Raw genomic sequence first — 144,179 nt, forward strand, 5'->3', positions numbered from 1 at the left:
TTTTGGTGGGCTGAATAGCTTGGGTTGAGTGTAGTCACTCATTGCACACACATTTCTGAACATCTACCATGTATTTGTTAAGCTTCTCCAGGACCAGGACATTGTCTCATTTAGCTTGGACTTTTTAAGAAGGAACAATTCAATGCCTTCATACAGGCAGTGCTCATCAAAGAGCTTCTTAATAAATGAATGACAAGGGGCAATATGGGGATGTGGTTAAGAATGTAGATTCTAGAGTCCAACTCTCTGAGTGGATCTTGATTCTGCCACTTACCAGCTGGATGGCCTTGGGCAAGTTAGTACCTACTGTGCCACAGTTTCCTCATCTGAATGGGGATGATTAATTACGTGAGTATGTGTCAAGGCTTGGCAGAGTGCCTGGCATGTAGAAAGCACTCCATCAATATTAGCCAACACTGCCTTTAGGGAAAAGGGGCAACAATGGCATCTGTCTCCCTTAAGAGAAAATCTCTGAAATGATGGGTTTTCAGGAGAGAGAATGCCTGTGAATTTTGCTTAGCACATAACAGAAATCTGGTAAATGGTAGTCTGTTTTCTTTTCCTTTATGATGTGACTACTATCAACCTTCTTGCAAATAAAACTTACATCATCCCTACATATCATTATTGACAGAGCAGCTAATCTATTTTTTATGGACTCTTTCTGGCTATTACATAGTACCATAAATTCAGAGAAATTTTGAACCCAGAAAAACTCAGAGATCAGCTGATCCAGTACTTCGATTTTACCAACCAGGAAATCATATCTCAGAGAGGTTTGTGGAATCACCCAAAGTCACAGAAGAAGGTGCTATCTCTGGCAGAGCTGAAGTTTCAACGTGAGCTCGGAGCCTCTACTGGCTCTGTGCTCTTTTAATTACACTTTTCTAGTTAGTACTCAATTTTCTCCCAAAACTTTAAGAATAAGTGTAACAAATTAAATGTAAATATTTACGTATTACAACTGTAATAAATTATGGTAAACCATCTGCTCAGAATCTATAACTCAACTGGCATGAATTGGTCATTTTTTTCCATCAAGTTTAAAAGCAACAACAACAAAAAAGTGAATTATTTTAAAGAGGGGGTAGGGTTGCAGTAGAAAATTGGAAAGCCTTAGCCAAAGCTATCCAAAGCAATAAAGTCGATTATGCCTTTAAAAACTACTGCTGAGTGGTATTTGTTACATGGTGGGATTCTTAAAGTATCTGTGGCTTTAAGACCCCTTGTAGTGGGTACCACCCCCGGCTCATTTCTATGGAAACTAGAGCAGTGCTTGAACCCAAAGCCATTCCACCTCCAGGTCTTATTATCAGCATAGCAGGGGTTCTGCCCAGCTATGGTGAGCTGGGGAAAGGAGACCTTCAGTGAGGCAGTCAGTGTCCAGGACAGAATAGAAGCACAGGGCCCCAAACCTACCACTAGGATCAGTCATCTGAAAATGAGTAAAGATAGATTCACTAAGTTATAAGTTCCAATTTTCCAAGTGAAAAAGTAATACCAATGAAGAGCAATAGCAGCAATTATTTCTGGCCAACAGGGTGCAGACCCCAGGTAAATCTCTTTTGTCCTGAATGCCAACCCTCTGCAACTACCCCACTGCTCTGGATTCAGTGGAGCAAACCAGAACTGTAGCCTCATGCTCTCCCTCGGGAGGATTTTAAGGCAGTTTCCACTGAGCACCCCCTCCCAGTCCCCAGTCTTGGCTAGTTGACACGTCCTTATTATTCTACAAATTGTAATTTTTGTCATAAAGGAAGAGAGCTCAAGGTTAGCAACCCCAAGCACAAAATCTGATTCCATTCCCGGCATCTGGGTAAAAAAGTCAGCAAGTGTCCTTTGACACGGGCGCATTTGTGCATCTCTTGCCTTTGAAGAATGACTCCATGCCCAGGAGAAATGTACGATGCCCTTGGCATTCAGGTGATGCATACAGATGGGGTAAGCATGACAACCAGAGTGGAAGCAAGAAAGGGAAACTGAAATATTAAAATGGCGAAAGGAGAAATGAGTTTTTGACTTGGTTGAAGAGGTTAGAAAAAAAAAAAGTGAGAGAAAATTTTGAAAAAAAAAAAGAAAGAAAAGAAAGTAAATGAATATGCTACCACAAAACATTTATATAGGAAATGAAATTTAAATCCAAATGAAACACTATAAATTCTCCCTCCAATAATCTTTAAATCAAACAATTCTCATGAGAAGAGAGGTCTGCTCCTTTGGGTTAATTCTAAAGAAATTCAGCAAGTTCTTTCAGGGTCTTCAGAATCTATCTCAGTGCATGGATTAATGTCCTATGGCATGTTATCTTTGTCTTCAAGCCTTGTACGGGGTGAGTTAGCAATACGGTCCTCCGCACTTCCTCTTCTCCTAGACTGCGGAAAGGTTGAGTAATCTGCAAAGGTTACTCTAAATGTCAGGAAGAGAAAAATTAGAGCCTGGATCATTCCATCCATACACATGGAGTCTTACTTCTCTTTAGAACAAAGGAAGGACAGACTGTAACTTCTTCCTGTGTTTGGAGAAAGAGCGATTTTCTATGGGTTTGGATAGTGCCTTCCATTGTGTTATTAAGGCCAGTGGTCCCATTCCCGGGCATCAGTTCTGATTGTGCCTTCACCTTGAACCCATGAGGATTTTGACAGTAGGTGAATCTGAAGTGGTTTGAGATGCGGCAGGCACTGTAAGAATATAATCTGATGAAAAGAGAAGAACTGAAATAGAGGGAATAAATTTTGGCTGATGCTTCTGGCCAAAGGTTGCTAGTGCCCGATGCCAGGAGCCCAGAGTACGGGGCTTGGGTTTCTAAGGAAAAGCTCAAGATGTAGAGCAGAATGTTCTCATCTCTGACCACGGCCTGGAGCATTGGAGGCAACTTGTTTCTTGGGGCTCTTGAAGGTACTCAGAAATGTTCACATAGCACAAAGTAGGCCAGATAATTGAGATTCTTTCTCTGAGAGAAGAGAGCACTCTCAGACAATTTTCGTTTGCTGTTTGCTTAATTATAGGACAGTTAACCTGGATTTCCAATGATTAAAGAGATGTGGTATAGCTTACTCATTTCCCTTTGCGAAGAGATTCTTGCCTATTCAGTCAAAGCAAATAAACATGACTCCCAGGCATCTATAAAAATACAAATTGATTTTCGTATCTGTTATACTGCTCCTTAGGTTGGGGCAGGCTGTTAACTAGGCTTATGTATAAAGTTAGATCACAGCACAGCAAGCCCAGGGCAACAGATGGCGGCATTTTTTTATTGAAATATAGTCGATTTACAATGTTGTGTTAATTTCTGGTGTGCAGTGTAGTGATTCAGATATATATATATATATTCCTTTTTATATTCTTTTTCATTATAGCCCATTACAAGGTATTGAATATAATTCCCTGTGCTAAACAGTAGGACCTTGTTGTTTATCTATTTTATATACAGTAGTTTGTATCTGCAAATCTCGAACTCCCAATTAATCCCTCCACTCCCATTCTCCCCCAGTAACCATAAGTTTGTTTTCTGTCTGTGAGTCTGTTTCTGTTTTGTAAATAAGTTCATTTGTATCATTTTTTAGATTCCACATAAGTGGTATCATATGGTATTTTTCTTTCAACATTTATTGAACATCCATTGAATACTAGTTTCTTTTCTAGTTGCTCAAAGTATAGCTGTAAATACGGGTTTATATATCTTTCTGGCTTACTTCACTCAGTATGACGATCTCCAGGTCTACCCATGCGGCTGCAAATGACATTATTTTATTATTTTTTATGGCTGAGTAGAAGATGGTGACTTTCTCTCATCATTTCCCAGGTGAGGGGAAAGGACCACAGTCACTTACACTGTCAATGCCATTTTGGTGGCTGCTGTTGTGACTGATGCCTTCGTCAGATTAAGTATGGATAGAGAAGGGAGGGGTGAGGCCCTGGCAAGCCAGGCCATCTCTCAATCCTGTTCCCTTAACCTTAATGTGGGTCAGTTTGCTTTCCACTAGTCTTTCATCAACAAAAGTGATTGCCTTCTCCTAAATGAAAAACATGACTTCCTGATTAAAGTAAATAGAACAGAGGGAAAAAAAAAAAAAAGAGCAGGGCAGACAATCAGGTCTTTCATTTGTAACAATCTGGTCAAAGTGCTGCTTCCCCAGAGAGCCGGCAGCTCACAAGCTGATGGGAAAGAAGGCGAGGCAGCCCCCATCCCCAAACCGCCACTCCTAGCATTCTGAAGGCAGAAGTTATCCACATGCATGAAGCCCAGGGAACACTGCTGGTAAGGCGGGTTCATCCAACTCTGCCTGTATTTGGGGGTAATTAAACCAAGGATTTAGAAAGTTTTTTGCGTTTTCCCCCTCAAACAAACCTGGCTCTGACACTGACTCTGAGCCATAGGCTCCTTTCTGTGCCTCGGTCTCATCTGTGACATGGAAATAAGCATGGTACCTGCTCACAGTGTTGCTGGGAAGAGGGCATGGTGCGTGGAAAGTTCTGAACACAAGTCCTAGCACATGGCAAGTCAATAGATGCTAGCTATGATTTTAATCTTTAAAAATGTTTTATTGTCATTGTTATTCCTTAACTGATGGGGACAGCTGAGTCTTCTTTGTGTCCTGCTTCTGACGTTGCTGGGCTGCCCGCACCTGCTCTCTCATAATGTCTTTAAAGCCCTGGCATCCTCGGAGCAAGACAAAGAATGGGGACAATCTAAGTTAACCCCCAGTGGAGCTCCAGATGTATAGTGGCCCCTCTCCCTTTGTGTCTCTGCCTCTGGCCAGAGAGGCAGACAGCTCACAGACAGGACCAGGTTTCTGCCCTGATGCAGCTGTGTTTCACACCCAGAGTAGACCATGGAACCAACCAGGCCCGCTGGACCGTGTCCATCCCTGCAAGGACACCTTTCTGGTAGACAGTGGATCAAATGGCCCTTTGGTGCACACAGACGGCTTGCACTGCTGGAGCAGCCACACTCAGGGAGGCAGCAGCCCTCTACCCAGCTCCTGGGACTAATAATAGCCAACACTGACCGAGCACTTACATGTCACAGTCTCTGTATAAACAGCACTTTGAACATGGATTAGCTCATTTACTCCTCGCAGTAACACTAAGAGGTAGGTGCCATTAAAAGCCCCATTGTCATAATGAGAGCACTGAGACCTTGGGAGGGCAGGTGACTTATCCAGTGTCAACCCTAACACCAAAGCCATGATTTAAACCTAGGTCCGTATGACACCAAAGTCCACGCATTGATCGCAATGCTGATCTCCCATTTGACAGCTGTCCCCCTGGGCTGGCTACCTGCAAACGTCTAAGTAGCTGCACCTGTCGTGGCCCTGGGGGGAGAGCCCACGAGGGCTTCTCCAAGGGCAAACCCTCTACGGGAAAGATAAGCGTGCTCTCCTATTGTTCATGGGAGGAAAATGAAGATTAATAAAGGCCTTGAGAGAAGATTTCCAGTTCCAAGCAGCATCTATGCTGTGAGGAATCCTATTTAGAACTGAGAAAAAAAGAACAGTTGCTGGGAAGAGGGTGAAAAATACTCCCTCCCCAGTTTAGAACTCCCTCATAAACAACCATATGACCAAATCCAGGAACAAGCCATGAATACGAGAGCCAGGATTTGATTTTATTATCTATGTTGCAAAGGCAGTGCTGGGGAGAAATAAGCTAGTAAAAATTACGTGTGGGCTGGTAGAACGTTTGAATTATCTGCATTATTGATTTTACCTCCTGATAGATTCTTTCATAAGGTTGAATTAACTGATGTGAATTTCAGGTTCTCGGCTACCAGCAAGCAACTCACTTACGAATCTCAGAGAACTGCTGCTGTCCCACCCGTCAGAGAGCAGGTAGTTTCATTCTTACCAAAGCATCTCAAATAAGAATAGAACTTAAGGATTGTTTTTTTTTTAATGCACCTACTAATAAGCCCCATACAGGAAGAACAATGTATCTCTTTTGGTCCCTGGAAAACGTGTGCAGACAATTTGGGGGAAAACATTGGGGTGGGGGCAGGGTTAATTATAGAATTTTTTTTAAAGTAGGTGACAGTAGCAGGGAACAGGTTAAAACTCAGATTGTTCAAATATATCTAAACCTATCTGGACATAGGATCAGGTTGGCTCTATTTGCTTGAGAGATTGAGAAGCCTCTTGGGAGGAAGATTTGGGGAAAGCAAGCTTGCTTCAAAAGCGAGGTCTCTGCTGTCAGTCAGAAGGATGGTTCTCAGTGCCGCGCAGTGCTATTATTCAGACACACCTCCTTCCCTACTGATACCCCCAGTCTCCCAAAATCCTCTCCTCTGTGAACCTGTGCCCAAATCCCAGAGAAAGGAGACTGAAAAATAGTGACACTCAAAACATTTTGGTGTTAGGGCATAAGTTTCCTCCTAGGCACACACATAAATAGGAGATACATGTGCCTTGGCATCTCTAGGGCTCTACGTCCTGGCGGGATACTTGGTACCCAGAAGAAGTGGTGGCCCCCAAGGGAATAACCAGGGTGCCCAGTAGAAAAGTTGTGGTGTCTGCTGTAGACCATGGTAACAAGTTTAGATTTAATTTTAAGAGCAATGGAAAGTATTTTTATCAGAAGAGAGAATAATCTTTGGTCTTTAAAAGATTACCTGTTTTGGGGACAGATTTTAAAGAGCCAAGGAAAAAGCAGGGAGACCAGTTTGGACACTGCTGCAATAGCCAAGGCAGGAGATGACAGTGGCTTATGCAGAAAGTTGTAAACTATAAACAGAAGTTCAAGCCAAGAGGAACAGAACTGCCTGAGAGCAAATGATGGCAGCAGTGTGGCGATCCAGACACCAACCCTTGGGCCAGCAGCAAGGAGTGGGGAGCCGAAACTTAAACCCTTCCATTAAGCCAGAATCCTGGAAGAGGTCTAGGAAGTTCCAAGTTCCAAGTTCCCGTGGCTCTTGGCAGAAGCAGATGCAAATCTTCCCTGAAGAGTGCACTCCCAGTTTGAGCCTGGAAGATCTCCACAGGTGAAGCTCTAACAAATGTGAGCACCCACTCAGAGATCAGCGGCCCAGGGGAGTAACGCCACCATGAGTGAGCGTCAGCAGACACATCTGAAAGAAAAGATGATTTAAAAATCTATTTGTTGCTTCCCCAAGTCTGGCTTTTGGAACAACTGTACCACTGTCACCTGAGTGCTTACTAAAATGCACGTTCTCGGTTGCCTTCCAGCCTGGGCTCTGGAGGTTGAGCCTGGGAATCGGCACTAACGCTCCCCACGGAGGGAAAACCAGACAGCTGGTCACACAGACCCGGCTTGCCCTTCCACAATCGTATTCATGTCGCTTTTCTTGTCCACTCAAGATGTGAACGCAGCAGGCCCACGCATTCAAAGGCTAAAGCAAAACTGACAAAAGAGCCAAACAAGATAGCACCCCCTAGTGCCAGCAAGACATAGGGACCGACTTGGCTTGGGTGCTGTCGGCCTCCCATCAGAACACAGCACGGCCCTAGTCTGTCCAGCCCCTGAGCCGTGGAAACACTGCTGGGCTGGAATCCTGATCACATTTCAGGGACTACAACGCACAAAATACTGTGATTGAAGAGGATGGGAAGTGGGGGTCATAGTAATTACTAATGTCATCATAGTTTAATGTAGACTGTGTTCACCAGGAACTTAGAAGTGCTTAGGGAACCCATGGGGTGGGCTGTCAGGAGACTCTTTGCAGGGGGAACCAAGGAGGAGCATGAAGAACTCACTTTCAAGGAAGAGTCAGGCATAAGCTGGATCCAAAGACCATGAGCCCATTTCAAATAGAAGAGCTACTTTGGGGGACAGCAGAGACTGATTCTAATTTACCTGGCCCAATTCGCCATGGCCCTTATCCTAGGGAGTATTGGACCAAAAAAAAAAAGAGCAAAAATGCAAACAAAAGTGCTGCTTTGAAGTTGTGTAGCTTAAGGAATATGGGAGAGGCTAACAAGCAAATGGAAAACGCCATGTGGGAAAACTGGCCATGACGACAATAGCCAATCAAAGTTGGGCTGCAATTTCACCAAGCAGGTGAGGCAAGAGTCACAGAGTCCATCTGAGTCTGTCTTGAAGTTACCTTGTTTTTAGGCCCAGGTTCACTCAGACTGCCAGGGGAAAAAATTGTTACCAAATACAAGTTCATGTGCCCAATGCACAGTGAGGCCAAAAACAAAACCAAACAAAACAAAACAAAACAAAACCAAACCCCAAATGTGGGAGTTTGGGGCAGAGAAATGTTTATTGCAGAGCCAAGTAAGGAAAACGTGTGGCTTGTGCCCCCCCCCCCCAAAAAAACCCAAACTCCCTGAGGAATCTCAGCTGAGTATTTTAAAGGCCAGGTGAGGGAGGGGCATCCTAGGGTATGCAATCAGCTGTGCACAATTCTGATTAGTTGATGATGATCAATACTTAGGCGCCAGAAGGTCTGGGGGTTATGTGCTCATGGCCATCAAGTAGTTAATTGCTTCCATTTGGTAGTGGTTTTAGCATCTAAAAACTCAGGAAATATGCATGAGATACTATTATCTGGGCTACTTCAGAGAGGAGCTACAGCAGAGGTATGGGGTAGGGGTCTGTCCCAGGAGGACCCCACAGGGTCCTGCTTGCTTACAAAATGATCACATAGAAAACTTTCAGCTCAAAAAAACAATTTTACAAACCTTAACTCACCAAAGTCTTCTGAAGTAGGCATTATTAATAGCATTCCCATTTTACAGATGAGAAAATTGAGGCTTAGAAAGTTTACATAGATTGCCCAGGATCACACAGCCAGTAAACAATGGAGCTGAGACTCAAACCCAGGTCTTCTGACTCCAGTTTGCCTCCTGGTTTCTCATCACAAGGCTTTTTGCTGGCTCTCCTTCCCTTCACTTCGAGGGTCTCAGGCAATTTCTCCCCCTCCATATGCTCTCTGGTTATTCTCATTTGCTTCCTTCCCTTGGTCTAATTCCATAAGCTCGATGGTCCCCAATTTCTCTCTCCAACCCAGACCTCTCTCTTGAGCTCCATACCTGTGTATCTACCACCTTCTGGATGCTCCCACGTAGCTGCCCACGTCAACTCCAGTGCTACGTTTCTAAAGTGAAACTCACTGTCTTTCTCCTCCAGTGGCTTCTCCACCCATGTTCTCTATCTCAGTAGCAGTCGCTCCCACTTCCTAAGCACCAGTCATGTGCCAGTCACTTTATACTGGCAAGACAGTATCGTTCCATTTCATTGGTGAAGAAACCAAGGCTCAAAGGTGTGACCTTACTTGCACAAGGCCATTGTACTAAGCAGTTGACAGCCAGGATGCAAACTGAGCTCTATTCCTCATGGCTCCCACTGGGCAGCTGTCTGGGAACTGCAGGGCCACAGCTGTTCACTCTGTTGAATAGGCCAGAAGTCATGCGTCATCTTCTCACCCCCCCGCTCCCGCTTCCCACCCCCACAGCTGCTGCAGAGCCAAGTCCATCATCAGTGCTACCTCCTAAATGTTTCTCTCCATACCTTCCTTCCATTCCCACGGCCGCTGCATTCCCAAAGTTCAGACCCTAAATGATTCCTCCCCCCTTACTGAAATAGCTTCCTGACTGGTTTGTCTCCGGTAACAACCCTCACTTCAAATCCTCTCTCCGGAGCATGAGCTTTCTAAAATATACCTGGTTAAAGTCGGCGCCTCCCATCCCACCCCCAGATTAAAAGCCTCCAGAGGCTTCCTATTACCTTGAGGATGAAATCCCAGTTCCCTGTTCCTGCCACTGCCTGTCCATCCAGGTCTTTGCAAATGCCCATGGCATCATTAATAAAAATGGCCTCAGCTCTTGGAGGTTTCCAACATGCATACACCCTCGTCACACATTGCTCCGATCCAGGCCATCTGTACTGTAGTCCAGTGAACTACAGAATATCACTGGGTGAGAGCCAAATGGAGAAGGCTGAAATATGCAGGAACTATTGATAAGTCTGCAGTAATCCATCATGCTATTATTTGCCCAACAGAGTGTGTTTATATTGTCTTTGATACCATACAGTTTGGGTTTTATGACAGTGTAGCCAGTTAGACCCAGGATGGCAGGATGTGAGCGTTGCCGAGTGATTTAGTACCCTCGGGGAGAAGTGCACTTCATAAACTTACAAAGCTTTTCAAGAGAGAGTATAATTTGTGCTCTGCGGAAAAGCATTGTTGTTGGATGCACCATAACATAGTAAAGGCTCAGGGAAAAAAACCAGCAATGCAGAAAGTGGATTGATTTTGTCCTCAGGAATCTTAGTCAGTTTTCTCTCTGCACATCTATGTAGTAGCATCTCCTGGAAGTGTTTTCCCTCAGATGTTTGGGGAAGCAGTGGAAGGGAGTGCAGAGATCCTAAAGGCTTCTGGAATTTCACCTACTTTGATGTCAGGATGCAAGTGCAGACCTGCCACTCTCTGCCTGGAGCAGCTCTGGTTAACTCCTGCTCGTCCTTCAAGATTTGGCTTAGGTGTCCCATCCTCCTAGAAGCCATCAGACACACCACACACCCACACCCACACACACACACACTTGTGACATGTAATTATATGTGATCCCACCATACCCCTCATGAGACCTCTGTATCTTCCATTGGCTGGTAGACAACTCAGCCCAGACTAGCACCTGAGGGGAGTTTACAGACCCGGGCGCTGGAGGCGAGCCGACTGTAGCAGCTCCTGCCGCACCCGCCTCTGCATTCAAGGTCAGCAGGAAAGCAGGCACAAGGCTCCCTCAGCTGGCCATCTCCACGGTCACATGTCCACTCACTGTGAATGAGGAAATGAGTGCAGGATTGCCAATCCCTGAGGCCCAGGCCACAGGTGCCACCTCTGAAGTTGAGAGGAGACAGCCTATCAGGTACGGGAAGGTTTCCAAGAGAAAATGTGGGGGAGGATGGACACGAGACGGCGCCAAACCCTCAGTGCACAGCGCAGAGCAAATGCAGCCAGAATTTCCTGTTGGCTTACCGACCTCTCCTGGCCAACTGTGAACTCCTGGAAGGTGGACCAGGCCTCCTATTCCCATATCCAGCTCCAGCACCTTACCTGGCCCGCCTTATTTGGAGCAATTGATAAAATGGGGACAAAATGTTCAGAGCAAGACTCCTACCTTGAAGGAGTTTATGGTTAGTATTTATACAGTAAAAATCAATGCACCGCATACAGGTGACAGGATATAAGTGCCAAATCAGTGACTGGGGTATTGTCAAAGGAATTCAAAGGAGGGGGACAGTTGAGGAAGGGGGCTGTGGAAACCTGCAGCTGCGACCCTCCCCTCTCTAGCCCCCAGACCCAGGAGGGGCCTCAGGTGCTACCCCCACTGGCTCACCCCTGCAGACCTCCTGGGGACCAGGTTTTCCAGTCTTAGTCCTTGAAATTCATGGCTTTGAAATCTGAGACCCTGGGCTGTTCCTATTCCTAAGTCAGGGTCTAATCTAAATAAAATTAATGAAAAAGAACAATGGTTTCTAGCACCCCATATTTAATAATTGTCTGAAACATGTCCCATATGTGAATGTTTGGCTACAATAAAGAGAATGGGCTCTGTTGATCATTTTATTTTCCGGAAAGGAGGTGCTAAGGTTAACATTCCTCTAAGCTCTTTTTTAGAGTAAGACTCAGCATGGTACAAACAGAAATACATCTTGATTCTTTCTGATCACTGCTTCTCTAAGCAGCTGCTGTCACGTGGTTGTTCCCTGTCCCTGGATGAATTCCAAGAAAAGTCCCATAGCTTTTCCAATCATTCTATTTGTTGATGAATAGTCTCCTTTCTCGGGTATTGGAGAGTCCGGTTCAGTCCACCTCAAAGCTCTAATCCTACATCCAATTTTACAACTCAGGCCTGACTCAGACAAAGAAACACAGTAAGGGAGGAGGAGCATGGTGGACTTCTCCCCAGTTCCTCACCTTGCTCAGAGCCTCTTTGGGCCCCTGCAGACTTGGAGCAGGGAGGGAGCACAGGGAACTCCAGGAGAGTCCCCGATCAGCGCAGGTTTCTGGAAGCAGTGCCTGGGTGTGGCCCGCCCAAAAGCTTACTCTCTCCTCCAGGGAGCTTCTGCAGATCCCTCTGTGGAAATATAAGAGCAGGTGCTACTCAAGCTGCCCACTTATAACGGCTCCCATCCCTGACTTCTGGCGTCCACGCCACCTTGAGCCTGGCGTCTGTTGGGGTCACATTGCCCCTTGCAGGTGGTACTTCGGGACAGAATCCCTTTCGAGATAACTCAGCACCAGCTCTTCTGTGGTCCTCCTGCCTCCATAGGGAGGCCCTCCTGGGCCCTGCGGTCCTGAGGGCGCCTCACTGCCACACACCCCTCTCCTCACCCTGCCACCGTAGGCCACTCCAAGTAGGCTCTGCCTTTATGGCTTGAAATGTGGCTCGAGTATCAGCTCCTTTGTCCCTCCAACTCCAGAGGGCACCTGTCGAGCTCTCTGTGGCTGTCATGAAGACTCAGAGTTTCACTAGGCTCATTGTGGGGACGGGGGTGGGGACCTGTTGGCAGGTGAGTGGAGCAGCAGCTGCCTCATGCCCCCACAGCTCTACATTGCTCCTCTCTGCCTGTCTCTTGCTGGGTCCCCCAGCCTCGTCTTATGTAGCCCCAGGCAGGTGAGGGGCTCACCTCTGCGTCCTCCACACTGATTTCATCATCTCTTGGTGGGGCCTGCATAGCTAAGCAGCGTGCTGTTTTTCTTTCCCTTCAGTGGTGGGGGGTGGGGGGTCTCTGCTGAAACTCTGTTGCATCTAACACCCTGGTACATGGGCCTCATAGCAGGCTTTCAGTTTCCTCTGCTCCTTGCTAGCACCCCCAGAGTTGTTCCCATGAGCATCCTCCTGTGTTACAGACAAGGAAAGTGGAAATGTGAGTTACACAGCCACAAGCAGATGGAGTGAAGGCTGAATCCAGCTCCCGGGACGCAGTGTGAACCCTCCTCCCGTGGCACAGGCCAGCACGGGGCCGGAAGCATCCCCCCACGGCTAGCTGGGGGCATCGCCGGCACGCTGGTCCCTGCAGCCCGCAGCCCAGCCACAGGGCACCGTGGAGGCCCTCTCCCCCTCAGCACCTCCAGCCGCATCGGCCTTCCAGCCTTTCTTCAGACACACCAGGCTCCTGTGTTGGGGAGCTTGCTGCTAGGGCTGCTGTATTGGCTTCCTAGGGCTACCAGAACTGAGGACCACAAACTGATGCTAGAACAGCTGAAATGTACTCTCCCACAGTTCTGGAGGCTAGGAGTCTGCAGTCAGGTGCTGGCAGAGTTGGTTGGTTCTGATGCTCAGAGGTCCTCCCTCCTGGCTCTTGGTGTCAGCCAGAAATCCTTGGTGTTCCTTGGCTTCCAGACGCATCGCTCAAATCTCTGCTCTGTCGCTTTCTCCCACGCCTTCATGAAGCCCACACTAAAGACAGATGGAAATCTGGTGAATGTACAAAGGCCTCTCTAAAAATCTCTCTAGGATCCCATTCAGACCTCTGCTGGCTTAACGATGTCTAGTTTTAAACACTGAGTTACAATTCAGGCCCATCTCTGCCTGCCCCATAACTGGGGGTGGTACCCAGTCAGAGAAGGGCCATGTCCCTGCCCTCACCCAGCAGGAGCCATGGCTCACGTGACAATGGAAAGGGGATTTCCTCTCCACATTAAGTGAACCCTGACAAGAGTTAGGCGATCTTCCTACACCCTACACTGCCTTGTTCTGAGGAAGGATTTGGCTCAACCAAATATAAAACCTGACAGGTATTTCTCCCAAATGAATAATTGGGGAGGAGCTGAAGTGACTTCTTTAATTTAAAGAAGTGTAATGTTTAAAGAGAGAGGTTTCTATTCCCCCTCCTTGGCGAAGGGAGCCTTTAATCTTCGTATCAACTTTGACACGTGTGAATCACAGAGCTTTCGTGCCTATAAAATCATGATTCATCACCAGCCCTGCCAGCTGTGGGCCGCACTTTATTCTTCTGACAGGGCAGGCTTTCCCCAGAGAAAAACGCTGGAACACACCACTCCCAGCTGCGTGTTATTACGAGCCAGGCCCCTGTTTACTTCTTCTCAGAGATGAGGAGGGGACTAGGGTAAATTTAATGCCCTTCTGAGCCTGTGACGTACCCACAGGGCTCTGCGGAAGAGCCACACTCTCATCATCATAGGAACCAGGCCACCTTGGCTGAGAAAGCAAACTGCTTTTTTAGTTTCAAATTTTGTGCATAAAGAAAAAAAGATTTTGTGAATAAACTTTACTGAAGTATAAAATAGATGCAATTAGCTACACCCATTTTATGTATACAGCCTGAGTTTCCATAAATGGATACACCTGTGCAATCTCCATCTTAACCAAGACAGAGAACATTTCCACCCCGGCCCCCAAAGTCCCCTCATGCTTTGCAGTCAACCTCTCCCCCTCCCCCTGTAACCACTCAGCTGCTGTTCATCACTACAGATTAGTTTGGCTTATTATAGAACTTCATCTAAGTGGAATCATGCAGTGCCCACTCTTTTATGTCGGGTTCTGTAGCTCAGTGCAACGTCTTTGAGACTCACTAACGTTATTGCGTTAGTAGTTGATATCATCTAATGGCCGAGAAGCAACCCTCTGTATGGATAGATCACAATTAGTTTATCTGCTCACCTGTTGATAGGTGTTTGAGTTGTCTCCACGTTTTGGCAATTATGAATAAACCTGCTATGAGCATTAATGTACAAGTCATGTCATGGAAATATGCTCATTTCTCTCACACACATACCTAGAAATGGACCAAGCTGCATCTTTAAGAATTCATCACATGTGATAAAGCAGACCACAACCAGGAATTTGGGGGAAATCTGAATATTGCAAGTGATTAGAAAAGAAATTATAATAGTGTAATACAGTGAAAATCCCAGTGATGTGGGTTTGTGTGGGACGGGTGACCTGGCAGCAGGTGCAGGAGCGTCCTGGAGCACAGGGATTTAACAGTCCCTTGCTTTCCTCCAGTCTGCATGCTCTTGGACAAGCCCTGTACCTTCTGGAACCACCACAAAATGAGAGTAGAAATATCTGATCCTTACTTCACTGAACTTTAAGATCACTTATCGGAAAATGTCTGGGTCTTTTGAGAGAAGTTTAGCTATAAAAAGCTAAGGTGGTGAATGCTGTACTTACAAATATGGACTGAGTGCAGGTTGTCGGGCACAGAACAGATATGTGGTGGGTACTGTTGGGGAAATATAACTAAAAACAAAATCTTCTCCCAACCCCAAATTCTCTCCACAAAGGGAGTAGAGAACAAAATCAGTTTTGTTATTGCACAAGCATTAAACCAGAATGTGATGCACAGCACAGGGAATCCGCTAAGAATTACAGAGACAGAAGGACCCCCACCCCCGCCTTTTACTGGAGCCACAGCGACAACCATGACATACATGTTCTCAGGATAAACCTTCACTTGTCCTCAAGTAAGAGGCTTGATGCACCACTGGTCACACACAGTTCATTCTAACTCTACGCGGTAATTGGGGTGGCTGTGTCAGGTAATTGACTTTATCCAGAGGAAAAACTAACTTCTGCTTCTTGACAGATCAGCTCTTAGTCTCCCACCTAAGCTGGTAGACCAGGGCCCATCTCCTGTGTGTTCACATTTCAAAGAGATAGCTCCCAGGTCCCTGAGGAATACATTCCTGGGTCATAAAACAGACAAAAATGCCAAGCTAGTCTTCAAAAGAAGGGAGAAGGTGCCTACAATGACAAGTTTTCTCAAGTCAGCGCTCGAAGGAAAAGGAGGAAAGAGAAAACTTCCTTTATTTTCAACAGGGAGGATTGACCCTCTTGTTTTTAATCTGCATTTGTCCTGATGTTACCGAACGCAAGTTCATGTGCCTGACGCACAGTGAGGCTGAGCAAACCAAAACATGGGAGTTTGGAGCTGAGAAAAATTTATTGCAAGGGGGAAGCAAGGAGAATGCGGTAGCTCGTGCCCTCAAGCCCCTGAACTCCTTGAAGGGTTTCAGCTGAGCCTTTTTAAAGGCCAGGTGAGGGAGGGGCAGCCCAGATAAGTGATCGGCTGTGAACAATTCTAATTGGTTGATGGTGATCAATCCTTAGGCGCCAGAAGGCCTGGGGGCTACGTGCTCATGGTCATCAAGTAGTTAATTGCTTCCATTTGGTGATGCTTTTTAGCCTCTGAAAAACTCAGGAAACATGCATAAGATCCTTATCTGGGTGCTTCAGAGAGGAGCTACAGCAGAGGACGTGGGTTGGGGGGGGTCTCTCCCAGGAAGGCCCCACAGGGTCCTGCTTGCTTACACTGACAGTACACAGCAGATGTTCCTTAAAATCATGCACATAAAATAAATCAATTTTGGTCCCATCTCCCAGTCTGGAGCCTCAGGGTTTGGGATGAGTAAGGCAAGGGATGGAACCCAAGGCTCAGCCATGGCCTCTGTGTTCAGCGTTCAATTCTCTTTCAACACCATCCTTCCCAGCTTCAATTTATTTTTATTCTTGAGGTCACTGCCTCTAAGAAACTACCCTCCTCTGTCCTCCCACCCTACCTCAAGGGTCCCTGCAGTCCTTCAGAAGCCCCAGCAAAGTCCCTGATTGGCCCCTCAGCTCTGGAGGCACCAAGGGCAAAGGAGACACAGGACTCACCTGGCACTGATCCGGTTCCCGTGAGTCAGTCTCCGCGCTGGTCACAGAGAAACTGACTAGCTCCAAACCCAGCCACAGCCTGCACCCTCTTCCTGAGCTGATTCCTTATTGTTCTGTCTGAAAAGAGACACCTGTAAGCTGCCCGATCCAGTCACTGCAGTTTCCTTCTCTCTAAAATGCTACCCATTTCTAAATGTTTTTAACTGAAATTGGGCGGCTTCCCTTTCTAATTAACTCAAGTGTCCTCTTCCCTGATGGTGGCAGTGATAATTACACCTCTCTTCACTCTGAAAGGACTATTTAAAGTTGGGGGATGTACAAGGTGACCTTTTCTCACCCTTGTTTATCCGAGCTTGGTTTCTGGGGAAGAGAAGGAAGGACACTGCTTGGCAGATGTGTGGTTTTACCCCCTTGGCTCAGAGGGCTGCACTGTGACCTCCGTGTGTCATTCGTGCATGTCGGGGCCGACAAGAGTAGGTGACTCAGTGGGTGCAGGGCCAGCGAGTTTGTGGTGCTGCGTGTGACACCGTGGGAGGAGGAAGACGGCTGATACTGTCATTATTTAAAATCACTTCCACCCACTGGGCTGAGTCACCAGAACGTCACTGCCTGGGATTTTGCATCAGTCTCAAAAATAATACCTCTGCAGAGCTTTATACGCTCAGAAGCATGCATGTTCCCTCACTTGGTCCCCCTCAAAAGGAAGCTGCGTGGATCTTGCGCACAACTACTCTCTATCAAGTGCCTAGACTTCCCCTCTGCATCTTCCTGACAACAATGATGCTGCGTGTCTGTGCAGCCCTTGACGTGCCAACCTGAGCTCTGAATGGGGTGATGCTATACCCCGACTTTAACTCACAGGAAAACGAATATTCCAGGAGCCAGAGAGCAGCCTGGGCTGGAATCCAGGTTTCCCACCTCCTGGTCTAATCCTGAATCAACAAGGCAGGAAAAGGGATCTTTGGGTCTGAAAACACGGACACCGCAAAATGCACTTGCAGGGGCCAAATGAACAGAGACAAAAATCCGCTTTGGCTAAAATGATTCGAACACCTGACAGTTTGGTTTTAGATTTCAAAACAAATGAGATCATTCTCTGTTTTTCTTTCTACACCAGACTATGATAAATATTCTCTCCTGGCCCCTCCAAGTCCAAAACAAGAGACTTCCCATAGCAGCCTTGAGTGGTTTCCAGAATACTTGTGACTGACTATTCACAAGGAAAAGGATGATTCTTGATAGTAATTTCTAATGGTTCTAAGAACACAGCTCTGGGGCCAAGGCAGGCTTGGAGAAGAGCCCTGTGTGACTTTGGGCAGGGGACCATGACTCCATCTCTAGTTACTTACGGTTATGATTATCACAGGGTTGTTATGAAGATTGAATGAGATAATGAATGTAAATCACTAGGCACAGACACTTATTAAACCTTCTATAAATATTGATAGTAATGATATTATAAATGTTCAATAATTATCTCATTCTGCATATCTGATAGATACTGGATACTCTAAGTAGGGGTTATTTTTTTCTAAGTAGTGGCTGTTTTTTTCCAAGCACTTTTTATAATGACAATCCTTTAAGATATCCTTTGTAAAAGATACTTAAGCATATATCTTAAACTCTACTTCCAATAATGCTACCAAAACAAATCTCCTATAATGAAACATTTAATTTACACTTATCATATGGGTAACTGGAGCCCCCTACTGTCAGGGAAGCCCTAACTCAGACTCCTAGGAACCTTCTAGGAGGAGTTCTAGGTCCCACACCAGCTGGAACATGAGAAAACCAGCCCTCTTCATAGTGGCAGGTGTGCTCTCCAAAAGTGCAGTAAGCTGGGATTTCTTGAAGCTTCCTCAGTATTCTAGAGCCTCCTCCCCAGATAAGAGCCTCCATCCTCCTCACTTTTTCCCAAAGAGCCGAAACCCTCCTTCTGCACCTCTGTCCAGGAGGGGTCTTGGATGCTCTTTGCTGTGGGGATACCCACGGCAGACACCTCATTGTCCCCACTCTGCCCTACTCTGAGGAAGGGCTGGAGCCTGGGAGCCTCAGCCTCCTACAGTTTAGAAAGTAAGTTCTACAACAGGCAGCGCAGGGATCCAGTCATGTGAGGTTGGCAGCGGCTGGAGTGGAGACGCACCATCTGCACAGAATTCAGACCCGCACTCCCACTGCTGCCGAGCGGCTCCTCAGATGAAAAGCCCAGGTCCATCTGCGTGGTCATCGGGGAACTACGGTAATAGCCTAACAACGGCAGGCAGACAGACACGTATACAGCGCTCACTCCGCACCAGGCACAGTTCCAAGCACATTACCAATGATGACTCTTCAGTTCTGTCTCAGGCCCCAGGATGGACAGAGTCTGAAATCCTTCCAGGTCCTGTAAGGAAGCATGCCAAGTAAGAGGAGGAAGGAAAGGAGAGCTTTCTCTTTTCTGGAACATCTCTGGAATTGAACCCCCCCCCCCCATGTGCTCTGAGATGTTGCTGTTTCACAGCAATTAGGCTGGTCTTCCACTTCAGAACTCCAGCATCCCCCACATTTTTCCCCCTTCAATGCCTAGTGTCCGTCCCCAACAGTGGTCCTGAGGTCCTACTTGCCTTCTCTGAGCCTCAGTTTTCTAGATCATAGTCAGCAGTCCCTCACCTAAGCGGCCGCCTTCCCCCACCCCACCTCTACCCTCCACTGCCACACATATACATCCTCTTGGATTTCTCCCCATTTAAGCATCTAGGCTATTTTGTACATTAAAAAATACATGGCAGAAGGAGATAAAAAGGAGTCTGTTTTTAGTTTTAAAAGCCTAGGCCCTGAGAAAATTCAGAGCACAGAAAAATCATGATGAATATGGATCAGATATTTATACCTTCAGACCAGAAAAAGATTTTTCAGGCTGTTGAGGGCAGAGACTAGGAGGACAGTAGGAATGGGGTGGGGGCAGGGAGAAGTCAGCAGAGCCCAAGATAAGGGGCCTTATACCTGAGAGAGCCTCTGGCTCAGGAGTTAAGTCAGCATCCTCAGCCTCCACCCCAGGGGGCAGCAACCTCCAGCAGGGCCTAAGGGTTCTCCCACTGACTTCTTGTTATAGCACTTTAAGTTGCAAGTAACACATCTGTCTAAAAATAGCTTAAGAACAGAGACACCTAATAGTTTTATATGGCATCTTAATAAAGAAGCCTTAAGGTTCGTTTGGCAGTTTAATGTCATCAAGGACCCAGGTTGTCTCTTCTGCCATCTCAGAGGACTGGGATTGTCGACTCATGGAGGCAGTATGGCTACCACGGCTCCAGACATCACATCCTCACGTAACTGCATCCAAAGAAGAATGAAAGGAGATGGGGAAGAAGAGCTCTTCTTGTGCATATTTCTTTTTAGCAGGGAGGAAACTCTTTCCTAGACACGTTTAAGCAGTCTTCTCTTTACATCTCCTTCCCTCCCCTAGCTGCTGTGGAGGCTGGGGATATCTGGTATATGCAGTCTCTCTTGTTGGAGATGAGTCCTTCCAACAGGGTATGAAGGGAAAAGGAATCTGGACTGCGCTGTGGAGAGACAAACAACAATGTGAGCCACAAACTCTCAATACCAGCTGTCATCCATTAGCCATCCTCTACCCCACCATTAGACAAGCGGCCCCTGTCTGTGCCCAAGACTCGGTCCCTTTCTGATTTACACTTTAATGTCCCAGGACAGGTATAAAGTCTCTTCAAGGAAAGGAGGTCCCTAGACACCTAGAGAAGTGATGGCCTTGGGGGAGGGGAACGTTCCACACTTGTACCTGAGGGCTAAGGGGAGTATTTTCTCAGGATTCAACTCCTTGCTACCCCTTCAAGCCCGGACACAGGGGCTTCCCCAGCCCCAGTCATACCAGCACATCAAAGGCTTTTAGCCACTTCAGGCCCTGCCGTAAGAATGATTACCAGCAAAATACCATGAGAAGTGTGAATCCAAAATTGAGTATTTTTATTTTGCAACTAGAAGTTTGTACCTCTTAGTGTCCCTCATCTATTTCACGCCTCCTCCTCCCCTCTGATAACCACCTGTTTGTTTTCTGTATCTATGACTCTGTTTCTGTTTTGTTATGTTTTTCCATTTGTTTTGTTTTTCAGATTCCATATGTAGGTGAGATCATACACTAATTTGTCTTTCTCTGCCTGACTTATTTCAGTCAGCATAACACTGTCTAGGTCCAGCCCACGTTGTCACAAATGGCAAGATTTCATTCTTTTTATGGCTGGGTACTATCCCATTGTGTGTGTGCATGTGTGTATAAATCATACCTTCTTAATCCATCCATCTATTGATACTGAAGTTGCTTCCATATCTTGGCTATGCTGCAATGAACACAGTGGTGCATATATCTTTTCTAATTAGTGTTTAGTTTTCTTTGGATAAATACCCAGGAGTAGAATTGCTGGATTGCTGAATCATATAGTAGTTATATTTTTAATTTTTTGAGAAATCCCTGTACTGTGTTCCCTGTTGGCTGTACCAGTTTACATTCCCACCAACAGGGCATGAGTTTCCTTTTCTCCACCTTCTCATTAAAACTTACATGTTGTCTTTTTTCATAGTAGCTGTTCTGACAGGTGCGACATGGTATCTCATTGTGCTTTCCATTTGCATTTCCCTGATGATTAGTGATGTTGAGCATCTTTTCAGGTGCCTGTTGGCCATCTGTAAGTCTTCTTTCGAAAAATATCTATTAAGATCTTCTCCCCATTTTTTTTGTAATTTTGTTGTTGTTAGGGGGAGGTAATTAGGTTTATTTCTTTATTTTTAGAGGAGGTACTGGGGATTAAACCCAGGACCCCATGCATGCTAAGCATGTGCTCTACCACTTGAGCTACAACCTCCCCCCTTCCCCATTTTTAATTGGGTTGTTTGTTTTGTTGATATTGAGTCGTATGAGCTCTTTGTGTATTTTGTATATTAACCCCTTATTGCAAATATCTTCTCTCATTCAGTAGGCTGCCTTTTCATTTTGTTGATAGTTTCCTTCTTTGTGCAAAAGCTTGTTAGTTTGATGTAGTCCCATTTGTTTATTTTTGCTTTTGTTGCCTTTGCTTGAGGAGATAGATCTAAAAAAATATTACTAGGACCATTGTCAAAGAGCGTACTGCCTGTGTCTTCTTCTGGAGGTTTTATGGCTTCAGGTCTTAGATTTAAGCCTTTAACCCATTCTGAATTTATTTTTGTGTGTGGTGTGAGAAAATAATCTTGTTTCATTCTATTGACTGTAGCTTGTCCACTTTACCCCAAAATGGAGGTTTTCCCCAAAAGTAGACTACACCAAGGAATGGACGGGAAATAGAACGTGATTCTGAGTACGCTGGTGGGTGGGGTTTACTTCAGTAGTAAATAAGGCAGGACTGGCTGTGGCTTTTCTCGTTAGGACTTACTGTTTCTTAAAGCCAAACACACAAATGACAAATGCTGGAGAGGCTGTGGAGAAAGGGGAACCCTCCTACACTGCTGGTGGGAATGCAGTTTGGTGCAGCCACTATGGAAAACAGTGTGGAGATTCCTCAAAAGACTAGGAATAGACTTACCATATGACCCAGGAATCCCACTCCTGGGCTTGTATCCAGAAGGAAATCTACTTCAGGATGGTACCTGCACCCTAATGTTCATAGCAGCACTATTTACAATAGCCAAAACATGGAAACAGCCTAAATGTCCATCAACGGGTGACTGGATAAAGAAGATGTGGTATATTTATACAATGGAATACTACTCAGCCATAAAAACCGACAACATAACGCCATTTGCAGCAACATGGATGCTCCTGGAGAATGTCATTCTAAGTGAAGTAAGCCAGAAAGAGAAAGAAAAATACCATATGAGATCACTCATATGTGGAATCTAAAAACAAAAACAAACAAACAAACAAAAACAAAGTGTAAATACAGGACAGAAATAGACTCACAGACAGAGAATACAGACTTGTGGTTACCAGGGGGGTGGAGGGTGGGAAGGGATAGACTGGGATTTCAAAATTGTAGAATAGATAAACAAGATTACACTGTATAGCACAGGGAAATATACACAAAATGTTATGATAACTCACAGAGAAAAAAATGTGCCAATGAGTGTGTATATGTCCATGAATGATTGAAAAATTGTGCTGAACACTGGAATTTGACACAACATTGTAAAATGATTATAAATCAATAAAAAATGTTAAAAAAAAAAAAAGCCAAACAACAGGAGCTCCACTTTCATGAGTAAAAATAGGTTTGAATAACATGATCATCTATATTTAGTTCCAGTTCCTTTTCTATCAAAAGGAAATAGCCCAAACACTCGCAGTAAGACAAAGAACAGATAATTAAGCACACTAAATAAGACTGCAGAAAATGAGTGAAAACAGTATCAAACAGGACATTAAAAAATAATCACAAGTACGTACACACACAGTGTCATGTGTTATAAAAATAACACAGTTTCTTAGGATTTTAAATTATTTAAGCTGTTCTCTTTTGTGGAAAACAGAGATGACAGGTAACTAAATCCGGCTTCAGACTTACTGGAACAAGATCTTGTTAGTGCCTCATTCACTCCCTCAAACTGGGGCTCATCCAGGGCCCAGCCACGGGCCCTGCACTGCAGCAGACGCGTCATCCGCTCTCAGCTTCGAGGGAAAATGAGGGATGAGGGCCGGCTGGGAGCAGGAGAAGAGCAAGAGAAGGGACGGCTAAGTCTCTTTGTTTAAATGTGTGTCATGTGTGTTCAGCTCAGAAACTCTCTCGTCAAACACATTCTGCGTGATTAATACAATTTATGAGGTTTACACAGGTAAGTGTAACTACAGTGTTGCACAGCAAATTGTATGCCCATCTGGGGCACACGACTTCAGTAAGTTCACCTGCTGAATTTTCCCATCTCTATGGTATGACTTCTTGATCCCCTATTAACAAATCTAAAATACTCATGATTCTAAGTGTCACTCTCTCTGATATTTTGCAATAGGAAATCCAGGCTAGAAGAAGTTCTTGCCGGGTCATTGAGTTGCTGCTAGTTCCCACATTAAGTTACAAAGGAATGATGCACTTTGGAACCCAGAAGAAACCTCCTGAACCTTCCTTGGAGAGATTCTGTGACTGTGTTAATGAGCGCATACGAGGAGCAGACTAAATTCCTACATCAATACTTACAACCTCTTTTGGTTCTGCTTTTGAAACGTGAACTTGTTAAGAAAATGGCAAGAATAAATTTGCAGTGTTTGGCTTTTTTCCTTCAATGTTTAATTATTGAAGGTAATATATATTGCAAATACACAAAAGAAAAAAAATGTCTTGTTGAGCAGCCTCACAAAGTCAGGAAGAAAATGAGTTAGTGTTGTTTTTTTTCTTCTTTTTTCAAATTTTTTGGGTCATAAGCCACAGCAAGAAATACATTTCACATCACAAAGTTTCACAAAGTAGTGGGTGGAGGGTATAGCTCAGTGGTAGAGTGTGTGCTCAGCATGCATGAGGTCCTGGGTTCAATTCCCAGAACCTCCATTAAATAAATAAATAAGCCTAATTTCTCCCCTCCTCAAGTAAGCCATACAAAGCTTCACAAAGTAACATTTATCCTTACAACTTGTGAAGGACACAGATTTATTTTATTTTATTCTATATATTTTATTTTATTCTGCTCTGCTGTTGTCTCTCCTTCCTTCCCTCCTTCCTTCCCTCCTTTCTTTCCGTCTTTTTTTCTTTTTAACATAGTGCTGATTGAAACCCCCCACACTGGTTTCACAGCCCTCATGGATTTTACCCTGCATCTTAAAAACACTGACTTACATGGTAATTATAAATTAACAAGGATTAACACAAAAGATGTTTCAAAAGCCACTTATACTGGTGCTGAGAGGATAAAACTGAATCCATTACAGACTATCCTGTAATAGTAGGCTTTTGTGGGATTTTATTTACTTAAACAAATTTTAATTAAAAGACTAATACTGCACTTGAATATAGTCAACTGTAAATAATACTGGACTTGAATATGGTCAACTGTAAAAAATCATACATCATACAGCTGAAGTGAAAATCCTTGCAGACCCCTCCTCACTCCCCACCCTGGGCCTCTCTTTCTAGGCCCTTCCTAGGCATTTACCCACACGTAGGTCTATATAGAAAGTTGGAAGAAAGTCAGGTTTCTCTGTTTTAATAATATAGTCACGTGTCATAATATCATTCTTCCACTTGCTTTTTTTTTGTTTGAATAATAGCTTTGAATAACAGCTAACATTTATTGAGAGTGTGCAGACCACCGTGCTTAGCACATTATTTTCGCATGGTTTTGGAGCATTTGTTGAAATGTTAAATTAGACTGGGAGTAAATCATTTCTTAGAAAGCAATCACTTCTTAATGTTCAACAGTCCCCATGGTACCTAGCTTTTGCCTATAAGTATGAGGTGGTGGCCTCTTAGATTTATTAACAAGTCTTGCTCTGTTTATCTATTGGTTCATGTTTTCTCCCACGTCAGTTTTTTTGTTGGTCGAGTTTGGTGCCTCCTGTCCACCCTGCTGGCTTTCCTCGAACGTGGGGGGCTTCCCCGGATGCACACTTCTCTTTGGACCCCGTGTCCTTGCATCTGTTGGCAGACTGCCTCAGGACCAGGCCGAAGGGGGAGTGGGCAGGACTCCTCTCCCTTCTTGCTGGGTGGGGTAGCCCCTCAGAACTCTGCCCTGCTTCATGGGTACCAGCATTCATTGTCTTGCTGAAGCAGACACATCCCCTTACTGCAGCTTGGCAGAGAATTATTAATTAAAAATTTTAAAATGAATGACCTACAACTGAAACCAGATGAAACTAAAGAGAGGTGCTTCCACTAAGTTGTAGGAGCTGTTGATCCTCAGAGAAACTCCAGAGAAATAAGAACAAGCACCACAAATAATATAAGGTCACTCAACAAAATCTCGGCGGACATGGGGAAGATAGAGCCACAACATCTGAACATATAAGTCCTTTAATTCCACCTTCACTCACTGCTTTAGTCAGGATACATGGCCATCACAAACCTGACTTAACCCTGCTAAGGCAAAAAAGGGAATCTGTTGGCTCATAGAACTTAAAACACCCGGTGCACACCAGGCCTCAGGCAGTTCTGAATCCAGAGGCTCAAACTAGGTAAGGAGGAAACTATTAGTTTCCATTTCTGAGGTCTACTTTGATATGAGTTGGCCTCATTCTCTGGCAGGTCCTCTTCCACCTTGGTGATGTCAAGATAACCACCTCCACCTCTGGGCTGACATTTTATCCAGTTATCTGTCCCACTGGAAGGGGAAAGGCCAGCAAAAATCCCAGGACTGTGTCTCATTGGCCTGGCGTGGGTCAGGTCCCCATCCTTGGCCCAATCACTTTTAAGCTGTGCTGTTCAAGGCTGGGTCAGGGCCCACCCCTGAGCTGACCAGCTGGGTCAGCATCGCGTAAACTACACTGAGAATGAGGGCCAGACAGTTCCCCCCAAGGGAAGTCAGGGTGCCATCACCCAAAGAAGGAGGACCAGCCAAAAACAACCGATAACCACCTCACTCACCACACACAAGAGCTGTCTGGTATTACAGAAATAAAGGATTCTTTGGGAGAAAATGACCATGAGTTAGTCAAGGAAGGGAATAAGTGTTCATAGAGATATTTCAGAAAGCTTAGAGAAATGACAGGTGTGGCAGGTAGAATTAAGGGCTCCTCAAAGATACCCACACCATAGTGCCTGGAACCTGAGAATATGTTACTTTACCTAGCAAAAGGGATGTTACAGATGTACTTAAGGTTATGGATCTTGAGGTAGGAAGATTATCCTGGATTCCGATATAATCACAAGGGTCCTTGTAAATGGAAGAGGGAGCAGAGGGTGGATCAGAGCTGCAGGGTGAGAAGGATTTGAGTCCCCGTGGCTGGTTCTGTGCTCTAGGGAGTCACGTGCAAGGACCAGAGAGAGCCTGCAAGTTGCCAAGAATGGCCCCAAGCCAACGGCCAGCAAGGAATTGGGGATCTGAGTCTTACAACCCCACAGAACCAAATTCTGACAACAACCCAATTGAGCAAGGAAACAGATAGTACCCTAGAGCCTCCAGAAAGGAACGCAGCCCTGCTGACACGTTGATTTCACTGGCGCCAGACCCTGACCTACCAAACTGTAAGACGATAAACGAGTTGTCGAAGCCACTGAGTTTGTGGTAATCAGGTTAGGCAGCAACGGAAGACTCATAGGTATGGCCTGGCCAGTGCCTCTCAAAGGGGAAATGTCTGCGGGAGGTGGAGAGCACCCCGTGGCGCTTTGCCAACCTAGTCTCTACCGGGAACTGTTATCAGGTGCTTTAATGATGGAATCTGGCTGGTCAGGGAGGGGAATGGGAGAACCCATGCAGCTAGTGAACAAAGGGGCTGCGTGCCAACACCACATGCCTGGAGTGGCTGAGTCGAGGGATGCAGCCCAGGACGTGTGTCACCCCGGAGCCCGAGGCCTCTCCACCACTTCGCTCGGAGAAGGAAGGAGAAAGCGGAAATCCGCTGAAAACAACACACAAGCCAAAACAGAGGCGCACACATCGCACGGTGGGAGCCCAAGGCGAAGGGAAGCAGATACAGAAAAGACTCCGCAGAGGGAGGGAAAGGGGCAGGAGCGGGCCCAGAAGGACAGGCACTTCCTGGGCAGCGGGGAGCAGGGGAGATGTGAGGCGGGTGGGGACAGTGGATTCACAGAGCGCCGCAGAGCCTGTGTGTTGTGCGCATGCGCTGGCCCCGGCAGGCTGCGGGAGGTGGGTGAGCAGAGCTGGCGGGTTGACAGACAGACACGAGGAGGGCTGGAAAATTAGGTTGGAATCATATTTCCAAAGAGCTTTGGAGTCGAGGTTAACTGTAGGTGCAGAGAGTGACCTCTGCGTTTTAAAACCTTTTAGGAGCTACTTCCACAGCAGTACAAGCAAAGGCTGGGGCACGGAGATCGGAGGCAGGAAGGGAGCAGCTGCAGCGATCTGAGGTAGAAATGATCAGGCCCATTAGAGACAGCTGTTTTTTGCTGAGTGCCCGGTCTCTGTTAGAGAAAAGAACTCAGCATTTCTCACTGCTTATCTTCAGAATAACCCTGTGAAGGAGCGGGTGACCTTTCTACAGATCAGAGAAATGGAGGCTCAGAGAGGTTAGTTAGCTTGCCTAAGGTCACACAGCTACTAAGCGGTCAAAGTGAAATTTTAATTTGAACTCCTGTAGAGGTGCCAGACTTCAAAACCTGTGCTTTTAACTACACTATGTGAAATGCAGAGGATGGAACAGAATTAAGTGCTATTTTGGAAATAAATGGGTGAAATTTGGTGAGCAATGAAAAGTGAGGAGGGTTGAGGTAGAAGGGAGAGGTCTCTGCCTGACTGACTAGGTGGGTGCTAGGATACAGGAGGCGCAGGATGGGGGGTATCTAGTGCTTCTCAACCAGGGACAGCAACACACCCCACGGGCATTTGGAAATAAGGGGGCAGGGGTGTTTGCTTTGGTTATTCTGGTGGCTAGGCAGGACCAAACATCCTTCAAAGCACAGGGCTCAACAGAGAACTGCTACATCCCAAATGCTGAACGTGCCCCTTACAAGAAACACAACCACCTCAAAGCACATCCACCTGACAGAGTGGAGAGGTGTGGAAATGAGAGGCAGAATTTCAGAAAATAGATGATACCAGAATCCATGAGGTAGACAGAATGACACTAAGGAGAGCTCACAAAAAGAGAACATTCTGAAAAGCCAGCAATGTCAGCGTCAAAGTGTGGTGCCTGCAGCAGACCACATGCATCACCTGGAATCCATCACTAAGTGGAACCCATTGGCACCACCTGGATTTCCACCAGATGTGAAACCTTGGGCCCCACCCTAGACCTGCTGAGTCAGAAGCTCTGGGGTGGGGCCAACAACCTGCCATCTAACAAGCCCTCCAAGTGATTCAGATGCACAGCCAAGTATGGGAACCACTGAGGCAAGGGTTGGACAGAAAATGGAGGAAAGCAGTGCAAGAAAAGAAACAAGAGTTCCTGGAGGAAGCAGTGGTCAGTGGTGAGAAATGCTATGGAATCAAGCAGAGCAGCCACTCTGTTTGATGAAACAGGATGCTTTCCATGACTTTGCCAAGAATAATTTTTTCATGGATGAGCAGATCTAGAGTTAAAAAGAAAAAAAAGAAGAAGAGGAGGAAAATGAGGGATCTATAGTAGCTCTATCTGGAGGAACATAGAGTCAAGGGAGCATTTTGAGGATGAAAGAACAGAATTGTGTTTCTATAACACAAATATAAAGGGGAAAAATAAACAAGAAAGAGGAGAAAATAAGTGCCAAAGGCCTGTGACTAGACGGTGAGATGGGAGCCAGCGTTGCGTGGAGAGAGGCACGGAAACACTGGCTGGAACATGACATACCTTTCTAGAAATGGGAAGGACAGAGGCAGAGCGTAGACTGGAGATGCTGGGAAAACAGAGGGTGCCTAGCACCCAGTAAGCTCTCAGGACTAACAAGCCCCATCGCTTCAAATTAAATCCCTGTTTGACCACTCAATGGCTGTGTGGCCTTAGGCAAAATTTACTACACTCTGAGTCTCAGTTTCTCCCACCTGTGGAAGAAGAGGCCAGATGTTCAGCAGAAATCAAAGGGGCAGGAGCTGGGAAGGGACCTTGGAAGATGGAAAGATATGGAACAATTCCTGTGGGGAACGGGAGGCAGATGCCAGTAAAAAGAGCATGAACAAAACATGGGGAAGGTTACACAACCAAGCTGTGAAACCAGGGGTGTAAAACTTACAAATAAGATCCTAGCTCTGAACTGAGATTCCAGTCCTTCTTATTTTGGTTCAACTTCTGTACATATCAAACAACAAATAACCCTGAGCCCAGGACTGTGTGGTTACTGAGAAAGCAAGAGCTGCCTATGATGGGTTAATTTTGTGTGTCATCTTGACTGGACCACCGGGTGCCCAGATAGTTGGTCAAACATTATTCTGAGTGTTTCTGTGAGGGCGTATTTGGATGAGTTTAAATTTAAATAGGTGGACCTGAGTAAAGCAGACTGCCCTCCCAAGTGTGGGTTGGCCTCATCCAATCAGTTGAAGACCTGAAGAAAACGAAAGGCTGATCTCCCACAAGTAAGAGAATTCCCCCGCCTGATGGCATTCCAGCTGGGACATGAGCTCTTCCTCATTCTAAAGCAGCTTCTGGCCTTTGGAATCAAACTAGGACATCAGCTCTGAAGATTTTGGACTTTCCAGCCTCCATAATTGTGTGAGCCAATTCATTATAATAAATCTCCTCATATAGTGTGTGTGTCCTATTAGTTCTGTTTCTCTGAAGAATCCCAATGAATCCACTGTCTAACTGCATGATTTTACCACCCATTCCCCTCAGCTTCAGAGAGGATTTGAAATAACCACGGAGTATCACAAAGTTTCAGGCAAGAAAGCCTTTCAACCTGCAAACTGCAATCCTCACACGAGAAAAAGCAGGTTCATTGGAAAGGAGTTCTGAAATGAAGTGAGAAAAAAAGGAAGAAAGAATAAACAGAAGAATTACCAAGGTGAAACAGCTAAAAGGGAACCAGAATGTTAAAGGATTGTGACCAAACAAAATAAGGCAAGAAAGATAAACAATGGCATTAAAAAAAAAAAAAAAAAAAAAAAAGAGGCATCTAATCAATGTTACTGTGGCCTTACAATCTTAATGAGGGGTTTGATGAGTTTTTGGAGACTGAACTGGAGAGTTAACTTTCCCAGGCAGGAGGAACTGAAGCTGTGTGTCTGACTGTAAAGATAAGAGCCTTCCAAATTATTTATTTTAGAAAAGAAATTCTGATGCAAGGGCTAGCAGCCAATGGAAATCTGTAAAGCTTTGTGGAAAAGTTGACACTTCCTTTTAACTTAAGTACCTAATTAGTCAGGCCGCATTCCAGCACTAACACATGTCAAGCCATCAATTCATAGATTCTGATGGTCACACCTCTCAAAGCTGCAGTATTTCCCCTGAAAGAATGATAGGAACTAATACAGCTGAGCCAAATGACTTAAGCAGAGGCAAGAGGGAGGTTAGAGCATCAATGGTTTATAGGATAGATTTATACTTTTTCTATTAAGTTAATGAGCAGAGATCATAGCCTCTTGTCTCCCAGCAAAAGGCTGTAACAACTAGAAACAAAGACAACTGTCCCCTGTAAGGAAGGTGGAAGAGACAGACACATTGAGAAAATGAGACGGAAACCAGGCCCCAAGCCCCTGTTGTCCAATGTTGGTGTTGTCAAAGGGCTGCAGAGTCAGCTGGTTATGTCTCAAATATGAATTAAAATGCCAACTAATTTTATAAACACGAGATGACTAGAATTTCGAAGAAATCATGGGAGCCACAAGAGAAATTAGTCATGGAGTTTACAAATGACTAAGTTCTGCCTGGATCTTTCCGGGCGTTTGCCAGAGAGCATGAGCATGTTTGCAGAGCCCTCTTAAAGAGGGGCAAGGTAGACAGCTTTCGGGTGCAGGGCCTGGCGCACTTCCTGGCACAGAATGTTCTCAATAAATCCATCCACTGAAGCCAGTGCTGACTATGAATATGCCAAACATGGTGTAAGAAATTAGGTACAAACACATGAGGAAGACCACTGCTGGGAGATTCGTGAAAAATGTGAATTAGCCCTACAGTGGGTTCTGTTTGTTACTAGATCCAAATCTAAGTTCTCCACCATGGTCTGTAAGACCCTGCCTCACGTACAGTTGCTTCATTTTCTACATCCCCTCACCCGCTAAGCTCTTGGCTAGAAGCCACGCTGACCTTCTGCTATTCAAACCCTCTGAGCTCGCTTCCTGTCACGGGGCCTTTGCATCTGCTGTTTCTTCAGCCAGGAATGTTCTTCCTCTGGTCCTTCACATGGCTGGCATCTTCTAGGGCAACTCACCACCCCGTCTCAAGCAGCTCTCCTCACCCCTTGCCAGCCCAGGTCCCTCTGTCACCTCCAGGTCAGAGGTGAAAGGTCTTGTTTTGATGTCTGTTGCCTCTCCACTAGCAGGTCAGCTCCAGGCTGGCAGGTCCTTCTTCTCATTCAACGGCTCTTGCCCCAGCACCCAGGTATTCAGCAACTAATGATACTTGCTCCGGGAACAGGGATTCCCCCCTCAAGGAACTCGTACTGGGCGCCCTCAGTGAATGGCTGTTGAGTGAATGAATGAACTGAGGATTCTCTTACCCGGACGAGCTGTGACACAGACACTAAAGCAACAGAGAGAGATCATCAGACCAGTAAAGCCTCCCACAGTGCATCTTGTCCTGAGAGACCGCTGGGAAGGGGTGCGGCTGCTCACATGATGACCCGTGACATCGGAGTTCCCGGAAACAGACGTGAGGCAGCCCCGGAAGTGGAGGAGGGGTCTGACGCAGCTGCAGTTGAGTCCAACTGGGATGATCAGTGGAAGAAAGGAAAACACAAGAGATAAAAAGAAACTGACAGAAAATGAAGCTATGAAATCTTGGAATAAACCCCAAGAGTACTGAAAGGAGGGAAACCCTAAAGTGCAGAACTCCACATCTTTTATAAAAGGGAATTCAAATTAATTTTTTAAAACTACATTGATATAAACATATGAGCAAAGAACTGAGAGAATTTGTAGAAAATTTGAGATATTCCTGGCAGGTTTTTAAAATTGAGAAATAATACATACATCAAATTCATGGTTTTAAAACATACAATTCAGTAGTTTTTGGTGTATTCACAAAATTGTACATCCATCACCATTATCTAATCTCAGAACATTTCATCACCCAAAAAGTAACTCTACCCATCAGCAGTTACTCCCAAACCCTCCCTCTCCCTAGTCCCTGCCAACCATGAATCTTTCTGTATCTTTGGATTTGCCTAAAACTGACATTTCAAATAATGGAATCAAAGAATATATGACCATTTGTGTCTGGCTTTCACTTAACATGTTTTTAAAGTTCACTCATGTTGTGACATGGATTGGATCTTCATTCCTTTTCATGGCTGAATAATATTCCCCTGGGTGAATAAAAATACACACACACACACAATTTGTTTATCCACTCATCCATCATAAGTTGATGGGTACTTGGGTTGTGACCACTTTTTGGCTATTAGAAATAATGCTGCTATGAACCCACATGTACACATTTCTGTGAGGATGTATGTTTTCAATTCTCTTGGATTTGTATGTTGGAGTGGAATTGCTGGTCATATGATCATGGTGGGCTAAAGAGAAACTGATTTCAATTCACATAAGATATAAAAGGCAAAAAGCAAAAAAAAAAAAAAAAAAAAAAAAAAAAAAAACCACCAAAAACCAAGTAGTATGAAAAAGGATAACACCAACAATAAAAGTAGCAGTTAACACATGGAACCCCTCCTCTGTGTCATGTATCTTGCTAGGACATTGGTACATACTATGAAGTTTAATCCTCACCATAATCCAAAAATGTTATAATAATTATCCCTCTTCCTCAGACCCCAGGACGTCAGGCTGCCCAAGATCAAGCGAGGAGACAGTCAGATCTGAACGTAGCAGACGCGGGCAGCTCTGAGGGGCCAGCAGAGACAGCAGACCCCTGGAACATTCCTCCCAGCACCCACCGTCTAAATTCCCCACCAAAGAGACTCTGGTCCAATTAAGAAACAAACATTAAACAATATTCTGCTTTCCGAAAACACAGAGAAGCTAAATTAAAAAGAAGGGAAAAGTCCCAATTTACACAAAGGGATGTTATTCTGTGGGTAAGCGACCTCTTCTTCAGGGTCTGTGAGCAGTGAGCTGACAGCCCTCTGGCAGCGGTGATTGGGTGAACTGAGGGTGAGCAGGGCTGGGGACAGGGCAGAAGCTCTGGAAAGCTGGGGTGCCTGGATGCACAGGGTTGCTGCGTCCAGCACAGCTCGGGATTGTGTCTGGCGAAGGGCAACGCAAGACTTAATAAACAAAGAGACAAAGTAAAGAGCAAAGATGGGACAGGGGACTCAAGATCTCTTGGATCTAGAGCCCCAAAAGCCTGGTCGACATCATATTTATTAGAAGTATACAGTTCAGAAAAAAATGTGATCAGAGAGGTGGGGCTTTAGATATTCCACGGGATAAAGCACTAAGTTCTGCTTGCGGGTTAACTGATTAATTTCAGGCCCATCCCTTCCAGGAACAATCACCCTCCTGGGGGTATGCAAAATTTCTGAGTCTATCCTGTCCTTGCCTCTGGGACATCTCAAGATAGCAAGTACCTCCCCTGGGTTCAACAGCATGCTTTCATGCCAGAACAAAGTTCTGTTAATGGATGATCTGGCTTTCCACCGTCCATTGTTTCACCCTAAGGAAATATCTGCTCTCCTTCGTGCCCTTATGGTCAATGTCAGGCTGCTCACCACAAATTTTCTTTAGCATAATACGTGCTATAGGTCATTTACTGCGCAAAACGTTAAAACAAATCAAGCATGTGCATTTTAAGCAAGCAAGTGTGAATATAATATTATAAGCTCATGGAAATTTAGGAGTGGCTTATTTTCTAGCTGCTTGTTGTCCAGCAGCTTGTTTCCCAGCACAGGGTAAAAGAGACAAGGAGCAGAGAGCAGAAGTGGGAGCACAAGGCGGGAGAAGAGCTTGGGTTTGGATAGCATTCCTGCCTCCCTTGGCCAGTTGTCCGGCCAAGTGGTGCCCCTGGGCTTAAGAAAGAGGCAAGATCCATACCAACACATCACTGATGAAAACCACCTGAGCATAAGGCGCCAAACCTTTGATCCACAACTTGCCTCTTTCCAAGGCCACCCAGTAAACTGCTAGACTTCTTGCTGGGGACTTGAACTGTTCACTATTTTATGAACCTCTTAAATTCCTAAAAGAGTCAATAGAGACAAATAATGCCATTCAAGAACATGTGCTGAGCGTCTCTTTGATGTCTCCCTACAGAGCCTGGCATGATGACCGTCCTGCACACAATGAACACTGAGTGAGCACTGAGTGACAGAAGAAATTACATTCCCATTAGAACCACACAGCTCTGTTTTCAATTCTGCTGATTCAATATTTCCCAATAGAAACAGCTTTCAGTCTTTCAATATTGCAACCAGTTTACCCTCTTGCACATAAAGGCACAAAGTATACATAGTTGTCTTCTGTGATCAAAGAGAAGGCGGTATGTGTAGCAATGCTTCTGAAGCTCATCAACAATGATTCACAAAGCAATCCTGCCCTCTCCTGGGAAATGAAACCTGGCAAACAATGTGAATAGAAGCTGGGCTGGCTCTTCGAGTTAACAAAAGGGAACCAAAGGGTATGGGGCATATTGGAAACTCAAGGGCAAAACAACTCATTGCTCCAATGTGACCAACCAGATCCACACTGTTCAGTATAGTAGCCACAGGTCACTATCCACATTAATTAAAGTTAAATGAGATTAAAAATGCAGCTCCTCAAGTCACAAGAGCCAAATTTCAAGTGACCTACAGCCACATGTGGCAAGGGCTACCTAACACACTGGGCGGCACAGATACAGAATGCCCATCATCACAGAAAAATCTCTTGGACAGTGCTGAATCAGACCATCTGTGGTCAGATCTGGAAAAATGTGGGTCTATTCTGCACCCATTGACTTAATGGCTTTTTTCTGGACAGATACCCTTAGGTATGTTTTCAGACTTCAGATTTCACAGATCAGTAAAATACTTTTTCTAATCTCGGGATGCCAAGTTTATATTTTGTCAAGTAAGGCTGTCCCAGATTACCAGACTGAAAAGCCCATCACGGCGGGCACTGCGCCTTTTTCCTGCCCAGCATCATATCCCCAGTACCTAGAACAATGCTTGGTTCATAGTATCTGCTCAATAACTACTTGCTGAATAAGTGATTATGCATGCACTGACATATATGCATAGATATACACATATCCTTACTTTTCTCATTTTATTTTTGGTGAAAATTTTTGTCACTGGTTGGTGCCAGTCACCTGAAAGGTGTTTGGATTCTACATACACACACACACACACACACACACACACACACACACGAGCACATGAGACTGGATTAAGTCACAAAAGAGTGTCTAACATTTCTGAGACCTTTACATTAATAAACATTTAAATATTTGTAACAAAATATTACAAATCAGAATGGGCTTCTCTTAAATTGTTTACTTCGTTACCAACCATGAGAGGGCACGAGGGGAAGAAACCGTTTGCTTTTCAATGGCACCAGAGTGCCCTCTTGTGGTAAAATAAAGTAACTGTGTGGTCACAATTTTTATTTTAAAAAACAAGTTACTTTATGCTTCTGTAACACATTAAAACCTGTACTGACCTGTAATTACTCTGAGAATCAGCCTAAGTATGTATCTCTATAGTTAATTATAAAATCTGGCAAGTTGAGTTGGTGAAAAAGATAATTAAGAACGATTTGTCACAGAACCATTCAATGAGGTCATCTACATACCCAGGAAAGAGTGAAATACATGAGAACTGCTCTCTGGAGTTGATATTCTGGAGAGTTTCTGTTCATCCCCTGGTTAAAAACAAAAAAAGAAAACAAACAAAAACCCCCCAAAACCCAAAAACCTACTCTCAAGTTCAAGGTAGTATACATATAGTTTGTTCCCTCTTTGGTCTAATATCAGTAATAATCGTTGCTGCATACAACTTCTTTTTTCACTTTTATCTTAGTATCTTTTTTCCCCCCTCATACAAACCATTCTTTGAAACTCTGCTTTGGTTGTTCTTTCACACTTTCTAAGCAGTGATCAATCATACCCAAAGTGGGTTTCAATTAAAAGAAAAATGTAACCTGGATCATTTTAGGTTTTTATAAATTTCAACTTGATACTCTATGGCCTTGCAAAGGTGAAAAACACCTACATTGTTTATAGCTTCAAACAAGGAAGAACTTTCTGGTCCTCCCGATTAACAGTGCAGAATGCTTCTCTGCGTTAACAGGGTAGGAAAAGCTGATTTATCCATGATGATTCTAGTAAGTGTGGCCAGTGTGAAATGGAAAAGAATCACCATTTGAATGAGACCTTAAAAAGCTTGCAAACTCAAAGTCAACAACCCATATGGGGGTTCAGAAGAAGAGTCTTTAAAAAGGCAGTCTCAGACTGCAGCTGGCTGGCCACCAGCCCCTGAGCCTCTCGGGTGTTTGTTTTTGTACATTATTCATTCCTTGGATCTACTCAAGACTGTAAACCACATCTCTACAGAGTTTAGCAATGAATCTACATTTTAATTAAATTCTGCAAGTAAAGGACCACTGTGGATACAATCAATTTCAATTCAGGAAATGTCCTGTGTTTGCTGACCGCCTTCTGCTTCATTGTAAACGTTTTTCTTTTTGTGTTATTTTGGCCATTCTTCATACGAAGGGTGTTGTCCTATTTCTCCTCAGTTTCATTTTTTTCTCTAGCTAAACAATCCAGGGGGTATTGTCTACTGCTAACACTTTCATGGCTTCATTCTTTTTCCTTTTTCTCTCAGAAGTCACTGGGCTTGGATCTAAGAATATTCTAAGGGTACATGTACCGGTAAATAAAATAATTCTGATATGTCATATTCCTTTTTTTTTTAAAAAAGCCAGAATTACATTCATATATTAATCTAAGGGTATTATGCTAGAAAAAATAAAAACCATAAATAAGTTTACATTACTGAAATGGGTAAACTTTAATTTAGAGACAAGAACTAAATTAGGAAAATTTTCAACATGTTTCCTCTAGAATACAATACTGTTACAGACTTTCCAGGACAAATCATCTTTTACTGATGCTAACAGAAAACAATAACCACATTTTCTCCTAAAGGCCAGTGAAGTGTTCTTTATAAGCTATTCCAGTGTTTGTGTATATGGTTTTTAACCTTGTGCATATGTTACTTTGATTTCATCTTCCTCTTCTTCAAAAAAAGCAGCCAAGAATGAAGAAGAATGACTTCATGTCTAGGTCAGTTTCTTGTATTTTATTTCCAACATTTGGGACTATCTGGTCTTGAAGTGGGAGCAAAAAGAAGTTCACATCTGCTGAGTATTTGCTACATACAAAGTATTACTTTAAAGGTACTACTTGATACGTGCTCATGCAAAAAGCTGTATGGCATGTGCTCCACCTAGAACACAGTGTCTGCTTCAGAGCAATTTCAGCAGGTAGGAAAGCCTTCCATGCTGAGAAAGTTAGGCTATAGAAATTAGCACGTGATAGCTAGACACACAGTCACTCGTCACAATTACAGTTTAACATCAGATGACTGACCCTTCATGCCTTTCCTGTATCACTGTCCATCTTGGACTGAGGTTAAGAAGTGTGTTTGGTTCATCTGTACAATACTCAGAGGCAGGGGGCAGGACAGGAAGGAAAGAGCCCAGCATCTGGAAATCTTAGATTCAAATTCTGACTCTGACTCAGACTTTAAGAATTTTTAGCAAAGAAATCACTTAACTTCTTTGACCCTACGCCTCTACTGCCAGTCCTCCCAGCACCCACAACACGGGGAAGGGAGGACTAAGGGGTGTGAGAGACAGTGGGTAGATGTTTAATGGCCCCCAGTCACCAGAGCGCTGTCCCAGATGAGAGCCAGCAGGCTCCTGAGCAGGCGGGGCGAGGCGGGCAGGCAGGCAGAACAGCCCCTCCCGGGCAGGGCAGCCGCCTGCAACGCGGACGGCAGCTCAGGCGCGCTCAAGCGGCTTCAACATCACGCTGCAGACACAAACTACTCCTCACCCCACCGCTTCTTTCTAACCTTCAGACTCCACAGTGGCTCGTATCTTGAGATTCCCAGGTTGCACACAAGCGGAAGAGGAGCTCCAGACGCTCTTCCAGGGCTGCACATCCGCGAGTCAGGCTCTCAATAACCAGGCACCAGTCTGAGGACTGGATGCACCTGTGGGGTCGCGTTCACTCAGCACAACGGCCCACCAGAGGGGGTCGCTCTACATACGCCCACCCCGCCAAGGAGGGCGCGGGCGCAGAGCTCAGGGCCAGTGGGTAGCAGGGCTGGCGGCTGGCTGCACAGCTAGGCTCTCAGCCACCGCGCAGCCGGGCGAGGAACTACGAAGTCCTGCAGTTTCAAACATACCCCGGGATTTTAAACTTGACACAGTCCCTACCTGCTCGTATCTGAACAAGACTAAAGTCGAAGACAAACTTAAAGTCATCATCTGGGCCTACCAATCGTTTACTTTAATCATCCACACACATCCCCCATGACAGAGCTTATACCCATTTCACAAATACTAAGACTCAAAGAACACTTGAAAAAGGCGGCAGAACCAGAGTTTTCTAACATCGAAACCAAAACTTTTCAGCTTCCTCTTATCCAAAGGGAAACAGAAAATAAAATCTGCATTCCAAACGTGTCTTGAATTTAGAATTACGGCAGGTAACTTGGCAGTTGTGTGTCAAAATTTCAAATATACATACCTGAGGACCTACCACCTACCAACCCTAACTCCAGGAGCTCTCTTACAGAAATCCTACTACAAGTAAACAAAGATATGTGTACCAGGGCTTGTAAGAGCAGGGGGTTAGGGGGAGAGGGGGAACTAAAAAAAGCTGACTATCCATCCAGTCAGCTACACTGCTGGCACAAACACACGATGGAATACCACACAGCTAGTTTAAAGAACGAGGTAGCTCTAGATTCAGTGAAAAGACATCCCGGCTACACTAGTGAGCAGAAAAGCAAGTGACCGATTATGTGTAGTATGGCCCTTCTTTTACTTAAAGGCGAACTGTGTGTATGATGTACACGTTGCAGGGACGTACAGACAGGCCTAAAAGAATACGTAAACGTCCTTGTGAAGAAGAAATTCAGGGGGCAGGAGGGGGAGTCTCCCATGTTTTATGTCATAGAAGTCTGGACTTGTTTGAAGTTAACAATTACTTTTGAAATAACAATATATAATTTTATAATAAAAAGGATTTGGGGAGCTAATTTTCTAGATGGAATAGAACACTTTTTAGAAATGCTCTTAAAATAAAATGTTAAGTTCTTTCTCCCATTTACAAGCCTGTGAGGGCACAGGAAGGGGAGCACTGCCACAAAACCCTCTTTTAAAATAATCTCACTCAGGATGCCACACTAAGTGTCATTTCAGAGATTTTTAAGGCTAGCAATGCCTCTTTTCAAACTATATTGGGAGTAGGGTGTAGCTCATGGTAGTGTGTGTGCTCAGCATGTATGAGGTCCTGGGTTCAATCCCCAGTACCTCCATTAAAAAAAGTAAGTAAACCTAATGTCCTCCCCCCACCCAAAAACAAACAGACTACAATCAAAAATGACATCAATGTCAAGATGAAGGCAAAATCAACAATCTTAAAAAGAAAACATGTAAAATAAAGACTTAGACAAAACAAATGACTAAACTGCAGAGTTCTACTATATTTTATTCAAAACTGGTCCCACTTCCTAATTGAGAGAACTGAAAGTCTAGTGTCCAAATGTAAATACCCATCACATGTTCAAAAATAATCTTCACATTTGTACTCTGACCCAAATCTAGCACACTTAAATTATCACACCAGTCAGACACAGACGGTCACCCCTCGGTATGTAACAACATCCTGAAAGCTGCACAGGGAGGTAGCTACGATCCCATTTATTAAGCTCTTAAACTCAACTGTGATCATCAGAAGTTACACACACCATGATCCACCTTTTGCACAGGTAATTTTATTCTCTCCTGTGGGTGTCAACAGTGCTGACAGATTGTAGTTTGAAACATTCAGAAAGCACATAACCTGAATATTGTCACATTTTTTTTACATCACGATTCAATAACTATTGAACAGTTATGTCTACTAAATACAGTGAACAAAATGGTATAACTGTTTACACCATTCCCTTGTAAACAAGGCTTTTGTCACGATAGTAACAAATGGAATTAATGCATACCACAAGGTCAGTGAGGAAAGAGTTTTTCTTTAAATAAACTATTCTGTTTATAAATAAACTCTGATTTTTTTTTCAGTACACATTTACAGACCTGATCAATAAAAAGAAAACAAGACATATAGTTTCCTTTAAAAAGAAAACGTTGAGAAATGGACCACTATGGGAGAAAGCGCCTGGGAAAGGGGGTGAGAAGCAAGCAAAAGGGAGAGGGTTAAAAGTACAGCCGTACTGCAGCCTACGTCGGGTAGCAAACACGGACACCGACACGCGGGCAGGGCTGTCTGGGGGGCTCATTTTACTTGAATTCCAGCAAGTTGCAATCGATCTTGTAGTACACATAGGGGTAGTATTCCTGCTGACTCAAGTTTAAGCCTGGAATATCCATAGGAGCCTGTAGAAAAATCAGATGATTATTCAACTAAGTATTTAAAGAAATTTTAAAAAAGAAAGAAAGAGAAAAAAAAAAGCATTACCATTTACAGGCAAAGCTTGGAGGTATCGTGGGTTCTGCTCCAGGCCACCGCAATAAAGCACTTGTTGCCATGAGGTGAGTTCCATGAATTTTTTGGTTCCCCAGTGCATGTACAAGTTACGTTTACAAGCATACTGCAGCCTAAGCGTGCAATAGCATTATGTCTTAAAGAACAGTGTACGTCCCTTAATAAAAAAATACTTTATTGCTAAAAAATGCAAACCATCATGTGACAACTCAAGGTTGCCACAAACCTTCAATTTGTAAGAAGTGCAGTATCTGCAAAGCGCAATAAAGCAAAAAGCATGGTAAGACGAGGCACGTCTGCACCTCCCTAACAAACACCTACTCTGGGCTAAGTTTATACAGTTATGCTAACTTAATCTGAGTCTGGCATTGTTATTTCTATTTTGCAAATGAGGAAAAATCTCAGAAAGGCTGACCTGCCCTAGGAAAACATGAGTGAGTGAGCTGTAGAGCCAGATTCAAGTGCTCTCTGACTTCAAAGCCTGTATGTGTTCAACCATGACCCACCACCCTTTCTTATGTATACTGTGTAAAACTGCTTCTTTAATCTCAGACTTGGAGTCTTGAGTTTATGAGACACCTGGCTTATAAAATGTTGGATAAAAATAAACCAAGTGTGATGCTAACTGTATCACTTATTATATATGCGTGTTATAAGAATTTCCTGGTAGGAAATTATGCATCAAATAGTTAAGACTTCATATACTATCAACAATTCCATGAAAATGGAGAGCCATTTCCTGCATTTTCTTCTACCAAAAAAACCTGTTTTCATGGGTTCTAACTAATGCACCTGTGAAATACTGCCAGCCTCAACTAAAGAGGAAAAAAAAATCAGCAAGATATTTGAAATCAAACATATAAAATAAAAGCCTGCTACGATTTAAAACAGCAGCAACAAAACACATAGACACTGTTTATACCTTTCTGTTTAAAAAGAAGATATAAACACATACCATTTAGAGAAATGATAGTTCCCTTTAAAATGCTCATCTAATGACGCCGATACTTCCACCAAATAAAGTTAAAATAACTACTTATTTTCTCTCCCTCTCTGCAATTTATAACTTTTGTAAACCACTAGTATCACTGGTTGTTTCTGTGTTTCTGCAGTTATAAACATCTCATCCACAGCAAGATGATGACTGGCTTTCGGAAACACCAAGAAGCAAAGCACTGTTCTACCCAACAGTACAACGAGGGGTAAGCAAGGTCAATCACTTGCTCTGCTATCAGGAGAGTTAATTACTAACAAATTGAGACTCTCAAAGTAACTTCAAAAAGATAAACAATGTAACATTTACTATCCCTTTTTTATCTATCTTCTTCCAATATTTTTTCTGAAATTCATTCCAGTCCCTAGTCAGCCAGGCCGCCCAGCAAGCACTCACATCAATAATAGCCGCTGCACTGCTGTCCAGATGTTTATACAATTCATATAATACTTCTCGTAGTTTCTTCATTGTTTTCTTATTGGGCTGAAGAAGCATTGCTTGGAAGTTCACTGGCAAGCCATACCTTACAGGGAAGCAGAAATACAGTTTGCAACACAAGCCGTCATATGCAGATCTTCTTTTTAAAGCAAATCTTCTCATATTCTTCTTTAATCATGGTTAATGGGAAGAGGGTACCTCATTTTAACAACCATGTTTACACGTTCAATAGAAACTCAAACCTTCTCTGGTCTTCACTGTCCATTAGAAATTTTTCCTTAAAATGAGAGTCAACTGTTTACTAGGAATTACTTTTAATTACTCTTCAGTATTTAAGGTAATCTATGAATACCCTCAGCAGACGGTGATAATACATAAGCTTAGTACAGTGCCCCTTGGTATCTGCAGGGAGTTGGCTTCCAGGACCTCTGTGGATACCAAAATCCATGGATGCTCAAGTCTCTTATATAAAATGGTGTAGTATTTGCAGATAACTTACACACACACCTTCCTATATGCTTTAAATCACCTCTAGATTACTTATAATACCTAATACAATGTAAACGCCATGTACCCACTTGTAAATAAAATGCAAATACTATGTAAATAGTCGTCAATGCGCAAATTAAATTTTTGCTTTCTTTTTTTTTTTTTAACATTTTTCTGTGTTTGGTTGAATCCACGGATTCATTCGGAACCCGAGAATATGGAGGGCCGACCATGGATGTTTTCATAATAAACAACATGAGATTACCCATACCTACTATGAAAATTCAAAGAAATCTATAAATAGTAAGCATGGCTGCAGATAAGAATTTTGAACTATTTCTAATATGAGCAACATGTACATAGGATCACAAGGTAATTGAGATTTTAAGTATCTCAAAATAATAAAATATTTTAGGTTAATATGAAACAAGGACTTCAAATAAGGCACTGGTATATGATGTATCAAACTACATGTATAATATCTGAAAGATCTTCTTTTAAACAAACACTGGCAATTTTTTAAAATCTACGTGTAACTTAAGTACATAATAGGAAAAGAATCAGGGTACAGCAGCACGATCTCTTTTCCAAACCAGACATTAAGGCCCATGACTAACACACATGTAGTAAGCAGGATGGAGCTGACAATCTCCCTCATGACTGGCCCTTTGGTTTCTCCAAATCAGTTTCCTATTAACTAGACTATGAGTTATAATAAAGACGTCCAACGTAAGGGGATCTAGGAATTCTTCAGTTCCAAGTTTCTCAATTAACTTCTTTTACCTCAAAACAGACTCGACAAAAACCCTCAATGCTTTCACGTGAATCCACGCAATAAACGCCTCACTGAAATTCACTTTCAGCCATCGTACAAGTGGTCCCTACAGAAAGAAAGATCACCACAAATTTGGTCTTGAAAATGGCAGTCAGAAATTAGATAAACCAAGTATTTTTAAGAGTGACTATCCAGTAAGAACCTATAAGGGAATTAAACCATATTATAATTCACTTTAAAAATGTTCCGTTTTTTTCATGATCTTGGATGCTTTACCTTTAATTAGCCACTACTCTGTAACCTTGGTAGACACAAAAATCCATTGAATCTATCCACTACACAGAAAAAGGCATATATTTTAATGAAAGTCATTTAAACCGATATAGAATATGGATGTGTCCTTCCGTAAGTTTGAAAAACCAAAATATAAAAATCTAAATTTACTATCCAATACTGTAAAACGTTTTATACAGTTAAAACAGAATTCAAGTTACAAACAACTTCTCAGGAACAAAGATAAATAACCATGTACTAAGTCACTTAACAACCCAAGGTCTTAGTTTTCTCATCTGTAAAATGAGGGGGTTGATCTAGACCCTTAAAACCTCTTCATCACATTCTATATTTCTAATGAGACTATTACACAGTATGTTTTTGAAATTAAAATATTAAGTATGATTAATATTAGTATGATATTTCAGTATGATTTCCAGCACTAAACAAAAATACTTTAAAGAAACAAACTTCGGGGTAGAGGGTATATAGCTCAGTGGTGGAGTGCATGCATGCACAAGGTCCTGGGTTCAATCCCCAGTTCTTCCATTAAAAAAAAAAAAAAAAAAAAAGAAGTAAAGAAATTTCAAATAGCTTATTACTGTCCTCTCTATACTTAAAAGATATACATGATGAGTTCAGCTAATTTGAAGAACAATACTGGGCTCATTTGGATGTAACAATCAAATTATGCAAAAAGGACAACAAAGTGAAAGTCTTTGGCTATAATATTTGTTCTTGGAAAGAGTTTTTGGACCTTCCCAAAACTCTTTCTGGAAATTACTTGGTTAGGGTTAGTTTCTCCCAACTGAGATGACATGGTTTATAAAATACTTGGAAATAATTTTAAAAGGAACGTGCCTTTAGTTCTTCTCGCATTACAAGAGAAATACATTTTCACTCGTCATGCTTCCCCTTCCACACAGGTTGCTACTCTTCACAATAATCCTGCACTTGAAGGTGGCCACAAAGTCAACACCATCTTTCACTCACAATTCCATCCTTGTTCCCCATTTTGCCTGGAACATTCTGATTCTCCAAAAGTTTAATACAAATTCCTCCAGTAAAAGATTGCAGCATTAAAAAAATCTGCCTCAAGAAAATTTTTAATGAAAAGAGAGAACTACTACTTAACTAAAGTGACCCCTCACTACAGGGGCATTAACCAAAGCACTGCATTTCAAATTAACTTCTGATACGGACTTAGAGGGATTAATTTTACGGCACGTATTTTAAGATAACAATTTTCAGCTTGTTTAGAGAAAATTCATTTTGATTATTTAATAGAAAAAAATAACTAAAATCAAATGTCTTAAAAGTGAAATCATAAAAGTTTTTCTTTTGAATCAAAGAAAAGCAATACCACTTTTTCTTCTGCTTCAAATTGGTAATACTAAATATTAAGAATACATACAAACTGCTTTTTTTTGTCAGTAGAAAGCCTGTTCATTTCTTCTTTATCTGCCTTCATCTCCTCTTCATTATACTGGAAGTCACGGACGATGAATCTAAATTTGAGGGGGAAAAATCAAAATTGTCCATACTGTGTACAGGTGCTCTAATAAATTAAAAAACAAAAAAATAATAATCTTACTTGTTTTCCCTGGCTTTGTGTCTGAAGTCATCAACTGCCTTCCTAAACAAGGTGACATTACATAGGTAACTGTCTTGGTCCTCTGAGAGAACACTACAGAAAAACACACAAAGTCCATTTTAAAGCTTTATATTTACTGCTCTCTTTCATACTGAAGGCAGAAATCTGAAACAAGGGAGGGGGACGGAGAGGAACAGATGGGTAGGACAGCCCTTCCCAAACCACCTCAGTGCTATTTATCGGTACTGCTGCAAACCCCAAAGACACTTGATGTTTTTTATTTACAGTGCCTTAATGGCTCCCTACTGTATTTCTTCCTAACCTACAAAATTAAACATTAATTCAAGTAAAGTATCCAAACTCTAAAAGTCATACTTTTCAATCTGTATCAGCGCGAGGCCAGCAGGAAAAACTGTCCAGTAGCTGGTTGGTTTCCAGAATCTCCTTGTTTCCTCACCACGCGGCCTCTTCTCTTCTGGAAACCCAATTCTCTCTTCCCCTCCCCAGTCCAGCTCTGGGGGTCCTGCCCCCACCTCTGCATTGCCAGGACCTCCCACCTCTAATCTTCCCTTTTCTCCCATCACACCCTAAGTCAAAAAGTGACAAACCAATTGTCTAAACAGCCTCTGACAACACATTTTTGTGCATCTCAGGGCTTCCTTTCAGGCTTTAGAAGATCCCAGTGAGGTCAGAACTTCTGCCCAGTCCCGGCTTTCATGGACGGCACTGGATAGACGTTCCTGACAGCACTGTCAGGAAAGTTTAACCGTCATTATTAACTGGTAAACCCTGGGGGAAAGTCCACTGTTTGGAAAGGCAAATCGTATAGTTTATATATAGTACAATCCTAATTTGGCTACTTATTATGTAGAATCCCACATGCAAGGTCTACGCAGCTACACACTGAGTTGTTCAGTGGTGATGATGCTCTTGGGGTGGGAGGACATCACTCAGAGTGGGGTCTCTTCTTCCTATCTTTCATGTGTTGGATTTACTTTTACTGTTTAGTTTTTATTTACAATGTGGTACTTCTGAAATTAAAAAAAAATAAGTTTAATAAAATTGAGGGAGTGCTTGTGGAATTCAAAGATCCTTTACTAAATACGGAGAAGAAAAAAAAAAAAGCTTAATTTTTCCAGGCAGCCTAAGAAATGCCTAGTTAGTTAAGTAAATTCAGGAGGCAACTACAATGCATAGTGGCAGAATGGCTTTGAGGACTGAAGCCACCTGGCCTTTTTTTTTCTAAACTGAAGTGTAGTCAGTTTGGAGCCACCTGGCTCTTGGCTGGTGACCTCTGCACAGTATGACCAGGATGCCTGTGGGAGCACTGACAACATACTTACTGATACAGAGAGAAAGGCAGCTACTTTGGACTCAGAATGTTTAAAACCTCCTTTCAACTTGTTCCCTCTCAAAACTACTACTCTTAGCTCTTACTCCCAGTGCCTATCAGATCAAGAGCAAGGCAACTACCAAGTGGACAGAACTTAATAAAAAACCTTTAATGATCTTCAGGTTTGCCAGGATTGACTCAGCAGTGTGCAAACTGGGATCAAAACAAAGCCAAGTCCAACTTGAAAGGCTATCTCAGACCCTAACAATACTCCACCACTATCATGTTCATCTTTTAAACTTACACAGTACTTTGCTGTTTTGAAGGCCATTTCAAAAGCATTTGATGCTTGACAGTAAGTATGTAATGCCTACCTAACCTACCCTCCCATCCTATCTGTCATGTAGAGACTTAGGTCCCAGCACAGTGGAACTTTGAAAGACAGGCAAAGTAGAGAAGATTCCAAGCAGAACCCCATAAGCAAATGCACCCAGGTGTGGAACAGCACAGTGCGTCTGGGGAGCTGCCATTAGTAAGTGGAGCTGGAACACAGGGTACAAGGGCTTGGGGGGGGGCAGTAACAAGCTCCGTAGACCACAAAGATGAAAATGGCAGCAATGCAGAGCACTGATGAGAGGAAGAAAATACTGAAGACTAGCTAATGGCAATTACAATGGTCCAGACAACAGACAGGGTTCTAAATTGAAGTAGCAGCAGTAGGCATGTGTGTGGCACGTTTTAAGTAGGTTTGAACCATGTGAAATTGTTACCTGACCATTTTTGACCTACAAAGTAGCAATTTCATATAGTTCAAAAATCCTATGGAAAGTAGAACTGGTACGCCTGATTAGATGGAGGGATGAGGGAGAGGTAAGAGTCCCACGCTTCCGGTCTGCATCCCTGGGCAGATACCGCCGCCATACGCAAGGCGGACGGGCAGTCTGAGGCTGAGACTGGGGCGATCGTGCCATATTGGTAGTCACCTGGGGCACAGACACACGAGTGGTCCAGGAGGAACCCAGGCATGAGGGTCTGAAGCACCGGAGATTAAGGCGTCCCAAAGCTCCAGGCAGAGGTCAGAGCCATGAGTGTGGCTGTAACAGTGATGACAGAAGAAGGGACTGTCCTGCTGAGACAGAAGAGCCTTATCCAGACTGGCCAATATTCAGGGCTACCAGATTCTCTACATCTACTCAAGCAATTCAAGCATGGAAGCCAAGAGACTGCATCAAAGATTAATTCGAGGTGCAGAAGGCCACAGGATCCGGAGACGATGGCACTGGTAAGAGAATGGCTCAAGTGCTGACTAGACCCCTGCTCAGCAGAAGAGGAGGCACCAACAATGTCCATGCAAACAAAGGGGTGGGGACCAGAGATGTGGACAAGGTCAAAGGGCAGGCTCCATGACAGTGAAAAAGATGGAAAGAAGGCTCTGGTTTAAGAGTTGGGTTACAGATTTAAGATTCCAGAAGTAAAGCCTTATCTAGAGGTCGAGGGTGAGGCCAAAGGAACAGCCAGCAGAAATCCAATGGAGGTGATGGTCTCTGAGCTGCAGGTATGGGGGAGATGAGAAGCCAAAGTTGGATGGATTTCAAGCCAAGGCAAAACCAGCGGTGACCTTAAGTGACATATGAGACCAAGGTAAAGAAACAACATGGATTTGAACTCTCCCCAGATATGATGCTGGCTAGGAACTGAGCCTGAAAGCGAACTTAGTTTACTTTAACCTGATGTGCAGAAGATCTACTGGGTTCAAATAAATGGCCCAAACTCACTTTCTTCATTTAGTTCTACTGTTATGCAGAAGCAGTAACACTGTCTTCTCACTGGTGTAACCAGGCTGAGAAAAAACTGAAAGTCCAGGTTTTTCAGATGTCTCCTGGCATTTTCAGTCACCCACGTGAGTGGCAGTGCTTCTGGGGCTTTCCAGTTCTTCCTGCTGCTCTGACTTCTTAGGTCTCTCCTAAGACTCAGACCTGCTGTCTGCTCTGCTCCCCAGTCCACCAACCTGTTTCATTGCCAAGGCATCTTTCCCCGCTTTTCTTCATGAAAGTTATCTTTGCAACCCCTGCTTCAAAACACAAAAGAAACTCTTCTCTGCACAATGCCTAGTGTCTTTTTTCTAGGCCCTCCTCACTAGGATCCTCTGCTGCCTGACAGCACCGGTGAGTGTGGTGCTGTCTCCAACAACAGAGAAGAGGAGGAAGTCAACCAGACTTTTCCAATCTTACCCAATCAGAATATCTCAAACAAAAGCAGACAGACAAAAAGCAAAGTGATATTCTGAAAGTACAAGTGAAAAGTACAAGTTTTTCCAACACGGAAGTGGAGCAGCAGCCCAGCCTCCACTTCCTTGGCCGTTAATTCTGACCTGGTGTTTACACACACCCCTGCGCTTAACCACCCACTGATGGCAGTATTTCACATCGTCCAATCTTCCAAGACTTACGTGGAATACATTGCAAACAGCCAGATTTTGCGTCTTTTTAATGAAATTATTTCCTTCAGTTTTGAAATGACATTTTTCAATCTATTCTTCTACCTCAAAATTCCACATTCATCTTCACTGCTTCCAAGAGTAACCACTCAACATTGTGCCAAAAAGCAACAGGTGACAGTATTACTACTTATAAATGACTTTAAAATAAAGCACTTAGAGTAACGATTAGCACACGGTAATCACTCAAAAATGCCAGTTATTGTGCTAAGTGAAAAATCCAGCAACAAGTCACAGAGATCTTTCCCAAACTGTGTACAAAATTCCAGACTAACCCACAAAAACCTGTCTGCCCCACATGAACGAACCATCCTCTTCAGATGGGCTCCTGCTCTGTTCTCAATGACTATATTTAAACAACTTTTCAGGTCAGTGGTTCCAGGTGTCTTTGGAACTGACAGCTAAGTGAGCAGATGTTTTCCCTGAGTGAGGAGAGACTGGGGGCTCTCAGGTGGTCAGTGAGCACTTAGGAGTCATTCAGAAAACAGGTACTGCCTGTGCTCAACTGTAGGGCCTGACTTTTTTTCCTTTAAACTACTGAAGTGATTTTCAAAAGATGTAAATCTCTGAAGTAACATTTCTAAAGTCCTTCTTCCAGCATCAACATGGGCCTACTTTCTCAGCCTACACACCGCTCCCCGGGACTCAGGCTCGGTGCCCCACAAGCCAAGGACATTCTGTGCACATCGGGGCCTTTCTCTCCTCCTCCCCCTGCCACCAGACAAAGTCAACCTCTGTGGCTCTAACTCCTTCCAGAGCACAAATGTCTAAGAAGGTGCTATCTGTCAAGATAAACAGCTTCGGTGGACAGCCAGTATCAGGACACAACCTCAGTCTTCAGTTTGCCACGTGAAAGGCCGGTGTGGATGGAAGGTACTCCCCACAAATGGGAAAAAAAATCACGACCACAGGTTTGTGGTTTAGTTCTCAAAAATCAACACTGTGAAATGACAATAATCATATTACTTTGTATTTTATGTATCTTATCAAGCCGTAGAAGAACCTCATAATGTGTACAGGGAAGGTGCGATGCTCACTTTACAAAGCAAACGAGGCCCAGAGAAGTTAAAAGACTTACCCCAGGTCACACAGCAAGTTGGTAGCAGAACCAGCAATAGAACTCAGATCCCTGGGTCCAGGACTCTTTCCATTATACTAAGCTACCTCCCATATGACACAATGAAACTGGAAAAGAAAATATTTCATGGGCCTGGCCTTACTAGCACCTCTTCTTTACTACCTCCTGTACCTTTCTGTCACTGCCTCTTGAGGGATATACATACAAAAAACTTCTCTGGGGGTGCAACGACACTGTACTTAATATGTTCCCAATAAACACTTCACATGGAATGGCAGAATACAGGAAAAAGTGACGTGCTATGTAGTGCCAAGAGTGCAGGAGTTAAAAAGACCTGAGTGTTGGTCCCACCTTTGCCACTGGGGACACTCTGCAAGCTGTATGCTTTAGACAATGATTCAACTCTTCGGCATTTTTACTTCTTCATCTACGAGAATAAGTTCAACAACCCAAACTACTTCACAGAACGGTTGTAGATACCAACTTAGACAATCACTATTAATTCCTAAGTTTAAAAATGCTTAATAAAAATATTTTAAAGGCAAGTACAGATGAGGTAGAATCTATGCTCATTGGAAAGGGACAGTAAATATCTGCAGATCAACACAGTACCCTAGCAGCCGTTTTTGGTTTAATTCCTTTGCAAGATAAATGAGGAATTATAGACACACAGTAGGTATACAATAAATACTGAATGAAGAATTTTCAGAAGGTAGGACAGCAGAAAAAGTATCACACCAGAGACCTGGGCTCTAATTCTAGCTCTGCCACTAATGGATGTGTGACTCCGGGCAAACCACTTTACTACCTCTGTGACCTCAAACTTCTACATCTGTAAACATGAGTGGGTCAATCAGACCGTGCAAAGTCCCTTCCAGGTCTAAAATTATAATAACCAGAGTTACTATAACTCACTTACATATAAGGAGAAAAAGATGGTTCTAAAAGTGTAAATTTACCATAATGCAAAGATAAAGATACTTCCTAATCCAACATCCAAACTATCAAAGGAATTCTAGGAAAGAAATGGGCCTTAAAAAGGCTCCTACTTACTTGCTAGACCTTGGAACTACCATTTCAGCTAGTGTTTCATACTGCTTAATCCAGTCGTTGTGGTTCAACCTGCAGAAAAGACACAATTAAGTCCTGGAAAAGAGAAACTAGCCCTACTTCCTGCCAAATTCAGAAAGAGAAAAAAATTATGAGATGAATAGGGAATTCAACTATAGCAAGTATACCTCAAATCTATTTAAACAAAAAAATTCAAGTTTCCTTCTGAGAATGAATTTCAAATACACTGAGTGGTGAAGCAGGAAATACAGTTCACCACCCTCTTACATTCAGTTAACTCTTGCAACAGAGGCGTAGCTTTGAACTTAGTTTTGGAAAGGAAGTAAAACAAAGTGTAGATTCCAAATTACTGTTAAACTTTAGGGTTGATATAGAAGAAAGGAGAAAAGAAAGAGAAGCGGGGAGACAGAGAAAGAGAGAAGGGGGAGAGAGAGAAAGCAGGGGGCAGTGGAGAGAGAAGTGGGGGGAGACGGAGAAGGTGAGACAGGGAGAGAAGGAGAGGGAAGGGGCGAGGGGGAGAGGGAGGGAGGGAGAGGAGCCATGCTGAAATCACTAACATTTCTTCAGCAGCCGTTATGAAAGGCTGGATAAAACCATATTTACCCAAAGCACACAGTACTAGGAAGTATTGCATCACAAAGTGACAGACAGTAAACCATGCTCCCACAGCATGTTGTGCAACAACCTTCTCTAGAGACCACTGGCTTTTGGGGGTGTGGAGAGAGAGAATTATGGCTGCAATGTAAAATAAAGAATTGTGGTATCTGTAGCCAGGATACTGAGTAATTCATTATGCAAGGCATCCTAGGTCTTACGTTTCAATTACAGGGTACAGAAAACTATGAGAACTTCTAGTCTGAAACACAAACTTTAAATAAACGCTGAATGAGACCAATCTTTTATCTGGGCAAAGGTTATTTTCTTGCATAGTATAAGAACACAGATACATAAAAATTTACTAGAAATAATCAGTGTTCTACTACTCTGCAGTGAGGGCGGGGAAGCAGAAGTCAGATAACACTGCAGCCACTGTAAATCCAATGGAAGGGCTTTCCCGCCCCTTTTCAGGAGGCATCATTTTCCAGTTATTTCCAGTTTTCTAACCAGAAAAAAAAAGGAGAGCACAGCAGAGGAAGATTTCATGAAAAAAGCTCTCAAGAGTCCCCAGATCTCCCACCTCTGTTTGGATCTCCCGAAGATTCCCTGACAGTGAGATAGTGACAGTGTTCAGAAGTGAAACCATTAATAGTGTTTCATACACACACACACACACACACACACACACACACACACACACACACACACACACACACAGAGTTCCAATCTTCCAAAAATTTCATTTTACCAAGATTAGCTATGATCAAATGTTAATTAAGGGGGGAGGGTGTAGCTCAGTGGTAGAGTGCATGCCTCACGTGCACAAGGTCCTGGGTTCAATCCCTAGTACCTCCATAAGTAATTAATTAATTAACCTAACTACCCCATTACCACCAAAAATATTAAATATTCTTTTAAAATGTTAATTAAGACAGAAGGCCTAATCTAAAGGAGATTGCAAAGGGTTATCTAATCCAGCAAACTATGCCCACACTTGTTTTTGTAAAGAAAGCTTTGCTGAGACACAGCCACATCCATTCACAGCCACACTATGCATGGCTGCTTTCAGCTACAACCAAAGTGGACGTGGCAGAGCTGAGTAGTTGTAACAGAGACCATGTGGCTTGCAAAGGGTAAAGTTCTTACTACCCATCCCTTAACAGAAAAAATACGCCTGCCTTTGATCTAATCCATTCTTTGCTTCTTAGAGGGCTAAATGCATCCTGACCAATCAGACTTTGTAGAAAAACAAAAACAAAGAATTTCCTATTTTGAAAGATCTAAACATCAGTATTTTAAAAAACTCCAATAATTTAGCATTATTTAATTTTCTAATGGGCCAACTCTACTAAGCTGCTAAATTTGATTTAGAATCTCAGTTTATAATTGATATCTCCATTACCAGGTTATGAGCTAAATTCTACTGTGTGTGCCACATGCTGGTTGACAGAATGAATGTCAAGGTGATATTCCCTTTACACTTGGCTTTTATGGAATACTTCAAGTTATAGTATCACTAACCAACATTTTTTCTTGTATTTTAACAAGTAACCTTTTGCAATAAAAAGACATACTTGGGAACTACGACCAGTAATGTGACGAGATACTCTGAATCAAGAACAAAGTCATCCTTCTTCACGATTTCTGCTAGACTTCTAGTTAGCAAACTTCCTCTGAGGAATTAGAAAAAAATCATTAGGCCAATAATTATGTGCTTCCACAACACAAGAAAAGAAACAGCAGGCTAATTATATTCACATATATTATATATACATCTCAAGAGAAGGGTTAGTCTGAGTTAACATTTTTATAAGAAGTCAAAATTCAGCTGTATATTTCCCACCCCGAAAACCAAAGAAATTTCAACATTTATCAAAATTTGCCTCTAGTGTCTCCCTTTGTGTTTGCTTTAATTATTGTAACTCAGCTCGACTCTTGATTACATGTATAATATCTTGACCGGGAAAGTGTTACCCATTAGATATCAATTAAAGTCTACTTCACCATAATTATGAAATCGTATCATCTAAGCACAACCTTTGATTTTTCCTCCCTCTCCCCCTGGGTAGCAATTTTGGTTAGTTAACCCAATAATCAACTCTTTCAAAGCAGTCTTTATTTGGTCTCCTAGCACATTTCATAACGAAAATGACTCGCCTTGTTTGCACCACTGATGGTACCCAACCAACTTTCCCTCTGGGAAATGAACACATAACTTGAATAGTTAAGCGCTTAAAGCTACACTTGCAGCAGTCGCACTGCAGCGAGATTGACCAAAACAAGAGTGTTCTGCTTTAAGAAAACCCAATATGGAAGAAATCTAAACTTGGAAAACAAACAAATTAAAGAGTGAGTATTATAAAAGGATTCTTCTCTATAGAATTCTTTTAAGCAGCAGATAATTGCTGTGTAACTAAACTATGATTTGATTTAAAACAATTAATTTTAGATAATTTTATCAGTGAAAAATCAGACAAAGGGATAAACCAGAACCGAACTCACAAGTATTACGTATGAAATGAGTATAATAAATCAGCCTACCATTTGTTTTGAATGGCCTGAATTAATGAGCTTTTCTGCATGAAGTGAAAAAAACACCATTTTCATCATAGAAACAGCACAAAACTGGAACTTACTAACCCTCAACAATAGTCTATTCAGTGTATGCTAGAGTGCTTCCCCAATTCTCAATATTTACATGTACTTGACATGCTTACGCATTCTTTCGTTCCAAATTCTGAAGATTCCCTTTCAGGTTGTTATATGCGGATGCTCGAGACTTCAGGTCATTGTCAATCTGAGTCACTCCCTTCAAAGAAAAAGAAGAAAAATATGGAAATTTTTCCCAAACCTGTCTCTACTAATACAATTAAAGTAGCTATACTAAAACATTAAATCAAAAAAAAAAACCACCACTAGTTCCTAATGTAAGAATATTCTATTATTTTAAAAGCACAACCTCATTAAATGTAAAACAACCCACTTCATTTTTAATAACCATGGTAATTTTCATATGAGTCTTTTCTACTAAAGATAATATTTTAGTCAACATGTATCTTAATTACTGTTACTATATTACTTCTTAAACCATGTAAACGGAACCTAGGCCACTGGGTATAAAGATTACTAATTAAAAGGCCTTGATTCACAAATCTGAAGGATTAATTTCCAAAAGGAACTAAATCACATAAAGTTTTGCTATTCACAACACCACTATTCTTACACAAAATATTTTTGCAATGAAATTAAAATTGTATTTGAATTTATTTATAAATGTTACAAAAGCCGATTTTTCAAAAAGATGTTTAAAACTACCAACAACTTAGGGAGAAAACACATAGCAGTAGATTTAATATTTGAAGAAATAATTTCAACTCATCTTTATCATTATTAGCTGTGTGACACTGGGGTAAGTCACTTCACCTCTCTGAGCCTGTTTCCCCTCATATATAAAAGTATCAAGAAGATGACCAAGTCCTTGATAAGGATCAAAAGAAAATAAGGCTCAGTCATAGTAAGAGTACCACTTTATATTATCTAACTACTCATTTTCATTAAATTTTATAATGACTTGAGTTAAAATCCTTGATAGTCTATATTCACTTACATTTAACTACAGAGCACAAAGTACAAATAAAGTCACTGGGAGCCAAGGAAAGTCTGTCCAAATGATTTAAATGATACTTTTGATCCCAGTCAGCTCATAAAAATGTTGGCAAACAATTAATAAGTCCTTGTTTACTTGCCTCATTATACTTTCAGGTCAGACCTTTACATTTTCTCTCAAGCTCAAAGACTTCACAATATAATACAGAAGGAGCTCTTAACTCAGTGAGTTCACGTACAGGTTTTAACACCTGTGGACTCCCTGAAACTGCACATAAAATCAAGTGGTACAAGAATACGGGGATTTTCTCTGGGTAGAGGATCAATACTGAATGTCAAAAGGTGTCAGAGAACCCATAAATTTTAATCTGGATTAATACTGTACATTAAAATCCTTCAGTGGCCATTATCACATATCTGAATGATTCATAAATCTCTAATGGATTCCAATTTTCTACATATTATCTCAGTTACCCTTAAAATTTATATAAATAATTATGGAATTCTAAAGTTACTTTTCTTACGCAAACATTGTTAATGCAACATTTAACATAACCTCCTAAATAAGTAAACTACACAACTTGGATAAGGTACACATAAAAGTGTTATTCTTCTCTGACATCTTTCTTTTTTAGTAAAATTATAGTAAAGGTACCTCCTCCTGTTTTTGTCAGTCATATATAATTAAGTTGCTTTGTCAAAGCCTAAATTAGAGTTTTTCATAGCTAAATACTTCTAAAATAAATAAAGACATTATAAATCAATGAGTCCTACCTGTGTCATTTTTTATCTTACCTTGGCAATTATTTCAGAAATGTTTTTCAGGGACTGCTTGATTGGATATTTAGCCATGTCCCACTGAAACCTTGTTATATAAGTAACCAAGTCGACTGAAATAAGGGAATAAATTAATTACTGAGAAGCAATAGAATTTTTTAGTATGCTACACAGTAATAGATTTTAATCCCGAAATTGGCATTGAGAAAATCAATAAAGATGTCATCCTTTCTGAAGAGTTCTGGTTACCAATACTAAGTAACATGGATTAATCAGAATTTCTACCTTGTACTCTGATTGGATCTCTTCTCCTTACTCAAAATTTAATATACATTAAAATGCTCCTTCTAATTTGATGACTTAATAAATGGAATATGTACATACCCATGGTACCTAATTATGTAGGAGGAAGAGACACAAAGATTAAGAAACTACCTCAAATTGTCTCCTCAAAAAGCAGAATTTGACAAAAATATGTTCTTTCTTTGCCACTTAGCCAAACAAACTGAAAATGAACTTGTCTGCTAAAACCATATGATGATTGTTTCTAGGAGTCTGTATTTCAATAATTTTCAAAACACAGACCTTTTCACTTTCAAATGAAAAAAATTAAAAATGCAGAGCCGAAGAGACACTCAACAACTAATTCCCTGAATGTCTGGTAGCCGAGATCACGCAAGGCTGATGGGATCAAGATCCAGGAAATCACATGTCAGTTATGGCTAACCGGCCAAAGTAATGCACAACAAAGTATCTTCTCTCCTCAGCTTCTCCCTACATAATACCAATGAGTCAACAACATACATAGTATTTCCAAAAGCAGTGTTGGACGCAACATCCCCTAGACTGTCAACCCACATTCCACCTACGAGACTGACTGCCCTAGTTCATCAGGTGCCTAGAGATCAGTAATGGCACCTAAAATGAGCACATCTAACTTCTGTCCTTCTGCCCCAAACACTCATTAACAGAAACAGTAAACAGGTCAGGATCACTATTATAACAAAGAGCAAAAATAAATTATTAAAGTTTTTTTTAATTTTACTGAGCACTTATTTGGCATCTATTATTTGCAAGCAGAAGAAATGAGATTAGAGAAACACTAGATTTAAAATACAGTAACCACCAAGACTTTAGCCAAACTAGCTACTCCATACCGCTGCTTCGGCACCCATTCTGTGTGGTCAAGTAGACCGCAGGGGCCCAGAAATTACTCTAGTAACAGCCGTCAATAACAGCCTGAAGTCACAAGTAAATGTAAATTCCTGACATGACTTCCCTGATACTGACCCTGCGATAAGCACTCTCCCTGCCACCCAGGGCCTCTTTCTAGTGTACCCTTTAGATAAGACCCCCTCGAAGTTTACCAAAACCCTGCTTTTGGGTTCAAATCGACCAATCTGGACTTGGCTTGCGATCCCCAGAGCACCCAACCCATGGACCCCAATAAAGGCACCTGCCCCAGGTCCCGCAGCTCCCTCTGCCTGTTCCCTGCCTTGACCTCCTCGCATGCCCCCCGCCCTTCCTCTAGGACACGTGAGTAATAAACTTCCCTACTTCACTCTCCCTTTTGGTCTTTTGTTGACCCTGGCTCACCATCCCATGACTCCCCAGGGCTCTACTAAACAAATGTTCATTTAACCAAGTCACATCAGTCACCTTTACCAGGACAAAAAAGGAAAGGGTTGTTTCTTATTATAGTGACATATCAATAAAGATCTGCCTAATTTAAAATGAAGCAAATGCTAAAGTGCTATTTCCTAAGAAAACAACAAATCCAAGTACAAATGACAATGAGGTAGCAACCACCTTTATAAAGCCATTATTACACAGAGCAAACTTTACGCAAATACTAGTTTCTAAGACAGTTCAGTAGTAGGCTATTCTATGGATTAAAGTAAAAAAAAAAAAAAGAGCCATATTCAAACTGGAGACAAGGAGGCATTACTCTGCAATAAAACAAATAATTTCTATTCTAAGGCTTTAGCAGTTGGATGCATTAAATACGAAAACCTAGAGAAGACAGCAAGTGTTCAACTGGAACAATGCTGAGACATATAACTTGGAAACATACAAGTAAATCCGAGCTGACAAATACATCTCAGAAAGAACTAAGATAAAGCTTTATAATACTGCTTTTGGAAGGATCCATATCATAAGCTGTATTATATTACGTAGGACTGTCTTATGAGAGGTTGTGTTTCAGGGAACAGGTTGTAACCAGCAGTATCACTAAATTCAGTAATAATTATATTTTAATGGTTTTTTTAAATTGTATTTAATATCCTTATCTACAGATCTTTTTAAAGTCATTTACTTTATAGAAGTCAACATCAAATCATAAAGCATTAGCTTACCTCCATTGGCCAACAGATTCTCCTGAACTTTATCTTTACTGTCCTCCAATACATCAGCCATATACTGAGCCACTTTCTTAACCACCCTTGGAAGAAAAAAAGAAAATCAATCATTTTCAGGAAAACAACCTAAAATCCATGCTATACAATGACTATACTACACAAAGACATGAATTTCACTCTATGTGCCTATTACACTATCTATATAATAAAGAACAAATGGGTCTTAACTTCTAAAATAATATTTTAAGGACAAAATGGACCAAGATTTTGTTACATATAAAACTCAACTGAACAACTGTAGTTTTAAGGAGACTACTACATGCAGTACGTTTATTAAGTTTGGAAAGAAAGTAGTGGAAAGTTGTGACTATTAAAATTTTAGTCAGTATTCCATTGTAGGCTCTATGGTTGAAGAAAAAAAACAAATCTTAGAAATTTTTCACAAAATGTTGTGATCAGAGTTTGAAAAACAGGAGCTTTAAAACTTTTTATCACTATTGTTTCTAATGGCAAAAAAGAAAGTTTAGAACTTTTTAATAGGATTTCCTTACAATAAGACTTTATAAACAAACAAAGAAAAAAAGTAGCGGAAAATTAGTGAGAATAAGCTGAAAAATGGGCAACAGATCTGACTGTGCTGCAAGGGCTGAGAACGAAGGGGGCAGCAGGCGTTAGTTACATGCGTGTCACCAGTCTGCTCAGGACGAAGGGGGGGATCCCAGAGGCAACAGAACACAAGCAACAGAGTGATAAAGAATGTGCTCCTACATTATTTACTCTTTAACAATTTACTGAGCATCTACTATTTGAGAGGAACAATACCAGAGAGGAAGCCACAGCATCAAAACTACTGAGGCACCAGGATATCACCTTGTCAAGCCCTTCACCTTACAAATAAAGACAGCCAGGTATAGAGAGAATAAGTGACTTAGTCACAAAAGTCACAAAACCAGTTCATGGCAGAGCTGTTACTAGAAACATGGTGTCTTGACTTTGGAGTGCGGTGTTCTTTCCCCCATCCCATTTCTGCCTCTAGGCTGTGGGTAGGATACAAAAGCATACACGAGAAAACTCTCTAGATTCACATTGCTTAAAACTGAAATGGAGAGATACCAAAAAATACAGATGACTAAATACAAAGCAATCTGTAGTAAGTGCCAGCTGAGATGACCCGGTTACAGCCAGAGACGCATAAAGGAAAAAGAGATCACTTGCAGCTACTATAATCAAAGAAGTAGAATGGGTCATGAGCAGGGCAATGAAGGATAGGAATGGTTTTAAAAGGCTGATGAGATGGGAAGACAGTATATTCTTGCCAGAGGGCATCATATGAGTCAAGATCTGGAGAGGCAGAAGAGCAAAGAACGATGAGGGGTCCAGACTGCCTGGAGTGTGGTGCTGAGGGAGAAAGGGAGGTTGGGCTGGGAAGGCAGGTGGGGGCCAGACTGTCTCTGATGTCAGCCTTTGGGGAGAGGTGTTATATGGTCAAAACAGGACTTGGGACAATTACTCTGATGACTTTGTACTCAATGGCAGGGAGTGTAAACTGGAAGACAAATTAAGAAACTTCTGCAAGATGAAACAGCAAGGGCCAGAAAGAAGCAACAAAAGGGCAAAATCTGAATGACAATCCTACGCTGAATGACCTCAAACCTACGAAAGTGGAAGAGATTCAGAAAAAATGATGTAAGCCTTATGTCTTCAACATGTTTAACCTGGGCTTTGTACACACACTTGGCTGTGTCTCCAAAATTCACCCATTCCTTCAAATATGACAAACTATAATTCCCATATAACTTGACAAGCATCCTGTAAACAGAACCATTTGCTAGGAACCTTCAAAGATGGGCATGTTTCCACAGAAACAGTTTGGAGTGTAGAATGGCTGTGCCAAATGTATTAACTTAACATCGCATAACTCAGAATTTGACAATCTCCCTACATATCTCTATAAAAGTAGCTATGACACAAAGTCACCTTAAAAAAAAAATCTACTCTTAACGACTAGATTACTGAAAAAGTATAAACTATACTTTATTCCACATACCACAATGTTCAGACTTAAAAACTGAAACATTTAAGTCAGTAAGCTAGCATCTAGCATTACTACCAAGGTCTAACCTTAAAGACCTTAAAACCACTGTGGCTTTTAGATTCCTCATATCTTTCGGGAAGACTGATAAAGACAAGATTGCATAACAGTGCAAAATAGCGGAAAAACTGCATGGTAACTTGCAACTCTTCTGACCAAATGAAGTACATTTGCCCTAAATATTTTTCAGACTACTTCCCTAAAAAAAAATGTGCACAAACTTTAAACTATATTCAGGACATCCCATTGACAATTTAAGGAAAAGACCTAGAAAGCCACTGAGGTGATTAATAAGGATCCAAGTGTTAATAATTATATTTTCAGGAACTTCCCTTCTCAATGTCACTTTCGTTGTCATGACTTAAAACTGTAATGAGGTAGGTGGGACTGCAGGGAAGGCAATCACCTTGGGGATGGCAACTAGGGAAAGTTTCCTCAAATTCTTTTCTTAATTAAAAAGCTATAATCAAGAACTCAAGAGACAATTCTTACCATCAGTTTTTTGAGAGTATCAATAATTGTGTTCATATCTGCTTTATATGAATGCATGGGATGCTTAACCCTAACAGCAATCTGTTACCTCTTCTTTCATCCTCTCTTTTCCATTTTTATTGCCTAGCACCTGGCCTTAGTTGAGATTTTTAATATCTCTTGCCTAATCTACTGTAACACTGGCTCCTAACTGGCCTTTCTGCCTGATAAATACATCTTTAGGTCTATTTATTTATTTACTACATGTCATTACGTTAAAATATCTCTCTGCAACACATCAGCCTCTATTACCAGAGCATCATGGTGGTTCTAATAGTTCAGAAAAGTGTAACAGCATAAACAGGAAAACCTATCTGCACAGATTTCAAGAATAAGTTTCACTCTGTAATAGCCTATAAGGAAACAAATATGAAAAAGAATATATATATGTATAACTGAATCACTATGCTGTGTACCAGAAATTAACACATTATAAACCAACTATACTTCAAAAAAAAAAACTTAAAAAAAAAAAAGAAAGAGTAAGTTCCCCTCTATTCAAGTGTGTTCCCTTAAAGCTTCAATCAAATGTACATTTCTAAGGTTCTCCAAAATTCTGTATTTTACAAATTACACCTATTTATCTAAGCCCTAAGTATTTAAAAAGCTCTGTATTCCAAGACTCAAAGGGATCGTAGACTGATTTTGTCAGTTAATCAAAATGCAGGAAGTTATTAGGAATCCCATATCCATCTTCAGCTAAAACACACAGTAACTGAATTTCAAAAGTGACTAAACCTGTAGTTTAGAAAAACTCTTCTAATATAACTGAATTTTGAAGACAAAAGCATCACCAAATACATCTGCAAATAAATGGTGTAACATCCCATGTTCATGGGATGACTTACTATGCTAAGACTTACTTACTATGCTAAGATGGCAATACTCCCCCAAATTATGTACAGATTCAATACAATCCCTATCAAAATTCCAGCTGACTTTCTGCAGAAATTTGACATGACGTTCCTAAAATTCATATGGAAATAAAAGGAATCAGAACAGCCAAAATAATCTTGAAAAAGAAAAAGTCAGTTGGAGAACTCATACTTCCTGATTCCAAAACTTAATTACAAAACTACAATAAGCAAGGCAATGTGGTACTGGCATAAGGATAGGAATACTGAACACAACTGAGAGTCCAGAAATAAACCCTTACACTTATGTTCAACCAATTTTTGCAAGGGTGTCAGGACAACTCAATGGAGAAAGAATAGTCTTTTCAACAAATGATGTTAGAAAACTAGATATCAACATGCAAAAGAATGAAGATGCACTTCCTACCTCATACCACACACAAAAATTAAGTCAAAATGGATCACAGACCTAAATGTAAAATTATAAAACTCTTTGAATATAGACATAAAACCATGTGACCTTGAATTGGGTGATAGTTTCTTAGATATGATATCAAAAATACAAGCAACAAAAAATAGATAAACTGGATATCAAAATCAAGTATTTTGTGCCTCAAGGACACTATCTAGAAAGTGAAGAAAACCCACAGAATGGAAGAAAATGTTTCCAAGTCATATCTGACAGTGGAGTTTTACCTAGAATATAAAAAGAACTCTTACAAGTCAATACTCAAAAGATAAATAAGGGAATTTAAAAAATGGGCAAAGGATTCAAATATATACTTGTCCCAAGAAACACAAATGGCCAACAAACACATGAAAAGATGCTTAACACATTATCCATCAGGGAAATGCAAATCAAAAACACAATGAAGTACTACTTAACATCCACTAAGATGGCTGTAATCAAAAAGATGGATAGTAATTAAGTGTTGTCAAGAATGTGGAGAAATTAGAACCTTCACACACTGTTGGTGAGACTGTGAAATGATGTAGCCACTTTGGAAAACAGTCTGGCAGTTCCACAAAATGTTAAAAATACAGTTACCATATGACCTAGCAATTCCATGCCTAGGTACATACCCAAGAGAAATGAAAACGTAAGCGTATACAAAAGCCTGTACACAAATACCCACAGCAGCATTACTCAGATTAGCCAGAAAGTAGAAATAACCAAAATGTCTATCAACTGATGAATGAATTAATAAAATGTGGTTTATCTACACAAGGTAGTATTACTCGGTAATAAAAAGAAATTAAATGTTGATATATGCCTTAACACAGATAAACCTCAAAAACAGTAAGCTAAGGAAAAGAAGCCAGTCACGAGAGGCCACATATTGTATGATTCCACTTATATGAAATGTCCAGAATAAGCAAATCTATAGTGTCAGAAAGTAGATTAGTGGGCACTGAGGGGTAGGGAATAACAGCTAATGGAAACAGGGTAGTTATGGGGCAGGGGGTGAAAACGTACTAGAATTTATTGTGGCGATGGCTGCACAACTGTGAATATATGTAAAATCACTGAACTGTACACTTAAAGTAGGTGAATTGCAATGGTATGTAAATTATCTCTCAATAAAAATGATATTAAAAAGAAGTCACCATTTTCACACTTCAAACAGGTGTATGCATGTAAATTGTATCTTCATAAAGTTGATTTACAAAGAAAAAAAGCCACTGTTTTCTAAAACCATGCCAATAAGCAGGGTATTCATGTGATAGTAAACCCAATGTCCAGGTAGCCCGACACTCTCGTTTGCTCTAGTCCATGCATATAAATACATTACCCTTCTACAAATGCATCCAGTTTAGCCAGTTCATCTGACAAGCCAACCAAGACATCTAGCGTGCCAACCTAAAAGGGAAATACAACACTTTATTACCTAAGTTTCATCCTTTAAAAAAAAAATTAAACAAGATACTACAACATCTTGATTTGAAGGGCCCACAGATCTAGAGTTCTCCATATTTTCGTTAATAATATGCATGTGGTTAAAAAATGTCTGCTAGACATTTCAAAGCTATTTATATGTACAAGATAATCCTCTAATTCATGGGCATAACCACCAACTCAGACGTGAAGATTCCACAATGACAAGTCTGTGCCTCTGCTTGCGCTGCCCAGTGATGGTGGACCATGTGAAGTCATGGTTTATGACAGCAGCTCTTAAAGCGGGGGTCCGTGACCGTGCATCAGAGGGTCTGTAATTGAGTCTGCATGCAAAACTATATATGTGTCTAAATGAGCAAGTTCTGGAAGAAGTTCCACAGTCTATATCAGTGTATCAAAGAATTCATAATTCCCCAAATATTAAGAACCAGTAACTAAGTATTTCTTAAATAAGTGCTATGTATAACCAACTCATTTGGTTAACCAGCAGGATATAAACATCATGTTCTTTTCCATTCTTTACAAAAGTTCACTCAACTCATCACCGGCAGTCTGCTTCACTTAGAGGCTGCCAGGTTACTGATGTTTAATAAAAGTTAAATGGATAAACTAGATTAAATAACTAGGTTAGATTTGCCCAGTATAATTAAAGAGGTACAACGGTAAAACATTTACAACATCAGTATTACATAAATTTAATAACAGAAAAATGGATTCACTGTGATATTTAGGAATATATAGCCCTAAGATTTTTTTACTTCTGAAAACCATATTTGTGAAAGTAATATATCAACTATTTTCATAAGATCTCATTAAAATTTAAATCATAATTTACAGAAACACAAAAGTTTAGGAAAAATGTTACTTCACTTCTAAAATCTCTATTTCTTCATTATCTAAAATCTGAATATTAGAAAGAACAAGACAGATTTAAAATTATGCCAATGTCAAGAGATGAGAGTTTTCTTTTGAAGGAACCTGGACATATCATCTCCACCGAAAGTAAGCAGAGACAATCATCCACCCCTTCATGATGAACTATTCTGCACAGTACAGTTTTACCTTTAAGTCAGGAATGTTAAACTTGGAGGTAACAGCAAGATTATTGTTCTTTGTAGTTGCCGCATGCAACTTCTCCCACGTTTGCTGACATGTTTTCTCCCCAGGAGCTGATATAAGCCAGAACTCAGTCATGTTGGTTATCAGATATTTCTTCCAAAATCAAGAAATACTCTGAAAGGTAAAACAAAATGTATTTAATATCATGTTTCTAAATTATTTCAGAGTCACAGGATAAGTGATAAGTATAATCTGTTTCAAAACTGATTCAACACTGACATATGATCCCAAGCAAAGTCGAGTTTACTTACCTGGAAGTAAACCCACATAAATGGCGACTTATTTATGATACTAGTAAAAAGAGATGATAAAGACCTAATACATTCTAAAACAGGAATTATTCAAGAAATGAAACTGTATAGCACAGGGAACTATACTGAATACCTTGTAGTAGCTGATGGTGAAAAATATGAAACTGAATATATGCCATGTTCCTGTATGACTGAAGCAATGTGCTGTACACCAGACATTGACACAACACTGTAAACTGACTACTTCAATTAAAAAAAAAGTGAGACTACCCAAAATACAAGCCACCAATAGTTTCATTCCACAAAGGAAATCACAAATTTATGTTTATCTTAAGTTTGTAAAACATAAAGCCAAAACAGGAAATTAAAAAACACGCATAACTTACTTCTGAGAAAGAATTAATTGAATAGTAGCCACTAAATAAATTTGTCACATCAGGCTTAGCAAATCCTGTAAGGTTAGCCAAATTGGTGGTTAATTTTAATCCATATTCAATCTAAGGGAATCTCCTCAATCCCTAGCATATACTCAGCAGCCATCAAACACATACATTTACCTCTCCCCCCAAAAATCTTGTCAATAAGCTTTGTATTAAAAATGTGACATTTATTTTTGAGGGGAGAGGTGCATAATACAACACTATTAGACCTGAGAGAGAGAGAGGCTGTGCGTGTCCCTTTCCCAAACTCCATCAAGACACAACCAACCCTCTTCTACAATTTTTCTCCTCTCCCCTTTTCCCTCCCTCCCTCTCTGACACACACACCAAAGTGGGGAAAAGAAGTCCTAAGTCAAACCTATTCAGAATCTAAGTAGGTAAAGCACACAAACACAAAGGAATTCATAAAAATGAATATATTACAGCATCATTATTTCCACTCTAATATGTTTTCATTAGAACCACCATAAACTTTCTACTACCATTGCTAATCTAACCCTTCCTTAAACTTGGAGTCTATCTTAGATAGAAGATAACTTATAAATTTGTCTTGATAATAAAATCAAATAATGAATCTGAAAGAACTTTGTAAATTTAAATTTCCTTTGAAATGTGAAGTATTATAGTTAGTCACAGTGGACTTTCATAATTTCAGAAGCCCATTGTAATTAAAGCAATCCTACCCAGTCATTACACAATTGAAGGTAAACTGAACATAGATGTCATTCTATATACTTGTTATTTTTTCCTAACTTCTGTTTCTGTTTCTACCAGATATTAGGTACTGCTCTAAATGTTTTATACATTATCATCTCCATCCATCTTCCCAACACTCCAATGAGATACATATCCTCCTCCCCATTTACAGATAAAAAACAAACTCAGGTTAAACTGGTATAAATATAGATGCTGATACTAAACAAGTATCTCAAGAATTATACTCTAAGATGACTTTTTCGTTATTACTGATAAAGTTGCATTGAGAGCTACTCGCTCTCAAGTGGCCAACAAACTAAACCCAGGCTTGCTAATGATGGTGAGCCCAGACAATAAGACATTCAGAGCATCAAGTTCTAAGGAGGCCATCCAAAGATAATCTTTGATTTGAGAACAAAATCCTCACTAGCCTACTTAAGAAACTGCAAATGTTAAAGTTTTTATGTAAATATCCTTCTACCCATATTCTTTTTCCAACCTGGTTTTTTCACTCAACCTATTCTTAGAATTATTCATGGTGATTTATATAGATGTAGTTCATTCATTTTGTTATACTGGCATTTTATGAATGAACTAAAATTTATTAACCATTTTCCTCTGGAAGGATAGTTACACTTGCTTTACTTTTTTTTTTTTTTTTTCTGTTTTAAACAATTCTGCAGTGAACAACTTTGTACATGTCTGTTTTTGTGAGTCTCTCCAGGACAGTGAGGAATAAGATTGCTGAACTGAAAAGTATGACAATGTGGTAGACTATCTTCGGAGGCAACATGTCTTTCCATGCTCTTGGCAATGTGACTGCCACTCCTCCCATCAAAACATGGAGTCTATTTCCTCTCACTGTGAATCTGGCCTTGTGAGTTGCTTTGACCAACAAAATGTGTGGAAGTCATACTATTCAAGTTCAGGGTCCAGGCCTCAGAAGACCTTGCAACTTTCACTTCTGATTCTTGGATGGCTGCCCGTCAGACCACTACGGAGGGAGGCCAGTCTAACCTAGTGGAAGATAAGAGACGACACGGCAGAGAAACAACAACACTGCAGCTGACCACCAGCATAAACTGCCCAACATGTGAGGCCATCTTAAAACTTCCTGTCCAGCCAACGCCCCAGCTGAATGCTGCCACTCAATAAGCACAGGTGAGACAACCCAGAGAATCAGGAGAAATAAGAACTCACTGTTTTAAGCCTCTAAATTTTGGGATGGTTTGTTATGTGTCATAAGATAAATGACAAAGACCGTTGCTAATGCTACTGAGTACTACCGAACTTTCTCCAAAGCAGTTCTGATTTAAGTTCTCACATCCTGGTAAATACACTGTTCATAAGTACACATACAGTTACAGGGGGGAAAATGTATAGGAGTAGGGCTTTTTGCTGTGATTTTATTTCTTTTCAATTAATTTTATTTCTTTAAAAAGTTATCAGGACAAATATGGCAAAATGTTAATATCTATTAAACCTGAGTAGTGGGTACATGGATATCTGTTAATCTAAAATATCTGAACTTTTTCTGTATACTTAAAATATTTCAAAATTAAATATTTTAAAAACAGTTATAAGAATGTAATTAATTCATGATAAATTAAAGCAGAACGCTCAGTAAATTTGTAAAAAGTATTTTAGTGAACTTTCAAATGGAATATCCAGAGAATTATAGAAGTCTAGCCACCAAATTAATCCTCCAAGCACAACTTTTCTGTGTTAACTTCAGTAGAAATGCTGTCTAATCTGTTTATATCCTCTTATGACCCAGCATAATATATTGAACACAAACCTTTCTGAGGTTTTGGAATTTTTTTTAAAAGAAGTATTTTAGGGTCAACATATTCAACAATTCTAACCATGTAACACTGCAAAGCTAAAAACCTGGGCTACATCTGCACTAGCCCCACAATCTATCTCAGGAACTTGCTTTTTAAGTTAAATTCCTGATGAAATGTTGTGGGTCTGTCTCCTGCTTTCCTGTCATTCCCTGTTCCTGTCACCTGCCTTTGTCCTTTGGCCACTTTGGCCTTGGCTGCCTCCCTATCTCTGGTCTCCTCCATCTAATATTCTTGCACTTATCAAATATAGCTTTTTTAACCCAAACACCAATCACAGGATTACCTTGAACTAAAGTCTCAGTTAAATTGATTAGAGAATCCAGTAACATCTTTGAACCTCTTTTAATAAACTAGATCTTTAGGAGTTTGAGATTTACCAATGTTAGCCACTATATATAAAAACAGATTTAAAAAAGTTTTTTCTATATAGCACAGGGAACTATGTTCAATATCTTGCAATAACCTCTAATGGAAAAAAATATGAAAATGAATACATGCATATGCATGACTGGGACATTGTGCTATACACCAGAGATTGACACACTATAATTGACTGTACTTCAATTGTTTAAAAAAAAAAACCTAGATCTTCTAAGTGATGATAGTTTTTGGATTGAGGTTTATTACAATTATACAAGTGGTTCTATTAAACAAAGCATATTTGATAACAGTTTTACACCTCCTCTCCCCCAAAGTGGCACGTGATGAAATCAATTGTTAAAGTCTTCCTGGCAATATTGTTCAATTATCGAAACTGCAGCTTCTTCAACGACTGTGGTAATATGAGCTATTACAGTAGATGTCACTATCATACCATTCAGAGTTCTAGAAAATCTTTTTCAGCCAACAGGTTTCCAAAGGATTCCAGGAAATAAGAAAGAGGATCCCATTTTCTTATCCGTAAATACCTGCCCTACCCTACTTTAAGGAGGTTTTATTCAGATCAGATGAAAGAATGTCATAATTCTTAATAAAACTGGAGTCCAGAAATGTCTAGGAAAATTATAGAAAATCCTCTAATTTCATCTTTTCCCTAGAGCCCTCTCTAGAGCCTGCTTAGGGATGAGAAGGTAAAGGTGTTTTCCCCTTTTGGTACTGTGCTATACACCCTTACTTAGTTCTCACGGAAGTCCGTGGCTAGGTAGGAATGCTCGGGGAGGTAGTAATGTGGGTACTACACTACCAATGGGCAGATGCTGCTGAAAGCTTGCTACCTGACTGTAAGGCCATGTCCTTTCCATTGTGTCACACTAGGAGAAGAAACCGTTCTATATCTGAGCCCACCTCGGCTTTCCTATTTGGAGGGAGAGCCATGTGGAACCTTAAACCCTTTCACCCTAGGTTTATTCCAGGCTCAGAACACCGTGTAGGCCCAGTGAATTCTGCTAGATTAAGAGATCTAAGCTGCTTTTCCTTTTCTTTTCATCCTGGATCATGACAATTTCTAAGATAGCATTACCCAGCATCCCAAGCTATCATATCTCCTAGAAGGAAAAACGACTCCTCCAAATAGAAAAGCAAAATTTTTTAAAGATTCATTAGAGATCACAGATGGAAGAGTGCAAACTCTGGAGTCTCAAACGAGTTAAAAGCCAGACTCAACCCCCTTACCAGTTTCCTCATCTGTAAAATGGAACACTATACATCTCTCCCAGAGCTGTTGGAAGGAATGAACAAAATGATGTAGCCATATCCTCTCCTCCTTGTTCAGCCTCCCTTCCTGGGGATGACCGTATTAGCTGCTGCCCCAACCCATCCTGCCCGCAAAGGCTGTTCCCAGCATCCTAGATGGGAATTACCATTTACTTAATACCCCGTAAATGTCATTCCTATGTACTATCACACTACTCCCTCCTTTTTTCATAGCATGTTTTCCTCTCCACGTGACTGGGAAATCCTGAAGGGCCAGAATTTTATCTTCTTTTCCCATGCCTGACAAACCAGCACACATAATTCCTGCCAACAGCAGGGACTTAATAAGTGCTTGTTTTATGAATAAATGAAAGATAAATATAACAGTGACTCTGAACCAATCAAAAAGCCTGATAAGAGAAAAAAATAAGGACAAGAAAAATATTTAAATCATGATTTAAAATTTTTTTTTTAATTTAGAGTCTTTCAGAAAACAAATCCTAATTTTAGAGTAGTTTGTAAGTTAAAAATTGGTATAGTTGCAGATTACTAAGCCCTTGTCTTTCGTTATTTTAAGGGTGAATATAATCAAAAATATAAAAGAGAGGGATTGAGGGAGAACACACCCGTACTTCAGGTGATGCCGTGGCCTTTGTTCTTCTACCCTCTGGTCAGAGCAAACCAACCATGCGAGGAGCCTGATGAAGAGACAAGCTCTTTAAGTATCTAAGGATAAATGTGAGAACCGCCCATGAGGAGAACATCAATAAGTTTTTTGCAAAATCCCTGTTTGCTCTGTATTTAAGCAATCTCCATTGTTATCCTGTCACTTATATAACTGACATAAAAAAATTTCTCCTTTAAATTTAAGAACAATTTAAGCTCAGTTCCAAACAAAATTTATCTTTGCAGGTGAATATATATGCTTTTATTGGTCAAAGATGAAATCCATGTTGCTAAACACATTTCCCTTTCTCTATGAGCCGCACAGAAACAGAGTGAAAATTGGTGTCCACTGGTTATCTCACCAAGAGTCTGGACACCACCTCCTCCTCCAACTGCTTCGACTGACTTGTTTTTATTCCTAATTACTTCCCTTTGTTTCATCTTGTATATGGAAGTCAGGCATAAATATAGGCAAATCATGTGTTAAACAAAAGAGAAAATTATTAAAAAGTCATTCCTCAAGACTCAGATCTACGTTTAAGCCCCTCTGTTAGACGCTGTGTATAGTTTCTCTCTTGATGATCTTATTTGCACTCAAGGAGATTCCAGTCTACATGCCAAACCCCCTCTCAAGTTTTATCTCCAGCCCGCGCCCCTCTGCCGCTTCTAGAGCTGTACCCAGCAAGTCTCCACAACTGACTACAAGACATCTCCACCTGGATGTCTCAAAACAAACCCCAACATTTCCAAACTCATAATCCCTCCCCCCATAACTGGTGCTACTCCAGTGCCCCGAGTCAGCACAGTTAGCACCCTGTGCTAATGAGAATTGTCAAATGGCATCAAGACAGCAACCAGTACTTACCGGGCACTTCCTACCTACCAGCACCAGGCAAAACACTTCACGTGTATTAACTCACTTAGTACTTCAAAACAACCCTATCAGATGGGCAGCAGTTACAAACGAAGAGGCCAAGGCACAGAAAATGCTTCACATATTCCATGAGACACATATAATATGTATCATGTCATATATCAAATGAGTACATATATTACATGCTAAGGATGAATGTCTTCTAAGCTCTCATAGCACCTTCTTTTCAGTATTGCCCTGAGGAACGCTTTTCATTTATATCTTTCTACCAAACAAACTGCCCACTAGGGTAAATGGAAACCGTGACAGTTTTTGCTCACAACTGTATCCTCAGTACCTGGCATCTGTAAAACCTCAAAAAATATCTGTCGAATATTCTTGAATGAATAAATGTGAGGATTAATTAACTTAAATAAGACAATAAAGTTCAAGAACCTGGTTTATAATTAGTTAGCTCCCTTCATTTCTGTATTTTTTAAAACATTAATCTATTGATACATAATTTATATACAACAAAATGCACCCATTACAAGAGTAAAGTTTGATGTGTTTCTGACAAACACACACAACACACAAGCCATGTAAATACCACCAAAAGCAAGATTAAGAACATCTCTGTCATCCCAGAGCCTTCCCTCACACCCAGTCCCAGTCCATCCCTACCACTGCCAGCCCTGGACAGAGGCTGCTCTGCTTCCTGTCACACTATGGATTAATTTGGCCTGATCTACAATTTCATGTGGAAGCATACATCGTGCACTGTTTTGTAACTGGCTACTTTTGCCCAGCATGTCTCTGACATCTGTCCCTGTTGTGTGAATCAGTAGCAGTTCATTCTATTTTATTGCTTAGTGTTCCACTACATGAATGCACTATGGTTTGCTTATCCATTCACCTGGTGATGGAAATTTGAATTGTTACTGGTTCGAGGTCATTAACAACAAAGGTGCTACGAACATTCCTCTACAAGGCTTTTGTGAAAATACATGTTCATTTCTTAGATAAACATCTAAAAGTGGACTTTCTGAGTTGAATGATTAGCATATATTTAACTTTATAAGAAGCTGCCAAAAAAAGAAGAAAAAAAGAAAAAAAAAAAAAAAGAAGCTGCCGAACTGTTTTCCAAAGTAAGTATATTTTATATTCTCATTAGCAAGATACTTGAGTTCCAGCTGTCTCCACCAACACTTAATGCTGACAACCTTTTTATTTTTGCCATTCCAGTGGATTGCAGAGGTCTCTCACTTTCCATGACTAACATAGTTCAGGATCTTTTCACGTTCTTATCAGCCATTTGTATATCTTCTTTTGTGAAGTTTCTATGCAAATCTTTTGTACAATTTTTATTCAGATCTTGTGCCCTTTTAAAAACTGAGCTGACCTTACGGAGTTGTAGGAATTTTTTGTATGATCTTAATGCAATTTGAGGTGTGTGTGTGTGTATATATATATTTTTTTAACATATCTTCTGTGTCTTGACTTTTTTTTAATGGTGCTTTTGAATAGATGTTTTCAATTCTGATGTCCAACTTATCTATTTCTTTTATGTGATTTGTCGGCAACATAAGAAAAGTGTGCCTAACCCCAGGGTCACAAGGATTTATCTGGCTTGGAGTTCAGAGCTTCTTGAATTTGCGTTTATAGTATTCAACAAATTTGGAAAAAATTCATCATTTTCTTCAAAAATTTTCCTGCGTCTATCTCCATTTTTCTGAGATAAAAATGGCATGTGTGTTAAACCATCTGATACTGTCCCTCAGGTCACTGGGCTTCCATTCATTTGTTTTTTTTTCAATTGTTTTTTCCTCTGTGCTTCAGTTTGGATACTTTCTTGCTACAGCTTCTGACTGACCTTTTCTGTAAGGTAATCTGCTATCCACTTCATGAAGTGAATCTGTCACTTTAAATGTATTTTTCAGCTTTATAAGTTCCATCTTTGAAAAATTCTCTTTCCTCATTATGTTCATGTTTTCTGCTAAATCACTGAGCATACTTATGATTCACAATGTTCAACTGTTGATCACTGGATTTTGTTGGCTTGCTTTTAAGAATGTTGTGTTCTGTTCTGACAGTCAGTTAAGTTACCTGAGGTTCTGCATGTTTCATTCAGGGCTTGTTTTTATACTTTGTCAGGCTAGGTACAAAGCTTTACTCTGGGGCTAATTTAGCTCTACTGCTAAGATCTGGCCTTCTGGGGAGTCTACAGAATGGCCCGGGGACTCAGTAAGGTATTCATATGCCTTCCAGCCCCATGAGCTTTGGCAACTGTTCAGATTACAGCTCTCTAGTCATTCTTTACTGACCTTCCTACACAGATGTGGGTCTTCTGTCTAGCTCCATTCTCTCTGCCAATCTGACCTGCAAATCTAGCCAGATAAGCCTTCCCCAACTCCAGTCTCCTCAACTTAGCAAGACCAACCCGCTCTGCTTGGTTTCCTCTTCCTAAACCAGAAACCCAGAGGGACTGGAGAGCTCACTTCATTTGTGAACTGTCTCTCAGTTCTTGTGCTACCTCTGTTGTCCCATAACTGGAAGCAGTTTTTTCATACATTTCATCCAGTTTTCTAGCTGCTTTATGGTGGGAAAGCAAGTATGGTACCAGTTATTCCACAGGGGCCAGAAACTGAAGTCTCCTCTAGTTTTGTTGTATGTCTTGTTTCTGGGTTTTTGCTTTTGCTATCTAATTGCTCTATTTGTTTCTATGTAGAGAGATTCCGCCACAACCTCCCAGCTTTGCTCAGCCCCATGTTTTAACATTTAATAGGAAACAGGACTAACAACAATGAACATGAGAAATGTAACAAGTCAGGCTGAAAAACGGTAGTAACACTATGTGTGTAAAGAATGGAGCACACTTGCTTTGGTAATAAGGGGGTAAATGCTCATTTTTGTTTAAAAAAAAAAAAGAGGGATGTAGCTTGAATAAATGTCCCACACATTCATATATGTGTCATTAATTTGAAAATGTATAGCATGCTATCATAATTGATAAAATACAAATTCATTTAAGTGCATTAATAAAGATATAACAACTTGCCATCATTAATATTTCCTCAATCTAAAATAATTATATATCACACAGAACCCAAAAGAGTTTCGTAACTTTTTAAAAAAGGGACAATTTCTAGAAAGCAGTTTGTCAATATTTATCAAAAGTCATGAAAATGGACACACCCTTTGACACAGCTATTCCAACTCAGAGAAGATACAGGCATAAACATTAAATTATTTTAGAGAACTATCATCTCTTGGGAGTGGCTTATAGATGTTTTCATTCTTTCTACATATTCCTGTTTCCTGAATTTTTAATGATGAATTACTACATGTAAATGCCCCCAAAACCCACACATACTGAAAAAATAAAAAAGTAGGGCAGTATCCTCACACTTTAAAACATTGAGAAGTTTAGAGACAGTTAAATGGCATGGTAACAAAGAACCTTGGATATAAATACAAAAGAGAAAGGCAAAGCTGGTAAGTCGTAGCTGTGTCTGCAGCATGAGATCGAGGTTAGTAAACAGCCTTTTCCTCTCACTGGGAGCTACAGCCAGAGAAAACCCCAACGCCAGCCTCAGGGAGCACAGTGCAGTGAGTGGCCAGACGCTGCGCTGAGAACGCGAGGACCTGGAACCCAATCCCAGTTCCGCACACCACTGTCTGCGTAAGTTTCTTCATTTGTAAAAAAAAAGAGGATTTGATTATCATATCCAGAATCCTTTTTAGCTCTTATATTCCATAAATCTATATTAGGTAAGGCCCAGGACTTTTGTTTTTTCTTCTTTCTTCTTAAGTCCCTCAAGTAAGTCAGGTTTCAGAATCACTGCAGTAAAGCAGGCATTTCCATGATTATACAGTGAGTTACACAGTGACTATACAGTGAGTTATATGGTAAATGTTACAAGAAATGGCAGATATTCTTTAATAAGATGGCCAGATGTCATATCATCATTATCAAGAATCACACTTGTTGGTTCTATAATGCAGGAATGATTTCTGCAAGTTTTTGCATCCTTTCTATGGCAGTTTACAAACTTAAAAAGTAAAAAGCAATATAATATATGAAATCAAGTACGGAACAAAACAAAATCTGGGTAAACTATTGCTTTGCTCAAGAAACGAATAATTTTATTTCATTTATGAAGGACAGAATATAGAGAATTTTAAATGCCCTACATACAAATAGTAGGTGGTTTTGTGACCACAGTGTAGAGTCCTGATTCATTCCCAAAACTTGAAAAATTTTTCCAGCTCTCAAAAAACTGCTCTAGGTGATAGAAGGCTGAGTAACTCACAAAAACATGCCCCTAGTCCTGGTTCTTTCTTGGAAATAAAACTCAAATCTCCCTTTCTACACTGTCATCACTACCACTGTCCTTTGTCTGAGTTTTTCTGCCTTATCCTCACAATCTCTCGGACCTCTTTATCCATCTTTACCTCAGGCCTGCCTTCACCTCTCTTTCCTACTTGCCTCTGCTCCAACAAGCCATTTTGCACAAATCAACTTCTCTTCCTATTTAAACCAACTCAAACCTCCCATAACAAAAAGATTTTCCCAACTAAGTCCAACCATGCACCAAATCCATCAATATAATCCCAGACTACTTCTCCCTCAAACTGTATGTCCATTTAAACCCATGTAATTGACTGCATTCATGCAGACATCTATTTTATGAGCCTCCCCCCTATATAGCTCTGGTTTGACTGTAATTGCTTTCAATTTAGGGTCATCTCATTCATCTCACCAAATGTTTTTGGTGCTTAAATTCCCAGAACTGTGGTAGAGAAGAAAAACAAATAAAATGTACTCCCTGTCTTGAAGGAGCTTACAACTGTGTGTGTGTGTGCAGGTCTCTGTAAGCAGATAGGTCTGTAAGTGCAGGAAGAGGTGGGGGAGAAACAATGCACATGACAAGATTCAAAAAAGTCAAGTCAGAACTTGACTGGAGGCGTAAGAGAAAAACTTATTCAAAATTTTAAACACTTCTATCTCATCTGACTGCAGTAAGTTTTTTTTTTTTTTTTTTTTTTTTAAGCAGTAACAACTCTTGGTCAAAATGGAAGGAAGGAAAGGAGAGAAGGAAATCCTGGATCCAAAGCTCTGAGGCTGTTTGTTTCATTTACTGTATCACCCACTCCTGCGAATTTGAAGACTATGAATTATCTTCCCACTACAAGTGATATGAATGTAAAATAGAAACAGTAAAGCAAAAATTACCACAAAAACACAAGAGGTGGGGATAATGAATCCAAACAGACAGCTACTAGCATTTCTTTTGCGAATAGAGGTATGAGCCTAACCCAAGAGGGGGGTAACCACACAAGAGCACAGCACCCCAGGAAGTTCCAGCACTGATCGGCTTTTAATGCTTTCAAGAAACCAATACTTTGACCTCTGAAATGCAACCACCTTTCACAGTAAATTAAATTTCACAATGAAAACTGAAAGTAGTCTACATGCAAAACAACCTCCCTTTGAGTCCCTGAGAATACCAAGCTGTTTACTATAGTGGCTCATTTCAACAAGTGCAAGAAGCCACACCTCAGAGATCCGTGAACCACCACACAACCTTCCAGTTGTGGCGCACCAACTTTTAACACAACTGATCAGTACTGTTAAAAAAAAATTTGCCACAATCCATTCATCTTAAAAAGCTGCCACATCCTTCCCCCTAGAAATGTTTAACACCCCACAAAATAAAAAGTAAATTTCCTCTCTGTTAAAATTCCAGCCTTCAAAACACCAGCCTCTTAATTAAGGGGATTGTAAGAGGCGCTTGCTCACAATGAAACTTGTTTAAAGGTTTCCAATAACAATGGGGGATTTTACCTTTCAATGAAGACTTTCGTGATTCACACGGAATGAAATTTTACAATGATCAGGACCTATAACTTATTTAAATAAACCTTAACTTTTGTGTTGTTTTGTTTTTAACTGAAACAGTATGTATAAGTGCTCAACAACCCTACTAAGGATTACTTGAATTTCAAGCCATAAACATAATTAAATATGAGACAACTTAACCTTTAAAAGGATGCATTTTATAAACAACTGCCTTGTTTTTACTTTCCAGTTGGCTAGAAATAAATTTGTAAAAGCCAAGCCTTACTTTTGCACAGATGCCTATCATAAAAACAGAAACATGTTAGGGAGGTTAACAACACATAATAATATGTTTTTTTTTTCTTAATCTCTTGCAATTTCTGGTAAACTAGCTGAACTGGCAGACACAGCCAGGAGGGCACTGTACACCTATTACTGAGGAATCATCAGAACTTTCTGAGCTCCCAGGCCCTTCCTCTCTGCCACAGGCAACCCAACACGGACCCAAGGAGCAAACAATTCATCCCATGTCAGGGAACCCCCTGAATCTACACTCATGGCTCCTGAAAGGTTACTTCCCTTTTCCTCTGGTATTTTATGTGTCTGGACCACAACACCACGGTCCAGTAGAAGGTGCTGATCTCTCTAACACAGCGTATTCTAGCCTGAAATTCAACAAGCCAAAGACTTTAAAACAAGTTCGTTTTCCCCAATTCGTCACTCAAGTAAGCATGAGATCCTGTTTCCTGGTAATGACAACCATTTACTGAACATGCTATGTGATAAGCACTTCAATGTGCTAGTAATTTGGTACTTGATTCCTTCAAAGATGTTACTGCCACCCACACTTGCAGATAAGAGACGAGGTAATGAAATTACTTCCCCAAGGTCATAGAACTAGGGACTATCTACATTTTACATGCTAGTTTATTAAAATACTACTCTTAACCTCTATATCCCCAACATCCAGGAGTGGGCCTGCCGCTAACAAGCCCTTAGGTATGTGTACAATAAATAAAGGATGGGCACCACATGGGGTGTTTTACAACCAAATGGTACCTCTTCTCTCCTCCAGGAGGAGTTTGGAAATGTCTGGGAGCTTTACAGCATTTCCAGTGTGGAGGCCACTACCAGCACTCAACAAATGGGAGCCAAACAAGGGACAGTCCTGTCCAAAATGCCAACAGCACCCAGAGAGAAACACTGAACTACAGGTTGGTTCATAAAGAAAATCTTTCACGGTAAAGTCAATCCACCTGTTAACTAGCTTAACTTATGAATAACTTCCTATTCATTGATAGCTTGCTTAAAACATCTCAAGACATATCAATCTCTTTCTATAAAAAAACATTTCTGCATTTACCTAGAATTCTATTTTCAAATAAACACACACCTCATTTTAGATACAGAGCTAATGCTCCATTTTCTATTCTATATAACCAAAGCACCTCTCCTTCACTGCCTGCCTGGCAGTGAACTCAGTAAATGTACAGCAGATTTACTACACATGTGAAACAGAATTCTCCTTTGTTATCAAGAATATAGTTTGCAATTTCTACTTCCAAGGATCACTAACGTTAACAGGAAATTTTAGACTGCCCTGGTTCATTGCCTGAGCTATCTTTCCAAGGGCATGAAGCTAGTGGTTTTCTACTATGTCTTAAAAACACTGATGACATGAGAACCAATCATGAATTAATTTGTAATTAAAATGGTATAAAATTTCACATCTAAAAAGGTTTACTTGGTCAGATAGACCAGAGTATGTACAAGCACAAAATTTAACTAGGAAGTACTTGGTCAGAACCATAGCTAGCCCCAAGCAGACTCAAGTTTAAAAAAGGAAGACTGTCCACTTGCGGACTGGTGGACCCCAAGGAGACCCTTCGGCAAAGGCTTGTGTTGGCATTCCAGTTTTGCTCTTTGGTGGATGCAGTTATTTCACAAGTTGTGGAAATAATTACAGAATCAGATTTTTGAAACCCAAAGGTTTCTTTTTAGATTATAAAAACAAATGTAAGTGTGGCTCCTAAGACTAATATGCCAAAAAATGAAAACGAGGACTTCCTGCCCAGTTTTAGAAGCAGAATTACACTAACCACCTAGCTCTCAGCATTTACTTTTGTCAGATCCCGAGTACTGTTTCCTTAGATTTTATCTAGTTTCTGCAAGATACACCAAAAGAGAAAAAGATTCGGGAGTTCTGAGACACAAACCTGAGGCTTGTCTTAGGCACAGTTTGAGATGTACTTGTTGCCAAAGAACCGTGATTGACACCCTCAGCGCTTTATGCCCACCTTGTAGCTCATTATCTCCTCCAGCTGAACTGTAAATGGAACAGCTTCACTCAGACTAACAGAAAAGCAGTTTTTAAAGCACTGACCACCACTGCCAAATCCCTTTGGAGCTGTCCTACTCAAAAAAGTTCACCAGAAGTGCTGAATCCAAGATTACAGTGCGCTAGGAGAAACTCACACTTCTCTCTAGCTGGGACTGTGCTACGCATTGGGCAGGTAATCAGCAGTCAGAAGATGGTGGAAGTTACGCCAGACTTGGACAAATCACTTTGTCTCTAGGTCCAAGGGTCTAGACAGGTCCCTACTGATACAACGAATGGCATTTTATCTACTTTCTCTCAAAGACCTGGGAGAACAAAATAAACACGAAAGGTAGCCCCTATGTCTATTGTTCAATAAAAATTATTCTGGAGTAGATGACATTACCAAAGGGTGAGTCTGGAAGGCCAAAACAGGTTTTTGTAAAGGAGTCTCCCATCAACCCCCAAATGCTCCAGCCTCCCCTCAAATTTCAGGACTGCACAGGAGATAGTTAAAACCACCCTCAGTGAATGGTGCAAGCAGAATCTAATCAATCTTTCCTGCCCCAACTCCTTAGCCCCTCTAAAGGTGAGTACAGTTCAACATTCTCCTTAATTCCACAGCGGAGAGATAAGGCACCCTGCCTTCAAATCCTTCAGTGGCTCCCCACTTTTTACAGGGAAGTTTACATTGCTTTGACAGATCTTGGCGGGATTACAACAATGTCCTCCTGAGGTGGTCTTCCCCTCATTCACTTTTGCACCCTCTACATTCTCAGCAAAAATTTCTTTTCAAAACCCGCATCTGACTCCCTTTGCTGCCTATCATTTTCACTGGCTTCCCTCTGCTTTCAGGATCAAAGCTCGGCTGGCCCTGACCCCAGCCTTCCCCCACCTGCCTCTCTCCCTCACTCCCTTCCGACTCAGCCATGCTATCCTCCCACAACTTCTCAAAAGCTTTAGTCCTCTTCACATCCCAGGACATGGATATATGTTGTTCCCTCAGCCTGGAATGTTTTCATTTACACCTTCACATCTTTTTCAGCCTCTTTTCAGATGTCAGCTGGAAAGTCATATTTTCCAAAAAGCCACCTTTGAACCTTCTATAAGGACCATATATCCTTTATCAACTCTTTCACACCACTATCATTCTTTCAAAGTACATTTCACACTTGCATGATTATTAACATCCATCTCCTCTGCTTGACTGTAAACTCTATGAGGACAAAGACCCTAGCACCTTGTACCTGGTGTATAACTCAACATATATTAGTTGAATGAATAAGTACATGAATAGCATTCAAAACTCTTTATTACATGACCCCAACTTTATTTCCCACTTCTCTGCAATTAAAAACCACCGCAAACCTGGACTTTTGGCTCCACTAGACACATTCTTTTCCCTCATCTTCAGGCCTTCCAATCCTGTGGCCTTCCCTGCCTAGAAAGTTCTCCCTCACTTTTCCCCACCTGTTCAAATCCCAGCGGCTTGCCAAGACCCAGCTCCAGTTATGTTTCCCAGGGTATTTCTTTATAATGCCAGTTCATACATCTGTCCCTGCTCCACAGTTCTGAAGCCCTTAGTATTCTTTTTGACAATCACACACAAACTTAGTGCTGCAATGTGTCGCGTGTGTGTGGCTTATCTCCCCAACATTTGTCCGAACTCCTAAGGCTCAACTCTTTACATCTGACTCTTCCACTCCCAGAGCAGTCCTTGGTACTGAGCTCTCACTGAAATACTTGATTTTTTCTTAACATACCAGATTTTTCCTCTGAAAAGAATATAGGCTTCTTACTTCTGTTTCTCAGGTGATTCAATTTGTCCGTGTGACTCTCCCCTCAAGTTCCTTTTCAGAGATTTCTTGCCTACACTCCCCCATCGTAATAAAAAATGGTTTGAGCTCTCTGGATTCTTGTTTTTTTCCCCTGCCCACAAGGACCCTGCGTCCTCTGTGAGGGGCTCCTCGACCCATTAAACTGTCATCCTCCACTCGCAAGTGCGTACACCCAGCAGAGGCCCTCGCGCTCGCTGTGACCTCACACACACACACCCCACCACCACCCCAGATCCTCATCTGGGCCACTTTGTCACCGTTCATCCCCCTCAATCAAGGGAGCGGGGATTTGCTGTGACCCCCTACCCCAACCCAAGGAGAAATGTCCTAGACCCGCAGTGTTTTTTCTGCCTCTGCCAGAGTTCCCTTAGGACCCTTTCTTTTCCCTCCTCCCAAGACAGAACCTAGGCCTAAGGTAGCGACGAACGGGCGCGGAGAAACCAGACATAGCCACCCACTCGGCTCCAACGCCACAGCCTCGGCCCCCTCGCCCGCCCCCATCCCTCCCAGGCGGCGACCACAGCGCAAGCTTCGGCCTGGCCGGGACTCCCTATGGGGGTAGCCATCGCTCACTGACCCAGGGAAATGTCAAACGAGGAAGTGGCAGAAGTAACAGGTACGGAAGCGGACAGCTTGGCAGACGTTAACGGCTCAGCGCTCCATCTTTCCCCGACCTAAGCTCCGGCCTCACGGCTTCCTCGACCCCAGCGCCCACGGAGCGAGTCACGTGCCCACCGGAGCAGTCAGCTGACCGCGGCCCGCGCCGCTCCGCCTCCGCGCGCGCCACTGCGCAGCCGCCGCGGCAAGCTCGCCGAGGAGGGGCGGGGCTGGGAGGCTCCGGAGGAGCCAAGGAGACCCGGGAGACGGGGCAGGCGGCCGCTGTTCCGGGGTGGGTGGGGCTTCCGCTGCTCCCGGCGTCCTGGCGGAGTCTTGTCCGCCGCCTGTGAATTTCACTGCCACAGTCCCTAAGGTTACCCCATTTCAGGTTTCTGCGGGTCCGAATCTTTGTCTCTAGCCCCTAAACAGGTTTCTTCACTCCGGGCTTTCTTCGGAAAGCCCCGTTTTCTGAGTAATATTACTTAAGAGTTGGCTTCAGCCGCTGATACACATTTTCCTTCCTGTCCATTTCAAGTTAATTCCATACGTGTTCATGGAGCATTTACTGTGCGCTCGTCATTGTGCTAATAATGTTTTTAGGATCGTCTACCGGAGTGAATCACTCCTTGCCACGAGAGAGCTTATCTAGTTCAGGGGTATGTGGGGCGTGTGGTAAACATCACATATAGTTGAAATCACAGTAGATAATGGGACCACGGACGGTTTTACGGCAAAGACATGGACAGGAGACAGCAAATACTTTCGGGGAGAGGGGAAGGTAGCAAGCCGTTCTTGTGAGCCCTGCATAATTCATTGGCTTGGAAGGGTAGATGGTTTTATTCTAGAGGTAGTATAGTTTTAGAAGCGGTAGAGAACTTTGTGAGTTTCTAATTCAGTCCTTTTAGATTTACACTTGAGGAAGGTGAAGAGCCATAAGTCACAGAACTGCTTAGCACAAGGGAAAGTATATACCTGGTTTTAAATCTTGGCTCCACTGCTGACTAGCTGGGTAACCTCCCGGCTCAGTAGTTCAGCTTCTTCACCTGTAAAAGCATGGTAAGAATACATACCTCATAGGGGTATTGTGAGGATTAATGAAATGTACATTTGGCACAGTGCCTGGCCTGGCAGACAGGAAACAGCCAGTAAATGGCTGCCATTATTACTATATATTATAGGATTCAGGTTTTCAGACCTCTGTTATACCTTTTCTGCTGTTGTGTCTCTGCAGAAATTCACCACAGAATTTCTTAGAGCCTTAGTAATACATTAGACAGAAAGTAACAACCAACCAAACTATCCCCAACCTGCTGCTTTTCACCGATTTTGGATGAAGCTCAGGCAATTCCAGCAACCAATTCCATAACACAGTTTTGGAAACCTGTCAGGAATTCCAAAGGCTTTATCTGGCATCAGAAGTTGGCCCAGAGGCAATATTTTGTTAGACCTGTACCGTCCAATAAAACTTTCTTCAGTGGCGGAAATGTTATTCTGTGTTGTGCATATGGTATCCACTAGAGTTATGTGGCTACTGAGAACTCGAAATATGGCTAGTGTGACTGAAGAACTGAATTTTAAAATTTATTTCACTTTAATTAATTAAAATGTAAATACAGAAGGCTAGGGACAACTGCTTTGGCCAGTGCAATATTAGGGTCTACATTTGAAACCTTTGGGTTTCTTTATGCTTGTGTGTGGCCCTGTAGCTGAATTCTCATCCGGTTTTAATTTTTAAACCAATAGCACAATAGGAATCAAAGTCATGTTTCACCCCCTCAATATTAAAAATATTGGTACTTTAGAAAGTTGGTACTTTAGAAAAAGAAATGTCCTTGTTTATGAAAATATTTTGATAAGCTAGTGGAGTGGAAGATAAACTGAGAGCTTGGGTAAATGGAGACAAAGAAACCAAAGACATAACTAAACTAGCTTCCAATAGAGATTGGAAAGGAACAAAAAAATGGAGGGGTGTAGGGGATGAAGGCATTTGAGGAAGCATCAGGCATAGAGAGTAAGGAAAGAAAGCAATATGATAAAGAGTGTTTATAACGCTGTTTGAAATCGCCTCAATTGCTATGATGTAAATCTTTTGCTGTCTGTCCAAACCTTTAATGAACTCAAATGCTTTATATGAGCTATCTTTTTGGTAGAAATATGCTCTCCAGTTTACATTATATGAAGAGCACAGACAATAAGAACAATACTAAGACCACAACACACAAATAAGCCAAAAGGACAAACAACAGAAAAAAAAGACATACCACTGGCCAAAACATATGGGGAAATGTTGACTCTTACTAATGTTCAAAAATATAAAAAAGATAACATAAATGTACATATTTATTAAAATATGTAAATAATATACAAAATAAAACCCATATTAGCAAGGATAGAAATACATCATAGCTAATGCTGGTAAAGGTGTGATAAGATAGTTTCTCACATCGCTATTGGAAATGTCAATTGGTACAACTTTTATGGTCAGTAATTTGACAGTATGGATGAGAAGCCTTAAAATTCTCTTCCATTCTGATCCATTCCACATTAGGGTAGAAATAATGGAAAAGGCAGGAAAATATTTATGCAAAATATGTTCATTACATCATAATGTCTGTTTTCATTCATCAACAATATTAAATGTTTAGTTGAAGAACTAAGCACCCTGTGATGGTGAAGTGTTGAAAGTGATTTGAGGTTTCTATCTGGAATTTTTAGAGTTTAATGTTCAGGGTTAATGAATAGAATACACTAGACCAGTGGTTCTCAACCAGAGGATATTTGGCAATGTCTGGAGACATTTCTGCTTGTCACAACCTGCGGGGAGAGAGATGCTACTGGCCTCTAGTGAATTCAGAGTAGAAATCAGGAATGCTGCTAAACATCCTGTAATGCACAGGACAGCCCCACAACGAAGAATTATCTGATCCAAAATATCAATAGGGCTGAGGCTGAGAAACCTACTACTGGACTCGTGATGTTCTGAGTCCCAGTCCTTGATTAACAACATAGCATACTGTCAGTTTTTTAATCTGTGAAATTGAGACATTATCTACCTCTATTGTTGTAAGAATTATATGGAATTATGTAATAAATTATGGTCACACTGCTACTTTAAGATGTCAGCTAGGCTCACTCACTAGCTAAGAGATTGGCTCCTGTATGCCAGCCTCATAGTGAATTCCTGACTTGTCACCATCACATATTTCTACGTATCATGCTCCTTGCCTGGGAAGAATAGAAGTGGAAAAATATTTTATCAAGAAATGCCAAGTATTGAATGAATCACAGCTTTTTAAAACATGTTTTCATTTATTCCTGTTATAACAATTAATACATATTAATTATTTATAATTAATAAGTAGAAAGCATGGATAAGCAGAAAGAAGAAAATAAACATCATCCACTATTTCATGACTCAGGGAAAATCACCTGGATATGTCCTTCAAGAATATTCTATTCAGGAGGAATGGGAAAATAAAAAATAAAATATGCAATGAAATACTATTCCTGTCTTGAATATGTGACACAAAAACACTTGTAGGTAAAGGAATATGTTAAAGCTATAGGAGAATTAAAGAAGGTCATAAAACCCTAGATACAATGTAATTCTTTTTAAAATATATGCTTGTGCCTGCATGTCTATATGTACCTATAAAAAAACTGAAATAACACAGTATTTTTTGATTATAGATGGTTTTTGCTCCTGTCTTTTTTTTTTGTATTACACCATGCAAGTGTCATTCAATTAGCTTATATGACTTAGGTTACTAATAAGGAAATAATGGCTTTCAAAGCGTACTGTACAAAGAAAATAATATTTCCTTGAAAAATTTAAATTTAACAAGAATAAAGTTTGGTGCCTTTGGTTGGCATTCAATCACCATAAAACAAAAACAAACAAACAAATAAACAACCAAAAATAGTATTTCTATTCAAATTTTTAAATTTTTTTGTGGGGGAGGTAATTAGGTTTTACTTATTTGTTTATGTTTTTTTGGAGAAGGTACTGGGGATTGAAAGGACTTTGTGCACACTAAGCATGCGCTCTACCACTTGAGCTATACCCTACCCCCGCCCCAACTATTTCTATTCAAATGCATGCGTGTATACAACTTCTGTGACAGGCTCAGGGCAGCAGGTTGAGAGGATCTGTGTCTAACTTCCCCAGAGCAGGAGTCGAGAACATCCGTCCTCCTGGACCCCCAGTTGGGCTGTCAGCTATGAGGTGTCTCCACTGTCTCCATGCCATCCCCTGCTGTTGAGCAGGGCCACCACTAATGCCTCCCCATCTCCGAAGCCTTTCTGACCCCCAGAATCATATATAACAACAACAGCAGCTGGACTTCAACAGCACGTAGCTTTGAGTCCAGCCCTGTTCTGTGTGAGTGCGTGTGCTTTACATTTAATCCTCACAACAGCCATCTCTGAAATGTGTATTATATTATCCCCATTTGACATATGAGGGAACTGAGGCACAGGGTGATTCTTGACCAGTTAGTAAGCGGCAGATCTGAGTTCTGAACTCAGGCTGTGTGGCTCCTGGGTCCATGCTCTGAACCTCTGCCGCATAAAGCCTCCCTTTGCACTGTCTCCTCCCCACACTCCTTTTGCGCTCTGAATTTCCATGGCACCCTTACAGCATTTAGCTAATTTCATTTACCTTTTATCAACTTTACCAAGACCACATTTTACTGAAGAGTCTTAAATGTGCCTTGTGCAGATTAAGCATGCAATAGGTGATAACTAAATAGATTTAACAACTAAAGGGAAGGCCAGATTTTTAAACATTATGTGACAGAGAGAAAGGGAAGAGGTTATCTGAGTAATTAAGCCTGTTGGTTCTTTTTGTCTGTTTCCTGTAATCTTGATCCCTGAATTAATAAAATTATCATCTTTGTCATTATCTCTTTGGAAATGTTATGAAACGTTCTTGGGAGTGGGAAATGGTTAGGGGAGGAAGAAAATAAATTATTTTTTAAAGTAGTTCTGCCCTCTCATCTTCATTTCAAGATTTTGCTCCTTTTTTGTTTTGGGTTTTTTTTTTTTTTTTTTTTTTACTATTTTCTAATTTTCACAATCCAGCTTTAAATAACAAAATGGGAAAGATTTTGAACAACTACTGTTCTATACTAAGTAGTTGCCTATGGACTAAATCTATTTAAGTTTCATTTAATTTATACTATCAGCCTAAAAGTAACAGCACAGGAAGTTAGTATTCAGTAGTTATAATCAAGCAATTAAGGAGGGAGAATCAAAAAACATGCCCCCTAAACTGATGTATTTAATAATTTATAAACATCTTCTCATTAGTCTATTTTTACACCTAATTCCTCAATCTACAAGCATATATCTTTCAAAATAGTTAATAATACATAGGGCGACTGATTTACTGAGGAGAGACTATGTTTAAAAAATTATCAATGGAAATAATGAACACGTTAAGTGCCCTTTGAACCTTTCTATCTCAGCCTTTATAATTTTATTGAATGTATTTATTTATGTGACTCCTGTAGGGAAACAATTCTTCATGGATTGCTCTCACATTTCTGCATGTCTTATGAGTAAAGGCACTGATTGCCTTTTTCCCAGACCCAGAAACTACATTTTCAAAGATGTTTGTATAGCAAACTTCATTGAAAGATAGAAATGTCTCCTTCTGTAGCACTAGGCAGCCACATTTACTGTGCAGTATGAAAGACGTGGGTTCCCTGAACTCAAGGTAATTCTCCAGTAATGAAATAGACTGTGTCCCTGCCTCCATCTGGGCCCATCCAGGTCCTGCTGCGGGAATAGGGCAAAGGGGAATTGACTCAGAGATGCTGCTGCTCAGGCTGCTTGCTGTGCTGTGAGTAAAAGTCTTCTGCCTCTGACCCAGAGGTCTTGTGTCTGCTACCAGAATCTATGAAACTGTGATGGACCAGGCTAACTTGATGGGTAAAATCTAAACCCTTTCCAGTCCCTGATAGTGTTGATGACAAGGATAGGATACGTCAGAGAGTTTTCTGGAAGAGAAAGGATGAGCATCTCATAGATCATTTAATGGAATTTGCAAGAAGTCCGAAATTGATCGTAAGCTAAATTGTATGATCCCTGGGAGTCAGCTGTGGACTAGATTGTGAACGGTCAGCTGAGCAACAGTTGTTCCTCCGCTTTACTGCCTGTTCATGAAGAAAACTGGAGAGACGGTTGCAGGCTATGCAGTCTTAAAAACTCCAAATGAGGCTGTAGTTGCTACGCTACTAACTCTCTCCTTTCTGGCAATCAGCCTCAAGCCTGCCCCTTATAATGACCGGCACTCATATTTGTCCTGGGCAGGCAGAAGGTCCTGCCGCCTGGTAAAGAACAGGTATGGAGATCACAAGGATAATAACCACTTGGTTGAGTACTCGACTCACCAAGACTCCCTACAGTGGCCTGTGTGGGCCAAAGTGGGGACATGATGAGTCACTGTAAGTTTATAAAATGCCTTGTCTCTCGTGCATGACTCTTCCAGAGGAAAGGTCTGGGTGAGAGTAGGGAATGGTTGGGAAAAGGTGAAGGTATAGCTACTGGAATGGGAAACACTGAATTCATGATGATAGAGGGAGAACAACCCACCACCTGAGCAGGTAATGCCTTAGACCTCAGCAGGGGTCGGGAAGGAAGGACCTTAAGGACCTTTGTCCTTCGGAATTACCCCTGGAGCCTTCCTCAGGAAGGAAAGCATCTTAGCGTGATTCTCCTATACTGTGGCATGTATCTTGTTTTAACTCATCTCTGGGTCTGCCATCCCCTGCCAGATGGCTCTGAGCACGGTTTGAGGTTTGATCCCCATTCCCCTTAACCTAAACAAGACGTCACTCTTAAATAGCAAGGGACGTCCCCACCTCCTGCACCTCTGACACAGAAGCCCTGTCTACACCTCTGGATGTCTTCCCACCCCCATTCCTACAGCCTTTGCTCAGTCATTCCTTGGGATAGATAAATGCCACCTGCCTCGTTACATGGACAAACAGGAGAGTTTAGTCTGACTGCCCTCAGGCAGCTTCTCCATTAACAAGGACTAGACTTGCTCATTCAAAGCAACCTGAGACCCCTGAGATTTAATGTCTGCTGGAGAGGCCGTGTTGTGGATACTGCCCACGTGTGCCTCTTGAACAGCACAGGTCTCACTTGAGAGGCGCCAGCAGTTGTAACTCTTTCTTTCCGGGGCTACCACATGCGCTCCCAGGACTGTACTGCTTACATGGTAGCCAAGCATTGTCTCAACTTACTCCCTAAAACATGGTGACCTGCACCTTACAGGTGATTGTAAGAGACCTTCAAGTGTTTAATGAAATGCCACTAGTAGATCACATAGCTCTCAAATATGGGCCTGAAATAAAGCTTCCTTTGATTACCTGGAAGAGCTTCCCAAGGGATAACTGACTCATTATTTATGCATAATCTGCGGCCAGTTATTGCTCCAATGGAAGCCGTCCAATCAAAAAGAAAGAACAAACAAAACAGTACAAAATTTGTCCCTGACCTTAGCTAAAGTGATCAAGGACACCACCTTGGCTCTGGAAAGCATTCAGGTCAGCCTCAAATGACTGGCCAGGGATATCATAGATGGTAGAATTGGTTTAAACTTCTTCCTTGTGGGTCAAAGCAGAGTCTGTAGGATTGCTAATAAATCATGCTGGGCCTCCATTAATGCCTCAGGCTAAGGGGAAAGATCAATAGAGAAGCTTAAAGAGAGAGCCCCAGGACTCTTCTTACGTTGGACCCTGGATTTGCTCAGTGGGTTGATTCTGAGACCCTGGGGGGCATAGCTGAGGTCCTTGCTGCAGGCTGGCCTCCTCCTGCTGCTAGAGTCCTGTTCAGAATAGCCTTCGTAAGTTACTGTATGAAACAAATTGAACAGATTTGGCCCCAGTCTCTGTCAGTTAGATTAATCAGAGTAGCCCCTGGAGTGGCACATTTACAGGGAAATTCACCAGAAGGTGAGAGAGTGTAGAAACCAGGGGTGGCTATTGCTGGGAGACAAGGCTTCATGGGTTTCTTGCATTTCTGCTGTTGTTCTGGATTCTCTTTTCAAGGATGTTTACATGACAAACAATGTTGAAAGGTAAGGATAGTATCTCCCTCCAGAGCAAAAGTCAAGTAAGCACTTTTTTAAAACCAAATATTCATTTTGGAATAGTTTTAGTTTTACAGAAAGGTTGTGAAGATAGCAGGGAATTCCCAGGATCCCTCCACTGAGTTTCCACGAGTGTCATCATCTTGTATTAGTACTGTGCATTTGTCTAGGTGAGCTTCTGTGTGGTCTAGTCTGAAAGACGTGGGTTCCCTAAGTTCAGGATCCTCTCCTGTGATGCCACTGTGTCCAGGCATCCAGCTGGGTCTGTCCACATCAACCCTGTGGGGCTCAGAGGCAAGGAGACCTGATGTAAATATGGTTATGCTCATGTTGCTTACCATGTGAGGAATCATAAAGTCCTTTTTCACTGACCCATGAGATTTGTGTCTTATATGAGCATCCATTAAAATATGGCAGACTAACTTGTTAGCTTGCAAATGGGTAAAATGCCAAACCCCTCACATTTTTGACAAAATCCCTCTCCCTCCACCAATTCAACACCTTGAAGACATGGGACAAGTTCCCGTTTGATAAATATATATTGAACTGAACTGAAATGGGCTAATAATTTATTTTAATGATTGTGGAGGATAAATTTGACGTAAGAGGTCAGGCTGGTATCTGCAGAGAACTTGGTCATATCAGTCAGTCTTTGCCTATTAATTGAAGGGGGAGGGAACACGCTCTACAGGCCCATGGGGGTAAAGCAATCCTTGGGGTGAAGGGGAGAGAAAGGGGAGTGTGGGGAGAGTTGGACAGGTAAGAGCCACCTGCAAGGTGTGAGAGAATTCTAGGCCCATTGATGAAACCTGGTGTCTGGAGGAGGCAGGTATCACTGCCATGTGGTCACCAGGGTGCACAAGGAGGACTGGAACGTGCAATAAGCCACCTCAGTAGAGCAATGACAGGCAGTCCCGGCAGACATCCCATGAGGCCCATGAGCCTTTGGAAGGACCCTTGCTTTGGCCTGGAGTTCTGCAGTGGAGTTTTAGTCCTGAAAATACAGTCCCCAAAGGAATGCATGATATGGGACCTGGTTTCCAAAGTAGGAATCCTCCAACAGCATGGGGATGAACTTTGGAAAGTATAATTAATATCATAATATCATTTTATTGGGGGTGGGGAGACATAATGCATTTAATATAAATTAATATCTGATGGAATATCCTTGGCATAACTGATTCCCTGGGGCCATGAAAGTTTTGTGATATGAGGGGTGAGCATGGGCTGGAGGAAGGGAAGGCTGTAAATCATGTTCTTAGAGGGACAGGATATTAGACAGGGACTTGAAGCAACGAGTAAATTGAATCTGGCTCTGCCACTTGCAACTGTGTTTGATTCTCAGTTTTCTCATCCATAAACCCCACAATGGGCTTATTAGGAGAATGAAATGAGATAATGCATTTAAGCAAGCATCTGGCTCCCAGTGACTCCCCACAAAATGCTAGCTACAATGATCATGCTCTTTTATGAATAGAATTGAAATACAAGGAAGGGGATTGATCTCAAAAAGGCTATAGCCGAATTACTAGAATGGTAACCGGTTAGTGGTCATGAATCTCAGCGTGGTGAGCTGGAGGGCCTCGCATCTCTGCTCCCTATGGGTTGGTCTCATAGACAGAAACAGAGCCCTGAGACTCCAGGAAAAAACTGTCACAGAAGCTGAACAGAAGCAGTGCCTAAAGAACCAAGTGAATGATCATAACCTATTTTGTACTGACACAAATACACACACACACTTAAAAAATTTTAAACTTTCACGTTTAAAAGTTAAAGTATTGCCAAAGATTGCACCAAAACAGTCCCTGATGTTAATAATTCCCCCACGGTATCGATTCACTTTCAGAGCACCTAGATATAGCTAATATTGCATAAGGGCATATGAGGTGATCTTTCAGGTTTAAAAAACCCTATAAAATTAAATCCAGTTTCTATGATACTATCAAATCCACCACGGGATACCAAAGGAAAAAAAAATCCCCCCAACTCCATCAGCTGTACGATCCAGGGAAGATACCAAGTTCCTAACTTGCTGAGTGATATTCATTGTGGCATCTCATAAGTTTTGAGGTTTGAGATAATGAGAGTGAGAGTGTTTTGAAGTCAGACTTGCTATATAATTTTTATTATCATTATGATTGTTATATAAGCTCTCCAAGTAGGCTTTACATGTATCCAGTCTAAAGTGGTGTATCAGTACTAGTGCATTCATTGAGAAAATGAAATACATACACACACACATACATACCCCAAGCAATGGGAGCGACTGCAACCCAGAAGTAAAAGGAAGAATTAAGAAAGGGAGATAAACACTAATGTGATATAAATGAGAATGACATTGGCAACATGAAAGCAACTGTGAGTGAACTTGCTGGTTGGAATTTCTTTAGACAGTTAAATAAGAGCTGTAGAAAACTAAGGCTTTTTTTCAATAAACATAAATTTTACGATCAAGGAGGATATAATAGTCTCCCTACACCTATACGTTTGCTGGGGACAATAAGTCGTAAAGAAATCCAGGGTGGAAAAATTGGTGTTGTGGAAGGATAAATATGGGCAGAGGTTTTCCATTCATTATTAGAAAGCAACCCGATAATTTTACATGATCGTATTCTGAAATAAATAAATAAATTCAAACTTGGAAACACTGTTTAATTAAGACATAATTCACCTCTCCTTCATCAGTCAACAAAGGGAAATTGTGCGCAATGAGTTTCTTTTTCTTACATGTGGTTCTCTGATAAGGACTACAGATCCTAGCAACCAGAAGTATCAGAAGGTAAATTGCCAGTTCTTTTGGTGGGGGGGCAGGGGGAGAATTAGGTTTATTTATTTATTTTAATGAAAGTGCTGGGGATTGAACCCAGGACCTCATGCATGCTAGGCATGTGCTCTACCTCTGAGCTATACTCTCCACACCTAGTTCTTTAATTTGATGATTCATTAAATGACTTAAAAAAAAATTTATCTACCTTCCTCAACCAGTTACACTCCCTAAACCCAGTGGAGCTTGTGCTGGAAACCCTTAGGATTCTTGTTAAAAATGCAGGTAACTGGAGCCCATGAAAAACATTGAATCTGAGTTCCAGAGTTGTGGGCTTGGTATCTGCATTTTAGTAGAACCACCTGAAATTTGATAAATCATTGATCTAGAACTTGTTAGCAGTCCTTCTTCTGAATCTCCAAGGCATGGCTATATTATTCATTGAGCATTTAAGGTGTGCCAGTACCTATTCATTTATCCAAAAAATATTTTTTAGGTGCCTATTGTATGTCCAACACTGTACTAAAAACTCTGTAGTCATTTTTTTGGTGTGTCTACCATCAACTGGATTAAAAGGCCCATTCAGATAGGGACCCCAAGTAAACATTTCTTATAACCCTCCATTGGAGGGCTGATAATGTACCCTCCATTTAAGAGTGGCCACCCAGGTCCATTTCCTCCTTCTTCCTTTCAAACAGAGTCATTTTGTTTAGGGACCCATCCGTATAGCCAAATATTTCAAAGGATATTGTGAGAAATGGGTCTGATTCTTCTGAAGGCAATGCCATTTCCCTCCCCAGGGATTGCATCACGTATCTGCAGGTGACCTAATTCTGGCCAGCGAGGCATGAGGGTAAGTCTGCTGCAAGGCCTCTCTTCCTCACTCTTGGGAGAAAGCAACAGGAAAAGGTAGTCTCTCTTTTTCTCCAAATAGTTCTATGTACTTCTGTTGTGACCTCTGGAACTGCTGCAGCCCTCTTGTTACTTCCCTGAGGAAGAAGCTCCCATTGGGGACAGCCAGGAAAAGAAAAAAAAAAAACAAACAAAAACAAACCTAGGTCCTTAATTACTTTGTTGAGCTGCTAATCAACCAACTGCAATGTTCACTCTGTCTCAGGACTTCTAATTTATTGTTAATACCGGTTTGAATCTGTGTTTCCTTTGCTGCCAAAGCATCCTCCCTGATACTCAGTAAGTGTCAGTTCACGATGATGTTGACAATGACATGAAAAAGCAAAATGATAGACTTGCTGCATTCCAAGATGGTGCTACTGGCCATGATTGAGATTTATGTGTTGGGATGTGAATAAAAATATAAATGCAAGACCCACCATCTCTACTACATGGATCTACCCTCTTTTCCCTAGGCCCCAATAACCTTCTTATGTGCCATCCAGAAGCAAGAAGGTCAGGAGAAGGTGACTGGCCCCCACAAATGTCTGGTGGTCACCACTGTCCTCTCCCTTTTTGACCACCTCCCACCCCCTTGCTTCAACCTGTCTCCTCTCTTGGTTTACCAGACACTTGCTTTTTATGTCACTTTTCTTCCTGCATTTCCAACCTGCCCTCCCTCTCCATCTTCCTCTACCCACAAAGGGTGGGTTTTCCAAAGAATGAACTCTCCATTCTCTGTTTCTTCCATTCAACTAGAGTTGAAGCTATTTACTCATCCCGCACTTGCAACTGCTTAGTGGACGGTTTCACCTAGATGTTTCACTCCAATCAAAAGCAATGTGTTCAAAGTCAGACCCACCAATTTACATCTGAAAACCATCTTCTTTTTCTGAAAATGAAACTATTATTCTATCAAGATGAATACCTTGAGTTCCTCTTGGATTTTCTCCATTTTCCTCATAATTTTCACCTGGCTCCCAGTCCTAACAAATCCTCTTGCATAACTTGTCTCACATATACCCCTTCCTTTCTGTTCTTACAGCCTCCACCCTGGTTCAGGCTCTGACTTTATCACTTTAAACCGGGAATGCTGCAATATCACTAAAACACACTCCCTTCCATGCTCCCAGCTGCCCTGTCCCCAAGCCTTCCTACATACCCCAGACCACCTCTCTGGTCAGAAACCTTCAGTGAGTTCCCACTGCCTTTATATTTGTGTCCAAACTCCCTGGTCTAGCAAGGCTCCAAAATTAGACCCAAAGTTGCCCTTTCAGGCATGGCTTCAAATATGCCTCTTACAAACTCTTCAATTCAGACAAGCTAGTTTACTCCTCATTACCCACATACCCCTTATAGTTTCCTTCCCTGAGCCTTGGGTTCATGTAGGACGGCTCTTTGCCTCCTCACTGTCTCTGTCTGCCACAACTGAATCTGTTTTCCAAGGCCCAAGTAACAGTCTGAAAGTGTCCAGACCATCTCCTATGGAAGTTTTTCATAAAAGTAACAGCGATGATTTAAAACAGTAGCTACATACAATGAGGGTTTACTCTGTGCCAGCCACAGTAATGTCCCCTTCTTGTAAAAGGTGGGTGATACAACCTACGTAATGGAGTTGCTGAAAGGAGTCAATGAACCAATGGACGTACGAGGCTGAGCCCAGACCCTGGACATGTGGAAGATGCCCAGTAAAGAACTGGCTGAATTGCCACTAATTATGCTGTTGAAATGTCACAGTGGGGTTTTGCTCCCAGTCAAAAATGCCATGTCTTGATCACTCAAAAGAGAATGAGGCGGGTGGGTATAGCTCAGTGGTAGGGTGCATGCCTAGCATGTCCTCAGTTCAATCCCCAGTGTCTCCACTAAAAATAAACAAACAAACAAACAAACATATATATATATATATATATATATATATATATATATATATATATTTTTTTTTTTTTTTTTAAGTGTATGAGCCCAGAGGAAGTGGCTAAGATGTAATTTTGGGTTTGGGAAAAGAGAGACGCAATTCTGGTTCCTCGCAGCATCCCCGGACGCGTTTTTGAGCATTAGGCAAAATGCTTTTGTTCCAGCCAGTTGCACATATTGGCTGGGACATGCTTGATCTTTACATTTGTTATGTATGTGTCCTATGTATCCCTTTACTTCCTTGTTCTGGGCACCAAAATGCGGAACACAGACAGCATTAGGAAAAAAAGAGCTTCTTTCCGAGGTGACCAGAGGTACAAAATCATGTGGGAGACTGCAGGCAGAAAGCTCTTTTCTGGTGGGCAGAAGCTCTTGGTTTTCATCCCCTTTAAAATAAACAACAAAATTTCCCCATCGTGCTGAATTTGTGCTTGCTGCTTCTCAAACCAAAATGTGATTTATGAGCTGGTTACTACAGAGGAATGTTAAATACAAGCCTTTCATGCTAAATCTGTGACAATCCTTACATGCCCATGCTGGGAAATTAGCAATTTAAATCTCTCTTTGAAACACACTGTGGATTTACTCCTCAGAACTTCCCCCAAAACCCAAGGCTGCATTCAGTTACACTGAGGTTAGGATATAAGTGTGATTTACATAAGCAGCTGTCATGATTTACATAACTATCTGTAAGTATTTCACTCTTTATGAAACTGAGGTGGGAAGAGTAGTTAGAAATCGGACGATTCATCTAGTCCAAGAAAAGCTTGACCTGGTGCTTTGAAATAGTGGCATCATACATTTATAAATGACACAGGACCTAAAGTTCCTAGAGATAGAGCGCCCCCCCACCCGTCGACAACCCCCCTACACCCTCCCCCCCTCCCCCCCGCCCCTCACCTGGAGGTGGATTATAACCCACAGGAATTGCAATCTCCATTTCTCAGGGAATTCCGGTACAAATTAGCATGGCAAGGACAGCCAAGTTGTTCCCAGAGAGATACTGTATTTTCCTCCATCCCAACATTTTTATGTGGGCAAGATCCCCTACTTATGTTTTATCCCCAAATCATCTGGAGTGCTTGTTAAAAATGCAGATTTCCATGCTCAACCCAAGGCAATGCTTAACCCAAGGCCTGGGGATCTGTATTCTTAACAAACACACACGTTTTGGCTGACTCATCCCTCAATCCAAAATCCCTTTGTGAAAAGAAGGCTATTTGTCTGTTTGTTTCTTTGTTTATTGTGGTAACAGATCCGCTGGCTTTCTCTTTTGGAAGCTTGTCCTTCTGGGGTGCTGAAGACTCCCCTGCTATGGGGCCAACACCTAGTTCTGTCCTCTGATATAGATCTCTCTCCTCTCTTCCCCTCATCAATATTCACCTTTTCTGTGGTACCCTTTCTTCACTGGGGGATGAAGCTCATCTGATGAGAGTTAAAGGTAAACTGGTAACCATCACTCACTCATATGAGCTTTTATCTGTGATTTTCAATGCCTTGTTCTTTTTTCTTCTTCTTCCATGGACCCTTCTTCAGAATAATGCTTTTTTTCTTTTTTCTTTCTTTCTTTTTTTACTTTTTCGTAATGAAGGTACTGGGAATTGAACCCAAGACTTCTTGCATGCTAAGCACACACTCTACCACTGAGCTATACCCTCCCCCCATCCCCAGAATAATGGTTTTAAAACGAACAAAAAAAGGAAACCAATTATATTGTAATACTGTTCTCAAAATATGGTTTAAAATGAGAAATAGTAAAACATACATATTCTTTATTAATCCATTAGAAAACAAGTTTGAGAGGCAGGTCTAGTTTTCTTAATTTCAAACTATTATGAGTAGAAATGATATTTTGAAATGTTTACAGCAACTGTAATGTTATATGAAAACATCTATGATTTTTATTGGTGATAAATTCTTAGGGCCAAGGTTTGTCAACTTCATACGTAATTAAAATTTCAGAGGAAAGTTTTTCTTCATTCAAGTTCATGGACTTCCTGAATTCAAGGTCCTTGGGCCATGGGTCCAGGTTAGGACATCTTGCCTTAATCAAATAGCCTAATTCATCACAGGAATTCCAGCCATCACAGCTGGCCAGTGCAGCCTCTTCCTACACAAACAGGATGCGTTGTAGGTTTTTTAGCCATAAGTCTTGGACCATAAGCCTGGCAGTTAGTAACGGATTACACATTTTTGGAAGCTTCTCCACCTTGGGTGTTCATCTGTGCTGTGACCCATCCAGTTTCATCTATGCCAATTACGTCCCCAGGCCCTCCTACTCCCATCCCATCCTCCTCAGGAATCTTCAGCTGCTCCCCAGGACCTCGCTGAACCAGCACCCCCATCCCTATCAGGCCTGATGCTCCAGCTTGTGGCTATCCCACTCCCTCCCCTGAGCCTCTACGTTCCACTGTGTCCCCTACAAAGCTCCCATGCTCTCTGGGAACTCACCTGGCTGTATTCCCCAGTCTGTCCACAAGTGCTTACAAAACCCCTCAAGGCCTTAGTCCCATGAGAGATACAGAAAAATACCATTTCTCTTGCCCCACTCATCAGCCAGGTTTGGAAATCAGTCCTTTCACTCTGTGGTTCCAGGCATCAGTGATAGACAATTCAGCAAGTTATTTGATCACAGCTTCGCTGGATTCCAAAGCACTGACCTCACCTGCTTCTCTGAGTGTCAAACCCCCAACCCATACCTGCATAAAAAATAATAATAAAAAAAGGCACTTCATATCTTTGAGAGAGAAAGGTTATTTTCCATGTTTTATGCAGGAGGAAGCTGAGATTCGAGAGGCTCAGTAACATGTCTGAAATCAAACGAGTCAGCAGTGTTTTCAGGATTTTAACTGAGGTTCTCTGATGCCTGTCTCCATACAGCTGGTGCTCAAAAGAAGGGTTGCTGTAATCATCATCATCATCATCATTATTACTATTACAGAGCTGGTGGTTTTCCGTTGGTATTCACTGGAAGCAGATTCTGAGATAAGGACAATTCATAGGAAAATGATGCATTAGGGAGTGTAACCAGGAACAATCACTTAAGAACTAGAAAGTGGGGCAAAGAAAACAGGACCAAGAAAGGGAGCGACATGAAGCAGAGGTGATTTTGGGGAGAGGGTAGGTCACATCTCGGAGTTGTCCCATCGGAGGAAAGGGAGGGGAACATTTAAATCCCGGTGTCTGCCCTCCGTTGATTAAGGGCTGCCCTTAGGGGTCATGGAGGCGGGATAAGCACCAGGGAAACCTGGCTCTCTCAGGAACACGGATCAGTGGGCTATGGCAGTGGAAAGCTCCCTGAGAGCCACACTGAGTGCATCTGCTCGGGTGATCTCGAAAATGGCGCGATGTCGTTAAAGAAAGCATCATATAGCTCTGCTCTTGCTGTCTTATATCCATGTGGATACCCAGCATATCACTCAGTGCTGAAGAGAAAGCAACCTGAGGAGAGGGACAAGCACCTTCGTTGAGTCAGGAGGCCGGGGCTTTAGCCCCAGTCTTGTCAGCAACATGACCTTGGGAGAGTCACGCAGTGCATGTGGTCCTCAGCTTCCCCTCGGGACCATGGGCAACCTTAGAGGCAACACTGAAAATGCTAAGTAAACACCTGTTGGTTGACTAAAAGCACTTCACTATTTCAACACTGTAGGAATTTAGGTCGTGGCCAGCCTCCAAGCTCCCTTCCTGCTGGGTCTCTAACAGCAAGACTTCCTATCATTTTCCATGTTTCTGTTATTCCTCCCAGGTGGGGGTTGCTTTTGTATATATGATTCAGCTCTTTGGAGGGAACCCATGACAGTCATGTGAGATGTGTTTAATTCTGTACAGCTTAATTTCATATTAGTAACAGGGTTTACTAGATGACTTTGCTTTTCCAGTGAAACTGGATGGCAGAAATCAGTCATGATTTTTTTAAGGAGATTTTAAAAGACGGAAACATAAATGACTTTTCTTGTTTGCACATATCCATGTTGTAGTAATGGTAGTAATAGAAGAGTGGCTTTTTTCCAAAAAATGTATGAATAAATGACTTTTTTTTCAGCATCAGGATGAGATTTTTGCTGTTAGACTTGTTCCCTAGTTTTATGGTATTCTCCAGTTGGTTTGCAACTGAAATGAACTTTTGTCAATGCTGTTATCTGAGGCAGAGTTGGGTGTGAGGAATGTGACCCTGATGACGTGGTAGACAGATGTGCTGCCCAGCTGTGGGGAGGGTAGCCAAGCAAACAGCTGTCAGCTCCTTCAAGGTGGGCTCAGCTGCTTCACCCGAGTACATGCCCTTCCTAGGACAGCCTGAATCCAGTGACCAAGGAAAGTGGGGATAGAAAGGTGTAACTATTTTGGTATAACTAGGGAAAACCTGACAAGCAGTACTTGCTCCAGATTTTCTTGTTGGGTTACCAAAGGCTTGGCTGTGCTGATGTAATAGTTAATTCCTTCCTCAAGGCAACCCTGCTTCCTCTCACATCCTTTTACAGGTGTGGATCTCTAAGAAACATTTTGCACCCCAAATTCCCAGAGACTCTAACTTGCAACAGTGGTTGCAGAATTGATCCCAGAAAGCAGGCAATAAAGTGAGGGTTTGGAAGTTGGTCACACACCACTGGGCTGGCCAGAGGACCCCATCACTGGTGGCAATTAGAATCAAGATGCCAGGGCAAGTGGCAATAGCTCAGTGGTAGGGTGCGTGCTTAGCATGCACGAAGTCCTGTGTTCTGTTCCCAGTACCTCCATTTAAAAAAATAAATAAAATAAAAAATAAAATGTTATATTAAAAAAGAATCCAGATGCCTCTAACACAATGGCCATTGAACTGTTAAATCTCCCACAGCAGGTGTGTGTGTGTGATTTTGGGCATGTGTACCAACTGGAGTAAATGCACTAGCCCGTGCAATGTATCAGGTATCTGTGACTGAAAAAAGAGGTAGATGTAAGGATAATGGGATAGAGTGGCTATTGCTAAATGCCACTGATGCACTACAGAGATAAGAAATAGCTGGCGGGAGTGGTGGTGATGGCCCAGTATGAAATCCATGTGTGAAAGCCAGGAGGTGCATAAAATATACAAAGATGCTCCTTTGGCCCTGCAATGGCAGAACAGAAAAAGTTTTGCACTTGTTCAGCCAAAAGACTTAACTTCATTAAAAAATTAAGGCAGGTCTGTGTCAAAGTCAAGACCTTGGTTAGAAAAAACCTTTAATACTAACAAATGGAATGAAGACAGTTTGGTAGATGTCCCCAGAAATATTCACATCTCAGACTCTGAACTTCCTAAGCCATTGGTTGTCCTCAGACTGGCACAATGCACACATGAATGGAGTGACCATGGTGACAGTCATGGAGGCTGCGGATACAGCCAATGGCACACAAAGGCAGTTCTCAACTTGTGCAGTAGTGCAGGATGGAAAGGATGACATACAGAGGGGAGAGTAATAGCTCAGTGGTAGCACACACGAGATCCTGGATTCAGTACCTGGTATCTCCATTAAAAAAAAAAAATGACCACGCAACCTGGGACTAGGTAAAGTAATCTTAATAATCAGTGGGAAAAATTACAACTGGTCTGTGACTTTGAAAAAGTTATGTCAAAACATTAAAAATGGTTTTACTGTCCATTATAAACGTTTGGGGAGATGAAAAACAATGGTGCAACTAACGTGAGTTTAGTACACTAACTTAAAACATTAGAAACACTGAAAATTAAAGTGGTTCATTTCTATGTAAGTAAACTTAGCAAGAGTAGTTTGGACAGTGCTTATCGTCTTCTTCTCGTGTTAGTTTTGATATGAGGAGAGCATCTTTTCTATGCCTCCATGGAGAACTGTACACCTTACTAAGTCAACATTTTATCCTTTTTGCTTTCAACGTCATGAAAAATTTCCAAGAGTCGCTTCAGCGTGAGGTTTTTTTTTGCCAGGACCACCTCCTCAGGAACATCTTCATCTTTCTGCTACAACCACTTTCTCAGTTACATCACTAAGTTTGCCTTCACCGAGTTCCTCTGCCATTAATCTAGAGTCTCCCAAAGGGTGGCCGCATCCAAATTCCCACAATCAGTTGCTTTTTTCTCTAACTTGTTCCGTTCAAATTTCACTTCCAGGTTGTTATCACTTTATGGATTTTTTGCTGCACTTTCATCTTTGTTGGCCAATTCCTCTTTCGAGTATTCTTTATTGTAGACTGTCACATGGGTTTATTCATAGAGAGGCTGGCAACGCAACTAGATGTTTGGCTGTCTGTGTGTGAGCTGAACAAAGACATGCAGTGACCAGCCATCGACCGACTTTGAGAGAAGTGATGTGATCAGTTACTGATCATGACGTGCATCTTCTATTCACACAGTGACTCGTGGACTAGAGTGCCGATGGCGAAGTCTATGCAATTATGCACTGTTGTAACTGAAACTTGAACCATGCTGTTGGGGGACAGGTGTTATTTAACTAAATCATAGTAACTGAAGTTTGTGCATATTGGAACCATGCAAAGCCAGGACTAAATGTTCTGCCAACACTTTCCAAGACTGATCTAGCAACTGCTACTCTACAATGTCCAGTTTGTCTGCAACAGAGACTGATATTAGCCCCTGACATGACACCACTCCACAATGAGCCCAGCTGGCCTTTGATGACACATTGGGCCCCTTCCATTTCGGAAAGGTCAGCAGTTTGTCCCCACAGGGGCATGTTTCAGGTATGCACTTTCCTTTCCTACCTACAGGGCCTCATCTGGCACTACTATCTGAGAACCAACAGCACCAGAACCCATGAAATATTGTGTCAGACCCGGGGACCAATTTAACAGAAAAGAAGGTGTGGAAATGAGCCATGAGCATGGACTCCACCGATCATATTACCCCAACACTGCCAGCCTGATGGGATTGGAATCGCTTGCTGAAGGCAAGGCTGAAGTGCCAGCTCAGAGACATCGCTCTGGGAGGATGCGTCTGCCAGAGAACTGCATGTGCATTAAACCCAAGGCTTTAGGTGGCTTTGTGTCCCCAGTAGGGAGAATAAATCATTGTCAGTGACCACTTCTGGGGGACTCTGTTTCCTGTCCCGACACCCCTGGGCTTTGCAGGGTTTGAGGTCCTTATCCCAAAGAGGACTCATTTTTGCCAGGGGACCCAGCAGGAGTGCGCTGAATTATAAGCTACAGCTGCTGCCCAGGCACTTTGGCCTTCTTGTGTCCAGAGACCAGCAAGCAAGAAGAAAAGCCATCATTTTGGCAGGGGTAATTGACCCTAGTCATCAGGAGTGGGTGGGGCTATTACTACATAGTGCAGCAGAAGAAATATGCGTAGAACTCAGGTGATCTCCTGGGTGTATCTTGGCATTCCCCTGGCCAATCATGAGTGTAAATGGACAGGTACAGGTGCCTGGCCTGAGAAAGGAATGGTGACCAGGGCTCAGGCCCCTCCGTGACAAGAGTCTAGGTCAAACCACCAGGTAAGACTCCAAAGCCAGAAGCGGTGGTAGCCAAGAGACAGGGGGATTAGAATAGATAGTGAAGGAGGGAAATTGTGTGGGTCAGTTGTGGCTAGAGACCAGCTACAGGGATGTGGTCAGAATTTGTCCCTCAAAAAGTGCACCTTAAGAAGAGCGGTCCACCAGAATCCCAGAGAAGCTGCTTTCTCACTGCCTATGGGGAATGGATCCCAGCAGCGTAAGGGGCGGACTCTTGTAGACATGATGATACACAGCCCAGGAATTCCCTTCAAGAAGGGACGGATGTGCTGCCCAGCTGCATGGAGAGGGGTCAACAAAGGCCCTAGTTGTCAGGGCCACAGCTTCAGAAAGACACGTCCCCCGAGTTCACACCTTTTTCTGGTGAACTAGTAAGGCAGGAGTATAAAGTCCCAGCCCCTTGGACCTGACACGGGACACTGATGGGCAACATGCACTCTGGGGCTCCCCACTGGGAGAAGGTTTCATCATCATCATTCAATTTCTTCTGCCTAATCCTACTTCCCCCTTATGTTTTGATCCCCAATAAACATCTTATACCCCAAATTCTATCTCAGCATCTATTTCTGGAGAACCCAGCCTCCAACAATAAGTGTCCATATCCTGAAACCGTGTGGGGTTAAACCTATTGTGCAATCTTCATATTTCAATTTTATGTTAGAAGTAATTTAAAATGTTTTATTTTATGGTGAAGACATTATCATTGGAAGAAAGATGATAGTTCCCTAAATATAAGATCTCCAATAACCCAAATTGCAAAGATTATGGTAATTAATTGTGAATGATAATGCTGTACTTTGTACAATGTGCCACAATTTACAAGCACTTTTCTATTTGTGGGGTTACCTGTTCCAAACAGCCATTCTATGCACTAGGCAGATTTTGTACTCTCCCTTCAGAGAAAATAAGTTAAAATGGACTGCAAAATGTCTAGGCATAAATTCCAGAGAAAATTTCCCACTTGTGCTCAAAAAGAAAATATAAAGTTATTCATATAAGACTTTTAATAGTGAAAAATTAAAGCAGTGAAAAGTTAGAAGAACCTAAATGCTCTCAGTAGGGGAATGGATAAATAAAACGTGATATATTGGTAAATTACCATATCATATAGTTAGTTAAAACAGATGAAATATATAATATCTCAATATAAATCTATGGACATAATATCGAGTCACTGACTAGAAAATTTCAGAATATATATACATATATACTATGCTATCACTTAGGTAAATTTAAAAAATTGAAATATAGTTGACAACATTCTGTCAGTTTCTGTCATACTGCATATTAATTTGACACTCGCATACATTATGAAATGATCACCATGATAAGTCTAGTAATCATTGACCCCATATAAAGTTATTACAATATGATTAGCCATATTCTTTATGCTGTATATTACATCTCTGTGACTTATTATGTAACTAAAGGTTTGCACGTTTTAAACCCTTTCACCAATTTCACCCACCCTCTCATGCCCCTCTCTTCTGGCAACCACTCTTTTTCTCTGTATCTAGGAGTCGATTTTATTGTTTTGCTTGTTTGCTTTGTTTTTTAGATTCCACGTATAAATAGTGAGATAGTGCAGTAATTGTCTTTCTCTGACTGATTTATTTCACTAAGCATAATACTCTCTAGATCCATTCATGTTGTTACAAATGGCAAGGTTTCATTTTTGTGGCTGAGTAATATTCCATTGTGTATATATACCACGTCTTCTTTACCCTTTCATATATCTGCAGATACTTAGGTTGCTTCTGTATTTTAGCTATCATAAATAATGCTTCAATGAATACTGGAGTCCACATATCTTTTTGAATTAGTGTTTTTATTTCCTTTGGATAAATACCAAGAAGTGAAATTGCTGGATCATATGGCAGTTCTATTATTAATCTTTTAAGGGACCTCCATACTGTTTCTCATAGTGGCTGCAACAATTTACATTCCTACCAACAGTGCACGATGGTTCCGTTTTCTCCACCTCCTTGCCAACATTTATTATTTGTTGTCTTTTTTAATGATAGCCATTCAGACAGGTATGCGGTAGTATCTCATGTGATTTTGATTTGCTTTTCCCTGATGACTAGTGATGCTGAGTGTCTTTTAATGTGTCTGTGACTATCTGTATGTTTTCTTTGGAAAAATGTCTATTCAAGTCCTCCACCCATTTTTCAATTGAGTTGTTTGTTTTGTTGATATTGGGTTGTGTGAGTTCTTTGTATATTTTGGATATTAACCCCTCATCAGATATATCATTTGCAAATATCTTCTCCCATTCAGTAGGCAGTCTTTTGTTGTTGAGTTTCCTTCACTGTGCAAAAGCTTTTTGCTTTGACATAGTCCCATTTGTTAGTTCTTACTTTTGTTTCCCTTGCCTGAGGAGACAGCTCCAAAAACATATTGCCAAGAAATGTCAAATAGCTTACTGCCTATGTTTTCTTTTAGAACTTTTATGGTTTCAGGTCTTATATTTAAGATTTTAATCCATTTTAAGTTTATTTTTGTATATGGTGAGAGAAAGTAGTCCAGTTTGACTCTTTTGTGTGTAGTTGTCCAGTTTTCCCAATGCTATTTATTGAAAAGGCTGTCTTTTCCCCATTGTATATTCTTGCCTCCTTTGTTATGGATTAACCATAGATTTAACCTGAATAGAAGTGTGAGTTTATTTCTGGGCTCTCAGTTCTGCTCTATTGATTTGTGTCTGCTTTTGTGTTAGCACAATGCTGTTTCGACTACTGTAACTTTGTGGTATAGTTTGAAGTCAGGGAGCATACCTCCAGCTTTGTTCTATCTCAAGATTTTTTTTTTTTTTTTTGACATTTGGGATCTTTCATATTTCCATACAAATTTTAGAATTATTTGTTCGAGCTCTGTGAAAATTGCCATTGGTATTGTGAAAATTGCCATTGGTATTTTGATAGAGATTGTTTTGAATCTACAGACTGCCTTGGATACTATGGTCATTTTAACAATATGAATTTCCCCAATCCAAGAGCATGTATATCTTTCCATTCGTTTGTGTCATCTTCAGTGTCTTATAGTTTCTGAGTATAAGTCTTTTTTCTCTTTAGTTAGATTATTCCTACGTATTTTATTCTTTTTGATGCAATTGTAAATGGGATTATTTTCTTAATTTCTCTTTTTGATTTTTTTTTAGTTAATAGAAATGCAACAGATTTCTGTATATTAATTTTATAGCCTTTAAATTTTTAAATAATGTAAAAACAATACTAAATATAAATATATATATAGAACTTTTAAAGTATTTTTAAACAGACTGATTAGATACACACTACACTACCTGCAAGGATTCAGGTGATCGTAAAGGCAGGAAAGATCTTTTGTTTGTAGGAATTCTTCTTGGATTTCAGATGTTTTAAGGCTGTCCTGGGAGCTGGCAGAGAAAGAGCCTATTGAATCATGGTTGGTAAGTAAGCACAGCCTGATTTTTTAGCTTCCAGCTCTTTGCAGAGACCCATGATTCTCATTTCCCTTTCTCCAGGGCTAACCCACTTCTTCCCACGCTCAGATTTCTGATTCCCGAATACAAGATGTGCTCTGTGAAAGTCTGAGGGAAAGGAATGCCCCTCACAACCCCACCCTCCTATCCCCTCAGCGCCTCCCCATCCCTAACACAATGAGGTTTAGTTCGGGGCTTCAGCCCAATGCAGCCCAATGCATCCCAATGCACTAGGGCTCAGCCTACCTCTCAGCACTGGGGGCAGTTTCAGGGACTCTGTCTGCCACTTCTAGGGTGTATGAAGAGAACATCTGGATGGAGACCTGCCGAATCTTATCAGAATGAGCGGGCCACTGAAAACTGACTCACGCACATTCGTGGCTCTCTATAGCGCCCAACGTGGGTTGCTGCTGCTGAATATTCCTTCTACCCTGTTCAGGGTGGGCAGAGCACTGAGCTCAGGGAGACGTACAAGAATCTCATCTGTTCTGGTCTGGGCAAGGACCAAAAAGATGGTCTCAGTGTCTCCTTGGGCACAAACTGCTGGGGCATGCACCATGGTGGGAGTACTCAGAATCCATTCCAAAATCTCCAAGATTTGGCTCAATCTGAATTATCATTCTCAAATTTCACTTAACAATATATATTTCTTGCTAGTTTTATTTTATTTTATTTGTTACCCCTGTCCTAATGGGACTGGCTTTGAGTTGCCTCTCAAATAGGTTGAAATTATCAAGGCATCTGAGATCATGCCAGCTGTAAGTGTCTGCGACCCAGGGAACAAAGAGAACAAAGAAATATTATGTCAAAATATTTCACATACTGAATTTTTTAAAGTGATTATTTGAGGTTTTGGAGACACTAATGTATTCTTTATACCAACTTCAACCAAAGAGATCACAGAGAGCAGAGAGTATTGTTTCATTACTGAGAATAAAGATCAACCCCATTTCACAAGACTACATTTGAGAATTAGTGAGACAGGGTTTGCAAAAACACTTGGTAGTTTGCTGGCTTACAGCAGGTGCTTACTAAATTTAGTTGCCGTTCTGTTTTGTGTGGACCATATTAACTCTTCAGCATAGTACAGAAAGATTCCTGCTGTCTCTAAAACAGTCTGTCTCACAGGTTATATGCAAATAAACTACCTGGGGATTTTGTTAAATTGTAGATTCTGACTCATTGGGTTTGGTGTAAGGCCCGATATTCCAAATTTGCAAGCAGCTCCCATGTGTTGCTGACACTGCAGGAATGAGATCTATCCTCGGGGTAGGATGGTTCTACCTCATAGGTTGAAATGATCATTTCTGCTCATTTCTACTCATACAGTTGTGAGGATGTTGCTTTACCTAATGATCCTTCCCCTGTTCATCCCCAACCACCCATTCAGATCCTTCATACCTTTTAAAGTGTACTTTAAGCCCTATTTTTTTTAATTAAAACTTCTTCCCAAATTTTTCAGCTCTAAATGATAAATATTATCTCTGAAACCCTGAATCAAATTTAATCGAAAACTTTTTTATTAATGCTGGTGAGAAATTGGTTAGTTAACCTTAAAAGCTGGTTAAAGTGGATATATCATAATTTAAACATACCTACTTTAAATGTTTAACAAAAATATTTAAACGCGCATTTGCTGACCAAGCTTCTGATGTGACGCTTAGTCCTTTTGTCTCCTTTGTACGTCTCCCTTGAGAAGTGTGCTGCTTCTTTCTTACACATACCAACCCTATTGTTTAATTCTTCTGGAGTCTTGAAATTTTCTCTCAAACTTTCACAGATTTCCTGGCCACACCTAACTTGACCACATTTTTGAAATGACATAGCTTAGTTCATTTGACATGTTTTCCACAGAAGCGGCAACTTTCTTCTCACCCTCAAATTTCATTGGTTTCACAATTTTTAAATTAAATTAGGTAGTTGCAAAAACAAGCACAAAAAACAGGTCTGGGGACAAACACAAGCAATGACTGGGAAGTGTACAATTCACCTGTGGGAGTGGAAGGTGGGGGGCGGGACCCGTGGTGAGCAGAGTATTGGCTCCCCAGAGGTGTTCATGTCCTAATCCAGGAATCTGTGGATGTTACTTTAAACGACAAAAGGGATTTTGCAGATGGGATTAAGTTAAGGATTTTGAGAGGGGGAGATTATCTTGGATTATCTGGATGGATTCAGCATAATCACAAGGGTCCTTATAGGACAGAGGTAGGAGAGTCAGGGTTGGTAGGCAGTACACGTAACTACAGAAGCAACAGATCAGAGGGATGTGAGCACTGAACTGTGTCTGAGCAACACAGACAGCTTCTAGAAAGCTGGCCAAAGAAAAGACTGTCCCCTCAGAACCTCTAGAGGGAACCAGGCTGGCCAACACCTTGACGAGCCCAGTGAGACTGATTTTGGACTTCTGACCTCCAGAGCTGTGAATTAGTAAATGTGTGTGGTTGTCCACACCATTCTGTTTGCGGTAACTTGCTTCAGCAGTCACAGGGAACTAACGCAGGACCCAAGGGCACTGCTCTGGAGAGGCGCTCAGACTGCTGCGGGCAGAGCGGTGCCAAGGGGCTACCAGTCTGCTTCGCGAGGGCAGTTAAGTGAAGAGTAATTCTACTGTAATTGATTCCGAACTGGATTTTGTTCCCTAATTCTTTCATATGTCCTGCTAGACGTCTGGCGAGTTGTCTGAGGGCATGGACGCGTTCTTTTGCTGGCTTTGCATCTTGAGAGATTGCATTTGTGGCAGCAACGAATCAGTTATTTATAACTAAAAATAGTCTATGTGGAATTTTTTGAGTATATTTAAATTTTTTTTTCCCTGCCAAAAAGACTGTGTTCTCTACTCTGCTAAAAATGTTTAATCTAGGAGGCACAGGATGAAAGAAACACAGCAAAGATTCTGGAGTCTGACCAGCCTGCTTTCAGCTATTGTCAACACTGTGGCCTTGGACCTGTTAGGGAACCTCTTTTACCTTAGTTTCCTTCTTGCATAAAATGGTGAGTATACGACTAGCCACCTAATAGTCTTGTTGGGAGGAATGAATAGAGTATCCCAGAATGCTTGGTCCATAGATACACAATAGTGGTAGTGATTCTCACCGTCGGATTGCTGATAGCAATAATATTCTGGGTTGGTGTGAAGAAATGAAAGGACACGGATCACGGCAGTGCAGATCATCAGACCTTTTATATTTTAAAGCTAGAAGGGCTCTCCAAGACCATTTATGTAGAATAGGGGTTGACAAATTATGGCCCACAGGCCCAGATACTCTGCCTCCTGTTGTTATAAATAAAGTTTTATTGGCACAGAGCCATGCTCATTCATTTGCCCATTGTCCATAGCTGCTTTGTAAGTCTAAAATACTTACTTGCTGGCCTTTTACAGAAAAAGTTCGACAACCATTATCTAGAACACCTCATTTTACAGATAAGGAAAAAGGGACAAATAAGAGAAGTGACTCTATCCACAGTCACATGGCTAGTTAGGGACAGATCCAGGACTAAAATTTAGATGACTTGACTGCAAAACCTGAATGAGGCAGAGAAAATGACAGTTCTTTGAATCCTGCTCAGAATGGGGTCCTTTGATGGAGTTTGACTCTGATCTAGGCTTCTAGGGAACAGAACGCCAAGTTCCCCCACCAGACACTCCCAGGTTGGTTCACACCTCCATGTCCTGACACACGCAACTTGTAGACCTGCAAGAAATGCTATCAGGAGTCCCTCAAATTGAAATGAAAGGATACAGTAACTTGAAGTCATATGATGAAATAAAAAGCACTGGTAAACATAACTACACAGGTAAATACAAAGCCAGTATTATTATATTTTTAGTTTGTAACTCATTTCCCCCATATGATTTAAGATAACGCATAAACAGTAAGCATAGATCTACTTTGATGGGTAGGTAATGTGTAAAGATGTAATTTGTGATGACAATAACAATATAAAAGGGGGATGGAGTTGCACAGAAGCAGAGTTTTTGATACTATTGAAGCCAAAGTGATTGCTGTATGTTTACAAGTTGAATTGTAATCTTTAGAGTAATCACTAAGAATATAACTTGAAAAAAAAAAAAAAAGAAAGAAAGGAATTGAAACAGTACACTACAACAAAATCAGTTCAACACAAAAGAAAGCAGTCATGGAGGAATTAAAGACTGAGTTCCCTTCCCTGGTTCTTCTCTAGATTTAACTTTTGTGTCATGTTAATGATGGAAACATAAGATGAAAAGGAGATGCTGCCTATTTAAGAATATTTTGAAACACTTCTCAAGCAATTGAATAGCACAAAACAGAAGTCACTGTCCCTTCCTCTTGCCTTTCAGTAGTACTTACTGTCAGTTCTCCTTTCAGTGTGCTCCTGGCTAAGGCTGTTTTTTTGTTTTTGTTTTTAATATTTTAAAAATTCTGTTTTTTTCTATTTTTTTTTTCTTTTAGGGGAGGGTAGATCATTGGGTTTATTTGTTTATTTTTTTAATGCAGGTACTGAGGATTGAACCCAGGACCTAGAGCATGCTAAGCATGTGCTCTACCACTGAGCTATACCCTCCCCACTGGGCTGGTTTCTTTTAGCAACTCTGTAGAGCAACACTGACACTAATTTAATTCAATTTCTTCAGGTTTTAAAAGATTTGGGGGTTACCTTTTTTGTATTCTTTTTGACCATGGTCTTACAAGTATTTTGCGTAAAAAATTTAAAATACCCAAAGCAGCTCAAATAGACAGAATGAAGAGAAACTGCCTTATCATGTCATGACACAGCTTATGGTAATATCTGAAATTATTAAGTCCTTTTTAATAAAGCTGGGTGTTAATGAAACAAGATTTGGAAAAGTTAGGGCTCTTCCTGCATATGACAGAAAGCCCAACGGAAGTTAAGTCACGAAGAAAGCCAATTGGTTCAAGGAACTTAAAAGTCCAAGCAAGGCTTCAGGCACTCAAACTGCGTCGTCAGGATTGCGTACGTTTCTCCCACTCTTGGCTCTTCAGCTTCTGTGTTGGCTTCTCTCTGAGACAGGTGCTCCCCTGTGGCGGTAAGACGGCAGCTGCACTTCCGCCCACATCCTTCCTGGTTCATGTAGAAAGATGAAGTCTCTTCCTGAGACAGCAGAAATCCTGGGATTTCCGACTGGCCTGGTGATGGGTCCTGGGGCACCTGGGGCACTGCTGTCCTGGCCTGTCCTGGAGTCTGGGTTAGAGACCCACCCAGAAAGCATGGACAGAGAGTGGGGGCAGGGATGGCCCCCCTAAAGGATCTGAGAGCTGTGTTACCAACAGAAGACAGCCCGCAGGCCGTGTGTTCTCTGCAGCCCTTCCTCACGGAGGATGCCGGACCGTGAGAATACCTGCAAGGTCCACACGTTCTTCACTCAGACGCTCTCCAGGGGGGATATTGGTCAAGAAGTGAGTCAGAGTTACAGGATGTTACACGAAGGTATCTGCGTACTCGGGGAGCCTCTAGTTCAACCCCTTTATTGCGCAACTAAAGAAACTGAATCCGGAGAAATGACAGACTCCCACAAGGTTACAACTTCTTTGTAGCACTTAGCAGCGGAAAGTCCAGGCATTCTGACCCCTTACGCAGACTGCTCCACTAAGTAACCCCAGGAGAAAGAATTTATAAGTAGAACTAACAGCACTTCCTGTGTGCCTTAGAACAAAAATATTTCTAAGAAATGGACAAAGGTCATAACGTATTTTCTCTGTCTCCCCATATATCTAATAAGATGCTGAAATAGATGTAGAAAGAGATTATATACATGTGTATGTCGATATATGTATAGATATAGATACATGTATGTGTAATTGTATGTGTGTATTTAGTAAGAGAGGGAGATTGACTGCATTTTAGACGCATGCCTGAGTAGAAACACTTAAGAAAAGCTTTTGGTTTTTTTCCTTTAAAATGTATAGAGTTACAGGATAATTATTGTTCAATACCAGGGAGAATGAATTGATTGTCTCAATGTTCCCCCACAGTTTATATTATTTTTATTGATTTTTCTAAAGCTCATTTCCAAACATCTGAGTAAATATACGAAATAAATATTCCTCTTAAGTCGTTACTATTGTCGCTGGGGCTGGAAGCCAGGCCCTTGCATCCATCTCCCTTCCCACATGCACCAGTAAAGGGCCAAGTGAACAGAAGGGTTGTGTGCTCTGCTGAAACATCTGGCAAGCTTGGCTGTGTCTGCCTACAGAGTCACACATGTGGTCCAGCGCTGAATTACACCTGAGGCTAATCTCAGCATAGCACGTTTGACTCTGTCAGACTGGGACAGAGCAAAAGGCCCTGCACCAAGGATGTGAACATGGAAATCTCACGCTTGAGACAAAGGGGTATTTGTTCTGGGATTTAAGAGACACCTAATGACTCTAACTCCATAATCAAACATGGGTGCTAGACCCAATGGATGGCTTTTTCCCCCCTAGGATAATCCAACATGCAACTGATCCCACCAAAAAAAAAAAAAGCTCTGTTGAGACTTCCCTTCTGTAAGTTGGCTGCTTACTGTGATCACGTCTTGACGACAGTTTTCAGGTGTGGTTCACATGACAGGTATCTAAAGGGGTTCTTTGACTTACAGATTTCTAAATGTGTATGATAAAATGAGCTTGGTACAGCCATTTTGGAAGATAGCTTAGCAGTTTCTAACAAACTAAACATACTCTTAGCACATGATCCAGCAACTGCATTCCTTAGTATTTACCAAACAGTTGAAAAGTTCTCTCTCACAAAGACCAGCAAATGGATATTTACAGCATCTTTATTCCTAATTGCCGAAACTTGGGAGTAAACAAGGTGTCTTTCAGTAGGTGACTGGATAAATACAATGTGGTATGTCCAGACAATGGAATATTATTTAGCACTAAAGAAATGAGCTATTGAGCCATGAAATGATATTGTGGAATCTTAAGTGCATATTACTAAGTGAAAGAAGCCAATCTGAAAAGGCTATATATCAGTATGAAGTCTAACTATATGACAGTATGAAAAAGGCAAAATTATGGAAAAAGTAAGATCAGCGGTTGTCAGGGGTTGGGGGTATGGGAAGGGAAGAACAGGCAAAGCACAGAGGATTTTTAGAGTGGTAAAAACACTCTGCATGATACTACAGCAGTAGATAAACTCATTATTATACATTTGTATGATACCAAGAGTGAGCCCTAAAATACACTATGGACTTTGGGTGATTGTGATGTTTCCATGTAGGTTCATCAGTTGCAACAAATGTACCACTCTGGTGGGGATGTTAATAATGGAGAAGGTTATGCATGTGTAGTGGCAGGAGTTATATGGGAAATCTCTGTACCTTCCTCTCAATTTTCCTGTGAAACTAAACCTTCTCTAAAAAAAAATTAAGCCTTCACTTCACACCAGCCAGAATGACCATCATTCAAAAGCCCATGAACGATAAATACTGGAGAGGGTGTGGAGAAAAGGGAACCCTCCTACACTGCTGGTGGGAATGTAGTTTGGTACAGCCAGTATGGAGATTCCTCAAAAAACTAAAAATAGACTTACCATATGATCCAGCAATCCCACTGCTGGGTATATATCTGGAGGGAACTCTAACTCAAAAAGATACATATACCCCAATGTTCACAGTAGCACTACATACAATAGCCAAGACATGGAAGCAACCTAAATGTCCATTGAAAGATGACTGGATAAAGAAGTTGTTGTATATTTATACAATGGAATACTACTCAGCCATAAAAATAATAAAATAATGCCATTTGCAGCAACATGGATGGACCTAGAGATCATCATTCTAAGTGAAGTAAGCCAGAAAGAGAAAGAAAAATACCATATGCTATCATTCATATGTGGAATCTAAAAAAAAAAAAAAAAAAAAAAAAAAAAAAGGAAATAAAGGACATCTACAAAACAGAAACACTCACAGACATAGTAAACAATCTTATGGTTACCAGGGAAAGGGGATTGGAAGGGATAAATTTGGGAGTTTGAGATTTATAAATGTTGGCCACTATATATAAAAATAGATTTTAAAAATAAAGCCTTAATAATATAAACAAACAAATAAATAAAATGAACTCTATGCAATAGCCACCAGTTAATTTAAGCTACTTGTATTTATTTATTCATTCTAAAAATATTTGCTAAGTACACCTTAGATTCTAGACACAGAGCTACTGAGTTAAGGGTAGGAAGCAACACTACAAATAATATAGTGTTTGTTTGTTTTTTTTTTTATCCCAACCCATCCTTCCTCTGTAGTGAATCACTAAAAACCCTTAGACGTACTTATCCATAATCTTTTCTGTGTGGTTCAACTCAGCTCCCTTTCTTTGGTTGCCCAGTAAACCTTTCCTGCCTCACTCCACTCAAGAGTTTGAGCTATCAGTACACCAGAAATTAACACAACATTGTAAACCGACTATATTTCAATTAAAAAAAAAAAGTGTGCTGTCAGTGGTTGTGAATCCCACCTATAAAAAATTCTCTCTCCATTTGTACACACATAAAGTTATTCTCTTCGGCCATCTTTCTGTCATAATATTTATGAATATTGGATATGACAAGAATCCACATAATGCTGGAATTTAAGAAATTTCTCCATTTTCAATACACATTTTTTACAGTTTAGGCCAAAACGATGTGACCTGTTGGGTCTGCAGTGCTCACTGTCCATCAGAACTTTGAGAGAGTATTGGGAGGGGTTCCATAATCACTCACTCTTTGGAGGAAGGGAAAAGCTTCCAAAGTGAGAACAAATTCCAGGTACTTTCATTACCTGGAAGAGTTTCCCTTATTACCCCGAAGTTCTTGAGCTCCATGACACTTCCTGTTCAACACCGGCTTCCTGTGAAGCTAGCATTCTTCTTGATTCCCTCAAATTACCATGATTCTCTTCCTCAGCAATTACCTGAAGGAGTTGCTGATATTAAATACTTTGTTTAGTGCACTAAACAGGAAGCAGGTGCTGCTGGGGGCGATAATCAGGAGGCAGTCAATGTGTCTCAATGTGAACTTCCCACGAGATGCTTCGGGGCCTATGCCAATCCCCCCGTTCCTCTGACCTGCTCACCTGGGCAGACTGCTGACGCTCAGCCAAGCCCACTCACCATGGGTCTATAATGGAGTGTTTCTTCTTTCTACATTTATAAGAAAATGTTTTATTTTCAGTAGTCATATTTAAAGTCAAAGGCATAATCTTGAAAATCACGTGAAGTTGACAGTTTTGGATGACAGATTTGGACAATCTGACCCAAGTGATTTTCAGTCCCTGCTCTAGCAAATTATCTCAAAAGCTACTTCTTGTGAAGTTCACTCTGCATCATTACTAGGACTTGATCAGGTCAGCTTGCTAGATTATTTAAAGAAGAAAACTGCTCAAACTATTTACCCAGTGGAAATCGCTCTTCTCTGTTCTGGTGGCCCAATCTCAAGATCCCTGATGCCAACAAACTTGGTGCCCGTCAGTGGAGGAATGGACAAATAAAGTGCGTGGTCTGCATGCGGTGGAATCTCGTGAAGAAGATGAAAGCAACAAATGAGAGGAACAGACAACAAGCTTAGCTCTTTAAAACATAGTCCTGGGTGAGAAGAAAAATTAGCAAGAAAAAATAAAATTTATAGCACATACACACAAAACAATATGTTTTATCAAGGCTTATTTAAGGAAATGTATGAAACATAGGAAAGTGGGTACTTAGGGTGGAGAGTGGAGATTGGGGATAAAGGGGAAAAGTAAAATAAAACAAAAGAAGCTCTGCGGAAAATGTCCTCATGAGGTCACATGGACTGAGGATTAAGATGAACTCTTCTGAGGCCTCAGAAGAGGCACAAATAAATAGTAGTTTCAGAAACATAATCCTGTACATTAATGCTTCCCTGTGAGGTTCCATGGAACTTGAACATTCTGAAAGATGCTAACAGGTGTTCCCCCAAAGCAGATTCTATGATCAAGCACATTTGGGAAACTTAGGTTAAACGAAACTAATCAGGTTTCTTCACTTCATGTGTTTCAGGAGCATATAATAAATAGTCTAATGCAAAATGGTATATGCAGTATTTCCCAAACATCTTTGGTCTTAGAATTCTCTTTGCCAAATGCTTCTTTACAAAACACAGAGCAGGGAATGCTGCTCTGAATACTTACTCCAGTTACTTTGGTCCTTCAGGACATCCATTGTGATCCTTCCCTGCCGGCGCTCCAGGTGGGCATCTCTTCCATGAAGCCCCCTCTGCAGTCCACAATAATCTCTATTCTGATCTTACTGCTGCAACTCTCTGGCCTTTGGACAAAGGCCAATAAACAACAAGATCAAAATACTTTACTGTTGCTGCAAAATACTTATGACTGCAGCAGTAAAATCAGAACACAGCAGGCATACTTTATTGCTGCTTCCCCATAGGCTGCTTTCTTAACGCTGGGTGTGACATAATTTGGTATCTACATCCTAGCTTCTGGTTAAGTTGATTTGAGTAAATTACATGGAAGCTTCTTTCAACCAGTCATTTCACAGCATCTAGTCAAACCAGGTTACTATTTACTGTCTGCCTCTCCCACTGGGAGGTGAGGGTGGCTGAGTCATATTTACAAAGCATCCCAGCAGTCATAGAAAAAACCTTTCTTCACAACGTTTTGATGCTTTAGTAAATTTAAGGAAAAGCGAGAGGGGGAAACAAGGAGAATACAAGCTTCTAAACACAGCCTCGTGTCAGTCAAATGGTTTTTCTCAGCTTTGCTTAGCCCTGCTCATCACTATTATCTATGATGATGATGATGATGAAGAATAAGTAGAGGGTAAGGATGAGGATGGATGTGGTGGTGGCAGCTACCTTACAAAGTCCGTATTTCAGGCCAGGTACTATGCTAAGTACCTCCTCTATCCTTACAGATTTAACAAGACTGGTTTAACCAAAAATGTCTTCCCCACTTGCCTCCCATAGACTTAAAATTTCCATCTTTATAGACCAGTTCCTACAACCCCTCTGCAAGCATGCCACAAGTATTACACAGGTGACACATTGTATAAATTTGCTTATTGTAGATTTTTAAAAGTCACCCAACAGAAGACCTTGGTAAAATACTCAGCTTTGCTTGTAGTGCGAGGGGCTACTCTCTAGGAGAACAGAGACCGGTGAAACAAAGCAATGTAGTTTTTCCTTCTAATTTTTACTCAATTAAATACTTGACATTCACTGAGAACCCACTACTTATAAAAGATACTTTTTAGGTCCCTGGGGTTTTAAAGATCAATATAGATTGCAGTCATTGTCCTCAACACTTATCAGGGAGGCAATCACAAATAATTATGACACAACTGCTTTAACAGAGGCATGAGAATTATGTATGTAAATCACCCTGTCCAGATGCTGAGCACAGAAGCGTTGCTTTCTTCTCCCTGTTCCTCTGTGAGAGTCAAAGAAAGCTTCACAGAGAAGCACTCTGTCCTGAAGGATAAGTAGGCATCTTCCAGGTAAAGAGTGGGCAATGACAATAATGTGCTGGTAAATGTTAACACCAGGCACTCCAGGAAAGGGTAAAAAAAGCCCTGATGTGTAGGATTTGCTAATTTCCATGGTATAAATTCTCCTACTGTGGCAGATTTCAAGGCACCACTGTGATGACTGAACAGAGTTGGAACTAGATATGCATAAGCTAGTAAGAGCCAGCTCCAGCCAGCACACCGTTGAAAGGACCAGATGAAAGGAACAGCATGTGCAAAGGCATGGAGGTCTGAAAACATCTGGTGATTAGTTGGCTATTGTCCTGCAAAGTGTGAGATAGTGAAACCAAGCAGGACCTTGTGGGGTTTTCCCAGGGACAGACCCTCCCAAATCCCACCCAGCCATCCCTGGCCCCTGCCTCTTGTTTGCAGAAAAGCTTTAGCCTCTTAGACCTTCCCTGAGTTCCAAAAAGAAAAATTTAATCAAAGAAGAAAAAAAAAAGTACCACAGAAACAAAAGAAAAGTCAAGCACGTCAAAATAATAATAGTTTAACCATAAAACAAAGTCAAGGACCTTAAGTTTCTTCTCAATGGCTATAGATAATATCCTGAGTTATATCCTTGAGTTGTTTTGCAGACACTAAAACCCCCACCAGGTGGAAGAAGTTAACTGTATGCTGACCACCACCACATAGACCCCAGACTGGTTGGAACCAGAAGGTTGATGATTGAGATTCCTGAAACATCACCCTGTTACCTCATCATCAACCAATCAGAGAATTGAGCACGAGTTGATCACACACCTGTGACCCTCTCCCTCACACTGTCTCTAAAAACGCTTCCCTGAAATTCACTGGGGAGCTTGGATCTTTTGAGCATGAGCTGCCTGTTCTCCCTGCTTGGCCCTGCAATATACACTGTACTTTCCTTCGTCACAACCTGGTATCAGTAGATCGGCTTTGCTGTGCGTCAGGTAAGTGGACCCAAGTTTGGTTAGGTAAAAATAAGTGCTGGAAAACAGATGGAAATGGAGAAGCATGCACAATCTGAGCCAGGTAATTAACAAAGAGAAGACAGGTGTAGCCTGTGATGGGAGAAACACATCATGAAAGAAGAATCTGGAAAACCGTTTGGGAAGAGCTTGCAAATAGCCTTGAACTTATAATTTTCTCTTTTCTACAATTGCTAGTGGTCTAAACTATCCGGATTTTAGAAGAATACTCCACTGGCAGTGTGGAGAAATTACTGGAGGACAGAGAGACTGGGAGTAAGGCAGTTGGTTAACAAATTTTCAAAATCGTCTTGGAAAGAGATCTAAATTGTCAACGCTTGGCATCTCTGGGCCACATCTCAGCCGTTTCAGCGCTACTCATGTTTATTCTGCCTCAAGGGCTTCTTTAACTTCAGGTTTCTGGAAAACAACAGAAGGAAATAATAAAAATAATTTTTTAAACATTACTAAATATAAACTATACAATATAATGCATAGCTTTATTGCACATAGCTGTGTGTATATATTTTTATATATGATGAATTCTTTTATGAATCTCTGTTCTTCCACAATAAGGAATGGTTTATCTGCTTATTGTCTCATTGCTAACTCTTACTGCCTCCTCCTGAGTAGCACCCTGGTCCCATTAAGCTCTCGGATTTGTTCTGTATTTGCTTGATGTTCAATTATATAAGTGCTCATCCCCTTTAACTACAGGAAAGTGTTTCTGCAGCTGCAGTGCACCTGCTGTTCGTTGTGCTGAGCCAGATTTCTTTGGCATTAAGCTGAACTCAATACCTATCTTGGAGATGTCACACTTTCTCAGGCCTCCTGGCCTAAGTGACACTCCCGGCCATGTGGCCAGGGAGCTGATGGCCCTGGGTCTATATCAGCTGACTGGCTGGAAGGCTCCCTGGTGAGTTCTTGTTCCATGGGATGGCCACATAACTGCAGCCTCTGTGCTTCTGCCACAGGTTACCGTGATTGCTTTCTAGGTACGTGTATTTCCCCCTCCGCGGGTGGTCCTGTGATTGCTAAAGGGAGGTGCAAGTGTGACAGTGTCTCCAGAAGCCCACACCAGCCCTCTCTGTCTCTGTCTCTGTCTTTCTCTCTTGTGCTCTTATTTTTTCCTGTTCCTTCTGTATTTGGCATCAGAACCAAGCATTCGTTACCAAGGCCAGACCACATTACTCAGCTCCTTTAACTCTTGTGCCACCAGCAGGTGGGGATAAGCTGCAGCGGGAGGAGAGCAGGTCGGGGAGGGCAGTCGGGGTGGGAAAGCCCGCTGCTGCTTCTCACTCCTGTTCAACCACACCTCGGAGCCAAGAAGGCAGTCTGCTCACTTCCTCCCCAACACGCTGGTATTAATGCCCACCCACGTCTCCAGCCAAACTGGAATGCGGTGGTTAAGAGTCTGGGCCCTAGAGTCCCCCCTCACCTGAATCCAACCTTGCTTTATCACCTGCCAGCAGGGTGACCTCAGTCGGATTGCCAGATCTAGCAAAAACAAACAGGACACCTATTTCACTTTGTCAGATAAACAATGAATATCTTTCCGTAAAGTATGTCCCATGCACTATATATACTACCTTGTTATTTGTTATTTATCAAATTGAACTGTATTTTATCTGGGAAACTTTGACCTCAGGTAAGTTACTTAACTACTCTGTGTTCAAATTCCCTTACCCAGAACTTGAGAATAATGGAACTGTCAGCCAGAAAGTGTTGTCTTGAGGATTGAAAGAGATAATATATATAAAATGTTAGAAACCTGCTTGTTGGCACACACTAATAAATGTTACATGGCTATTCAATACAGTATGATGGAGTGCATGGACTTGGGAGCCATACAGACCGCGCTCAAGGTGACCTTGGGCAAGACTGTGCCTCAGTCTCATCATCTACAGAATGGGGATGATTATGGTTCATACCTTATGCTGCTGAGAGGAGTAAATAAGACATGGAAACCATTTAGCACACCTGGCTTATAGTCAATGTAACAAATAGCATTCTATGTAATAAATAGTCATAAGAACACCCCCCCCATCTGTGAGCCCTCTATTCTGTGCAGCTCCTCCATTCTATTCTAGTGGGCACTGATTCCTCTTCCTCTGAATTTCTTCAGTCCTTGCTCATTTTACCACCAAAAGAACTCCCAACGATATCTATTTATGGATGCCTTATTCCATTGGTCAGATCTTCTGTCCCCTCCCTTGGGTGCAGGGCACCATTTTCAGTACATATCTGTTGACTGATTAGCTTTTTAGTGCCATTGTCATCGATGTGAGGCCCATGAGGATGAGTCAGATCTGCATATCCAATAACCTATTTCCTGAAATTGACAGGCAGGGAGGGAAGTCCTGTTTAAAATGTCAATGCACTTTCCCCTGTCTGTGGGACCATGGGGAGGGCTACAAAGTGCTCAGGGCTGCCGTTGTCCTGAGCATGTTCAAGCGAGAGGTTATGGGGCTTGCCTCCTCTGACTGTCCAGGTCTCCAGCTCCTTCTCTCAAATCCTGCTGGTGGCGCTTGAGACATGAGGTGTTTGGCACATGGTAACTGAATAGATCAACCATACGCATTGGAAACACAGCCTTAGACCTTAGCAAGGTACAAAACCAGGAGTTTTCGGTACTACCCCAACAGGATAATAGCAGTAAGTCCTCTATACCAGTGGTTTTCAACTTTGAATATTACAATCATCTGGAAAGCTTTAAAAACTACCAAGGTCTGACTTAGTTGGTCTGGATGGGTGGGCTGGATGTCTGGAGTTTTAAAATCTCCACAAGTGATTCTAATGGGCAGCTCTGGCCAAGAAACTGTTTGCTTATTCTGCTTTAAATGGAAACTAATGACCCGCCTGATATGTGATTTTTGCAAAGAACAGAATACTTCTAAATTGCCTGCATGTTGACACCTAATACACATTTTTTTTTCCTTCTGGACAGTAGATAAAACAACTCTAAAATGACTTGATGTTCTTCCAAATTACTGTGTAATTAATTATCACTAGACAAACTTCTTATAAAATTTTGCCAGTAGCCTTTTCCTGTATCAAGTTCAGGGAGCAAACTGGGAGCCAATTTTCCAGTGTAGGGTAACTCTGGTTTGTGGGAACCAATTACTAAAATCACCTGGTGGCCCATGAAGGCAGGAGCAGGGATGCTAGCGCTGGAGGGGACATTGGAGCAGAGCTTTCCAAACTTCAACATGCACACAAACCACCTGGGGTCTTGTTAATACCCAAACCCTGACTCAGTGGGTCTGGGAGGGACCTGGGGGTCTGCATTTCTAACAAACTACCATATGGTCCCGGAACCACGTTTTGATAGCAAGGTCTTGGAGTAAATCTGCCTTACAGAGCTTTATAAAAATTTCTAGTGCCTAAGCCCCGCCCCAGATCTAGTGAATTAGAATCTGGGGGAGGGGGGAAGCTGAGCAACAGCATTTTTTCAAACTGATTCTAATGTGCAGTGAAGGGGAGCACAACACATGACTCCAAAACATGCCACCTTGGCATGTGGATTATCTTGAGCTGAAGGCATTCAAGACCCAGCAGACTCAGGAAAAACTTTTATTGCTCCCTTAACTACCTAAAAGAATTCATAAAGGGGGCCTGGCTTGGAGAGAGCTATTGCCAAAGATAACTTTTATCTGAATGATCGACCTATCTGTGCGGCAGACAAACATCTAGTTACCAAACATCTGCTATTCTCATCGTCCTGTGAATTACCCTCCTCCCCTTTGAAGCCCCAGGCCCTCGCCCACTCCTTAGCGCAAGACTGGCACTTCAGCCTCAACTGTCCAACTTGTCTTTGGGCCTCATATTCTTATGGAGCTCCCCTACATAAGTAATTACATTTGTTTTTCTCCTATTAATCTCTCTTATGTTGATTCCTTATAGACCAGCCAAGAGAACCTAGAGGGTAGAGGGAAATTTTTCTTCCCCTATAAAAGCCAAGACTAAGAACCACTGATCTGGCCGCTGAGGAAACTGAGGCCCTGAGAAATAAAAGAGTGAAAGAGCCAGCTAAGGGTCCCACCTTTTGAAACCAGCACCCAGGATTCTGGTTCCAAAAGATGTCTTCCTCAATTTCATAGAGACAGGAAGTAGACTGACTTAGTGGTTGCCAGGGGCCAGTGAGGAGTGATTGCTAATGGACACAGGGTTCCTTTTTGAGGGGGTGATGAAAATGTTCTAAAGTTAGACAGTGGTGATGGTGGCACAACTCTGTACATGCTCTAAATGCCACTGGGTGGTACATTCTAACGGGTGAATTTTATGGTATGTGAATTATATCTCAATAAAACTATATAAAAATTTTTTAAACTTCTGCTTCTCCTCACTCTATCATTTTCCTTCATCTGATTAAAGAAATTCTAAGAACCGTGGATGAGGGTGGAGAAGGGGAGGGTGCAGGGATTTGAATAAAGAGGCAACACCTGATTGGATACTGGCTAATCCAGGGGTGTTTCCAGCAGAGCTTCCTTATCCCTTAAAAGCCATCATCCTCCCCATATCCCATTAATCACCATAGTTTCATGGCATCCTGGGGTCTCCATTCTGTATGGGTTTTCAGCTGCAGGGTGAAACTTGGGGTGGAGTCATCAATGTTTCAATCACTGTTAGGTCACCTGCATCTCAAAGGCAAATCCCCAACACTTAGGGAAAGAAGATTTTCTCCTATGCAAGTTAGGGCTGTAACATGATAATTTCCTTGAGATGGCTTTTCATTTCAGAGAAAAGAAAATGGGAAGCAAAACTTTTTCCCATAGAACACATCACTATCATTTTAACATATTTAAGATTCATGCATATTTATATTTCAGAAGATTAAGTACATCCCAATAATAATAGGTTCAGGGTGATAAACACTCAGAAATCTGTAGGTAATTGGCAGACAAAAGTGTTTAAAATATATACCCACCAATTTAACAACAAAATAAGGAGAAGATATTCTGAAATTCCACATTCTTAATTCTCTTCATAGCAAAGGGTGGAGAAGTTAGAGATAAAGATGTCATCATGGGATCTGATAGTGTCTCCTTTTTCAATATGACCCAAAAGGGGTTTCAAATGACTCAGGCTGATTTAGATTCCAGAGCATTCCATGCCCTGAAGGACATTCTATTCCTCCCAGTTAATTCCTGAAGTTCACCCATAGCCGATCAGGGAAGCTGTGTTCCCAGTCACTGGACTTGGACTAATTGTTAATCCACACACAATTTCAAGGCTATTAACCAACAGCGGATTTCTTTATACACACTCTTCCAAAACTCTCTCCAAGGAATGGGAGGGTGAAAGGAGAAAGCTGTAATTATTCTTTTATTGTTTCAGTGAAAAAGGTAGTTTTAATGGATCGATATGAAGGAAAGGGTCAAAATTCCTTTCAGCCTACAGGGCGGGTTTCCAGTCCACTGAGGTTGCTTAAGAAGTCTATGATATAAGCCATATTTGTTCTGTGGCATCTTTTTAACCTATCTTTAAGAGAAGGTACATACCTAAAAGACACATGAAAAGGTTCTTTTTCCCTTTCTTTCTGGGAGAGGCTAAAATAGATCCTGTTATTCTTTAAGTCCACAGACCAGCAGCCTCGACAGCACCCGGGACCTTGTTAAAAATGCATAATCTCAGGCCCCTCCATAGAGCTACTAAATCAGAACCTGCATTTTACCAAGCCCCCAGGAGGTTCATATCACATGAAAGTTTGAGAAGCACCAGTCTAGGTCAACTGTTTTTTAACTTGACTGAACATTCTCACCACTTGGAGAGCTTTTAAAAGTCTCAGTCTTTAGAATAATTAATCAGAATCAGACCAGGCATCAGTACCTTCAGTATTTTTTAAGTTTCCCAATGATTCCAATGTGCAGCCAAAGTAGAAACTAATAGTCTAGGTCAGGTGCCAGCAAACTTTTTCTGTAAAGAACCAGATAGTAAGTATTTTAGGCTTCACAGGACACACCATCTCAATCACAACCGCTCACCACTGCCACTGGAGCAGGAGAGTATCCAAAGACAAGATGTGAATGAATGAGTGCGGCTGTGTTCTAATAAAACTGACACTGGACACTGAAATTTCACATAATTTCTCGTGTCACACACACACACACAATTTTTTTTTAATTACTTCAAACATTTAAACACTAACTTTTTAGTTTGAAGACCATATAGAAAAGCCGACCTGGTGGGATCTGGCCCTCCAGGCTTGGTTTGCCTATCCCTTAACTAGGTCAATTTCTTACCAAAGGGGGAAAAAAAGCCCTGAAGATTTCCACTTTAATTTAGGCTGATGCATATGACTTACTCCATGCCAGCCACCAAATACCAATTAGCATTTCAAATGCAGCAAGCTTGATTAGACTCCTCAGGAGATGACTCTGGGTGAATGAAGAGACCCTAATCCCACTCAACTGCCACCTCCCACTTAGCTTTGAAGATTCTGGTCAACCCAACTCAGCATCAATCCAAACTCACCGCCTGCAGGACATTTCATTGGTTGCTTCGAGGAGTTTCAAAAGAACTAGAGAAAGCGAAACTCCTGCCCGTGACTAGACAAAGGAAAATGTAGGAAGCTGGACATGTAATCAATTATGCTTGCTAACTTTTTCTTGGTGGCATTTTCATTCTAAATAGGGAAACGGGTACGTGAGCTTCTGGATCACGGTGCTTTATCAGATTAGCAATGTGCTTTAATTGGGATATTTTCATGACTGTTTTCTAAAGAAGTGATTCACAGAGTTGTGTGGGCAGTCAAGGGGGGACAAGGGTCATTTCCTTCAGCCTTGGTGCTGTGGTTTTGTGTGTCTGTGTGAGTGTTGTGCTTTATGAATGATTTAAAGCTGATGTGTATCAGTTAGCATTTCCTTTTCCTTTGTTTTTTTTTTTTGGGGGGGTGCTGGGGGAGGTAATTTGGTTTATTTATTTATTTTAATGGAGAAACTGGGGATTGAACCCAGGACCTCGTGCATGCTAGTACTCACTCTACCACTGAGCTATTCCCTCCTCGCCTTTAAGATTGTGATTTTCCAGACACCATTCCCAGACCCAGCAAGCTCCATGCATCCGCTGTCCCACCACGATTGGCACTACAATTACCTGGCCCCATTCTGTGGGCTGCCTCAGTATTTGCTTAAAATTTCCATTTAACCTTTTTCTGATGACTTTAAGAAAGAAGTCTCAGTTAGGCGCTGTCTTTAAGATTTCTCTGACACTCTCTACTTTTGTCCTTTTTAACGTAAAACAGTTGAGGTTCAGAGCCTATGGTCAGTATCAAGTTGGAATTTAATGACATTATCTTTATTGTACTAATCTTCAAAGTTAACTATAACTGCATTATCCATTTAAAGCAATAACATGTAGTTTTCAAAATAAGTGTATTTTATATGAATAAAATACAAGCAAAGTTAATTGACATAATGCCATAGAAGTATTTAACTTAACAAGTGTAAGCTGAATTAAATAAAACATTATGCCCCACCATAAGAAAGAAATGGTAATTATGTGACGAGATAGAGGTGTGAGCTAATGCTAAGGTGGTAATCATGTTGCAATACATAAATGTATCAAATCAACCTGTACGCCTTCAACTTACACAATGTTGTATGTCAATTATATCTCAATGAAAAAATAAAAACATTATGTGAATATTTTGTATCCGTGCACAGAAGATACCTACATATCACGAATTGTGACATGGTATGAGAATAACTGGAAAATGCGGGAATGATCCTTGGGAAGAAGGAACAGGCAGCTACTGCAGCCCAGTGGAAGAGCTGGAAGAACCTGAGGGCACCAACAGCCTTTCTAGGGAGGATGCAGATGAAGAAGGGGAAGATCAGAGGTGGCTGGGCAGGGCTGAGAGATCTGCACTCATTGTCTTTTCTCTGATCCAATCAGAAGGCCATTGAAATTTAACTCTTTAATCACCCACAAAGAGTGTTAAGCTTTAAGGATTCTCTTCTGGTAGTTGCTATTTAAAAAGCAAGAGAAAAAAAAGTAGCAAAGAAAAATATTTTTGGTTTATTTTCAGATCAATAAAAGAAAAGCAATAAATGTTCAAGGAATAAAACATGTGTTTGAATGTGGAATTATAAATAAAATTTGTGAAGTATTTTAATAATCAAGGGTTAAGCACATATTAAGAGATTAATAGATGATATATTAACTAACAGTTAAAAAGCATTTGTCAATTTACAGTTTTTTATCTATATTCTCTATAGTCACTTTTTATAATTGTTAGGTAGGTAGGTAAGAATAATTGTTAGCCATTTTCTTTTTTTCTCTATATTACATGTTAAGCAATTTGTGACCCAGAGAGATCATGTTTATTTCCCAATATCACACAGCTGAAGGTTGAGTTCAAATCTTCTGGTTCCAAATTCTACCATTTGTTTTTGTTTTTGTTTGTTTGTTTGTTTGTTTTTGGCTCTGCATGCAACAGAATATCCACTATGGAACCCAAAAGGTTTAGAAGAGTTTTGAGAAGAGGAAGGTAGATTTTTTTTCTTATCATTTTAACAGTCAATCAGCAAATATTTCTTGAGGGCTTACTATGTTCTAACTGCTAGGAAGAATACACACAAAGGAGTATGATGCACTTTCATAAATACAAGAAAAGTGAAGCGATAAAAAGGGCACTTCTGGGGTCACTGTGAATGGTCTTCAGGTTCTGCATCCTGTGTCAAACAAGTGCAGCGTAGTACCATCTGCAGCAGCCCCAGCGCTCAGAGGGAAAAGGCCATTCTCAGATGGGAATTGTGAGGGCTTTCAGAAATTGAGCAATCTTATTAGATTTAAAATACACAGATCTTTTCATCAGGAGGGGGGCTTTTAGGGTCTTGGTAACGTCCTGTTTCTTGATCCAGGTGTTGGTTACACAGGGGATTCAGTTTGTAAAATTACATCAAGCTGTGCAACCTATATACATATTAAAGTACATCACTTCTGTATGTATATTTTAATAAAAGGTTAGACAATAAAGATATACCTTCTGATCTAGTAATCCTTCTCCAAGGAAGTTATTCCATAGAAACAGGATGTTTATTGCATCATTTGTAGTGGCAAAATATGGAAACAAAATGAATGCCCATAAATACAACAATTGTGGTCTACCCATGTAAGGAACAGTATTCACTTATTAAAAAGAATGAGTTATATTGACTTGGAAAGATTTTTATGTTGGTTTTTGTTGGATAAGATCTAGAGAGGTGAATATAATTTCATTTTTTAAATTACCATAAAAATTCACCCATACATGTATGTAAATATGTCTATATCAGATTTTTTGAGCGCTGAGAAATGAGTGATAACACAGAGCTGTTGACATTGATTTGTGGGGAAATAGGGAGGGGATAAACTTGATTCTTACATCCAAAATGAGGCAAGAGTCATAATGGAATTTTTTTGAAAACAGATTTTTTAAAAAATGCTTAAATTTAAAAAAATTTGGGGGGGAAGTAATTAGGTTTATCTATTTATTTATTACTTTTGGTAGAGTTACCAGGGACTGAACCCAGGACCTCATGCATGCTAGGCATTTACTCTACCACTGAGCTATATCCACCTTCCAAGATGCTATTTTTTAAAATGGTTTTAGATTACAGAATAATCTTTATTTTTTTGTTAGGGGGAGGTAATTAGGTTTTTTTATTTAATGGAGGTACTGGGGATTGAACCCAGGACCTTATGTATGCTTGGCACGCACTCTACCACTGAGATAAACCCTTCACTCTCTACAGAATAATCTTTAGATTGTATAAAAATTGAGCAGCTAGTACAGATTTCTCATATGCCTCATTCCTATTAGTAACATGTTCTATTAGTATGGTACACGTGTTACAATTAATCAACCAATATTAAAATATTATTAACTCAAGTCCGTAGTTTATTCAGATTTCCCTAGTTTTTACTCAATGTCCTATTTCATTCCCAACAGACACATTTAGTTGTCATGTCTCTCTATGCTCCTCTGTGACAGTTTCTCAAACTAGATGCTCAATAAACATTTGTTGAATGGATGTTGGATGGATGCACAGATGATGTAGGTATGGCTGGCTGGCTGGATGGACGAAGAGAGACAAAAATAGAGTTTCTGAATATGTAGAGCTAAGGGCCTGTGAAGCCTGGTAACTTCATGAGGTCACATCTACCCATGAAGATCGATCCTGAAAAATCTCTTGCACACTTGCTATGATGTGCTTCCAAATTCATTTATTTGTAAAATGTCCCATATATTAAAAACTTATATTCCTTGTTGATATACTATGTCAGCCTACAAACCTAAGAATATTTCTTAAACATGGGATGGATATCATCTGTCATTTGAAGGAGTGGTCTGCCTACTCTTCTCTCAGATATAAAATACAACATGTCTGGTCCTATAGCCACAGAAGGTAAATCCCACACGAGAAAGGCACTTCTTTCTGCATTGGAAAGTCACATTTGTGTTTGGGTAAAGTATTAGATTCAGTCCTGCTCCTGGAGTTTTTATGGTTACCGAATGCTATTCGTATTTATATTTGAGAAAATCAGATCTTCTGTGATTACACACAGTTTTCTCTCCCATGTCTCATGATCGCATTCCTTGGGGCCAATAGAAGAGGATTAATGCAAACCATAAGGCGCTCTTAGAGACATCACCAGCTCCTAATATTGTCCCTAGCTCCAGGCCCTGATATACCCTTTTAATTTTTAAGAAGAATCCTAATTTGTGAAAGACTAGATGGGAAGCAGGAAGCCTCCATCCACTACAGAAGCTGGGGGGGTGGACATGTGACCCAAATCAGCCAATCAGATGCTCGTAACAGGACTTGGTATCGCAGGAACATTCAATACGGCAGCAGTAGGGTGGAGAGTTCACTAGATAGTGAAAATAGGTTGTGGTATGTGCAGCAGCAACCCAGTACCTTAGATTTCTCCAACGGTGTGGCCTCCAAAAGCTCTCACGGCTGTATCCCAAGCCCAGTTCTCTAGCGCTCCTGTTGGTTTTGTGAACACAGTATCCTCCTAGGACACTCCAGTAAGTATTGAGTCTGTTTCTGTAGCAGACACTGTGATGGGCTCTCCAAATTCCCTTTCAAGTCAAGAATTTATTTTCTCAGCTGTCGAGTGGGCTGTTAGTAGGCAGCACTCAGCTGTCAGCCCGCCTCAGAATTGCCTCTGCTGAAGAGTTTCATTTCCCAAGGTCACACTCCTTTCGCTGGGGCACTCTGAATCCAGAGATCGGTCAACACAAGGCAGAAAGACCTGGCCCCTCTCCTCAACTCATGTAGGGTTACTAGATAATATATACAATGATCAAATAAATTTCAGATAAACAATGAATAATTTTTTCAGAATAAGTACGTTGCAAGTATTGTATGAGCCATATTTGTATTAAAACAATTACTCATTATTTATCTGAAATTCAAATTTAACTAGCCACCCTCTATTTTTATTTGCTAAATATGGCAACACAACTCATGGGCTGAAGGACTCATCTCTGAAGGACCATTCCAGCCTCAGAGCACTCCGTGGGGTCGGCTGGGGAGTAACCTGAGGCTGCATTTCAGCCCATCTCCTCTCTCTGTCCATTCCTGATTCCATCTCTTCTCTTCCCTTCCTTAGGTGGTGATCCCCAGACCACTCCCTGATATAGCTGCTGCAAGCGATCTCTGTCTCGGAGCCTGCCCCCCTGGACTACCCAAGCAGTTTCTCTGCCTTGCAGTCAGGTTACCAACTGTCTTGGTTTGTGCAGGACTGAGGGAAGTCGTGAGATGTGTTGATCACCCTACCTTGCAAACAGTAATTCTAACAGATACAACTCTCAGTAGCTTGGGTAAACAGACAGTGTCACTGCTTCTCCTTTGAGATGCCGAATAGAAGTCTCTGGGTCTGGCTTTTGCCATATGAATTATCTGTGCCCAGTGTCCGCATGCCCTGCCAGGACCAAATCTTTGTCCTGAATCCAAGCTTGTCCCCCGAGGCCCTGAGATCCTGCCTTCTCCCACCTGAGATCAGATGTTGTGCTGCTCGTGCCCTGAAGCTGCTACTTCCTGACTGGGCGACTGTCTGGCAGCTGGACTTTCCCTGTTCTCACTGCGGGATTGGTCTATCCGTCCCCCACCCCACCCGTATGACTGCCTCCAACTACACTTGAGATTTCTATTTATTAATAGCTCGGGTGTTTTCTCCAGGGCCAGTCTCTCTCCTTCCAGAGCTGACTTTTTCTTTTTCTTGACAGCCCTTGTTTCTGAAGCCATATGCCTGAGCATCCCTCTTTTACGATTGGAAACCTAAGAGCAGGCTGAAAAAGCATATAGACTCATGTTGTTTCCAACAATATTAATTGAACATTCCCTATATGCTACACGCAGCCCCAGGAACTTCATTCACTCATTCATTCCTTCAAAAAATGTATCGATTGCAGCAGGGACTGTGCAAATGGCATTAGGGCTATAAAGGCAAACAGGAAGATAAGATCTCCGCTCTGGGGCTTCCTTTCTAGTGTGGGATGCAGTCAATAAGCAGGTGTAGAATGCTCTTCTCAGGACGTATTCCAAATGAGCCTGACCTGAGACAGCAAGAAGTAAATAAGTAACAATAAGTTGTGATCAGTCTATGAGGAAAGGAGTATTGTGATAGAAAAAAATGGAGGGACCTATTCTAGACAAGAGGACAGGCCACCTAAGGAGGGGACATTTTTGCCAAGAAGGAAACAGATTATGAAAAAGCAGGGAGAATGTATTTCAGGTAGAGGAAAGGGGAAGAACAAAGTACTCAAGGTGTGAAAGAACCTGGCACTGGGCATGTTCTAGGAATTGTCCAAAGACTGGTGGGGATGCATGACAAGTAGTGATGGGGATGGGGCACAGGAAGGCAGAGGCCGACTCACACTTGGCCTTGTAGGCTGTGTAAGGACTTTGGAGTTTACCATAAGTGAGACGGAATACCACTGGAGAGTTCTCAGATGCGGTGTGATGTATCTGATTAACATTTTAAAAAGACTGCCCTGGCTATCTGGTACAGGTTATGAGTAGAAATAAGAAAAGCAGCTGGGAGACTACAGCAATAGTCCAGTAGTCAAATGAGAGTTGGTATCGACTGGGATTAAAGAAGTAGAAGTGGAGAGAGAAAAGGTATATTTCGGAGGCAGAACTGGCAGGGCCTGCTGATGGCTATTAGCAAGGGAGAGTAGTTAAGAACGACCCTCTGGTTTTAGTAATTGGTGAATGGTGATGTCTTTCATCAAGATAAGGATCACCGGGAAAGAATCAGGATTTGGGGACAGAGAAGCCTACACATGATCTAATTCTTGCAAAAGCTCTTTAACCAATGCGGAAACTGAGGCAGGGAGAAGTATCTGGCTCCAGTTTATAGCCAGTACATAGTAAAGGAGAACTGAAATCCTATTCTGAATACTGACCTTCACAATTCTGGGCTGTCACAGCAGGCCACCAAAGTCTTAATTGCATAAGAGGCCCTCTGTCCCCAGAAAGAAAGACTGCAGAGGGCTCATGTTAGATGCTGAGGTTAAAAGAGATGGGGGACAACCCCTCCTACACTGTTGGTGGGAAAGTAGTTTGGTGCAGCCATTATGGAAAACAGCATGGAGATTCCTTAAAAAACTAAAAAAAAAAAAAAAAAAAACTAAACTAAAAAAACTAAAAATAGACTTACTGTATGACCCAGCAATGCCACTCCTGGGCATATATCCAGAGGAAACACTAATTCAAAAAGATACATGCACCCCAATGTTCACAGCAGCACTACTTATAATAGCCAAGCCATGGAAGCAACCTAAATGTTCATCAGTGGATGACTGGATAAAAAAGATGTGGTATACACACACACACACACAGACACACACACACACACACACGATGGACTACTACTCAGCCATAAAAAGAATAATATAATGCCATTTGCAGCAACATGGATGGGCCTGAAGATTGTCATAGTAAGTGAAATAAGCCAGAAAGAGAAAGAAAAAGATCATATGATATCACTTATATGTGGAATCTAAAAAAATGACACAAATGAAGTTATTTACAAAACAGAAACAGACTCACAGGCATAGAAAACAAACTTGTGGTACCAGGGGGGAAGGGAGAGTGGAAGTATAAATTGGGAGTTCGGGATTTGCAGACACTAACAACTATATATAAAATAGATAAACAGCAAGGTCCTACTGTGTAGCATAGGGAACTATATTTAATAGCTTGTAATAACCTATAATGAAAGAATGTGTCTGTGTGTGTGTATAGTGTGTATGTGTGTATAACTGAATCACTATGCTGTACACCAGAAATTAATACAACACTGTAAACTGACTATACTTCAATAAAAAATTTAATTTAAAAAAAAAACAGATTGGGGAGATGAAGCCACCCTAATGCCTCAGAAGACTGATGGGGAGGTCACCTTGAAATTTTTTAAAACTCCCATCAAGGTCTGGCTGAAAGAACATCAAACAAAATCACCTACTGTTTGGGACAGAAAAGTGATGCTTCTCCCAAGCTTCAGGGGAAGCTGCGGGACAGGAGGGGTTGCAGGCTGGCCTGGCCGGACTCCCGTGGACCCTTCCTCAGCCATCAGCTTTAGCTCTACCAGGCTCCTCCTCGCTCGCCTGTGCAGCCCTTACTCCATCCAGCATTTTCTGAAGGCAGCAAGTTCTTTCATGCCTTTGCCAAAGGTACATGCTGTTCTCTCTCTGGAGGGCAGGGAATGGGGTTCCTTCCCAACCCTAAACCTGGTGGCAACACCTCCTTTGCTTCCAGGATTTAGCTCTAAAATTAGCTCCCTAGTGGATCATCTCCACTTCCCCAGGCAGTGTTAGTCACCTCTCTGTATTCCCACAGTGTCCTGTCGAGGCCTGTGCTATGGATTTAACTATCCCCATTTTGCAGGTGGGGAAAATCTGAGCCTGAACAGCAAATGAAGGAGGGGAAAGGTGTGGGGCTGGAGGTGGGCACTAGAAAATTCTTTGCCACTTGAGCTATATGGGGAAAGGGAGTTTACAGATGACCCTGCCAGGCCTGGCTGGGACAGAGCAAAAGGCCCTGCACCGAGGACATGAACATGGAAATCTCACACTTGAAACAGAGGGGTGTTTGTTCCTGGGATTTAAGAGACACCAAATGAATCTAACTCCATAATCAAACATTGGTGCTAGACCCAATGTATGGCTTTTTTTCCCCCTAGGATAATCCAACAGGCAACTGATCCCACCAAAAATAAGCTCTGTTGAAACCCTCCCTCTATAAGTTGGCTGCTTACTGTGATCACTAGTCTTGACTACAGTTTTTAGGTGTGGTTCACATGACAGGTATCTAAAGAGGTACGGCTTTATAAATGTATATAATAAAATGGCTGGGCTGGGCAAGGACAGGGAGCCAGGAACAATGGTAGTGAAGGCGGAATTAGGGAAGGCCCATTTGAGAGGCTGTAACATGGCTTATTTTATTCTCCTTCTAAGACATTTTCCCACGGAGGTTCACAAACTGAAGGTATTCTTTGATGTGCCCTTTCTTTGGAACTTCTAAAAGGACTGTGGACATGAGCACTGACTCTGTTTGTCTACCTTACTCACAGAGATCCTAAGGGTGGCTCTTCACCAAAGTGCCCTGAATTCATCCTGTCTGCACACAGCACGGCTCAAAGCAAATTAAAGAGAACGAGCCCCAGTTTTATGTCCGTCACTGCGTTCCTACTAACGTTTGCATTAATAGACTCTCCCATTTACGCAGCACTACAATTCAGAAACTGCCAAATTGTTTCATTTTAATTTTTACACAAGGTAAGAGTAATTCTGCTATAAATTCATGTTACAGATGAGGAAACTGAGGCTCCTGGACGTTGGGTACCCCAATGGGAGGTCGCAGAGCCAAGACCAGAATCCAGGTACTGCCAAGTTATAAGTCCCAGACTCAATCTAAAAAATGACCAACAGATGCTCCCCGGGGGAAGGCCCGCCTTCCACTCTTCTAAAAGCCTGAGAAAATTCGAATTGCTTGACCTTCAGAACTCAGGAAGACCTTTTTGACTGTGGTTTGTGTTCTGGCCAAAAAAAGCATTATTACAGGGCCTTGCGATACAAGGGCAGTTTGCAGCATGCCCTAACCAAACCAGGAAGAGCTCCATTATAGGTTGATAAATGACCGTCTTTCCATAACAGAGAGAAGATTCCAGAGAAAATAAACATGCAGCAAAGTGCTCCTTGTAGTAGGAATGTTCTAGTGCGTGGATATAGTGAGAAGCATTTTATAAGAAAAGAAGAGGCTGCTGGATAGTAACAGGAGATACGAGGGAAAGAACTGAGAAGAAATACCAAAGAACAAAGGTTGGGATTGAACCACTGGCAAAAATTAAGAGACGCTGAATGTGGTCCAAGTGAAAGGACTTGAAATGTTGAAGATAAACAATTATTTAACAACCTGAAAGTAAAAATGAAAGAAATGTGAGGTTCTGGATTGAATTAATATGTACTGAATCCCAGACGGTGATTGTGCCTTGGGAGACATTAAGGACAAAAGAGGGAAATGATCAGAATCACTGAATTTATGGAATTCTTGCTATATGCCAGGTATTTGTCCTAGGGCTTTAAAGATGTAATCCCATTTAAAGTGCACAGTGACCCTTTAATCGTTTTGCAATTGTACAGATGGGAGGCTAAGGCACAGTTTAGGTAACTCACCAAAAGTCACTTAGCCGGTTGATGATGAAGGTAGGATAGCAACTTAAGGCTCTTGAGCTGATGCTCTTAAACTCTAGGTTCCAGCACCCGGTGTAGGCGACGTGCCTTTACAACTCAAGGCTTACAAGGTTAGTATTCAGATTAATCTTTAAATCCACTGAATTCTACAAAGTGATCCTAGCAAATGTGTATGTGGGAAGGGGCGGTAGGAGTGGGGGTGGGGAGAACTCTCTGAAGTCAGAAGTGATAAAACACAACTTAAATTAGCTTAAGCTAAAAGGGAGATTTTGGGCAGCCGACTGAGATGCCTCCGGAATGGAGAATGCATTTGATAGCTAAGCAGTGGGGCTCAGGAAACAGTCTCTGAGATTTTTAGCTCTTAGAATCAGGGATTTGAAAGTTCTCAGGACTCTCCACTTCTCAACCTGTTTCTTTCCTTGGGCTGACTTCATTTCTACTCTTGCAGGAGTGTTCCTTCATGGGGTTGGGATTGGCCTCTGGTAGCCCTGTGCTCCTAGGCTAGCAAACAACTACACAAGCTAAGAGGAAAAAGCCCTCTTCTTTCCCAACTTCTTTCTCTCTTTTTTCCAAGGTAAAAAAAAATTTCCCAGGGAAGAACGGGGATTGGTCCAGCTTGGGTCATGTGCTCAGCTCTGGGCCAATTACTCTGCTTCTGTAATTGTCAGCTCCCACCTACTAGGGTCAGATGGAGCTTTGATGGAGCTTTTCCCAGAAGAAGGGAGCTGCTTTTCTGGAGAGTTAAAACAACAAATGTCCATGAGAAACTGGACCACTGGCAATAGAACTACAAACATCAGAAGAGATGCAAAAACAGCCAAGATCAATTTGATAGCAAGGATAAAATACTCAATAAACTTTGGAAACACTATATAATGAAAGCAGGATTTAGGCAGGATGAGAGGAGATTTATCTAACAAAGCAGAGAGTCTAAAAATCAATTCAAGAGATGAATTAAGATGCCAGCTCTGGAGACACTGCTTTGGGAAAAATCCCTAGTGTTTTCCTTATTTGCTGCAAATAATAAATCCTTCCCTCTCCTGCTCAAAAAAAAAAAAAAAAAAAAAAAAAAAGCCAGCTCTGAAGCCTTTAAATAGTTCTATTATTAAGGTAGATGCATTCTGAGAGAGTTGACTAACACAGGGTTGTTCTCCTGGTTTGTGCCCACTAAATTATTAATTCATTTTGATGACAGATTTTATTAGAAATTATTGCTTGCAGAACTTACATATTTATAATACATATTTTTAGCAGAATATTTTGCATATGTAAAGCTATGCATAAATGCAACCAATAATAATTTATTACAGAGTCACTGGGATTATATTCATGTATGCATTTATTCACTCATCTGCTAGTTACTAATTGAGTGGATACTTTATTTCAGGGACTCTGTTGGACACACCTGGTTTCTGCCCTCAAGGTGCTTAGAGTACAGGGGAGGAGACTGAGCTATAATAAATTGTGCCCGGACAGGTGTATACTAGACCCTGTGGTGCACTACCAGGTCCCCTCTTCAAGACTGAGACACTTTGCCCCTATGTATAGGGGATGTGTTGATGATAAAGGCTCACAGATGAGTCAGGCCTCAGAAATCACCTTTGGCTGGCAGGAGCTGCTTCCTCCAAGGTTATATCCTCTAGGGCTGGGGCAGTCCACATTCCGTGTCTGGGCAATGACTGGTCATTGATGATGTACAATGGCCAGCCTCCTTGCCTCCACTGGAGACAACACCGAAGGGCTGTCCCAGCCCACCGCTCCTGGTGGGTCAGGCTGAGGCAGTTGTGTCACAGTTCAACTCCCTCCTTTGCCCAGTCTTGATTCTCTCACTTCCCTATGGGTGTTGTGCTTGAGAACACTCCAAAAAACTTTACATGCAAATCTCCATTTCTGAGTCTATTTTGTGTGGAACTCCACCTAAGACAAGGTGCAACTTAGAAAATTCTTATCAGGAAAAGCTGTCATATTCTCAAAGGTTCCAAAGCCTGTGTTCCAGTTCAGAAACACTGGTCACCTTGGAGCAAGTCCTTGTTTGGAGAAGACTCACCTGGTTGGTCCCTCTACTTTGTGTAAATGTAGGAAAGAAGGTGCCCTTTGCTCAGAAGATAGAAAGTTATAGAATACCCTTTGTAGAATAATTATATTCTTTGTAACCTGGCTCTCTCAAGTGTTTCAGTGTACAGAGCTGGTCAACAGCTCTGTACACTAAGGATATTTTGCTTAGGAGACCAGGAGCCTCCTGGAAAGGAAGGAACAGAGGCTTACTTGGACCCTCTCCCTTGTGACAGTCAATGTTATAACCTCCCTGATAAGTGGGGTGGTCCCTACTGAGGTCTCCTGGTGAGACAGGAGGAAAAGGCTTCAGAGAGGAACTTACCAGGAGCAAAGGGGGAGTCCCTGGGAAGCCCCTCGTGTCCCAGTCAGCCTACTGTGGAGGGTGGGCTTTGAGAAAAAGAGTGAGCACAAGATTGTAAGTTGAAGAGCCATAGAAACATTTCTTTTTTTTTTTTTTTAACATTTTTTATTGAGTTATAATCATTTTACAATGTTGTGTCAAATTCCAGTGTAGAGCACAATTTTTCAGTTATACATGAACATATATATATTCATTGAAACATTTCTAACTGAGGACAACACTGAAGGAATGAAGCTATCCTCCCTTAGAGGACTGCTTGGCCAGTGAGGAGTATTAATTCGCAAGACCATCATCCCAGGAGACAAACATACACTATTTTACAAGACCAGCTTTCATGTCAACCCTGCAGAGTAGTAACAGAATCAACCACGGTGGAAAACACGGACTCACCCACGCACTGAATAGGTTTTCCAGTTGTCTTTTTCCAATGTGGGCTACTGGAGTTTCCACTAACTGATGAAGGGGGCTGCGAGCAATTTACTGAACATTCAGAAGAAATGTGATTATATTGGTATTTTAACCTAGTGAAACTGGAAAGATCAGATTTGTATGTTAAAAGTTCACTCTTGGAAAAAAAAAAGTTCGCTCTTGGCAGGATGAATAGACAGAGTAAGAAACTAGACAGGAAGACTGGTTAACCCAACAACAAATATTTTGAGACTTCCGCGCATGATGAGAACAACAGTGGGTTGTGGACCTGAGCTTGACGTGGGAGAAAAATCTCATTAATAATCACACAAACGTATAATCAGGCACTGTGGGTGTGTGTACTCCGGGGAAGGGAAGGGGGGGGTCTGAATTGTGGAAAAATATGGAAAAGGACAGATTAAAGAGATATTTATTTTATTTATTTATTGAAGGGGGGAGGTAATTAGGTTCATTTACTTATTTACTTTTTTTTTAATGAAGGTACTGGTGGGATTGAACCCAGGACTTTGTGCACGCTAAGCATGCACTCTACTGCTAAGTTATACCCTTCCTTCTAAGAACAAATTAAAGAGATACTTGAAAAGCTTGCTAACAATTTAGACAGGGGTGGGGGGGGGGTGGGGAGGAGCGGGGGGGCGGGGCAGGGAGAAAGGGAATTTCAAGGTCTTACTTGGTGAGTAGGTAGATACTGTTTTAGAAAGAAGCATAAAAACAATCATGGGGAACTTTGCCAATATTGAGAGTTATATAAAGAGAGTAAGCATGATTTAAACAGATCTACATTTTAATTTTTGTCCTGGGGCTTCCAGTCATATTTGCTTCTTTCTGGAGATAATACCTGCCCTGCTTATCTTACAAGGCACTTGGATTAGTCAGGGTTCTCCAGAGAAACAAAACCAGTTGGACTATATAGAGAGGGAAAGGGAGGGAGGGAAGGAGAGAGACTGGCTGATTTGTTCATTCATTCATTTAGTTATTATAAGGAATTAGCTCACATGATTATGGAAGCTGAGCAGTCCTCAGGTCTGCAGTCAGCAAGCTGGGGACCCAGGACAGCTGATGGTATATTTCTAGTCTGAAAGCCAGCAGGTTCAAGACCCAAGAAGAGCCAATGTTTCAGCTCAAGTCTGAATGCAGGAAAAAAAAACTGGTGTCCCAAGTCTAAGACAGGCAGATGAGCTCCCTCATAGTTAAGGGAGAGTCAGCCTTTTGTTTTCTATGCAGGCCTTCGATAGATTAAATGAGGCCCACCCACATTAGGGAGGACAACCTGCTTTACTCAGTCTGTGGATTCAAATGTCAATTTCATCCAGGTACACCCTCACAGAAGCAGTGAGAATAATATTTGACCAAATGTGTGGGCACCCTTTGATCTAGTAAAGTTAACACATAAAACTAACCATCAGAGCACTTTTGAGTATGAAATGAAATAAGCTGATATGTAACTACCTTAGTTCAAGGCCCATACAAATATAATGTAGTAAGTAGGAAAAATTGTCTGTAACGTATGTGTTACATACTCTGTTTGCCCTTCTGCTCCTTCTGCCCTGTGTCTGGCCAGCTGATCTCCCTGACCCTCTGGTTTCTGGTTGGGAGGTACAGCAGGAGACTGAGAGTAAGAGAAGAGAAAGGCTGGGCAGGGGGTTTATTCCCCAACTCTCTCCTGGCCTCCCAAGTGGCTTAGCCCCTGCTGGGGTCCCCTCATCCTTGTCTGCAGCTCCCTCCCCTGCCCCATCAGGCCTAGGGATGCTAACAGGTTCCCTCCTCTTCAGTCTCTGGGTGCCTCTCCATCCCTTGTTGGGTTCTCACCTTTGCCAAAGAGCAGGCATCTGGGACCTGTATTGATAATGTTAACATTAAATTCATATCTAAGCTTTCAGAGGAAATTCTTGTCAATCCTATCTCTAATCTAAAATCAATTTCTTGTGTTCTTTTAACTTAGTAATGACAACTTTAATATGAACACGTGTTTGACCCTCAAGAAACAGTCATAACGTACATGGAAGAATGAGCTGCTATTGAAAGGAGTGCATGATGCTTAGGAATGGAGGGTGTGCTGTTTCTGGATCCAGCTGATTGATATTCAAATATATCAAAGCAATGGATAGCAGTACTCATTTGAATAATCAGAACTTCTTCCAATACTAGGTCACTTCTTCCTTGGGGTGGGGCCTGAGCGCAATAGAAGTGGGGATATTCTCGGGGTGCTCTAACTACAGCACGTGGTCAGGGTCTCAGGTGGCTCCTTTAGGGCCTCCTCTGGGGTCTCGGGGACCACCTTTTGCATGCGCTCCTGCTTCTGGGGGTGGGGTGGGGGGAGGGGGGAGGCAGCAGTTTGTGGGTGGTTGCCCAGCTGTGTGACAAGCCTGCTACCAAGGCGCCCGCTGGCCAGGAGAATGGAGCCTGTGATAGATCCTTTTGTGGCACCAAGTATCGCACCAGGAACTGCAGCTCTGTGCCTGAGGGTGCTGTCTTCCTGCCCTGTTTCTTACCGTCTTCACTGCCAGTCCCCTGGTCCATGCTACCATTCTCTCTCTCCTAGGTGGCTTCTGTGGCCTCCTAACTGGACTTGATGCTCCTGTGCTGGGAATTTATCTATGGTCTCCGAGATACCTTTGTAAGCTCTTCTCTGTAATGTGGGGTTGGGCTAATGCAAACCTAATCTCCCACCTCCAACTAGCTGGCTTCCTGTTAGGTTTTACAATGTGAGGCATTAGAAGAAGAAAGAAAAGTAAAGGGAAAGGAAAAGAGACTTCTTTCCTGGTTTTTCACTTCCCTGTTTTTTTGTTGCTCCAGTAGCAGCATATAAGTGGCCCCAGCTTCCAGAGACACCCAGGGCTCCCGGCACCCCCGGTGGTCATGCCACACTCCCTCACCTGTGGAGCTGTGCCCTGGTGGGGAGGTCCCTTTGGTGGAGGCCCCAGTCAGACAGCACCCGTTCCACAGAGGTCTGAGCAGGGCAGCGCTTTCTTCAGAGACGCAGGCACCAGCCACCTGGGGCCTCTCCTCCAAGCTCCTAGGTACAGGTGACACTACCTATTTTCCAGCCTTAGCAGGTAGGAGCTGCTTCTTGCAGTTATTAATCCCTGAGTTACTACCCTCTTCCTTTTTTCTCTGCTGTTTCCTTTTCCTCTTTCAATTTCTAATGTCTGTGAAAGCAGTTCTTTATATTAAAGCCCCTCTATTTGAAATACATAGTGTGATTTCTGTTTCTGATTGGTCCCCGGCTGATACCTCTTCTAACACATTTTCCACTTAGCATCCAGTTATCTTTTTTTTTTTTCTGAAGTATAGTTGGTTTACAATGTTGTGTTAATTTCTGGTGTACAGCATAGTGATTCAGTTATACATATACATACATCTTTTCATAATCTTTTTCATTATAGGCTATTACAAGGCATTGAATATAGTTCCCTTTGCTATACAGTAGTATCTTGTTGTTTATCTATTTTATATTTAGTAGTTAGTATCTGCAAATTCCAAACTCCCAATTTATCCACCCCTCCCCCGCCCTGGTAACCATAAGTTTATTTTCTATGTCTGTGGGTCTGTTTCTGTTTTGTTATTAAGTCTGTTTGTATCATTTTTTAGACTCCACATATAAGTGATATCACATAATATTTGTCTTAGTCTGACTTAGTATGATAATCTCTAGGTCCATCCATGTTGCTGCAAATGGCATTACTTTATTCTTTTTTATGACTGAGTAGTATTTCATTGTGTGTATGTGTACACACACACACACATACCATGATTTCTTTATCCAATCATCTGTTGATAGACATTTAAGTTGCTTCCATGTCTTGGCTATTGTAAATGGTGTAACAGCCAACTATCTTTTGAAAATGTGCCTCACTGCATCACACCCTAGCTGTACTAGTTAAGATGCTTGCTTTAACACCACAGAAACCAGCACTGGCTAACTCTTAAACAGAAGAATTCATTGAAAGCAACTATGGAACTCAGAGTATCAAGAGGAAGATCAGAGAACAAGGTACAGGGAAAGGTTTATACAGCGAAGCTCCAGGAATGGTTTGCTGAAGATGTGGCCCCTGATTCCCTCCCAAAGGACACTTGTGGGCAGCCAGGTGCCAGTGGACATTGGTCACCATATGCTGGATTCTGCTGCCCTAGCACACTCATCCCTGGGCATTCCTGACTGTACCACTGTCACCCTAATAATTTCTAACTGACCTTGTATCTTTGAGACATGCCCTCATGACTCAAAGTCCCAGGTAGGAGCCTCTGACTGGCCTTGTTCTATATGCCACAGGAAGAGGAGAGAAAACACTTTCTCCTGTCTTTGGCTTCTACAAGCCTTGGCTTCTATAGTGGGAACTGGGACCCTGCATCCCAGAGTTTTGTGATTTCCCAAATAAGAAGGGCTTTTGAATGCTGGCCAGCCAGTGACGAATGTCTGCCATAATGCCAAAACCCTCCAACAGCTTCCCCTGTCACTTCCGAGTAAAATCCCCAAATCTGGCTTTCACAACTGGCATGATCTGGCCCCTCAGACTTTCTGACCTCACCTCACGTCTCACTCTTGCTTCATGCTCCAGGCCCATGGAGATTCTGTCTGTCCCTTGACCACGCCACACTCGTTCTGACACCAGGGAATCGCTCCTCCCTCAGTCTGGAAGTCCCTTCCCTGCTCTTCTCAAGGAATTTCCTTCTCACTTCCAAGTCTTAGCTCAAATATCTCTTCCTCAATGAAACCTTCCAAAGAGTCTCCACTGCACAATTCTTTCCTTCACAGCACTTGTTTGTGCCTGATATTTTCTTGTGTGTTGAATTATCTGCCTCCCTTCCCCTTGTCGGTCAGTTGCTGCAGTCTCCCACACCTGGGAGAGTGCCTGGCACAGAGCAGGTGCTGAATGCTTGTTGGATGGATGGATGGATGGCTCAATTTTGTTTATTATAGAATTCTACCTGATTAAAAAAAGCAAAACAATTTTGTAATGGAGGCAATGGCAAATGAAATTACATGGATGCTTTTTACAATAATTAACTTTTTGACATCCATCCATGACACTTCTTTTGGAAGTTTTACTAAGGAGTGAGAGCTCTGAGGTGGGCCCTAATAAGGCTGTTTCGATCTTCTAGAGAAACCATGGGTTTCCTTCTAATGGCCACCAGCTGGGAGTCCTCCATTTTGTGAATTAGAGTAGATGGTAAAGTTTAGGTAAGGAAAACCACAAAGCACACCACACTCATACTGAGCATGAAAGAAGCCATATAGCATAATTGCTATAAGCATGGAGTTGGGTGTAAGACAGCCCTGAGTTCTACTCCCACATCTGATTCCTATTAGTAGTGTGTTTGCTGGCTCTGC

At 41.6% G+C, this 144,179-nt stretch overlaps 1 protein-coding gene, 2 long non-coding RNA genes and 1 pseudogene across 3 annotated transcripts; 1 reads left to right on the top strand and 3 right to left on the bottom strand.

The window, feature by feature from the left end:
* Positions 1 to 8,413: 8,413 nt before the first annotated feature.
* On the top strand, positions 8,414 to 35,306 carry LOC116659719. Its single transcript, XR_004315066.1, has 5 exons — positions 8,414 to 8,540; positions 11,092 to 11,093; positions 12,680 to 12,695; positions 30,346 to 30,351; positions 35,297 to 35,306. It is a non-coding gene; the product is annotated as an uncharacterized LOC116659719 (long non-coding RNA).
* On the bottom strand, positions 13,464 to 32,559 carry LOC116659720. The gene is made up of 4 exons (XR_004315067.1): positions 32,281 to 32,559; positions 25,026 to 25,029; positions 16,920 to 16,924; positions 13,464 to 13,474 (listed from the first exon to the last, which is right to left on the bottom strand). It is a non-coding gene; the product is annotated as an uncharacterized LOC116659720 (long non-coding RNA).
* Positions 35,307 to 40,212: 4,906 nt separating the features above from the next.
* Positions 40,213 to 82,467, bottom strand: ATP6V1C1 (ATPase H+ transporting V1 subunit C1). Its single transcript, XM_006192828.3, has 13 exons — positions 82,291 to 82,467; positions 65,275 to 65,445; positions 64,109 to 64,176; positions 58,836 to 58,921; positions 56,497 to 56,591; positions 54,813 to 54,904; positions 53,670 to 53,768; positions 51,481 to 51,549; positions 45,520 to 45,612; positions 45,340 to 45,433; positions 43,661 to 43,758; positions 42,347 to 42,473; positions 40,213 to 40,847 (listed from the first exon to the last, which is right to left on the bottom strand). The coding sequence occupies exons 2-13, from the start codon at positions 65,404 to 65,406 to the stop codon at positions 40,752 to 40,754; spliced, it is 1,149 nt and encodes a 382-aa protein (XP_006192890.1). The 5' UTR covers positions 65,407 to 65,445; positions 82,291 to 82,467; the 3' UTR covers positions 40,213 to 40,751.
* A 58,494-nt stretch (positions 82,468 to 140,961) lies between these two features.
* Positions 140,962 to 141,664, bottom strand: LOC116659749 (annotated as a pseudogene).
* Between the last annotated feature and the right edge of the window lie 2,515 nt (positions 141,665 to 144,179).

Source organism: Camelus ferus, chromosome 25 (assembly GCF_009834535.1).
Source record: "Camelus ferus isolate YT-003-E chromosome 25, BCGSAC_Cfer_1.0, whole genome shotgun sequence".
In the NCBI taxonomy this organism is placed as follows: Eukaryota; Metazoa; Chordata; class Mammalia; order Artiodactyla; family Camelidae; genus Camelus; species Camelus ferus.

Bases quoted from the DNA above. Each gene is read 5' to 3' on its own strand.
- ATP6V1C1 (XM_006192828.3), bottom strand. From the start codon at position 65,406: ATGACTGAGTTCTGGCTTATATCAGCTCCTGGGGAGAAAACATGTCAG. The intron at 58,922-64,108 runs GTAATGTATTTA...TTTTCTTCCAAG, and splicing joins CTGGATGCATTTGTAGAAGG to GGTGGTTAAGAAAGTGGCTC. The intron at 43,759-45,339 runs GTATGTATTCTT...TTCTTTCTGTAG, and splicing joins CTGACAAAAAAAAGCAGTTT to GGACCACTTGTACGATGGCT.